This window comes from Erinaceus europaeus, chromosome 21, assembly GCF_950295315.1.
Source record: "Erinaceus europaeus chromosome 21, mEriEur2.1, whole genome shotgun sequence".
Taxonomy (NCBI): domain Eukaryota; kingdom Metazoa; phylum Chordata; class Mammalia; order Eulipotyphla; family Erinaceidae; genus Erinaceus; species Erinaceus europaeus.
Genome location: NC_080182.1, coordinates 31,070,670 through 31,214,848, shown reverse-complemented (window position 1 = coordinate 31,214,848; position 144,179 = coordinate 31,070,670).

Below are 144,179 nucleotides of genomic sequence, written 5' to 3'. Positions count from 1 at the left end.
CGCTGCTTGTGAAGTGCTCCCCCCCACACACACAGCAGGTGGAAAGAGAGGGCTCAGACTTGGATCCTTGTGCGGGTCCTTGCACTTAGTACTATGTGCCCTTAACTGGGTGCACCACTGTCCAGCTCTTCTCAATTCTTTAAAAACTATTTATCTGGGGGCTAGGAGGCGGTGCACCTGGTTAAGTCCATAGGTTACAGTGCACAAGGACCAGGGTTCAAGCTTCGGTCCCTGCTTGCAAAGGAAAAGCTTTGGGAGAGGTGAAGCGGGGCAGCAGGTGCCTCTTCTTTTTCTTCTTCTATCTCCCCTTCTCAGTTTCTCTCCATCAAGTAAAAGAAAAGGAAAAAATGGCCATGGGGGGCCAGGCAATGTCATACCTAGTTGAGTGCACACATTACAGTGAGCCATGTCCCAGGTTCAAGCCCCTGGTCCCCACCTGCAAGGGGGAAAGCCTCAGGACCTTCCTACCATGTCAATTTCTATCTCTGTCTCTATCTAGTAATTCATAAATAAAAATATTTTAATATATAATAAAAATACCTAACAATGGGATTTTCAAAGTTAACCCAATTACCAAAAATATGATTATATCAATAACTATCTATTGCCTTCTTAAACTCCAAGACAGCAGGAACCTCCCGCTTCTTCTATAGAGCCTATATTTCCCCCAGTCCTGGAACCCCTAGGGTGGGGCTCACATTCCTGCATGCTTCTCTCAATTCATACCAAATGACACTGCATCTGCTGATCCCAACCTAATCAATGCAATGAGTAACCACCTCAGCATGCCTCACTTCAGACTGTGTCCAGACACATCAGACATGGAATGTCAACCTTTCATCTGCATTGCTTGGGTGAGACCTTTCCTTTCATAGAATTCTCTAATTCCATTCCAGGTGGTTCACTTCCTAGCAAAGTCCCAAAACCTAGATATAGACCAGGTCCCATGGGATAGGGCATATGTTCCCATGTATCCATAAATTAGGGCAAAATATATACCTGAAAGCAAAAGTACATAATAGTCTGCAGAGAGTCAGTATATGCAGCAAGCAAGTAGAAAGACTTAAAAAGACACCATGAAGTGCCCAATGCAATAGTTTCTACTTTGACTTAGATACACTCCTCACCTACTTCCTATTACACTTCCCTCAGTCACTCCAAAGCTAAACTTATCAAAGTGACGATGGCAAAAGTTGAATAAGGGCAAGAGACTGGCATACTTTAATGATGACTCTTTAGTCACTATCAGGCCACCCCATCAGCTGGGTCCCTAGTCGGGGAGTCCTGAGATTCCCAAACAGACATGACAGGCCAAGACCTCAGATAGACCCTGTCTCCATTGTCACTGGTTATCTCTATCAGGAACAACACAATAGACGCCTTTGTGGACCCCCATAGGAGCTTTCCCTCAATGTGGATCAACAACGGTAGTGAATATTCCATCCTCCAAAGGGAGGCTGGACAACATACTCTATGTTCCATCTGAGAAAGATGAGTCCTGACATTGGGGCAGTTTGAAATGTTCCTACTCATGATCTCAGAATGTGAGCTCAGATCTACAGGGATGGAGTTTACATAGGCTCCTAAGCTGTATATGGGCCCCAGATCAAATTGATGGGGTTTACAGTCAATAATATTTATACACCTTTCCCGTATTTGGGAGCTATTCTCTTCCCTGATCCAGCTTTCTAGCCCCTTTCCCAGCCATGACATCATTTCCCCAGAAAATAACATGGTTCTATCTACATATCAGATGTCAGGCTCAGAAGAAAAAAAAAATAGACCCTTTGAAATATAACTAAAATAGGCCTAATAGCTATCTACAAACTGGAGACCCCCAAATCTTCATCAGCAATATTGCAGCCTTTAGGTTCATGATTAGTCAACAATGTGTTTGGATTTATATATTAACTCTTTTTTCAGCCACTAGGATCCAGATGCTAGCATGATGCCAACCAGATTTCCCTGGGCAAATGACCCCACCAATGTGTCCTGGAGCCCCGCTTCCCCAGAACCCCACCACACTAGGGAAAGAGAGAGACAGGCTGGGAGTATGGATCGACCTGTCAATGCCCATGTTCAGCGGGGAAGCAATTACAAAAGCCAGACCTTCCACCTTCTGCACCCCATAATGACCCTGGGTCCATACTCCCAGAGGGATAAAGGATAGAAAAGCTGTCAGGGGAGGGAATGGGATACGGAGATCTGTTGGCGGAAATTGTGTGGAGTTGCACCCTTCTTATCCTATGGTTTTTGTCAGTGTTTCCTTTTTATAAATAAAAATTATATATATATATATAGTGGCCACTGGGAGTGTTATATTTGTCCAGCAGGCATGGAAGTGCCAGCCTGTTTATTTCCCCTGGACTTCACAATAGATCTGACTCTGATTGCCAAGCAATGACCAACCATTCTGTGAACCACAAAGCTGAGACTTTGCGTATAAGGCTCTGTCCTCACATCCAGATCTTCTCTTGCCTCCCTCTGACTGCCCTCACTTTCAAAGGAACCATGGACAATTCTGGGCTTACAGTAAGGACACCAATGTAGTCTCATGCATGGATTCATCTTCATCTTCACATTGAAACTCCTGTCTCTCTCTCTCTCTAATGGGAGAATATTTTTTTAAATTAAACTATCTTTATTTATTTATTTATTGTATAAAAGCAGCCAGAATTTGGGGAGTCAGGCAGTAGCACAGCAGGTTAAGCACACGTAGTACATAGTGCAAGGACCAGTAAGGATCCTGGTTCCAGCCCAGGCTCCCCATCTGCAGGGGAGTCACTTCACAAGTGGTGAAGCAGGTCTGCAGGTGTCTTTCTCTCCCCCTCTCTGTCTTCCCCTCCTTTCTCAATTTCTCTCTGTCCTACCCAACAACAATGACATCAATAACAACAATAACTACAACAATAAAAAGCAATAAGGGCAACAAAAGGGAATAAATATTAAAAAAGAAAAAATTGTTTAAAAAAAGCAACCAGAAACCAAGAGGGTAGAGGGAGATAGAGAGGGAGAGAGACAGAGAGACACTTGCAGCCCTGTTTCACCACTCGCAAAGCTTTGCCCCTGCAGGTGGGGACCGGGGACGTGAACCTGGGTCCTTGCGCACTGTAACATTTGCGCTCAACCAGGTGTGTCACCACCCCGCCCCACTGAAACTCCTCTCTATCTCTCTTTTCCTCCCCTCTCTGCTTCTGCTTGACAGACTCATTTAATGTTTTTTTTTTTTCCTATTCCAACCAATACTTTGGGAATAAAAAGAAAGCACAGCTCAGCAGAGCAGTATTCTCTTTGAAGACACCAAAATAGTCATTAAAAATACATCCAAATTAATCCGTGGGGGTTTTTCCTGGAGTGTTAGTAAATGATGTTTTTTCCCTCCCAAACTGTATAATAAGTATACACTGTCAATAATTAATTGCCGGAGGAAAGTTCTCAAATGCCGCTTTGCAGTGATTTTAGAGAAACAATCGCTCCATCCAGTCATGTGGCACCAGCACTAGTGTAAAGAGGTAGTGGGACACTTATTCATGGGCTTCACCTCCACCGGGGAATAGATGCCGTTCACAGATGCTGCGTCTCTGTGAGGACGGCTTGCTGATAAGGTGGAGTCTGTGGGCCAAGCTGACAGCTGAGCAAACTGAGCCGCTAAAAGCATGACCAGCCCGCTAACAGTCCGCAGGAAGAACTCAGTGATAGCTTCTGTTTCTCTCCCCTCTCATCTGCCTCTGTATCTCCATCTGTTAGCTATCTGTTCACCTGCTACTTATCTATCATTAGTCTGTCTGTCTGTCATCTATGTATCTATCCACTTGTTATTTACCTATTACCTATCATCTATCTATCTATCTATCTATCTATCTATCTATCTATCTATCTATCTATCTATCATCTATCTATCCACCTGTTACTTATCTATCATCACTCTATCTGTCATCTCTCTCTCTCTCAGCACCTCCCTGGAGTTGTCTATAGGGCTCTCAGATGGCATCAGGATTCAAACTCAGGCCTTTCACATAACAAGAAATGTGCCCTAAGGGGTGAGTTTTCTCCCAGCTTCTCTGTTAGACTCTGGGAAGTTGCTTAGCATTGGTTTAAAGAATAGCCAGGTCCTTTTTCTTTTTTTTCTTTCTCTTTTGCCTCCAGGGTTATCACTGGGGCTCAGTGGTGCCAGCACTACAAATCCACTGCTCCTGGTGGACATTTTTTTTCCATTTTATTGGACAGGACAGAGAGAAATTTGAGAGAGAGATGGGGAGACAGAGAGGGAGAGTGAAAGAGAGATACCTACAGACCTGCTTTACTATTCTTGAAGCATCTCCCCTTCAGGTGGGGAGCCAGGGGCTTGAACCTGGATTCTTACTTGGGTCCTTGTGTTTAGTATTGTGTGAGCTTAACCAGCTGCAACACTACCCAGTACCAAGAATGGACACTTCCTACCAGTGGCCGTTGCAGGTACTGAGCACAGAGTTGCTACTAGGAAAAAAAGATTATAAAACTGTACCGACCCATGTCCCCAGGTTCTGTGAGAGAACGTATGAATTATCTGAAATTTCCCAAGTGATGTTGGGTGTCTGTTATTCATGGAGGGGTACTGAGACCATGTCTGACCTCCACGGGATGATGGCCTTCTAGATAATCTCAACATGCACACTGACTCCAGATACAGGAATAAGACTAGCCCTATGCCATTCCAGATGACCTTTTTGTCATTGTTCTTTTTCCATGCAGGGGAGAGAGGCATCTGAGCTCAATACCAACCACATGCCTAATGATTCTACCCCCATGTCAACGTGAAACAGCCCAACAAAAACTCAGCATACAGCTGTTCAGGAGAGCTCTCCAACTGCCTGGCTACTGTGACTACTGTCACACACCTAAGGTCCAAGAGGGTGGCCTGTCCCTGATCACGTGGCTTCACCCTGTCTACGTCTCTTGTCTTGGGCATGCTCCATCCAGATGGTTTGGGGGAGAACAAAGCATTAACAGTAAGTAAAGTGCTCTCTGGGGCTCTGTGAATCTGTCTGAGAACACTCAGACTCAAGGGGAGGAATAGGACCTCCTATTCCTGGTCTGAAGTGAAAGTCCTTGGTTTGTGCACATACATAAAATAAAATAATAAAAAAAAGGGAGGCAGGCAGTAGCACACCAGGTTAAGCACACATAGTAAGAAGGGCAAGGACCCACACAAGGATCCCGGTTTGAGCCCCCAGCTTTCCACCTGCGGGGGGCTTGCTTCATAAGCAGTGAAGCAGTGTTGTAGGTGTCTATCTCTCTCCCCTTCTCTGTCTCCCCCTCCTCTCTCAATTTATTTCTTCCTTTTTCTTTTTTCTTCATTTCTTCCTTTTTTTTAAATTTTGCCTCCAGGGTTATTGCTGAGACTTGGTCCCTGCACTACCAATCCACTGCTCCTGGAGGCTATTTTTCCCTTTTTGTTGCCCTTGTTGTTTATCCTTGTTGTTGTCATTATTGCTGTTGTTGTTGCTGCTGCCATTGTTGCATAGTAAAGAGAGAAACTGAGAGAGGAAGGGAAGACTGAAGGGGAGAGAAAGATAGACACCTGCAGACCTGCTTTACCAATGCTTGTGAAGTGACTCCCCTGCAGGTGGGGAGCCAGGGGCTCGAACCAGGATCCTTGTGCTGGTTCTTGTGCTTTGTGCCATGTGCTCTTAACCCACTGCGCTACCACCGGATCCACCTCTCTCAGTTTCTTTCTGTCCTGTCCAACGACAGCAGCAACAACAACACGGGGTGTGTGTGTGTGTGTGTGTGTGTGTGTGTGTGTGTGGCCTTTAGGAGCAGTGGATTCATGGTGCCTGCACCAAGCCCTGGTGATAACCCTGGAGGCAGAAATAAATAAATGAATAAATAAAGCCTGCAGTTCATCCCTGAAGTAGAGGACGCTTTGAGGGGGCTACACTCTTACACTGAGAAGTTGAAGCTGACCAGGAACAGCAGGTTTCCAGAAACCCTGCAGAGGTGAACAAGCAAAAGTCCTTGACTTGGCAGGACCTGGGCTTCAGGTGAGAGAGTTTTGCAGAAAACTAAGACATGGCACATGTGTACCAATCACTGTATTTACTGTAAACCATTAATATCCCCAATAAAAATTATAAATAAAAATACAAAATGAAAAAAAAAAAGAATGCATGTCTTCTAATGACCCATGCACACGTACAGAGAAGCCAGAGTACTGTTCAGCTAGGGCATGTGATGGTGCTGGGAATTGAACCTGGGACCTCTGGAACTCCAGGCATGGAAGTCTAGTGTGCTAAGTCTGTGTTGTCTCCCAGCTCTGAATATCTCATTTTAAACAACCAAATGCTTGGTGAAAGGCTTTACCAAAGAAAGAAACGTGTCACCAATGAAAGACAAATATGTAACTTTCTTTAAGAGAGAGAGGGGGGAGAGAAAGGGGGCCTCAGAGTACTGTTCAGCTCTGGCAGATGTGGTCCCATGAATGTAGCCTGGGACCTCATCCATTGGATGCCCTGTTATACCACAGAACCACCCAGCCCAGCCCAGATGTGTCATCTTAAATTGTCTGGTAACCTCATTAAATGAAAAAAAAAATTAAAGAACAGCTTATGACACAAAGGTATTTAAATTAACCTGATATGTCCCCAATTTGCTTATCTCCAAAGGACAAACAGAATTAGTGAAGTCCTTTTCATCCTAATTCTATAAAGCCCAGTGCACTCCATGGCAGAGGACCTAGTGGGGGTTGTATTATTATGTAGAAAACTGGGAAATGTTCAAACCATTGGATTAACTGTCAACTGTAAAACATTATACCCCAATGAAGAAATAAAAAACAACAACAATAGTGTACCCTGCTGCTGGGGATGCAGACTGGGGCCGCCCCTGTGGAGACTGTGAGCACAGTCCTTCAACAGACAGACATGGAGGCACCTCAGGACCCACAAGCCCACTCGGAGGCTTTATCCGGCGGACACTCAAGACACTAATTAGAAGGGACACACGCAGCCCCGTGCTCACAGCTGAGTTGTTCACAACAGCCAGAGAGTGGTCGCAGCCTAGATGCCCATCAGCAGACGACTGGATAAAGAAGTGATGGGATATAGACTCCATGGAATACGACTCTGCCATCAGAAAAGATGTGCTGGGAGTCGGGCTGTAGCGCAGCGGGCTAAGCGCACGTGACGCAAAGCGCAAGGACCGGCATAAGGATCCCGGTTCGAGCCCCCGGCTCCCCACCTGCAGGGGAGTCGCTTCACAGGCGGTGAAGCAGATCTGCAGGTATCTATCTTTCTCTCCCCCTCTCTGTCTTCCCCTCCTCTCTCCATTTCTCTCTGTCCTATCCAACAACGACATCAACAACAGTAATAGCTACAACAACAATAAAAAAAGGGCAACAAATAAATACATATTTAAAAAAGTCTTTAAAAAAGAAAAAATGTCCTTTGGGGACCAAATGGATGGAGCTGGAGGTGATGATGCTTAGCGAAGTAAGTAAAGGGAAGAAGGACAACTACCAGGTGTTTTCACTCATATGTGGAATCCAGAGGTCGGACTCACATGAGCTTGCAAAAACAAACAAAACCAGAAGCAAGGAAACTGGAAGACTTGTGAGCACTCTGGTGGTTGCCTTTGGGAAGCGGGAGGGTGGGGACACAGAACGTTGGTGGTTGGTGGGTGTGGTGTGGAAATAGACCCTGTCATCCTATAATCTTGTAACTGTTTAGCAAATAAAAATAATAATGATTAAAAGAATGTGTGCCTTTGCCACTGACAGTACATCTCACTACCTCAGGGGAATAGTCACAAGCCTCACCAGCCCCCTGGGCCCCAGGCTGCCTCCCTGGTCAGTAAGCTATGGTTCCAACTCAGAGCAGGAGTCTGCCCAACTCCAAGCCTTTGGCCAGTAATCCAGAAACAATTTGATTGATTCTTAAAGGCACACATACACATCTGATTGCTTTCCAAAGCTGCCGTTTCCTTGTCTCCGCCTGTAACCTGACGATGACTTTATTCTTATGTATAGGGTTATATCACAGGTCTATATGCAAGCTAACTACCTAGCTATACATAGTAGACTTAACAAAATGTCAGCATCTAGGGGCCAGGCAGTGGCACACATGGTAAAATACACACATTACAGTGCGCAAGGACCTGGATTCAAGCCCCTGGTCCCCACCTGCAGAGGCAAAGCTCCACCAGTGGTTAAGCAGGGCTGCAGCTGTCTCTCTGTCACTCTTCTCTCTACCTCCCCCCAATTTCTCTGTCTCTAGCCAATAATAAATAAATAAATGGATTATCTATAGTATTTATACAGATAACATCCTATCTAATCAGAACATCAGCCGCCAAGTCCAGGATTGTTATGGCAGCTTCTCATTGGTGCAAAGCTGGAAACCCCCCCCCCCCCCGCCCTTTCCATCACCACCCAACTTTGCTATAGACAGGGACCCTGGATTCAGGGAACACCCCTTCCATTTCTACTCTCCTGATTGCTAGCTTTCATCCAGGAAAGTCTGCAAATGGTCACTCAAATAACCCAAATTTGCAAGAAGGCAATTAACACCTTACATCCAAGTTTAGCACACGGGGAGCCTGGCTAGAGCTTTCAAGTGCTGGGAACGAATGCCCACAGCCCCGGCTTCCAGCCAGACTTGCTGGGGTGGCCGGCAGCTGACCCATCTGTTTCCAGTCCACCCAGCTGAGCCATCCTCAGAAGTCACAGCCTTGGAGCCAGGCAGTGGTGCACCTGGTTAAGTGTAAGGACCTGAGCAAGGATCCAGGTTAGAGCCCCCCGGCTCCCCACCGGCAGAGGGGATGTTTCACAAGCGGTGAAGGAAGTTTTCAGTTGTCTCTCTGTCTCTCTCCCTCTCTATCTCCCCTTTCTCTCTCAATAAAATGGAAAAAATGGCTGCCAGGAGCAGTGGATTCATAGTGCCGGTACAGATCCCCAGTGATAACCCTGGAGACAAAATAGATGAGACAACATGAGACAAGAGGAGGCGAGATAAAATAAAAATAAAATGTGCAAGGACCCAGGTTCAACTCCCCGGTCCCCACCTGCAAGGGGGAAACTTCGTGAGTGGTGGAGCAGGGCTGTGGGTGTCTCTCTGTCTCTCTCCCTCCCTATCTCTCCCCTTGCCTCTCAATTTCTCTCTGTCTCTGTTAATTAATTAATTAAATTAAAAAGAAGAAATCACTGCCTTGAACACCTCACACACACCCCCCCTCCGGACACCACCTGCTTTGTCTCCTGAATTGATTTTTCTTAACCAACTACAGTCTCACTCAGGTGAGAACAATGTTGGCAAGAAAAGGGAGAAAAACAAGCTGTTGTGATCATTAAAATAATGAATTATTTTTGCCTAGACAGAGTCACATTGAGAGGTGGGAGCTGAGAGCAGAAGGAATCATCGATTACTCCTGCAGAGGCAAAGCAGGTCACAGCCCAAGGTAATCAGGCATCAACTTGAAGATTCAAGACACATTTCCATAGACAGAAAAGGAGAACAGGGAGATGACAGCTGGGAGAAGAAAAGATCCCCCTGGCAGGGTCAGCGGTCCCACGCCCAGCAGGTCCACCACTTCTCTGCCTTTCCTAAGGTCCACGTGGCAATGTGTCCTGCACTATTAACCATGACTGTGAGACTTTCTTGTTTGTTTGATTGTTTTTAAGCAGAGCCCTGCTCAGCTCTGGCTGATGGTGGTGCAGGGGATTGAACATGAGACTTGGGAGCCTCAGACATGAGAGTCTCCTCGCATAGCCATTATGCTGTCTACCCTGCCTGAGACTTTCTGTATCTGTTGACTCTGCCGCCTAAGTACCAGAAAATAGGCGTTGCTGTGACTCGGGTTTTATAGCTGGGTGTTATGGGCTTCATAGCTAGAAAGCAAGAGAAAGAGATTGAGAGACTGAGAGAGAGAGAGGTTGAGAGAGAGATTGAGAGAGAGAGAGAGAGAGAGGTTGAGAGAGAGATTGAGAGAGAGAGAGAGAGGACTTGAATCCAGATTCTTCCCTCCTGGACTCCATTAGCTGATACCAGATTGGGAAGAACTTGATGCTTTTGTTGTTCTTTCTTTTTAACATTCATATATTTATTTATTTTTTTAATGAGAGAGATACAAAAAGATACACACAGAGAGAGACAGACACAGAGAGAGAGAGAGAGAGAGAGAGAGAGAGAGAAAGGGAGGCCAGAGCAGTGCTCAGCTCTGGCTTACAGTGCTGCTGGGGATTAAACCTGGGACCTTTGCTGCCTCAGGCATGAGACTCTCTCCTTTTACACTGTCTGAACTGGAAGACGCTTTGAAGAGGGTTAAACCGGGAACAGCTGCTGGCTGTGATAACATCACCCCAGAACTCATTCTTAACCTGGGTCCCATGGCAAAGAAGTGGCTCGCTTCATTCCTGTCCCACATCTTGGAATCTGAGTCTATGCCCAAAGTTTGGCGTCGTGCAAAGATTATAGCGGTTTTGAAACCAAAGAAAGACCCAACACTGGCCGCCAGCTATAGACCAATTTCTCTCCTCTCCGTGTGTTACAAACTCCTTGAGAGGCTGCTTCTGTCACGTATTTCTCCTCTTACAGAGAAATTCCTATCACCCGCCCAGGCTGGTTTCCGCCCAGGAAGATCTACCTGCGAACAAGCCCTGGCCCTCTCAACTTACATTGAAAATGGATTCCAGAAGAATTTAAAGACGGGTGCTGTCTTTGTTGATCTCACAGCAGCCTATGACACGGTCTGGCACCGTGGTCTCCTAGTCAAGATCTCAAGATGCCTGCCTCCATGGGTGGCCAACACTATATCGTTTCTTCTCCAAAACAGAAGATTCCGGGTACATCTGGGTGACAAGTCTAGCAGATGGAGACTTGTCTCAAGTGGCCTCCCCCAGGGCTCTGTTCTGGCTCCTACGCTATTTAATATTTACATCAATGACCTCCCAGAAACTTCTTCAAGGAAGTTCATCTACGCCAATGACATCTGCTGTGCCACTCAGGCATCCAAGTTCGACATCCTCGAGGAAACACTCACGAAAGACATGTCTCTGATATCTGATTACTGTAAAAAATGGCGACTAATCCCTAGCACTGCAAAAACAGTATCATCTGTTTTCCATCTACACCATGCCTCGGCCTCACGTGAGCTTAATGTGCAGCTTGGCGATACGAGAATCCGGCATGAAGCCCAGCCAGTCTATCTTGGCGTTACTCTCGATCGCACCCTGTCATTTCACGAACATCTCATAAAAACTGCAGCAAAGGTGGGCGCGAGGAATCACATCATTGCAAGACTGGCCAGCTCCTCATGGGGCGCGAGCGCTTCCACACTACGATCATCATCTCTGGCATTATGCTATTCCACTGCAGAATACTGTGCCCCAGGATGGTTCCGTAGCCCCCATGTCCACTTGGTCGATTCCAAATGATATTCCTCCATGAGGATAATTTCTGGAACCATCCGTTCCACCCCGGTTCCATGGCTGCCAGTTCTTAGCAACATCGCCCCGCCAGATATTCGTCGGGATGCGGCATCATCTAAGTTCATTTCCCACATCTACGCTCGACCGGACCTGCCAATATACGCGGATATCTTCGCCTACCCTGTCCAACGCTTGACGTCTCGTCACCCAATCTGGTCCCCTACGCCTACATTGAACTTCTCTGTTCCAGACTCTTGGAAACAGAGTTGGCAGTCAGCTGAGGTCAAGAACAAACACCTCATCACAGACCCCTGCGAGTGTCCACCCTGCTTTGACCTAGCACGTTGTGATCGGGCCCTCCTCAATCGCTATCGAACAGGCCATGGCCGGTGCGCCGCTATGTTCCATCGCTGGGGAGCCAGAGACGACCCGAACTGCCCCTGCGGCTCCAGACAGACTATGACCCACATAGTCGACGACTGCCACCTCTCCAGATTCAAAGGAGGTCTCGAAACTCTACATCAGGCTCCACCTGACGCTGTTGACTGGCTACGGAAGAAGGGCAAACGCTCGAAGAAGAAGAAGGAGGCATGAAAGTCTGTTGGCAGAACCATTATGCTGTCTCCCCATCTGTTGTTGTTCTTTCTGTTTGTTGCCCCCAGAGTTATGGCTGGCATTTGGTACCCACAAAACAAAAGAACTGCTCCAGGCAGCCATTTTTTTTTCAGTGTTTTCCTCTTCCGTTTATTTCGCAGGACAGAGAATTTGAGAGGGAGAGGGGGCAGGGAGGAAACGGAAGAGAGAGACACCTACAGACGTGTTTTACTGCTCTTGAAGCTACCTTCCCCCTGTAGGTAGAGTCTGGGGGCTTGAGCCCAGGTTCCTGTGCATAGTAATGTGTTTACTTTAAAGCCAGGCAGTGGCACCCCTGGCTAAGCACACACATCACATGCATAAGGACCTGGATTCAAACCCCTGACCCCCACCTTCTTTACACTGAGGGGGGAGGGGGAGGGGGGTAGGGAAGGGAGGGGAGGGAAGAGGGGGAGGGGAGAGGGAGAGGGAGAGAGGGAGAGGGAGAGAGGGAGAGGGAGAGGGAGAGAGGGCCGGAGGTGGCACACTTGGTTAAGCTCACATGTTACAGTGCACAAGGGCCTGGGTTCGAGCCCCCAGTCCCCACCTGCAGGGGGAAAGTTTTGCGAGTGTTGAAGCAGGACTATGGTGTCTCTGTCTCTCTCCCTCTCCATCACCCCCTTCCCTCTCAATTTCTCTCTGTTTCTATCCAATAAATTAATAAATAAGAGCGAGAAATTCAGTGATAAATGCTCTGCTGGGATAAACCCATGAATGGCACCAAGGGGGAACAGAAGTTGCCAACAGACAGCTGAAAGTCTAGTAAGTCAAGTCCATTACAAAAGGACCCATCACCCTGCCTTGCATTCTTTGTAATGAATTACAGATTTTCCCATCATGAGATGGATATGTTCACCTTCCCCAGAACAGTCGCTGGTGCTGATGCTGGTTATGGACAGAAGGGACATGGTTCTGGTTCTGAGTCCAAGCCAGGAGAATCTCTGAAACTTTTGCTGCCTTGCAGAACCGACAGGCGCCCCTGCCAAAAGAGGGGCAGCTCCCTGTTGACCTAACTGATAACTACAGACACAGAAGGGAAATGGGTAATGACTTAGTCATAACCCAGAATGCCAAGCTGCAGAGCCAGGACTAAGTAAACAGGTGTCTCTTAAAAACCAGATCCTCTGGGGCTTGGCAGTAGCGCAGTGGGTTAAGTGCACATGGCCTGAAGTGCAAGGACCGGCCTAAGGATCCAGGTTTGAGCCCCAGGCTCCCCACCTGCAGGGACGTCAGTTCCCAGGCAGTGAAGCAGGTCTGCAGGTGTCTGTCTCTCCCTCTCTCTGTCTTCCCCTCCTCTCTCCATTTCTCTGTCCTATCCAACACTGACATCAGTAACAACAACAATAACTACAACAATAAAACAACAAGGACAACAAAAGGGAAAATAAATATAAAAAAATTTAAAAAAACCTTGTGTATTACCATACACAAGGACCCAGGTTCAAGCTCCTGGTCCTCCCACCTGCAGGGAGAAAGCTTCATGAGTGGTGAAGCTGAGTTGCAGGTGTCTCTCTGTCTTTCTCTATCCCTCTCTACTCTCTACATCCCCACCCTCTTAGTTTCTCTCTGTTCCATCAAATAAAATAAATATAGTTCAGAAAAAAAATTTAATAAAAAAAAACCTTTGTGGAGAGCAGTATGGAGAACTCTCAGAAGGCTAGAAATGGACCTACCCTATGACCCTGTAGTTCCTCCCCTGAGGATATATGTCCTAAGGCACCAAACACACCCATCCAAAACGATCTATGTGTACCTATGTTCATAGCAGCACAATTTGTAATAGCAAAACCTGGAAGCAACCCAGGAGTCGCTGAGCAAGTTGTGGTCTAGATACACAGTGGAATACTACTCAGCTATGAAGAATGATGGATTCACCTTCTTCACCTCATATTGGATGGAGCTGGAAGGAATCCTGTAAAGAGAGATCAGCCAGAGAGAGAAGGATAAATAAAGGATGATCTCATTTATAGGCAGAAGTGGAGAAATAAGAACAGAAGGAAAAAACACAAAGCAGAACTTGGACTGGAGTTGGTGTATTGCACCAAAATAAAGGACCCACAGGGTGAGGGGGGCTTCCAGGTGCCTGATGGTGGAGGAGGACCTATGCTGGGGGTGAGAGTGTTTTTGCAGAAAACTAAGAAGTGTTACACATGTTCCAACAGCTGTGTTTATTGTTAACCGTCAACCTCCTAATGAAAACAAGAAACTAACTATGAAGTGGAGGGTGGTTTGTCACACAGCAAAAGCTAACTGATGTCTCAGGTCCTAAGGAACTGAAGGCACTTAACTCACACACAAGAAAACTCAATGTAGCCCAGCAACTGAGAGAAATATATAATGTTGTCAGTAATAGCAGCTGCCCATTGCTTTTGCTGCTGTTGCTGGGTGCCAAGTGTCTAAGCACCTAGAAGCAGCAGGTCCAGAGAGAGACCAGAGGACACACTGTGGCCTTAGGCCAGAGTGGTATCTCAATAAATCTCATCAGCTACTAGATTTGCTTGTGTTCAAGAGAGTTTCTGCAATGGTTAATTGTAAACAGCTCAGACGGGGGCAGGGGTAAATGCACACATTACCACATGCAAGGATCCAGGTTCAGACTCCAGCTCTCCACCTGCAAGGGGGAGCTTCAAAAGTGGTGAAACAGGTCTCCAGGTGTCTCTGTCTCTCTCTCTTTTTCTCCCTTCCCCTCTCTTAATTTCTCTCTATCCTGTTGAATAAAACAAAAAATAAAATTTAAAAAAATGGCACTGGGAGTGGTAGATTCATAGTGTCAGCATCAAGCCCCACCAATAACCTTGGTAGCAATAAAATAAACACATAAATAATCCAAGTTTACCCTGTGCTCCCTCTGCCCTTTTTGCCCAGTTGTCTAAAGTCAAGAAGTTCCTAACAAAAAGCAAGGAATAAGCATCAGGGCCTCCCCCAAACCTGGCCCTCCTCTGTGCTCCCATTAGCAGGAGCTGAGCTTGGCACCTGAGCCCCCTATTGGGTCTTCATGATTGGATTTCTTTCTTTCTTTCTTTCTTTCTTTCTTTCTTTCTTTCTTTCTTTCTTTTCTTTTTTTTGCTGTTTTTTTAAATTTCTTTATTGGGGAATTAATGTTTTACATTCGACAGTAAATACAATAGTTTGTACATGCATAACATTTCCCAGTTTTCCACATAACAATACAACCCCCACTAGGTCCTCTGCCATCCTTTTAGGACCTGTATCCCCCCCCACACACACACACACACAAGAGTCTTTTTCTTTGGTGCAATACGCCACTTCCAGTTCAAGTTCTACTTGTGTTTGCTCTTCTGATCTTGTTTTTCAACTTCTGCTTGAGAGTAAGATCATCCCATATTCATCCTTCTGTTTCTGACTTATTTCACTTAACATGAATTTTTCAAGGTCCATCCAAGATCGGCTGAAAATGGTGAAGTCACCATTTTTAATAGCTGAGTAGTAGTCCATTGTGTATCTAGACCACAACTTGCTCAGCCACTCATCTGTTGTTGGACACCTGGGTTGCTTCCAGGTTTTGGCTATTACCAACTGTGCTGCCAAGAACATATGTGTACACAGATCTTTTTGGATGGATATATTGGGTTCCTTAGGATAAATCCCCAGGAGAGGAATTTCAGGGTCATAGGGTAGGACCATGTCTAGCCTTCTGAGAGTTCTCCAGACTGTTCTCCACAGAGGTTGGACCAATTGACATTCCCATGAGCAGTGCAGTTCCTTTGACTCCACAACCTCCCCAGCATTTGCTGCTGTTACCTTTTCTAATGTATGACATTTTCACAGGAGTGAAGTGGTATCTCGTTGTTGTCTTTATTTGCATTTCTCTGACAATCAGAGACTTGGAGCATTTTTTCATGGGTTTCTCAGACTTTCGGATCTCTCCTGTGGTAAATATGTTTTGCTTTCTGACCCAAGACTGCTAGAATCTCTTGGGCATGGCTTCCCAAATGGAACCATATAAAGGAGGAAACTGCAAGGGCCCCAGCAGTGAATCAGTTTCTGAAGAGGAGGAAGTTCCCAGGAGGAATTCACAGAGACTCCTCTCCCAGGAGAACCTTGGGGGAAGCCATGCGTTTCCCAGGCCTGCCAATCATCCAGAGTTCTAAGGGGACATGGACCAGAGTGGCAGGGCAGGTTAATTAGCAATCAAGCACAGAATGTCACAGTTTAGTTGCAACCATTGTGGGGTTTGGATTTATAATTTTTTTGTTTTTCCTCCAGGGTTATCTCTGGGGCTCAGTGCCAGCACTGTGAATCTACTGCTCCTGAGGTCATTTTTTTTTCAATGTTATTGGATAGAACAGAGAGAAATTTAGAAAGATGGGGGGAGAAAGAGAGGCAGAGAGACACCTGCAGACCTTATTCACTCACTGCTTGTAAAGTGCCCCTCCCTACAGGTGGGGAGTTGGGAGCTCAACCCAGATCACTGCATGGGTCCTTTCACTGAGTACAATATGTGCTTCACTGGGTACACCACCACCCGGCTCCTATCTGTAAATTATTTGTAACAATTTGTTTATCGATGAACAAGATAGAGAGAGAATCAAAATTTCACACAGGCACAACCATCCATCCATCCATGCAACCATCTGTCCATCCATCCATCCATCCATCCATCTATCCACCCACCCATTGATCGGATCTGCCCTCTAGATCCCAAACTCATTTCAGCAGAGTCACACACTGTTAGCACTTTCTGGAAACCCCATTAGAGGATATGAAGACAGGGGACAGAGAATGGTCTCTATTGTTGGTCATTACATCAGGTCCCCTGCATTGCTTGATGCTGTGGTCTATTTACATAATCACTGTTTTGCCTGAGACCCGCCCTGCCTGCAGGGTATTGATTTAATCCCATTGGTTAGAACCTTCGCAACAGCTGCTATGGAAATTTTCGTGCTTTTATTGCTCCACCCCCTTTCCTAGCCATTTCCTTTTCCCACTTGCCACTTCCGTTTCAAAAGGTATAAAGGTGTTTTCTCTGATCAATAAAGGCATTGCATTGCGTTCCGCTCAGCCACTAGTTGCAGAGTCTCTCTCTCTGGGGACACTAGCCCAGCACTCTACTGAGATAACTCCCCCACCACTGCTCACTCTGGGTTTTCCTCACAGCACTTGAGAATCAGGGCTCAACATCCCCCTCCCTCACCCCAGGGAACTTGGATATAAGCTTGGCCTTGAAGTGACAAACTGAAAAAGTGGATGGGAATGGGCAAATGTAAAGTGATGGCATTCGCATACCTCTCTGGTCAGAATTCACTGCTCAAATCGAAGCACTGAGGGGACAAGTTGCTTTGATGGTGGAAATTGGATTCAAATCCTGGCTTGGAGAATCACTGTCAGTATGACATGAGACCTCAGCTGAAACTCATCAACCCTGCGATTCCCCAATGCTGAAGTACTGGCTCTCCTAAATGTTGTCTTATGCATTGAATAAAATACACTTACAAGCTTATTGTGCTAATCCCACTATAGAAGAGCAATCAACCCCTATTCAGATATGGAATCATTCATTTCTGTCTCACGCTACCACCATGCCTGTCGTAACAAGAACTTTTCTTTCCAAATTTAATTTCAACAAAATGGATGGCAGCCGTGATTATAATCGAATAAAGCTTCTAGCACAGTGCCCAGCACAGAGCAGCTATTCTGCAACATTAAAGCTTTTGTCACAGCAACACAGGACTTGGGTTATCTTTTTTTTAACTTGTTGAATATTCTTTTGTAAATATATATATATATATATATATATATATATATAATCTTTATTTATTTATTGGATAGAGACAGCCATAAATTAAGAAGAAGGGAGAGATAGAGAGGAAGAGAGACACATACACCACTGTTTCATCACTTGTGAAGCTTTCCCCCTGCAGGTGGGGACTGGGGGCCTGAACCCAGGTTGTTGCACATTGTAACATATACACTCAACCAGAGGAAGTTTCCAGAGCAGTGGAGCAGTCTCTCTGTCTCTGTCTCTGTTTCCCTCCCTTCATAAAAAAAGGAGGCTGCTGGAAGTTCTTGATATCTCTAACCATAAATAAATAAGTAAATAAAATTCACCTGAATTTTCTGGGAGTGAGCAATTGACATACAGGACTGTCAATATCTTATCCAAGACAACAGACAAAATAAATGACAGGATCTGGACTTGACCCTGGGTTCCCCGGCCTCAGTTCTGTGCTGATCTTAGCTTGAGCAGGAGAGGTCGCCACTCTCAGAGTAAGTGCCTTCTTTGAGGGATGATAGAGAGGGTGGGGGTTAAACTAGGGTAAAAAAAAAACCTCAGATGTTGTCCTTGTAAACTGATCAGAGCTTTGTTAATTTCAAAAGCATTGTGACTCTCCAGATGAAAATTTGTTTTCAAGGAATATTTCTCTGTTGTTCTTAACTGTATGTGTGGGGAAGTATTAACCTGATACATTCCTAGAGGAGATATTTATTAGACCTAAGTAAAAAATTACATCTTGGGGACCAGGAAGGGGCACACACATTTTTAAGTGCCTGTATTATCATTCACAAAGACCCAGGTTCAAGACCCCAGTCCCCATCTGCAGGGGAGAAGCATTATGCATAGTGAGGCAGGACTGTAGGTGTCTCTCTGACTCTTTCTCTCTCTCTCTTTTTCATCCTCCTTTCTTCTCAGTATCTCACTGTCCTATCAAATAAAAAAGAAATAAAATTAAAATATATTTTTTAATTTCATCTTCTAGAAACAGGTTGGGAGTATGGATCAATCTGCCAACACCCATGTTCAGTGGGGAAGCAATTACAGAAGCCAGACCTTCCACCTTCTGCACCCCATAATGATCCTGGGTCCATGCTCCCAGAAGGATAAAGACTGGGAAAGCTATCAGGCAGGGACTAGGAAAGCTCCCCTGTAGGTGGGGACCTGGGGCTCGAACCCCTGTCCTTGAGCTTGTGCACTTAACTTAACTGCACTTAACTGGGTGTGCACTTAACTGGGTGCAGCACTGCCTGGCCCTGAGAGCTGGCAATTTCTAACTGAACCCTGAGCTTCTGGATGAATAGCCCGAAGGGGCTCTTCCAAGTGTGCCCCAGTTTAGCTGTGCAAGGCAATGTATTCATCACCAAGTTCTATGCAGCGAGGCCAGAGGAAAGACTCATTGCCCACAGTTAGGGCAAAGCAGGCACACATTGGCTTCTTCATAAATTATGTCTTCTGGGGAGTCAGGTGTTAGTGCAGCGGGTTAAGTGTAGGTGCACCAAAGACCGGCATAAGAATCCCGGTTCAAACTCCCAGCTCTGCTCCCCACCTGCAGAGGGGTTGCTTCACAAGCGATGAAGCAGGTGTGGAGGTGTCTATCTTTCTCTTCCCCTCTCTGTCTTCCCCTCCTCTCTCCATTTCTCTCTACCCTACCTCACAATGATGAGATCAATAACAACAACAATAACTACAACAACATTAAAAATAACAAGTTCAACAAAAGATAAAATAAATAAATAAATAAATATAAAAAAATTTTTAAATTATGTCTTCTGGGGAGTCGGGCGGTAGCGCAGCGGGTTAAGCACAGGTAAGGCTCCCAGTTCAAGCCCTCGGCTCCCCACCTGCAGGAGAGTCGCTTCACCAGCTGTGAAGCAGGTCTGCAAGTGTCTTATCTTTCTCTCCCCCTCTCTGTCTTCCCCTCCTCTCCATTTTCCGAGGTGCATGCACCCACACAGATGAGTCCCAGGCATAAACTCTGAACGCAGAGCAGGACGCTAGGAGCACCGCCCCACGTATGTGATTTTAATTTGTGTGTTTGTGAGCCCGGCACCTTACACGGTCATACTAGCAGCACGGAATGACTGTCCTGGGTCAGTATTTTCATTCTGAGAGAGGGCAATTACGCCAGAGAGAGTATCAGAAGAGATGGGGATAACGGAGAGAGACGCCAAGCCCCAGTCCAGCAAGGTGCTCAGACTCTGGACTAGGGCCTCCTGCACGGCTAAGTGTGCACTGTCCACAGAGAGCTGCCTCCCACCCTTAGTGATAATTCCTTTGATTGTGCAAACCAATACTTTATATTGGAAAGGGACTTGCTTTCGGTACCAGTATAAATAATTCTTCCTTTTTTTCTTTCTCTTCATTGCCATGAGGGTTATCACTGGGGTTCGATGACCATACTACAAATCAACCATTCCCAGCAACCTTTTTTTTTCTTTTTTGTTCTATTTTATTTGATAAAACAGAGAGGAATTGGGGCTGCATGGTGGTGCAACTGGTTGAGTGCACGTTACAATGTGCAAGGACCCAGGTTCCAGCCCCTGGTCCTCACCTGCAATAGGAAAGCTTTTTGAGTGGGGAAGCAGTGGTGCACATGTCTCTCTGTCTCTCTGTCTCCTCCTTCCCTCTCTATTTCTGGCTGTCTCTATCCAGTAAATAAATAACAATAATATTGTTTTTTTAAAAAGAAAAAGATGAATTGAGAGGATGGGGGTATATAGAAAAAGAGAGAGGGAGGGCAGGGGGTAGAGCACCCAGCTGAGTGCACACATTGCAGTGTGCAAGGACCCGGGTTCCAGCACCTGGTCCTCACCTGCAGAGGGAGCTTCAGGAGTGGTGAAGCAGGGCTGCAGGTGTCTCTCTGGCTCTTTCCCTCTCTGTCTCCTCCCCACCCATTTCAATTTCTGTCTCTATCCAATAATAAATAACTAAATAAAATTTTAAAAAGAGAGATAAAAGAGAGAGAGAGAGTAGGGGAGACACCTGCAGACCTGGTTCACAGCTCCTGAAATGTCCCTTCTTGCAGGTGGTGAGTGAGGGCTCGAACCTGGGTCCTTGAGCATGGTGACATATGTGCTCAACCAGGTACAACACTGTCAGGTCCCCTAGACTATGATTTATGTAATATATATGGTCCAACCATTTATATCATACTCCATATAGTTAGTATCACCAGTACTGAATAGGTGAAATACAAAACTCACCAAAACTATATACAGTTAAGAAAAAAAATAATAATGGGATGAGTAAATTCTAGCTGTATTATAGGGAGTTGTTTCTTAAATAAAAATCACTTGTTAAAGAAAAAGTTCTAAAATAAGATGACATGATAATGTATAACAAATAAAATCAAGCCAAATGAGCATACTTGTTGATCATAAACAAAGTTAGGATGCATTATTTTAAAAAAATAAAATCTTCTTCTGTGTTGTTATAAATTGTTTTATTCCAGGGGCTGGGCAGGCTTTATTTGTCACTCTTCATTCAGGAAGAGTCATAAAATAGACCTTGAGGGGATGGATGGTGGTGCAACTGGTTAAGCACATACATTACAGTACACAAGGACCCAGGTTCAAGTCCTCACACCCCACCTGCAATGGGGACAATTCATAAGTGGTGAAGCAGGTCTGTGGGTGTCTCTTCTTTTCTATCCCTCTCTCCCCTTAATTTCTCTCTGTCCTAATGAAAAAGAAAGAAAACAAAAAGGAAAAAACATGGCCATCAGGAGCAGTAGACTTGTGGTGCTGGCACTGAGCCCCAGTGATAACCCTGGTGTCAATAAAATAAAAATTAAAATGTATCACTTATTTAGGAGGGGGTATTGGGGGATTATTCCCAGCTGATATTTTTTACTAATGTAACATATATCTCAAGCTATAGCTTCTGTGTAATGGCAGGTCTCTCTCTCTCTCTCTCTCTCTCTCTCTCTCTGCCAGGGCTCTGTAACATTCACTGAAATACCACGCATGAGAAGACCATTTCAAGCCAGCATTCCTTCTGCCAGGGAGAGTCATTTTTATAGCTTCGCACAGTAGGGCAGTAATCTCATCTAAGTTGTGGGCTGTGTTCACCCTCCTGAAGCAATTTCATATTTATGGGGATTCAGACTGGAGGTAATCGCATGGAGTCCATCATTGCTAGCTATAAAAACAGAAGATCGATAACAGTTTAGCTGCCTCCCCCATTGTCAAACCGGGCCTTTCCCTATCTTATGGCAGTGCACCAGGACATGCTGTATAATTAGAGTTCCTCAGAGGTCTACAAACTTCCCCTGACATCAACACAATCATGTCCGGGGAAGCTATAACTGTGAGCAGTGCTCTCACCTTCAAACTGTATGAATCAGCACCTTGTGTTCAAGATTCAGCGTGTCAGCAAAGCATCTTTGCAAAATGGATATTTCCTGGGGCCCTTGATACAAAGAAAGAAAAGCCATATGCTTCTCCAATATCACCCCAGTACTATATGGATTAAAAAATAAAATAAAATAAAATGCAATCCAGACTCTCTGCCTATTTAAAACCATCTCCTAAAATCTCAAACATCCCCAAGAAGAATAACTAAAGGAAAAAAAGAAATCAAAAATCACAGGTGTGCCTCATTTAAAGACAACCCACTGACTTCCGGAAACTGGGCTACAGAGCAGCAGCAGCTGTGTTTCTATCTTCTCCACTACTGGGTCAACTAAGAACACCAAATGAGACCATCTGGGACTGCAACAAGACAGGACTAGAACAACTTCAGGAACCCACCAAGAAATGCAAACACGTGTGGCTCATGGACAGAGAGGAGCCTAGGGAGAGATTAAAGGGCTGGTAACAGCCCAGCAGTTTACCAGTTGAAATACACCTCCAGTCTGTTTCACCAACAAAAAAGATGGCTGAAGGGAGGAGAGGACTCCCCTAAGACTCACCAAATGCAACTGTAAGTCTCCATTGCTACTGTCCTCAGAATCTGGAGCAGCAGCGGGGAGGCCCTGTGCTGACACCAGGGGACAGAGAACTAACCAGGAAACTCAGGAGAAGATCTATACTTTGGTGGCCTAGCAGTGGGTCTGTGAGAGTCTCTTTGCATAACACTGGATTATCTCTGCCCCACTATGCTTTATCTCTTGGTCAGGAGTCAGTGATTAAGCTAAGAAGCCTACTTATAGTTTAAAAGACCTCAGGCTTCCATAGCCTATATGGAAGAAAAAGAAGAAAAGGTGCTTTTAAGCCACTGTGCTCCAACTCAGGGATTAAAATAATAATACTGAAACAACTTTCAGTTTCCACAACTGTGAACCCTTTAATTATCTTACTTAGACACAAGTCAATCCAGGCCAAAAGTGATCCGTAATTTGAAAAGTACTGAGAGAGGGACTTTGTAACATACTATATAGAATGGTTAAACCAACAAGAAGAAATATTGGAGAAATGAACCAGGACAAGAGTCCACCTAAAAGCCACCCAAAAGTTGAAGCACAGAACAATGACGTCAACTTCCAATCACTAGTTAAGGAACTAGTCACAGGAGTGAGTAAAGAGTTTGAAAGAATTGTCATCAGAAATGCAGAAATAACAAATGAGACTCTAGATGAAAACACTAATTACTTCAAGGTTATTAGAGACCTGAAAGCTGAAATAGCTGAGCTAAGAACACAACTAGCTGAACAAACTAAAACAGTATCAGAACAGGGTAAAAAAATAGATGAACTCCAGAAAACAGTAGAGAATCAATGAGGCTGAAGACCAAATTAGCAAGATCAAGGACAAATTAGAGACAACTAAAAAAGTAAGAGATCTCAAAAAGATATTAAGAGATACTGAAAACAACAACAGAGACCTATGGGATGACATCAAAAGAAATAATATACGCATTATTGGCTTGCCAGAGGAAGAAAGAGAGGGAGAGTAAGAAAGCATTCTTGAGGACATAATAGCTGAGAACTTCTCTAATCTAGACAACATCAAAGACATAAAGGTTCAAGAAACCCAGAGGGTCCCAAACAGAATTAACTTAAAGACACCAAGGCACATCATATTTAGAATGGAAAGGAATAGGGATAAAGAAAGGAAACTGAAGGCTGCAAGAGAAAAACGAAGAGTCACCTACAGAGGAAAGCTTATAAGATTAGCAGCAGACTTCTCCACACAAACACTACAGGCCAGAAGAGAATGGCAAGATATCTATCAAGTGCTCAATGAGAAAGGCTTTAAACCTAGACTACTGTATCCTGCTAGACTGTCATTCAGACTAAATGGAGGCATCAAAACCTTCTAAGAAAAGCAACAGTTGAAAGAATCAACTATCACCAAGCCTGCCCTGAAAGTTCTGAAATGTCTCCTATAAACAGTCAGAACACCATTAATATGCCATATATCAGAACACTATAAATATCTACAAGAATGGCATTAAAATATCTTCAATATTTGATATCAATAAATGTCAATGGCCTGAATTTACTTATTAAAAGGCACAGAGTTGGAAGATGGATCAGAAAACAAAACACAACAATATGCTGTCTACAGGAAACCCACATAACTCAACAAGACAAGCACATACTCAAAATGAAAGGATGGAAAACTATCATACAAGCCAATGGCCCACAAAAAAGGACAGGAACAGCTATTCTCATATCTGACAAGATAGACTTTAAAATAAATAAAATTTTTAAAGATAGGGATGGACACTACTTAATGCTCAGAGGATCAGTCAAGCAAAATGACTTAACAATTATTAACATCTATGCACCCAATGAGAAGCCATCTAAATACATCAAATATCTACTGAAAGAGCTACAGCAATATAGTAACAGCAACAAAGTCATAGTAGGGGAATTCAACACCCCACTCTTGACAGATCATCCAGGCAGAAAATCAATAAAGACATGAGGGAGCTAAATGAGGAGGTAGATAAAATAGAACATTGGACATTTTCAGAATTATTCACCCCATGAAACTGGAATACACATTCCACTCAAGTCCACATGGGTCATTCTCAAGGATAGACCATATTTTATGCCACAAAGACAGCATCAGCCAATTCAAGAGCATTGAAATCATCCCAAGCATCTTCTTAGACCACAGTGGAATTAAACTAACACTTAACAATCAACAAAAGATGAGTAATAGTCCTAAAATGTGGAAGCTCAACAGTACATTACTTAGCAACTACTGGGTCAAAGATGAAATAAAGGAAGAAATCAAAATGTTTTGAGAATTCAATGAAAATGAAGACACAAACTATCAAAATATTTGGAACACAGCTAAAGCAGTACTGAGAGGGAAATTCATAGCCATACAAGCACACATTAGGGAACAAAAAGTAGCACAAATAGACAGCACATCTTAAAGACCTAGTAGAAGAAGAACAAAGGAACCCTAAAGCAACCAGAAGGACAGAAATCACTAAAGTTAGGGCAGAAATCAATAACATTGAAAATAAGAAAACCATACAAAAGATCAACTAAAGTAAATGTTGGTTCTTTAAAAGAGTGGAAAAAATCGACAAACCTTTAGCCAGACTCACAAAACAAAAAAGAGGAAAGACCCAAATAAATAGGATCATAAATGAAAAAGGAGATATCACAACAGACACCACAGTAATTCAACATATCATGCAAGACTTCTATGAACAACTATATGCCACCAAGCTAGAGAACCTGGAAGAAATGGACAATTTCCTAGATACCTACCAAATTCCAAAATTAAGTAAAGAGGAACTAGATAACATGAACATGCCCACCAATAATGAAATTGAAATAGTTATCAAAACCTTCCCAAAAGTAAAAGTCCTGGACTAGATGGTTTTACAAATGAATTCTACAAAACTTTCAAAGAAGAACTAATACCTCTACTTTTAAAAGTCTTCCAGAAGATTGAAGACACTGGAATACTCCCTTCCAGCTTCTATGAAGCCAACATAACTTTGGTAACAAAAGCAGACAGGGACACAACCAAAAAAGAATACTACAGATCAGTATCTCCAATGAACATAGATGCTAAAATATTGAACAAAATTCTAGCCAATCACATACAGCAGTATATTAAAAAGATTGTTCATCATGACCAAGTGGGGTTTATCTCAGGGATGCAAGGTTGGTTTAATATACGTAAATCAATCATTGTGATCCACCACATCAGTAAAAGCAAGACCAAAAACCACATGGTCATATCACTAGATGCAGAGAAAGCCTTTGACAAAATACAACATCCCTTTATGATCAAAACACTACATAAAATGGGAATAGATGGAAAATTCCTCAAGATAGTAGAGTCCATATATAGCAAACCTAGAGCCAACATCATACTCAATGGTGAAAACCTGGAAGCATTTTCCCTCAGATCAGGTACTAGACAGGGATGCCCACTATCACCATTACTATTCAACATAGTGTTGGAAGTTCTTGCTATAGCAATCAGGCAGGAGCAAGGAATTACAGGGATACAGATTGGAAGATAAAAAGTCAAACTCTCCCTTCTTGCAGATGACATGATACTATGCATAGAAAAGCCTATGGAATCCAGCAAGAAGCTTTTGGAAATCATCAGGCAATATAGTAAGGTGTCAGGCTACAAAATTAACATTCAAAAGTCAGTGGCATTCCTCTATGCAGACACTAAGCTAGAAGAAGAAGTTGAAATCCAAAAATCAATTTCTTTTACTATAGCAATAAAAGAAATAAAATATCTAGGAATAAACTTAACTAAAGAAGTGAAAGACTTGTATACTGAAAATTATTAGTCACTACTCAAGGAAACTGAAAAAGATAGAAGTAATTTGAAAGATATTCCATGTTCATGGGTTGGAAGAATTAACATCATCAAATTAAATATACTACCCACAGCCATATACAGATTTAATGCTATCCCCATCAAGATCCCAACCACATTTTTAGGAGAATAGAACAAATACTTCAGATGTTTATCTGGAACCAGAAAAGACCTAGAATTACCACAATAATCTTGAGAAGAAAGAACAGAACTGGAGGCATCACACTCCCAGATCTCAAGTTGTATTATAGGGCCATTGTCATCAAAGCTGCTTGGTACTGGAACATGAATAGACACACTGACCAGTGGAATAGAATTGAGACACTGAAAGTAAGCCCCCACACCTATGGACATCTAGTCTTTGATAAAAGTGTGCAGACTATTAAATGAGGAAAGCATAGTCTCTTCAACAAATGGTGTTGGAGAAAATGGGTTGAAACATGTAGAAGAATGAAACTAAACCACTATATTTCACCAAATACAAAAGTACATTCCAAGTGGATCAAGGACTTGAATGTTAGACCAGACACTATCAGATACTTAGAAGAAAAAAATTGGCAGAAATCTTTTCTGCATAAATTTTAAAGACATCTTCAATGAAACGAATCCAATTACAAAGAAGACTGAGGCAAGCATTAACCTATGGAACTACATCAAATTAAAAAGCTTCTGCACAGCAAAAGAAACCACTACCCAAACCAAGAGACCCCTCACAGAATGGGAAAAGGTCTTGACATGCCATACATCAGACAAGAGGCTAATAACCAAAATATATAAAGAGCTTGCCAAATTCAACAACAAGAAAACAAAGAACCCCATCCAAAAATGGGGAGAAGACATGGACAGAATATTGACCACAGAAGAGGTCAAAATGCTGAGAAACCCATGAAAAAATGCTCCAAGTGTTTGATTGTCAGAGAAATGTAAATAAAGACAACAATGAGACATCACTTCACTCCTGTGAGAATGTCATATATCAGAAAAGGTAACAGCAGTAAATGCTGGAGAGGTTTTGGGGTCAAAGAACCCTCCTGCACTGCTTGTGGGAATGTCAGTTGGTCCAACCTCTGTGGATAACAGTCTGGAGAACTCTCAGAAGGCTAGAAATGGACCTACCCTATGATCCTGCAATTCCTCTCCTGGGGATATATCGTAAGGAACCCAACACATCCATCCAAAAAGATCTGTGTACACATATGTTCTTGGCAGCACAATTTGTAATAGCCAAAACCTGGAGGCAACCCAAGTGTCCAACAACAGATGAGTGGCTGAGCAAGTTGTGGTCTATATACACAATGGAATACTACTCAGCTGTAAAAAAATGGTGACTTCACCGTTTTCAGCCCATCTTGGATGGACTTTGAAAAATTCATGTTAAGTGAAATAAGTCAGAAACAGAAGGATGGATATGGGATGATCTCACTCTCAGGCAGAAGTTGAAAAACAAGATCAGAAGAGCAAACACAAGTAGAACCTGAACTGGAATTGGTGTATTACACCAAAGTAAAAGACTCTGGGCTGGGTGTAGGGGAGAAGGAGAATACAGGTCCAAAAAGGATGACAGGGACCTAGTGGGTGTTGTTTTGTTATATAAAAAACTGGTAAATGTTATGCATGTACAAACTATTGTATTTACTGTCGAATGTAAAACATTAATTCTGCAATAAAGAAATTAAAAAAAGAAAAGTCTAAAGATAGAAAGATATTTAGGTTATGATGAAAGACACACACACACACAGACAACCCACACTCAGTATTAATAAAGATGATCCTTGTGGAAGATGCAGAAAATAAATACATCAAAATATAAGATACTCAATTACAGAGGCGATTATTTAGTCATTTTATTTATTCATTACTGGATAAAGGCAGACAGAAAATGAGAGAAAAGGGGGAGATAGAGAAGGGAAAAAGGCAGGGACAAAGAGACATCTGCAGTCCTGCTTCACCCTTTGTGAATCTTTCCACCTGCAGGTGGGACCAGGGGCTTGGACCTGGGTCCTTGTGCACTGTAGGGTGTGCACTTAACCAGGTGAGCCACCGCCTGGCCCCCTATTTAGTACTTGTAATGAAAACGACTCTTGTATTTTAATCAAGGGACTTTCTGAAAAGGTCTAGCCAGTTTTGAGTCTCCTGTTGTCCTCGAAATTCAGTCAGGTAGTAACCTTGTTCTAAACTGACAAACCTGTCAGACCTGAATAAATAGGTTTCAGTACCTCACATGAATGTGGAATCTAATCCAGTTTGCTGTAGACCAAGTCTCCCGCAGACACAGGTAGACCTCCTGGGTAAAGTAATTTGGAAAATAGTATACTTGAAAGACAATAATTAGGGGCTGGGTGGTGGAGCACCTGGTTGAGTGCACACATTACAAAACACAAGGTCCTGGGTTCAAACCCCCTTCCCCAGTCCCCACCTGGGGGTGGGGGGAGGTGGGGAAGGTCTGTGAGTGGTGAATTGGGGCTGCAGGTGTTGTAAATGACGTCCAATTAAAATGACTTGTCCAGGCAAAAGATAAGTATCTGAAGTAAGGTGTTTATTCTTGGGTGTGAAGCCAACAGTGGCAATCAGGCCACAGCCAAACCCCCTCACCCAGCTCCCACATTTTATACCTGACACAGAACTGGCTCCACCACCCTGGGCTGGGGTCTCAGAACTCACAATCTCCCCATTGTCTAAATAAGGAAAGGAAGAGATTCTGAGGGTCTCTATTCTAAGACTAACAAGCACTGAAAGCACTGAAAGGAAATATTATCTGATCTAAAGAATACAGAACTTGTGAGCACAGATGGCTATAGATAACAATTTATAATTTTTGAACTAAACAATTGTTCTATTCATGTTCCTTTGAAGAGAAAATCTAACCATCTCTTACACAAGCATCTCTCTCTCTCTTCTTCTCTCTCCCTTCCTCTCAATTTCTGACTCTTTATCCATAAGTAAATAAAGATTAAACATTTTTAAATAAAATTTAAAAAGAATATATTTAAATATATTGGCTCTATCCCACTAGGGAAAGATAGAAGCAGGCTGGGGGTATGGATCCACCTGCCAACAACCATGTCCAGTGGAGAAGCAATTACAGAAGCCAAAACTGCCCCGTTCTGCAACCCCCCCCCAAACAATTTTTTGATCCATACTCCCAGTGGAGGAGAAATGATAGGAAAATGATGACCAGAGGGCTCTGAATTTCAACTCCATCAGGACCTGGAGAGAGAAGAAGAAAAAGGGAGGGACATTCAGATATAGTAATAGGTGTCTGTGTGACTTGGTAAGGAAGTGAAGACGAGGCCTTAAAAACTGGGCAAATTTATACAAATATAGACAGATAGTTGTGGAAATAATAGTCAACCCATATCTGCAACCTTAGGGGAACTATTGTATCTTCCAGTGGGGGGGAACTGGGGAGTCAGAACTCTGGTGGCGGGAACAATGTGGAGATGTACACCTGTTATCTTGTAAAATTTGGTAAATCACGAATAAAAGAAAATAATGTTAATAAACATATTGGGGAGCAGCTAAGGCAGTGAGAATTCAGGAGACAAGATTAGCTGAGATGAAAAGTAGGGAGGGGATCATGGCATCAGAGACACACCTGTTCACCTCCTGGTGCTGCCGTGATCGCTAATTCAATTTAATAATTAATGAGGTAACAGTGGAGGCAGCAGATACCCAGAGGGGCTAACAGATTCCCTAGGCAACAACTGGAAAACATGATGTCATCTCAAAGGTGAGGGAACCAAAGTTGGACTCTGGGAGCAACCAATAACAAAGATACAAAGTAAACAAATTGAGCTGCCAGCTGAGATGAGAAAAGCCCCCTCAAGAGAGTCAGGGTTAGCCAGAACAGGGGAATAGAATGACTGCAGTACAAAGACTAAAACCAACTGGATTCCAGCTCGGCCCCAGTTATATGGTCATGGCCTACTAGCCCTTGCTCAAGAGACTGCAAAGTCAGATCTTCTCTCAGAGAAGAAGACATCATCAGAACACTGGATTATCTCTGCAAGGCTTCACATGCAATGTGTGGAATTGAATAACATTTTTCAGGGTGGCCTTGGTGGTGGCTCACCTGATTGGGTGCACACACTCCGATGTGCAAGGATCTGGGTTCAAGCCCCCAGCGCCCACCTGCAGGGGAGATGTTTCACAAGTGTAAAAGCAGATCTGTAGGTGTCTCTCTGTCTCTCTCCCTCTTATCTCCTTTCCCTCACAATTTCTCTCTGTCCCACCAAATTAATTATATAAAGTTAAGATAATCTTTCAAAAAGAATTAAGTCCATTATTTTGTTCTCAAAATTATATCATTCAATTCATCAGGAGTGAAGGCTAAAAGTAAAAAATGTAAAAAAAAAAAAAAAAAAAAAAAACACATAGAAGACATTACTATAAATGAAGTAAGAAACTCAAAAGTCACTTAAATATTGTAGATACCAGACAGAGGGAGTTAAGGGGCTACTAGTCCTAAAAATTATATGACATAAAAAAGACTTTTGGGAAATAGGAATAATTTATTTAAAAGGATTAAATGGAAACAATGAAATTGAAAAATAAAATATCTGGGAGTAGATAGAGTCACACTGCTGAAGAGAAAAGTTGTAAATTGGAAGAATGGTTAGACTATAGTACACTAAAGCATAGACATATTTTTAAATGATGAAAGAATTATAAGCGGCACATGAAAATCTGTAAAGAGGAATGATGCATATGTTTTTATATTTCTAGAGTCATGAAAAAAAGCTTCAGAAGCAATATTTGAAAAGATGTTATCAGAGCATTTCAGAAAATAGCAGAAAGACTTTAAGTCATACTCAAGAATTTCTGTCTAAGCTAGATAAAATACAGACATTTACACCATAAGACTTTCAAGTAAAAATGAGAAAACAAACAAAAGAAAAAGCAACGCATCTTAACAGTACCACTCCCAATACATATTCTTCAGAGGAACAACAAAGCAAGGTAACCGAAATCTCAGAAGAAACAATTGTTATCAAGAGACGATGGCAAAAGGTTCAAAATGGAAGGGAAGAAAGCAAAGTAGACTTCCCCATTCCATAGAAACATCCTCTGAAAATGGAGAAAATTCAAGATATTTTCAAATTCTTACAAGGAGAGGATTCTAGCAAACTCAACACTTGCAAACCCAGTACTAAGAGAAGTATTTAAAGCTCTTATATTGGGATGGCAAGAGGTTAGAAAACTGATCTATAAAAAGGATGTGTAACTTCAACAATTATGATAGTACATAGTTGGTATAAGTCCTGAAAATCAAATCAGTAAACCAGAACCTGGGCAAGAGTACATTCATATTCATACATTTAACATCTAACAAGAATAACGGTTTTGAAGGACTGGAGAGAGGACAAACCTTTGCATAATGTGGTTGAAATATTGGACACTCTGTGGGAATAGGAGAATGCTGACTCACAGTTCTACATTTCCATACACAAATACCAATTCAAGATGAATTGTGATATGGAATTTTTTTTTGCTGGAGTTGGCAAAGATTTCTTATACATGATCCATAAAGCAAAAAATAAGTTGATAAACTGCAATAAAATTAAGTACTTATGTTTATCAAAAACACCATGAAGGGAATAAAAATGTCAATTCAAATTGTAGAAGCTATATCAAGAATGTGTGTAGAATTTTATGAATAAGAAAAAGAAAGTCCAATAAAATGTTGGCAAGAGTCTTAGAGAGGCTTTAAGAAATCAGATGCACAGATGACACACACACACACACACACACACACACACATACATATGTTTAATTCTCAAATGTATCAGTCACCAGGAAAATAAAATGCAGACCATAAGATCGCCTTAAAATAAAGAAAGAAAATTGCCAATGTCAAGTATTATCTAGGATATGGAGTAATTCAAACTTTTTAATGAACTTGTAGAAATATAAACTTGAAGAACCCCATTAGATAAACCTTTAGCAGTATCTACTGAAGTGGAAAAAAGATGTATGCTATGGTATTCCTCCATACAGTGACCATGCAAGTGTGTATTTAAGTTCTCCCAAACATGAATACTTAGAGCACTGTTATATTGATTTAAAAAAAAAAAAACAACTGTGAGAAACTCAGTACTAGCATAACTAAATGCCCATGCATAGTAAGTAATAAACCATATTCCTTTTTTTTTTTCCAAATGCGCCACCACCCGGCGCCTCTCTCTCTTTCTCACTGCCCACTTTTACTCTAGCATGTATATGTTCTCTTCTTTTTCTTTCTTTCTTTCTTTCTTTCTTTCTTTCTTTCTTTCTTTTTTTAAAATTTATTTCTTTATTGGGGAATTAATGTTTTACATTCAACAGTAAATACAATAGTTTGTACATGCATAACATTCCCCAGATTCCCATTTAACAATACAACCCCCACTATGTCATTCATCATCTTTCATGGACCTGTATTCTCCCCACCCACCAACCCACCCCAGAGTCTTTTACTTTGGTGTAATACTCCAATTCCATTTCATGTTCGACTTGTGTTTTCTTTTCTAATCTTGTTTTTCAACTTCGGCCTGAGAGTGAGATCATCCCATATTCATCCTTCAGTTTCTGACTTATTTCACTCAACATGATTTTTTCAAGGTCCATCCAAGATCGGCTGAAAACGGTGAAGTCACCATTTTTTACAGCTGAGTAGTATTCCATTGTGTATATAGACCACAACCTGCTCAGCCACTCATCTGTTGTTGGACACCTGGGTTGCTTCCAAGTTTTGGCTATTACAAATTGTGCTGCCAAGAACTTAAGTGTACACAGATCTTTTTGGATGGATGTGTTGGGTTCCTTAGGATATATCCCCAGGAGGGGAATTGCAGGGTCATAGGGTAGGTCCATTTCAAGCCTTCTGAGAGTTCTCCAGACTGTTCTCCACAAAGGTTGGACCAATTGACATTCCCACCAGCAGTGCAGGAGGGTTCCTTTGACTCCACACCCTCTCCAGCATTTGCTGCTGTTACCTTTTCTGATGTATGACATTCTCACAGGAGTGAAGTGATATCTCATTGTTGTCTTGATTTGCATTTCTCTGACAGAGACTTGGAGCATTTTTTCATGTGTTTCTCGGCCTTTTGGATCTCTTCTGTGGTGAATATTCTGTCCAAGTCTTCCCCCCATTTTTGGATGGGGTTATTTGTTGTCTTGTTGTTGAGTCTGGCAAGCTCTTTATATATATTGGTTATTAAACTCTTATCTGATGTATGGCATGTAAAGATAAACCATATTCCTATAAAATGAAGTGCCCTAGCTTGAATAGGAGTTCATTTCCATGGGGCTGGGCGGTAGCACACAGATTAAGCTCACATAGCAGGAAGCATAAGGATCCTGATTTGAGTCCCCAGCTCCCCAACTGCGGGGGGGGGGGTCACCTCACAAGCAGTGAAGCAGGTCTGCAGGTGTCGTATCTCTCTCTCCCCCCCTTATCTTCCCCTCCTCTCTCATTCTCTCTGTTGTCCTATCCAACAACAGTAACAAGAATTACAAGAATGGAAAAAAGATGGCCTCCATGAGCAGTGGATTCATAGTTCAGGTACCAAGCCCCAGAGATAATTCTGGAGGCAAAAAAAAGGGGGAGTGGAGGAGAATTCACCTCACAACCAGAATCTTGAGTGTGAACACACAGGAACAAGCGAGTACATGAAAATTTACATTTACAAAAAAAGTAGAAAATCAAGAGAGAAGTTATTCTTGGGGAGCGGTGCATGCAGGGAAGCATACATACTACCATGCTGGAGGACCATGGTTCCAGCAGGCTGACGGGTGCCTCTCTCTCTACTCCTCCTTCTCTGTATCTCTCTGTCCGATCTCATAACATGGAAAAGAAGGAAAAAATGGCCTCCAGAAATCCATATTTGACTAAATGGACTGGTGATAATGTTCCAGGCTTAATCCTGATAGACATCACATGAAAATGCTTTCAGGGGAGTCAAGTGGTAGCACAGCAGGTTAAGCACAGGCGACGCAAAGCAGGACCGAGCCCCCGGCTCCCCACCTGCAGGGGTTTCGCTTCACAGGCAGTAAAGCAGGTCTGCAGATGTCTCTCTTTCTCTCCCCCATTCTGTCTTCCCCTCCTCTCTCCATTTCTCTCTGTCCTATCTAACAATGATGACATCAACAACAACAATAAAAATCAACAAGAGCAACAAAAGGGAAAAATGAATAAATAAGTATTAAAACAATAATTTAAAAAAGAACATGCTTTCAAGGCATATGCACACCTATAGTTATTAAATACCTCAATAACAGTAACTAGATTGGATAGATTGATTGGTGGATGGATGATGATGGATAGAAAGAAAAAAATATTGAAGAGTTGAAAGATATGTGATGGAGAGGTAGGCTGATGATTGATTCATAAATAACAAAGTTAGACAAAGTCATCAACGAAATACAGTCTGATGTGACCGCTATATAACTTTAGTCCAAGTTTTTCTTTTTTCTTTTTTGCTTCCAGGGTTATCTCTGGGGTTCAGTGCATGCATTATGAATCCACTGCTCCTGGAAGCCATTTTTTAAATTTTTTAGGGGAGGTAGGATAAAGAGAAATTGAGAGAGGATGGGGAAGATAGACAGGGAAAGAGAAAGACACCTGCAGGCCTGCTTCACCGCTTGTGAAGCTTCCCACCTGCAGGTGGGGAGCTGTTTTCGCTATCTTCCCTCCCCTGTTAATTTCTCTCTGTCTCTATCCAATCGTGTGTGTGTGTGTGTGTGTGTGTGTGTGTGTGTGTGTGTGTGTGAGAGAGAGAGAGAGAGAGAGAGAGCCTTATCTTTCAAATGATGACCATTTCAAAGACAGAGAAAAAGTAAATTATTTATACTATTTCAAAGTACACATGTAATCAACAGAATATCTAAAACCATCACTAGAAGACATGAAATACCAAGTCAGAAAGAATTAGCTGATGAGACTTCAAAATGAATAAAATCCTCAGAGCAGATAAGGCATGGAGATGTAGGGGAAAAATGCAAAGTGACTGAGAAAGCAGAATTAGAGAAATGAAAATCTTCTCTTAGGAGCCCCCAGAAGTGTCATCAGGAGACGCAACAGGGATCTTAAGAAATGATTTTGGGAGTCAGGTGGTCGCGTAGCAGGTTAAGCACAGAGGCGGAGCAAAGCTCAAGGATTGGCAGAAAGATCCCAGATCGAACCCCCGGCTCCCCACCTGCAAGTGGTGAATAAGTCTGCAGGTGTCTTCTCTCCCCCCTCTCCGTCTTCCCCTCCTCTCCATTTCTCTCTGTCCTATCCAACAACGACAACACCATTAGCAGCAACAATAATAACTACAACAATAAAACAACAAGGGCAACAAAAAGGAAATAAATAAATATTTAAAAAAAAAGAAATGATTTGACACTAACTCAAAAACAAGAAAAGACAAGCTAGACTTGTTTCTAGAACAAATTATCCAAACTGAATCAGGAACCTCAGTAGTCCTATTCTTGTTATAAAAAATAGACAAGCAGTTAAAGAATTTTCACCAAGTAATTTTTAAAAATTCCATAGCTGACTTTGATACAGCTCAGATGAGTTCTAGTGAACCCCAGTGAATTCCAATATAGATTATCTCAGTGAATCAAAAGAAAGAGAACACAGGAATATTTTTTGGTGAGCACGATCATTTTAAAATCACTTTACTGAGATACGGCAGGCATAAAATATTCCATATTTAATATGTGCCTTTGGATGAAGTTTTGACTTAAGCCCACACACTGGTCTTTATCCAAAGAGACATGCATGGAAATTTAAGTTGATCCTGTTTGAGGACATGTGAATGGTGTTGCAATGAACATTAAGAGTCTAGACAGTTAGTCAAGATCTAGATTTTAGTTTTCTCCTCCCCTTCCTCTTTCTCTGAAATTGCAACCCCACACTTCAGTTTGTTTGCTGTGTCTAAGAAAAATAAACTAACAGGTGTGACATGGTACTTCATTCTGGTTTTGACTTGAAATCAGAAATAGGAGAAATACAACTTTGAGAGCCAGCTGTGGCTCACAGGTTAAATGTGTGTATCACTAAGGGCAAGGACCCTGCACAAGAATCAGGATTCAAGCCTCCAGTCCCCACCTGCCGAGGGGACGCTTCCCAAGCAGTGAAGCAGTTCTGTAGGTGTCTATCTTTCTGTCTCCCTCTCTCTCAATTTCTCTGTGTTCTATCCAATAAAATGGGGGGGGGGGAATGGCCAGCAGGAGCTGTGGGCTCATAGTGCTGGCATCAAGCACCAGTGATAACCCTGGAGGCAAAAATAAATAAAATAAATAATAAACATTTTAAAAAAGAAAATAGGAGACTTTGTAAATGAAACCATGGAAATAAGAATCATCACAGAGATTGTAAGAAGTCAAGCAGCTGGTTCCACATGGAAAGTCTATCAAACATGTAATGCAAATAATAAAAAAAAATTACTACTAAATTTCTATTTTATAGTTTATTTTAATAAGAGATAGGGAAAGAGAGGCAGAGAGAGTCCCACTGACCAGAGCCCTACTCAGCTCTGGCTGCTGGTGCTGCTGATAATTAAACCTGGGCCCATCAGAGCCTCAAGCTGAAGAATCTTTATGTATAACCATTATGCTGTTTTCCCAGATGCACTGGCAAAACAGCTCAGCTGTTTTGTTATGATAAAGTTCAGCCCCCCACCACACTGAAGGAAGATTAGGTGATGTGGTCTTTTTCATTCCTTCTCTACTGCTATGTCTCTCTATAAATAAATAAATAAATAAATAAATAAATGACTCATTGTGTGAGCCTGGATTCACCCCCAAATGGAAGCCCAGCAAAGTCTCCCTGAGTGGTCCAGCAAGACAGCTCACCTCGATAGAGTACATGCTTGTCATATTCATGACCCAGGTTCCGGCTTAGCCCCTATTGCAGCAAAGAAAGCTTCATTGTTGACTGTCTGTCTGTCTGTCTGTCTATCTATCTATCTATCTATCTATCATCCATCATCTCTATCCATTATCTACCTATCATCTATCTCAAAAAGTCAGCTCAAAGTGGAAAAATCCCAACAATCGCAAAAATGAAAGTTTCTCTCTCTCTTTTTTAAACTTTTTTATTTGTATTTATTTACTGGGTATGGACAGAGAGAAACTGAGAGGGGAGGGAGAGATAGCGAGACAGAGAGACACCTGCAGCCCTTCGTCATCACTTGTGAAGCTTTCCCCCTGTAAGTGGGGACCAGGGGCTCAAACCTTCAACCTTGTACACTATAATGTGTGCGCTTAACCAGGTAGACAATGGCAGAGAAATCTCATTCAAAAACATGCTGTTTATTATTTATTATTTATTTATTGCCACCAGGTTATCACTGGGGCTCCCTGCCAGCACTATGAATCCACTGCTCTTGGCAGTCTATTTCCCATTTTATTGGATAGGACAGAGAGAAACAGAGAGAGGAGGGAGACAGAGAGAGAGAGAGAGACCTGCAGAACTGCTTCACAGCTCATGAAACACCCCTCCTGCAGGTGAGGAGCCCATGGTTCAAACCCAGGTCCTTGCCAGTTCCTTCACATAGTACTGCATGTGTTTAAATGGGTGTGCTACTGCTCACCCCCCTCTCTTTTAATTTGAAAAAATGGAGAAGATAAGCTTGTAAAGAGGTTATTTATCAAACAGTGGGGTTTATCAAAGACCTAGAGAGTGGGTTCCAAGTTACAGTATCAATGAATAAGCTTTACCCCGGTAATAAGTAGAAGAAATGCCTTGGCTGGACAAACACAGCAAGAAACCTCAGTTGTATTTATATATATATATATATATATATATATATATATATATATATATATATATGACCTCTTACTCTACTAAAAGGTAACAAGACCATAAGTAAATATTAATCTATTATATTCTATCAAATGTAAATGCCAACTTTAATAAATTATTGTTGTCTTACATTACTTAGGGCCTCCTGCATTTTACTGATCTAGGGATTCTTTGTTTGTTTGTTTTCTTTTGTAATTAATGGTGGGTTATGATATTGTAAAATATAGGGTCTAGTCTCACACCACACCCACCACCCTTCTACCTCCCAAAGATAACCACCAGTTCTCACAAGGCTCAGAAACAGTTTACTTCTTCTGCTATTTTTTGCAAGTTCATGTATATCAGATCTATAGATTCTGTTGGACTAGCTTCGCGAGAGGAGACAGATGACCCGGGACTCATGGTTGAGTTGTACGCAGTTTCTCTTTATTCACGCTGAACGCAGCACAATCTAAGCCGAGCTAAACTAAAACTAAAAACTAACTAAAACGAACAATGCTGTCCTTATATATACTTTCCAAGTAGGGTGTGAACCGGATGTGACGTAGAGAGGGTGGAGAGAAAAGTGACTGGTGAAAATCAGGGTGTGACAAGGAGAGGGGACGGAGCAAAACGACATCATGAACCAGTGGGGATTAAACCAATGCCCTGCATTGGTTATGTAAATAGAATACAGTGGTTATGTAAATAGAATGCAGTGTTAAGCAAGGGGGATTAAACCAAATGAAACAGAAGGGGTTTTTAGAAGCAGAATTAGAAGCATACCAACAAGATTCCTGTACGAGTTAAACTATCCACTAGCTGTCTTTCATCTTTTTTAATTGTCTTGATAAGCATCATCATCTCCAGTTCCATCCATTTTGTCTCAAAGGATACAACATTATATTTTTGATTGCAGAATAGTATTCCATGGAGTATATATGCCATAATTTCTTTAGCCAGTTATCTGTTGATGGGCATCCAGGCTGCTTCCACTCTTTGGCTATTGTGAATAATGCAGCTGTGAGCACAGGCCTGCACGTGTCTCTTCAAATCAGTGTTGCGTCTACTGAATAAAGCCTCTGAGTGGGCTTATGGGTCCTGAGGTGCCTCCACACCTGTCTGTTGAAGGACTGTCCGCACAGTCTCCACAGGGGCGGCCCCAGTCCGCATTCCCACCAGCAGGGGAGCACAGTCCCTTTTTCTCCACAATCCCAGCAACACCTGTCACTTTCCAGAGCTTCATTTTGTTTCCAGAGGGCGTGGGGGGACCCACTGTACCAGAGCTTCCCTCTGGAGTCACGGCCCCTCCCACAAGGTTCCTGGGTTCTGATATTCCAGGGTCACTGCAAGAAGGAACAAGCCAGGACTCTTTCTCCAGGAAGGCAGGCCCCGCCAGACTGCGAGGTTTCCGCTTCCAGAAGGAGAGGGAGCTGGCGGCTGCTGTTGCTGTGAGCTCAGAAGACTCATCACTTGTTCTGACACCACTGGAAACAAATGCAGCCCTTTAATGCACTTGCAGTAAGACAAGGAAATCCATAACGGATATAATGACTGGGAGAAAGAGGCTGCTCTTACTAGAAATGAACTGTGACTATACAGAAAACTAATAAAATCATGGAAAAGATGCTTTATTCACAGAGAGAGCCTGGCAGCATTGCTGAGTGTAACGTGAATGGGCCAAAATCAAGTGCACAATGGTGTCATGTTAGAAAGTGTAGCAGGGGGAGTCCCATGGCAGCGCAGCGGGTTAAGCGCACGTGGTGCAAAGCGCAAGGACCGGCGGAAGGATCCCGGTTCCAGCCCCCAGCTCCCCACCTACAGGGGAGTCACTTCACAGGCAGTGAAGCAACTTTGCAGGTGTCTGTCTTTCCTCCTCTCTGTCTTCCCCTCCTCTCTCCATTTCTCTCTGTCCTATCCAACAATGACAACATCAATAAAAACAACAATAATAACTACAACAATAAAAAGACAAAAAGGGCAACAAAAGGGAAAATAAATAAAATTTTTTAAAAAGAAAGTGTAGCAGGGATAGACAGCATTGATGGCTATGCAAAGAGATTCTTTTTTAAAAAATATTTATTTATTTATTTCCTTTTTGTTGCCCTTGTTTTTATTGTTATTGTAGCTATTCTTGTTGATGTCATCGTTGTTGGATAGGACAGAGAGAAGTGGAGAGAGGAGGGGACGTCAGAGAGGGGGAGAGACAGACACCTGCAGACCTGCGTCACTACTTGTGAAGCGAAACCCCTGCAGGTGGAGAGCCGGGGGCTTGAACCCAGATCCTTACACTGGTCCTTGTGCTTTGCACCACATGCGCTTAACAAGCTGCACTATCACCTGACTCTCCCTCAAAGAGATTCTTATGCTTGAGGCTCCAGAGCCCCAGGATCAACCCCCCCCACACACACACCATAAGCCAGAGTTAAGCAGTGCTCTGGTTAAGAAAGAAGATCAGAAAGGGAAACTAAAGGCAGGATCTGACTAAACTGAAAGAGGGCACCAAAGTAAAAACCCTGTGGTGAGCGGGAGGGTGGACATGCAGCTTCCTGGGCGGGCGGGGGTGGGATGAGACACAATCTTTTGGTGATGGGAATGGTGTTTATGTATACACCTATTAAATTGTAGTCATATAAATCACTATTTAATTAATATGAGAGCAGGAAAATTGACTGTATGTCTAATAAAGGGACTTTTCAAAGTTAACTCAATTACCATATACTGTGGTGATAACAGTAACTATCCATTGTCTTCTTGAACCCTAAGACAGCAGGAACCTCACATTTCCACTATAGAGCCTGAACTTCCCCCAGTCCTGGGACCCTAGCGTAGGGCCCACTTTCCCACATGCTTCTCCCAATTCTTATCAAATAATATTGCATCTGCCGATCGCAACCTAATCAACGCAACGAGTGCCACCCCAGCATGCTTCATTCAGACTGTGTCCAGAGACTTCAGGTGTGGAACGACAACCCTTCAGCTTCATCACTCGGGTGAGACCTTTCCTTCCATAGTATTCTCTAATTCCATCCCAGGTGATTCACTTCCTAACAAAGTCCCAAAATCTAGATATAGACCAGGTTCCAGGAGATAGAGCATATGTTCACAGGTATCCATAAACTAGGGCAAATATATAGCTGAAAGCAGAAGTACACTAGAGTTTGCAGTGAGTAACCTCCAACATTTCATCTCCACTATTCCAACCTTTGGGTCCATGATTCTTCAACAATTTTTTTGGCTTTGTATATTAACTCTCTTTTCAGCCACCAGGTTCCAGATGCCATCAGGATGCCGGCCAGGCTTCCCTGGACTGAAGACCCCACCAATGTGTCCTGGAGCTCCGCTTCCCCAGAGACCCACCCTACTAGGGAAAGAGAGAGGCAGGCTGGGAGTATGGATCGACCAGTCAACACCCATGTTCAGCGGGGAAGCAATTACAGAAGCCAGACCTCCCACCTTCTGCATCCCACAATGACCCTGGGTCCATGCTCCCAAAGGGACAGAGAATGAGAAAGCTTTTGGGGAGGGGATGGGATATGGAGATTGGGTGGCAGGAATTGTGTGGAGTTGTACCCCCCCATCCTATGATTTTGTTAATGTCTCCTTTCTTAAATAAATAAATAAATTTAAAAAAAAGAATGTGCAGGAAAAAAGAGAAAATTAACTAATTAAAAACAACACAAAAAACGAAAGTGTGTTTGTAATGTCATCTTAAGTTCTTCCATTTGCAGTAGAAGTGAGGCCACAGAAATAAACATGTAGTGCTTAAAAGATTCATTGAGAGGTAGACTATAAAGCCTTAAAAAACCAATAAACTGCCTGCTTAAGTAAGAAGACACGCTATGGGAAAGATCAAGGCTCTCCAAACATTTCACGTCTAGTCCGCTCAATTCTAAGGGGTTGGGAGAAAGTTCACTGGGTAGGACGCCTGCCCTATGATTGCAGTCCAGAACACACACACACACACACACACACACACACACACACACACCCCTTAGGAAATGAAACTAGGACTTAAAGATATTCATATATCTATCAATCTATCTGTATCTAGCAATTATCCACCTGTCATGTATCTATGAATTGTCTATCACCAATCTATCTTGTATGTCATCTATTTAGTGTGTGTGTGTGTATTACTGCCACCAGAGACATTGCTGGGGCTTGCCACTATGAATCCACCACTCCCAGTGGCCATAATTTTTCTTTTCCTTTTTCTTTTTTTCTTTCCTATTTATATTGGTTAGGACAGAAAGAAACTGAAAGAGGAAGGGGAGTGGTAGTGGTGCCCCTGGTTAAGCACACACAGAACTGTGTGCAAGGACTCAGTTCCAAGCCCTCGCTCCCCATGAGCGGCGAAGCAGGTCTGCAGGTGTCTTTCTTTCTGTCTCTATCTCCCTTCCCCTTTCAATTTCTCTCTGTCCTGTCAAATAAAGAATAGAAAGGATAAAAAATATAGAAAAATAAGGGCTGACACAAGCAGTGGAATTGTAGTGTAAGCACCAAGCCCCAGCAGTAACCCTGATGTGTGTGTGTGTGTGTGTGTGTGTGTGTGTGTGTGTGTGTGTGAGAGAGAGAGAGAGAGAGAGAGAGAGAGAGAGAGGGGCCTGTAGATCTCCTTAACCATTTGTGAAACAGACTACCCCCAGGTGGGGTGTGGGGGCTTTAACCTATATCCTTGAATACATCCTCAATGTATCTCTACAGAGAGAGAGAATATGAGAACAAGAGCGAGGGCAGAGAGAAGGAGAGAGAGAGAGAGAGAGAGAGAGAGAGAGAGAGAGAAAGAAATGAGGGAGTAGGAGAGACACAACCATGCTTCATCATCCAGGGAGTCCCACCTGTTTCTTTTTTATTATTATTATATTTTTGTAGTTATTATTGTTGTTATTGATGTCATCATTGTTAGATAGGACAGAGAGAAATGGATAGAAATGGGGAAGACAGAGGGGGAGAGAAAGATAGACACCTGCAGACCTGCTTCACTGCTTGTGAAGAGACTCCCCTACAGGTGGGGAGCTGGAGGTTCCAACCGGGATCCTTATCCTGGTCCTTGCACTTTGTGCCAATACCGCCCGACCCCCTATCCCATATGTTTCTATCCACGCTGTTCTCATGAGGTGCTGAGGATCAAGCCCTTAGCAGAATACACCTCTCCATAGAAGAACGGAAAGGAGATAAACCCAAAGACAACTCAAAATTGCAAGTAAAGTGGCCAATTGATTGATTTGAGAGACTCTAGCTCTAGTCTTCCCTGGAACTAAAAGCATCCTGACTCTTCAGCTGCTCCAGCCAATGCATTCCACACCCCCAGTGTCAAAATCAGTCCCTGCTCAGCTGTCAAGCCCCCAAGCCTAGGTTCTGAATACAACATGCTTCCAGTCAGTGCTAAGCCACTTCCTGCTTGGCCGTGCTCACAGAGAACCTAGGACAGAGACCATCCGGACTTCTCTGGAGAAGCACAGTGCTGGCATGCCAGGGAATTGCTTCAGAATAATTTATAGTCCATGTTTTATTAATCTGATTGTTTCAGGCATCTTTCCCAGAAACTTAAAGATCTCTTTGAGTGCTGACAATTGTGTTATAAATGTGCTCCAGGAATTCATTTCAAAGAAAATTATGAAGTCATTTATAAGCACGTTACTCAGAAGGAGCTGGCAGGAAGTCTTTCAGGGTTGACGCACTGTACCCTCTCACACGTGATGTTCAGAGAGTCCCACCTCCCATGCACTTCAGGGCTTCTTAGATGGGCTCTTGGGGGTAATACCCAAGCATTAATTCCTGTGCTTAATAGCTACTCCAAGGGTTGGAAGCTAGGACCAGATTCCACGTGTGTAGCCCAAGTTCAAGCCCCAGCACCATGTGGGGAATCCTCTGGCACCAGAGGAAGCTCTGAATCTGTGACATCTCTCCCCCTCTGTATATGAATGTAAAAGTAGCCTGTAGTGGTAAAGACAGGCACGCATGAAGTCCTGCAAGCCACCGGTACATTTACTTGAGTTTTGTCAATTTTTTTTTTTGAGAGTTCTGAGCTACAAACTATCCGATTTTCTCATTCTGGTCAGAACAGGTTTCTGAATGACAAGAGTTGATGAAGAGGACTTTACAAGCATGGATCGTCAAGAGTCCATGCTGGAATGCATATTCTGACAGGGAAGGTTGGAGATGGGACCAAGATTCTTCATGACTGGTCAACAACCTGAGAATGCTGACTCCAGGGTTCTAACAACTATACTCAGAACAGCAAGGTGCAAAGTCGATGAACAGGATCTGAAGAAATGAAGACAAAAGGACGAATTAAAGAGAGTTCACCTGATGTGATACATAGCTTGGTCATGTATAAGACCCATGGTCACGCCCTAGTACCACTTGGGAGTGTCACAGGTGTTGGTATGCTTCACATTGGTTTGGTCTCACTCCCCCGCCTCTGGGAGATCCTGGTTTAGTCTTTGCCTTTCGTGCTTCTCCCTTCTCCCCGCCCCCTATCCTGCAGCAGCTGCCTGAGGAGAAAGATGGAGGACGACATGGTGTGGTGATGGTGTGGTGATCAGATTAGACTAGTTTTTGAATCCTTGCTCCTGAATAAAGAAATACAGCTTCTCTGCTCAGCTGTGTGTCCGCGAGTCTCTGTCTACCGCCGCAAAGCTAGCCCTGCCTACTGGTGCCCAGAACTCTGACGACAACAGGGACACTGAGGGAAACTCTGTTACTGTCTCTCTCTATCTGAATTTTTTTAAAAAATGGTCTGGAAGTAGTAAAATTGTGCTTGCATCAGGCCCCCACCACCCTGCAGAAAAAGGAAAATATAGAATTACATAAACGCGAGCCGGGCGGTAGTGCAGTGGGTTAAGCGCACATGGCGCAAAGCACAAGGACCGGCATCAGAATCACATAAACACAAATCGTGATTGCACACATTACGATGTACAGGGACTCGGGTTTAGACCCCGCAGTCTTCAGCTCCTGGGCAGGGGCATCCGTCATTAGCAGTGACTCAGGTCTGGAGATGACTCTCTTTCTCTCCCCCTCTCTATCTCCCCCTCCCCTCTCAATTTCTCTCTATCTGTCCTATCCAATAAAAATGAGGGAAAAATGGCCAAGTGATGGGACAGTCAAAATAAGAAGATAATCCAGGGAGTTCAGACGGTAGCACAGTGGGTTAAGCACATGGAGCAAAGCGCAAGGACCTGGAAAAGGATCCTAGTTGGAGCCCCCGGCTCCCCACCTGCAGGGGAGTCGCTTCACAGGTGGTGAAGCAGGTCTGCAGGTGTCTGTCTTTCTCTTCCCCTCTCTGTCTTCCCCTCCTCTCTCCATTTCTCTCTGTCCTATCCAACAATGACAACATCAACAACAACAATAACTACAATGACAAAACAACAAGGGCAACAAAAGGGAAAATAAATAATAATAACAAATTTTTTTAAAACAAAAGAGATAATCCTTGGGGCCGGCCAGTGGCACACCCAGTTAAGTGCAAATATTGCCAAATGCAAGGACCTGAGTTCAAGCCTCCACTCCCCACCTGGCAAGGGTTCCACTCCACAAGCAGTGAAGCTGGTCTTCAGGTGTCTATCTTTCTCTCCCTCTCTATCACTTCATCCTCTCTTGATTTCTCTGTCCTAACAAAAATTAAAAAGGAAAAAAATGGCCACTGGGAACAGTGAATTCATAGTGCCAGCACTAAGCCCCAGAGATAGCCCTGGTAGCAATAAAATAAAATAAATTAAAATAGAGATAGATACATAGATAGTTATAGAAATAATAGCCGGGGGCTGGATGATTGACACACTGGGTTAAGTTCACATGGTACAAAGCATAAGGACCCACGCAAGGATCCTGGTTCTATCCCACACTCCCCACCTGCAGGGAGGGTCACTTCACAAGTGGTCTGCAAGTGTCTATCTTTCCCTCTCCCTTTCTATCTTCCCCTCCCCTCTCAATTTCTCTCTGTCCTATCCAAAAATAATAGTAGTAATAGTCAACCCACATATGTGATTGTGGGAGAACTACAGCAGTCTCCAATGGACAGAACTCTGGTGGTGGGAACAGTGTGGAATTATAGGCCCATTATCTTATAATTTTGTGAGTCAATACTAAATTGTTAGTAAAAAAGAAAGAAGGAAAGAAGGAAAGAAAGAAAGAAAGAAAGAAAGAAAGAAAGAAAGAAAGAAAGAAAGAGAAAGGACTGGGAGAAGACATTTCAAGTGTGGTGAGATGAGAAAGGGATCACTGCAGTGTTCTTACAGAGAAGAAGGATGACAGCATATGGCTCTGCAAAGAGATTCTCTTGCCTGAGGCTGAAGAGTCCCAGCTTCAGGACCCCCCCCCACCCCATACACCATAAGCCAGAGCTAAGTAGTGTTCCAGTAAAAAAGGGAGAAAGAAAGAAAGAAAGAAAGAAAGAAAGAAAGAAAGAAAGAAAGAAAAGAAAGAAAGAAGGGAGGGAGGGAAGGAAGGAAGGAAGGAAGGAAGGAAAGAGTTCTTCTAGTAAGTAGATCCACTTCTTTCCTTTGGGGGGGTACAGAGAAATCGAGAGGGAAGGGGAGAGACTAAATCTATTTCTTTTTTCACTGAGTACAGACAGAGACATTGAGAGGGAAGAGGCAAATAGAGAGGGAGAGAGAGAAACACACCTACAGCACCATTTCACAGCTCCACCCCAGAGACTAAGGGCTTGAACCTGGGCCCTTGTGCATCGTAACAGGCCCACTTAACTAAGGCCCTGCCAGATGCGTCCCTATACTTTGAACCACAAGCTTTACAAAAGGAAATTTTATTATCCTGTTGTAAGTAAAACACCAGCCAGGATGACCACAAGCAGCGAACACTGAGAACAGACAAAACAGAAACAAACCGATTTCATCTGTGTCTCCTTACCACTTTTCCCTACTAATGAGGTGGGGTTCAAGGTCATTCTCCTGGCTACAGAAAAAGGAGAATACGCAGCGTTCAAGAGGTTAACAACTACTCAACATTAGTCTTTTCCATTAAAAATGGGAAATACTGGGGGGTCAAGCAGTGTCATACCTGGTTAAGCACACATAGTACTAAGCATTCCGGTTCAAGCCCCTGGCTCCCCACATGCAGGGAAGGGTCACTTCACAAGTGATGAAGCAGGTCTGCTGATGTCTATCCTTCTCTCCCCCTCTTTGTCTTCCCTTCCTCTCTCAATTTCTCTATGTCCTATCTAGCAGCAATAACAACAATAATAACAATCACAACAACAATGGAAAAAAGATAGCCTCCAGGAGCAGTGGATTCATAGTATAGGGCCTTTTCTCCTCCTCCTCCTCCCCCCCCTCCCCCTCCCCCTCCCCCTCCCCCTCCCCCCTCCCCCTCCTCCTCCTAGCGTTTGCCCTTCTTCTGTAGCCAGTCAACAGCGTCAGGTTGAGCCTGATGTAAAGTTTCGAGACCTCCTTTGAATCTGGAGAGGTGGCAGTCGTTGACTATGTGGGTCATAGTCTGTCTGGAGCCGCAGGGGCAGTTCGGGTCGTCTCTGGCTCCCCAGCGATGGAACATAGCGGCTCACCGGCCATGGCCTGTTCCATAGCGATTGAGGAGGGCCCGATCATAATGTGCTAGGTCAAAGCCGGGTTGACGCTTGCAGGGCTCTGTGATGAGGTGTTTGTTCTTGACCTCAGCTGACTGCCAACTCTGTTTCCAAGAGACTGGAACAGAGAAGTTCAGTGTAGGGCCTGAGACCCAGAGATAAACTTGGAGGCAAATAAAAGGGGGGAAGGGAGGGGGGAAACACTGAGATTCAAAAAAAAAATCAATAGTATTACAGAGTGATTCAACATTATGTACTTCAGCCCTACACATACCTTTGGTAAACTATTTCTCAGTTCCCAGAGAGATAATAAGAATTAAGGCAACTTCAAAAAAATAAAAATCGTCTCCCTCACATGTCTGAGTACAGATCCAATTGTTTCCTTCCCTCACTGCCCAACACAAGGACATGGAATGGAAATGTCAGACAAATCCCGCTCTGTCTTCCAGATAAGCGAGGCATTTATTCCTCCTCTCTAAAATTAATCTTGCATCAGAATGAAAGCTGCTTGACTGCTTCATTTTCTTGGAATCTTAGCGTGTCTTAGGATGTACCCAAAGGCTTATTACTGTTGAATTAAAGGCACAATCTCATCGAAGAAAAACAAAGCGGAAAAAATATCTAGACATCAACACTTGTATGAGGCCAAGTCATATGTATTGAGGTAATTTGTATTCAACTTTCTATTCGAACTCTATGCATGTTCAGTGACACCGGTGGTCCAGAAGTGAGATTATTTTGAGTATTACACTCTCGCTGCACCTCACTGGAACCCTGGCTGCTTTACACATATCTGAAGTTCATTCCCTTGGCTTATCTGTCTACTGAGTAGAGACACAGAGAAATTTGAGAGGGGAAAATAGAAACAGAAAAGAAGGGAGAAAAGTGAGACACCTGCAACACTGCTTCACCGTTGGCAAAGCTCCCCTCCTGTAGGTGGGTACCAGGGGCTTGAACCTGGATCCGTGTGCATTGTAATCTCTGTGCTCAATTGGGTACATCACTGCCTGGCCCCCATTTCTTTAACTCTTTAAGGGTCTATTCAATGGGTTATCAATGTTGAATCAAAAGTACATTTCTACCAAAAGGGAAAAAAAACATTTAAAAATATTTAGATAAGAAAAAAAAAACAGTATAGTCATGGGCTCTTTGGAATATAACTAAACTAGGCCTATTAACTATCTACAAAATGGAGACCTCCCCCAACCTTTCATATGAACTTTTCCAGCCTTTAGGTTCATGATTAGTTAACAATTTTTTTGTTGTTGTTCTATATGTTAACTCTTTTTCAGCAACCAGGTTCCAGATGCTAACATGATGCCAACCGACTTCCTTGGGCAGAAAACCCCATCAATGTTTCCTGGAGCTCTGCTTCCCCAGAGCCCTGCCCCACTAGAGAAAGAAAGATACAGGCTGGGGATAAGGATCAACCTGCCAGTGCCCATCTACAGTAAAGAAGCTATTTTAGAAGCCAGACTTCCCACCTTCTGCATCCCATAATGACCCTGGGACCATACTCCCAGAGGTCAGGGAAATTGTGAGGATGTGGTTGAGCTTGGCAAGGCTTGATTTGAGGGGACATCCGTCCTCTCATCTTATCAGACTTATTATCTACATAATCACTGTTTTGGCTGAAACATCCCCACCCATTCCATTCCTTTGATCTATCTTCTTTCTACCCTCAAGACCCTCCCTGCCTCCAGGGTATTATTAATCCTACCAGTTAAAACCCTCGCAACAGTTGCTAAGGAAATTCCTACCTTCCCAGACCCCTTTGTCTTTCTCCACCCCTTTCCTAGCCATTTCCATTTCCAACTTGCCACTTCCGGGTCTGCCCTTTAAAAGCCTTGGCTCTCTGATCAATAAAGAATCGAACTGTCTTGCCACCACGAGTCTGTTCTTGAGTCACCACCCTTGCGTCACTGAGTGAGCAGCAGCCCAGGCTGGCTCTGGTCGCGTTCTCTCCAACCCAGAGAGTATGTGCTCGGGAAGAGGTGCACCCATGCTAGCCCAGCACCAGAGGGATAGAGAATAGGGAAACTTCCAATGGAGGGGATGGGATACAGAACTTTGGTTGTGGGAATTGTATGAAACTATATCCCTCTTCTCCCACAATCTTGTAGATCATTATTAAATCACTAATAAAATTAAAAATAAATAAATAAAAAACAACCACAGCAGCACAGTATCTGAAAGACTCCTGCACAGCACACTCATGACAGAGCCCTTGTTGAGCCCAGTGTGGAGGAAGAGCAATGACTGCTCCCCTCTCCTTGCCCCCTGGCCCTGGTTGTGGAGTCCAGCTGAAATCAAGCCCACCCTTGAACTGATTCTACAAGATTTCAGACGCAAAGTTTCAGTCCTGGGGTACTTGTTAGTCCCAGTAAGGCTTCCGTGTGGTTCTAAAAATGCAGACTTATTTTTTATTTCAAGCAAAAGAAGTACTAATTGGTGTTTCAAATGCTAATCAATAAGCAACTTTATTTTCCCCCCAGCAATTCCAGCCAAGTACAGTGTGAAAATTGCAGGCCAATTGCCTGTGTGTGACTGAGGAGCAATCAGTCTCCTGCATTTTCCAGAGCAAGCTGGTGTTTCTCGTCCTCTGGGACCCTGTGTGGCCCTCTTTACAGATATATATGTTTGCTTTTGCTTAACTCTCTCTTCTTCCTCCAAAGCTAGAGACCAGTGACTCACAGTTCACAAAATATCTATTTTTAAATAAATAATTTGTTATTAATAGTTTGTTGCAAGATTACAGGATTTCAATGTGATTCACATGTACACCACACCCACCACCCAAAGTTCTCTGTCCCCACGCTCCCACCTCTCAAAGATAACTACCAGAGCTCCCAGAAGTCTTACAGTTTGCTTCTGTTTCAGCTGAAGTTTTTGACATGTTCATGTAAATTGGATCTCTAAGTTCTGCCTGTGAGTGAAACCATTCAGTAGTTGTCACCTTCAGTTCCACACATTTTGCCCCAAAGGACAACACCACAATATAGATCTTTTTTTTTTTTTTTTTTTGGTTGCAGAGTAATATCCCATGGAATATATATCCCATATCTTAAACCCCTACAATTTACACTTATTTGGGAAAAAAAAAATCAATGCATTGTGCTCATAAGAAATTCCCGAGATGGGATTCTGGTGGCAGCACTGCAGGTTAAGTGTAGGTGGTGCAAAGCACAAGGACCCGCGTAAGAATCCCAGTTTGAGCCCCCGGCTTCCCACTGCAGGAGAATTGCTTCACAAATGATGAAGCAGGTCTGCAGGTGTCTATCTTTCTCTCCCCCTCTCTGTCTTCCCCTTCTCTCTCCATTTCTCTCTGTCCTATCCAACAACAAGGACATCAATAACAACAACAACAATAACAACAACAAGGGCAACAAAAGGGAATAAATAAATAAATATTAAAATAAGAAGAAAAAAAGAAATTCAGGAGCAAGTTGAAAATATGACAGTTACTTTTTGGACAGAGAAACCAGATCATCACTCTGTCATATACAGTGGCAGAACTCTTAACTCAGAGTCCCCCACATGAAAGGCCTGCACTCTGCTTGTTGAGCTTCTTCCCTGGATGCTATTCGTTTTTTTAATATTTATTTATTTATTCCCTTTTGTTGCCCTTGTTGTTTTTTTATTGTTGTAGATATTGTTGTTGTTGTTATTGATGTCCTTGTTGGATAGGACAGATAGAAATGGAGAGAGGAAGGGAAGACAGAGAGGGAGAGAGAAAGATAGACACCTGCAGACCTGCTTCACCGCCTATGAAGTGACTCCCCTACAGGCGGGAAGCCAGGGGCTTGAACCTGGATCCTTAAACTGGTCCTTGCGCTTTGTGCCATGTGCGCTTAACCCGCTGCACTACCGCCCAACTCCTGGATGCTATTCTTTAATGTTCTTGAATTCCATTTCCAGTCAGCAATATCTCACACATAGATATAGGCATCCTATAGGCAGTTGTCAAATAGATCAATATTACTTCTCACTATAGGCACTACCATATTTTAGCAATGAACATGACTGATTCTGGGGGTTTTTTTTGTTTGTTTGTTTTTGTTTTACCATTTAACTTCTAGTGAATGGTAGATTCATATTGTGAGCATCTAGCTGATTCCTAAATAGAGAATTGTAGGACCAAAGAAGACCTTTAACCATCACATGTAGTCATTAATGTTTTCATAGTTTTAACTTTGGTTTGTTCAGATGAGACTTTCTATCTTGCCAAGAAAGTTTAGTTTATTCTTCACTTTGAAAAGGGAGACCCTGGGTGGAGGAGATAGCATAATGGTTATGCAAAGAGCCTTTCATGCCTGAGGCTTCAAATCCCTGGTTCAATCCCCCCATATCACCATAAACTACATCTGAGTAGTGCTCTGGTAAAAAAGAAAGAAAGAAAACGGAGACCCTGAGATTAGTTTGTCTTAGTTTATGAATCGTTGTTCCTGAATAAAGAAATACAGCTTCCCTGCCCAGCCGAATAAAGAAATACAGCTTCCCTTCCCAGCCGTTGTCTCCGCGTCTCTGTTACCCGCCCGTGAAGCAAGCCAGCCCGGCCAGAGCTTCCGAAAATTTTAACAACAAATGGCGCCCACATGGACCTGACCTGTGCATCTCTCAGATAAGTAAAGACAATTTGGCTACCTATGCACTATGGCTTTCTCTTCTGCTTGTGAAGAGATCTCCAAAGGCCTCTGCTCTTTCTTCACAAGACTGTTTTGCTGTTTCTGGAACATTTATCTCTGGACCACTCTGTGGTTTCCACTCGCTCGGGCGAACTCAGAACAGCCAGCGGGAAGAGCCAGCAGGCGGGAGGCAAGGCACGGAGCTGCTGTTTCCACCTGGTTAAACAGCCAGCCAGCCGGCTGCGCCCAGACAACCCCACGCACCGTGCCCGCAGCCCCACAGCCCCACAGCCCGCAGGAGGCCTACGCCAGCATGCAAGAGCCCCATGCCCCCACGCTAGAGCCCGAGGCCAACACGCAAGAGCCTGAGGCCAGCCCACAGGAGCCGGCTCTCCACCGCGTGGAGCAGGGCACTGGACGCGTGATCCCTCCACACTGCTCGGCCACTGTGAGCAGGACAGTAGACATGGCAGGGTCATGGGGCAGGGCCGCGGCCTATCATGGCCGCCACCCCTGGGCACCTAGGCCCACGCCTTCTACAAAGATGGCCTGCCTGCCCTCTTTCTATGAATTCTGGAACCATCCCGGGCCTCCCGGACCCCCGGACTCCCTGCCGAAACTGGGCACACGAGATCTCCAGCCACCGGTCCGGTCTGAAGGCAGACAAGCTGGAGTATGCAGAGATTCGTGCAGAGATCGCAACCTGCAATTCCTAGAAGTGGAGCTGCTCGGGAATGGAGCTGCGCGGGAAGCCACCTCCGGATGGTGAACCCCCCCCCCAACAACTAAGACAGTACAGATTTAAATTCGTGTTTAAAATGACATGTCTTCGTAACAAAGGTTTCTCTCCTTGTGTATTAATGACCATGTTTAAGTGTATGTTTAAAGTTTGGTAAACAGTAGCTTTAAGGCTAAATTCTTACTAGTCAAAGTTAAATGAAAAAGGTTTTCAATGTAATTCTCATAAAGATAAAATTAACTTACATTTAAAGTCTAAGGTAAAAATTAGTTAACAATCAATATATTTTAACTAAGTTAGTCTAAACAAAAGGTTAAATAGACTTGTTGATATGTAAAACTCTCCATTACCTTCTCTATTAGATATGGTAGATCGCACAATGGCTATGCTAATTATTCTCATGCCTGAGGTTTCCTCTCCGGCCCACACCTAGGGTGTGTCTCCATCTTGAATGGGTGTAACAAAAGGTTAAAAGATGTTGTTGATATGTAAAAGTCTCAAATTCCTTCTCTATTAGAAACGTTGCAGTAGATATGCTAATAACAAGTTTTGTTTCATAGTAAGTAAGTAAGTTGCAGCCAGCTGCCTGTGGGACTCTAGGCCGTTCCCCGCCCCCATGCAATTGCCCATCGAGGCAAGTAGCCCCCCCAGAGGCAAGAAATGTTTTTTTTTCAGATATGGCCTCCTCAGGCCTTCCCTTGGCAACATGCTGGTTTTTGTTATATATGTTTCTGTTCACCCCACACCCTTGATACTATAGTCATTTAGTTAAAAAGAAAAGGGGGAATTGTCGTATGCTTTACATTGGTTTGTTCTAGCCCTCCCCCGCCAAGAGAATTGGATCAGTCCTGTTAATTTCGCGGGCCTGCTTGGCCCCACCCCAAGGAACCCCGAGAGAGGGTTCCTGAGTTCGAGAGTGCCAGAGTAGGAGGGTTCCTGAGTTCCTGAGTTCGAGAATTCGAGAGTAAGAGAGAGTGTTTGTGCCGCCGCAAAGAGACAGCAGAGTTCTGTTTGGTGATTAGTTTGTCTTAGTTTATGAATCGTTGTTCCTGAATAAAGAAATACAGCTTCCCTGCCCAGCCGAATAAAGAAATACAGCTTCCCTGCCCAGCCGTTGTCTCCGTGTCTCTGTTACCCGCCCATGAAGCAAGCCAGCCCAGCCAGAGCCTCTGAAAATTTTAACAACAATGAACATGACTGATTCTGGGGTTTTTTTTTGTTTGTTTGTTTGTTTTTGTTTTACCATTTAACTTCTAGTGAATGGTAGATTCATATTGTGAGCATCTAGCTGATTCCTAAATAGAGAATTGTAAGACCAAAGAAGACCTTTAACCATCACATGTAGTCATTAATGTTTTCATAGTTTTAACTTTGGTTTGTTCAGATGAGACTTTCTATCTTGCCAAGAAAGTTTAGTTTATTCTTCACTTTGAAAAGGGAGACCCTGGGTGGAGGAGATAGCATAATGGCTATGCAAAGAGCCTTTCATGCCTGAGGCTCCAAATCCCTGGTTCAATCCCCCCATATCACCATAAACTACATCTGAGTAGTGCTCTGGTAAAAAAGAAAGAAAACGGAGACCCTGAGATCAGAGTTTAGGGTACCAGACAGACAGTTCCAGCAATGTTACTAGTGAGATATAGGGAAAGTTAGGCCAGTCTCTCGACAGAAGCTGTGGTGATATGTGACAGATCTGGGCTGCTGTGTCCAGCTCTCTCGTCTAGGTGAGTGAAAGTGGTTATTCGACTTGGAGTGTGTTGTTTCAGCTTGGTATCACTGCTTGCAACATGTGGCAAAGTCATGCCCAGACATTTTGAAGGCCTCTCTGGAGGAGACTGGAATAGGTCCTGTGCCTGCTCACACATTTCTAAGGAACAGAGTCTGCCGGGAAAACAAGTGAGACACGTCTTTACTCTGATGCCAGTTTTGAGTTAAATCCCCACATTGGAGTCCAGCTGTCTGTCTAGCTCTTTAGGCCACAGCTCTGTGCAAAGCACACGTTTAGCGATACCAGTGCACAAGAACAGACAGATTTATTAGCCCACCACACTAGTGTCAGTCTTTGTTTTGCTTCCTTGTTAGTCTCATTTAAACATAAATTAATTCAACAGCAATTATTTCCGGGAAGATCAACTATAAAACAAATTGCTTTACGAATGTCACATTAATGCAGAACTTCTGCCTTCTACTCAAGCATATACTTGAAATATCAAACCACAGAGACTCCTTTTATACAGATATGCCCAAGGTGATGTGGAGGTAGTTGGGTGTGATTGCTTGAGAGTGGAATCCAGTTGCATTTGACAGTTTTCAGATCCATCTATTCATTTCTTGTCTTTCTTTCTTTTTCACCAGCGAGCTGCACAGCTCTGGTTTAGGGTGGGACAGGAGATTGAACCTGGGACCTGGAAGCCTCAGGCATGAGAGTCTGTTTGCATAACTATTATGCTATCTCCCCCGCCCTGACCTATTTATTTCGACCCAAGTGAGGGTCTAAGAAATGTCCTGAATACTGGAGTCCAAGAAGGTGACCTGTGGAGAGGCTCTAAGGTGGGAGGTGAGAGTTAGGAGAAGCAGGGCATCAAACCTGAGGCACAAGCATGGGGTGGCAGGTGCCCTCCCAGCTGAGCTATGTCTCAGGTGCCACCGTATTTCATTTTTAGTAATCATCACAGAGACTAGGTGGTGGCATACCTGGTAGAGGAAATACCTTACCATTTGTGAGGAACGAGGCTTGAACCTGCAGGTCAGGAGGGGTGGGGGGAGCTCCAGGGGCAGTGGAGCAGTGTTGCAGTGTCTGTATTTTTTTTTTCTGTCTCTCCTCTATCTCTATTTCACCCTCTATTAAAAAAAAAAAAAAAAAAAGGAAAGGAAAGGAGAGGCATGGTGGTGGATCACCGGGTTAAGTGCACATAGTACAAAGCACAAGGACCTGCCCAAGAATCCTAGTTCGAGCCCCTGGGTCCCCACCTGCAGTGGAGACATTTCACAAGTGGAGAAGCCGATTTGCAAGTCTCTCTCTCTCTCTCTCTTTCTCTAACTCACTCTGTCTATCTATCTTCCCCTCTTAATTTCTCTCTGTCCTATCCAATAAAATGGAAAAAATGGTGACCAGGAGCAGTGGATTCATAGTGCCAGCACTGAACCCAAGTGGCAACCCTGGAGGTGAAAAAAAAAAAAAAAAAAATATATATATATATATATATATATATATATATATATATATATATATATATATATATAGCACCAATATAACATGAGGCCCTGTTTCCCAAACCACAGCTCTGGGGAAACTTTAAATGATCACCATACTGGAATGATGGTTCTGCAAAAAGACTTTTGAGCCTGAGTCACCAAAGGTCCCAGGTTCAATCCCTAGCACCACCATAAATCAGAGCTGAATGGTGCTCTGATAAAAAATTAAAAATAAAACAAGAAATAATCACCATGCCTGCATGCCACCTCTACTTTGTAGTTATTTTTTTTCGATGAATCAGCTGACTTTTCAAATTTGTGTTTGAAAGGTAACTTTCTGTAACTGCTTCACAAAAGACAAGCCAGCATGACTTCTCACACAGAGGATATGACTGTGAAGAGAAATTCACTGGCAAGAAAGCGCCGTCATTAATTCTAGCAGGAGGCAGTGAGGCTTCCTGTCTGGCACAAAGACCAGGGAGTGTGCACAGAGCTAGCCTGATGCGCAGGGTAGTTGCCTCCCTGAGGCCTCAGAAAGGCTGAGGGAACAAAGAGGGTGGGGTGTGTGTGGGGGGTCTTTCAGCAGGAGCCAGAACCCTGGGGGCTCTTGGCACAGCAGAGAGGAGGGGAAACTGGATAGAGAACCCCAGTCTCCATAACTGGCATATAGTCTACCTCAGCTGGGACATCTGTCCTTCCCTCCCTCCCTGACTCTTCTTTCTTTCTCTCTTTCCTCCTCCTCCTCCTTCTCCGCATACTCTACCTTCTCCTTCCTCTTCCTCTCTTCCCCCTTCTCCTTCTCCCTCGTTTCCTCCTTCCTCCTCTGTCCTCCTCTTCCTCCTGCTGCTCCTCTCTACTCCTCCTCCTGTAATTTTCTCCTCTCACTCCCTCCACTCTCTACTTCCTTCTCTCTTCTTCGTTCCCTCTCTTCATCTCCTTCTCTCTTCCTCTTCTTCTCTCAGCCCCCTCCCTCTCTCCCTTTCTCTCACTCTCTGGGTGTAATCTGAAGTATGAAAAGATAGCACACCATGTAGAGTGAAGTACAGGAAGAAAACATGTTATTTTAGTTCTGCAAGATAAGCAGATCAAAATAAGTCCAAGTGTAACACGGTTCCAAGGACCCAGCTCCTGGATGGCCTGACTGTAAACATCAGTAATGACAGAAGGTATCATGCCACTGCAGATTTTAATCCCCTTGTCCCAGTCTTTGTGGGGACAATAGTGGGGTCACCATCTTCATATTTATTTATTTGTTTATTTATTTTTGCTACCAGAGTTAGCACTGTGGCTCAGTACAAGCACTACAAATCCACCACTCCCAGCTGTGATTGTTTTAATTTTAACGTTATTTTTATCTCATTTATTTGTTTATTACTGGATAGAGCCAGAGAGAAATTGAGAGGGGAGGATATGGTAGAGAGGGAAAGAGACAGAGAGACACCGTCAATCCTGTTTCACCACTTGTGAACTTTCCTCTCTGCAGGTGGGGACCAGGGGCTAGAACACGGGTCCTTGTGCATGGTGATATGTGCATTTAATCAGGTGCACTACTGCCTAGCCCCTCTATTTTATTTTACTTTAATTTTATTTTGTTTCACAGGACAGAAAGAACTTGAGAGAGGAAGGGAAGATAGAGAGGGAGAAAGAGAGAGAGAGACATCTGCAGACCTGCTTCACCACTCCTGAAGCCCCCCCCCAACAGATGGGGAGTGAGAGCTCGAACCCAGGTCCTTCTGCATGGTACTGTGTGCAATCAACTTGATTTGCCACCACCCATCCCCATCACCATCTCCAAAAGGAATAAGCGCATCTGCATTCATGGACAGGTTTGGTCCTGCTGGGAAGGCAGACCAGCTGCCAACACTGGGCCCAACCTCAGGGATAAGTCACTTCAGTTTATACCTTTCCCCATAGTAGTTCAGTTCAGACTTCCAATCCTTAAGGGAATGTGTTTGTTCAGTATGCCAGATTCCAACAGTACAAGATAATTAAAGAAAGAAAAAAAACTCATTTAGACCCTTGTCACAAGGGCCCAGGCTTTAATTAAAAAATAGTGCTTCTCATTTTGTAATAGCTAAAACCTGGAAGCAGCCCAAGTGTCTAACAACAGACGAGGGGCTGAGAAAGTTGTGGTTTATATACACAATGGAATACTACTCAGCTGTTAAGAATGATGAAGTCAGAGAAGCCAGAAAGAGAAGGATGAAGATGGGATGATCTCACTCATGGACAGAAATTGAGAAATAAGAACAGAAGGGGAAACACAAAGCAGAGCTTGAACTGGGTTTGGTGTCTTGCACCAAAGTGAAGGACTCTGGGGGGCCGGGCCGGGGCTTTCATGTCCTGGTGCAGGATGGTGAAGGAGGACTTAGGTGGGGTTGAGAGTGTTTTGCAGAAAACTGAGAAATTCCACACGAGTGCCAATGACTGCATTTACTGTAAACCATAAAAACACAAGAACCAATAACCATAATCACTGTAAACCATTAATCCCCCCCCCCCCCGTAAAGTAACATAAAATAAAATAGTGTGTTCAGTAAGCCTAGCAGATCATTTCTCCCTGGTCACACATGTCTGCACACACCATGATCCCACAGCCAGGCAGGAAGGCTCCTCAACTCAGGTCAGGCAGCCATCAGCGTGACCTTGCATTCTCACTCCAGTGAGACAGCCTCCCAGATGTGTCCGAGTAGAGCCACGTTGGGGGCAGGACACAAAGCAGGGTCCTGGGAGCTGAGAGATAACTTAACTAGGTAAGGCGCATGCCTCTCCACAGGTGTGGCCATATTTTAAAAACATTTGTATTTATTTATTGGATAGAGAGAGAAATGGAGAGGGAAGAGAGAGATAGGGGGAGAGAGAGACATCTGCAGACCTGCTTCACTGCAAGTGAAACTTCCCTTCCTGTAGGTGGGGAGTGGGGGCTTGAACCCAGGTTCCTGTGCGTGGTAATATATGCACTCTGTCAGGTATGCCACTGCCTGGTCCCCCATGTATGACCATATTTGTGACCAAATGGGAAGTACTACAACGCCAAGAGAATCTCCTGTGATGTGATCTCTCTTCCCTTCTCTGTATCAGTGAAAAAGGTGGGTTGGGCAAGTTGGAGTCCTGCAAGATTGGGGGTCCAGTCATAATGGAACAAAAACAAACCATGGTTCTCTTTATTCAGGTGAAGGAATGAATCTGCTGCTCTGTTTTCTTTTTCTTTCCTTTTTTATTGATTTATTGATTATGATCTACAAGTCCACTGGTTAAGAGGGGTACAACTACACACTCTCACTAAGCCTTCTGGGAACTCAAATGGGCAAAAGCTGCGGTCTGTCTTTTGAAGAAGATGAAGCAGTCACTTGGCCTTTGATATAAATTAAAAAATGAAGCATGTGGTGGACTGAGTTTGGTGTACTGCACCAAGGGCAAGGATTCTGAGGGGCCAGGGTGGGGAGCTTTCATGTCCTGGTGCAGGATGGTGAAGGAGGACCTAGGTGGGGCTGAGAGTGTTTTGCCGAAAACAGAAATTCTACACATGTACCAACAACTGTATTTACTGTGAACCATAAAAAACACATGCAACAACAACTGTGAGTACTGTAAACCATTAATCCCCTCAGTAAATTAAAAAAAAGAAAAGAGAAGAAAAGCAAAGAATGCAGGAAATAGGGAGTCTGCGGTAGCACAGCAGGTTAAGCACATGTGGCGCAAAGTGCAAGAACTGCTTAAGGATCCTGGTTCAAGCCCCGGTCTCCCCACCTGCAGGGGAGTCGCTTTGTAGGCGGTGAAGCAGGTCTGCTGGTGTCTGTCTTTCTCTCTCCCCTCTCTGTCTTCCCCTCCTCTCTCCATTTCTCTCTGTCCTATCCAACAATGATGACATTAATAATAACAATAATAATAACTACTACAACAATAAAAGGGGAAAACACCTGAGTTCCATAGAATATCTTTAAAAAAAAAATGCGGGAAATAGACACCAGCCCTCTTAACACAGGGCAGAGAAAACCCAAACAAAATGTTTATGAAGAGAGAGGGAGAGAGAAAGGGAGGGGGGAGGGGGGAGAGAGAGAGAGAGAGAAAGAGAGAGAGAGAGAGAGAGAACTGCTGCTTCATCACTTGCAAAGCTTGCCCTCTGCCAGTGATCTCTGGGGCTTGAACCCAGGTCCCTAAGCACTGTAATGTGTGCACTCAGTCAGGTGCATCACCACTGGATCTGAACCAATCACATCTATCCTCTCAGAATAAAGTTAATATGGTACCCACAAGGCCCGCTCACCTCCCACCTATAGTCTCTAAAACTTCTTTTATTGGCCAATGAGTTGCACATGTGACCCCTGCGCTGTCCAGTCACATTCATGTTCCATAGACTATTGATGACTGGTTCAAGGTCTGAGCTACAGAGCAAATGACTCGTCATCTAACATGTTCTTCTTGCTTCAAACCTGATGTCAACCAAGGAAAAAGGCACAGTTCTTCTGCCGAGAGAGAGGTATTTTAAAATTTACAAACTTTTATAAAGTCCAAACTTTATATTGATGGGTCAGGAAATGTTATAACCATTGGAAAAACCAAGTTTTAAAACAATATAATGTATTTTAGTAATATCTTCTGGGGATAAAAAAATCATTAGAGTATAAATAAGAAGTAATTTTTTAAAAAAATTAAGTGTATATATATGTGTGTGTGTGTGTGAAATTGTTGGAGCAGGGGAGATAGCATAATAGTTATGCAAAAAGACTGTCTAGCCTGAGGCTACAAAATCCCAGATTCAACCCCTGTGCTGCCGTAAACCAGAGCTGAGCAGTGCTTTGGTCTCATTCTCTCTGTATCTCTTTCAGTGACTAAAAGAAAAGAAAAAAATTTTTTTTTAAAAAAAGGAGTTTATGGGAGTCAGGCGGTAGTGCAGCAGGTTAAGCGCAGGTGGCGCAAAGCACAAGGACCGGCATAAGGATCCTGGTTCAAGCCCCCGGCTCCTGCCTGCAGGGAGTCACTTCCCAAGCGGTGAAGCAGGTCTGCAGGTGTCTGTCTTTCTCTCCCCCTCTCTGTCTTCCCCTCCTCTCTCCATTTCTCTCTGTCCTATCTAACAACAATGACAGCAATGACAACAACAATAAGAAGAACAATGATAAACAACAAGGGCAACATAAGGGAATAAATAAATAAAATAAATATTTTGGGGAGTCAGGCGGTGGCGCAGTGGGTTAAGTGCACCGGCTTAAGGATCCCGGTCCCAGCCCCAGCTCCTCACCTGCAGGGGAGTCGCTTCACAAGAGGTGAAGCAGGTCTGCAGGTGTCTGTCTTTCTCTCCCCTTCTCTGTCTTCCCCACATCTCTCCATTTCTCTCTGTCCTATCCAACAACAATGACATCAATAACCACAACAATGTTAAACAACAAGGGCAACAAAAGGGAAAATAAATAAAATGTTTTAAAATAAATAAGTAAATATTTTTTAAAAAAAGGAGTTTATGGTAGCCATACTCTCCACTGGGATAGAAACAGTCTACTAGTTTGGTTTTAATGGAGTAGTTCATCTCAAAATAATACATGGTCTCAGTGTAAATTTAGGACCCAGGTCCTTTTTAAAGCTCCTGGTCCCCACCTGCAGGGGAAAAGCTTCACGAGTGGTGAAGCAGGGCTTCCGGTGTCTCTCTGTCTCTCTCCCTCTCTACCTTCCCTGCCCTCTCAGTTTCTCTCTATCTAAAAAGTAAATAAATAAATAAAAATTTTAAAAGAATCTAAATAATAATCGTAGTAGTAATAATAATAATAATACATGGTCTGAGGCATCCCCAGGAAAGGCATCTGATCCAGGTTCAGGGAATTAGGTTTGGTCTCCCTGTTGATAACAAGAAGTGAACCCAATGGATAAATAACTCGGGCAAGGTTCATTAGACCATATCCCTGGGGCCTGGCATGTGGAGACAGGACAAGAAGCTGCCTTTCCTCTATGATTTCTAGTATCTTGAATGGAGTTTGAATCAGAAGGATGAATACAGGATGGTCTCACTCTTAGGTAGAACTTAAATAAGCACAGAAAGGGGAAGCACAAAGCAAAACTTGGACTGGCTTTGGTGTGTTGCACCAGAGCAAAGGACTCTGGGGAAGGGAGGGAAGGAGGTGGCTGGAGGGAGGAGCTCTGGGGTCCTGGTGTTTGGTAATGGAAAAGGACCCAAGTTGAGAGAGTGTTTTGCAGAGGTGAGAGATTTTACCCATGTGTCAGCAACCATAAGGTAAACTATTAACTGCCCCCCCCCCCCGTAAAATGATAAAAAAAAAACTAACGTAAATAAAAGACTTCTAGAGTCTGAGGTCAACTGATAATCTTACTGAGCTTCCTTGATTAGTAGATGTTTGTTTTTATCTAGCTTTTTCCAAGATTCTCTGTCTTTGATACTGTTATATTATTTCAATTATTGTGTACGTTAAGACTTGAAGAAAAAAATTAAGACACATTCAAAGTTTTGAATGGCAAAGATAGTCCCTTAAGAATACTCTGTACTGCTAGGTTTAAAGGAATGATAAAATGCTTCAAGTAAGCAACAATTAAAGAACTCCATTACCAATAAGCTGAGCCCATAAAAACACTAATGGGATGTATATACAATAAAAGCACTGAATGAATACTCTCTCACATAGGAAGTAAGTGAACAAACAACGTCCAATGAAGACAAACTTTTGAATTCTGAATGCAGAACTGAGGTTACACAAGGGGACTTGGAGCAGAGAGGAGGGGCTGGGTTGCAAGGGAGAAGGGGGTACAATGAACTTTGGCAGAGGAATATTGGTACCTAGGTGGTGTGTTTGATGTGGTCAAATTTTGAAGAAGTAGGAAACTGTAGTTCTGAAACACTTATAGTTTTATAAATCAAGATTTTTTTAAAATAGTATTGTTTTAAATTCTGTTGGAAAGTGGGATCTCCATGGGAAGAGACTTGCTAGAGTGATGTCAGACAGGGATGTGTGAGAATGAGGGAGATACAAATAGAGAAAAAGGAATATTAATCCATATCCTAGATATCTTGAATTCCAGTGTCACTTCCCACAATCTGCTGACTAAATTTCTTCCTTAAATCCTTTCGACTTTCTTAGTCTCTTGCCTACCCTGCCCCGCCTCACCCCTTCCTGTTTGCTTGTTTGCTGAGCCACTCTATTTTAGATAATTCTAATATAAAAGCCAGTCTGGAGAGTGTTTAATAGCAGCTATAATATCCACTCTATACTAGGACTCACGAGCTTACTCCAGAACTGACATACTGCCTTTCTGTTCAAGTCTATGATGCCTCGGATTTTCTCATGCTGCCCACATGAAAATGTTGGCTTCTTCCCAAACACTTTCTCTTTACTCACACCAGGCCTATATATAAACTGGTCCTGAAAGGAAATAGCATTTACAGAGGACTACGTTTTCCTCACTCCTACTTGACCCTGAGCTCTGCGCTTCACCTCAGCTATAACTTCCACCTGGACCCTGAAGTCATTCCTGTCTTCTGCATACTTTCATGCCATCATGCCTATCCCATAATTTCACAGCCGTCATCCTTGTTGACTGGTGGAAAAGTGCTTACAGTCATAACTATAGGCATTATGTACACCTGTGTATATATATTTAATAGTGGTTCCTGGTAAAGACTTCAAGTATTTGTTGTGTGACATGTCACACAATCATATCAACAATCACCACTATAAAATGACATTCGGATCTAGAACTCATGAGGACTGAGTCAGGATTATTTTCTCTAGGGTTGTGCTATATGTATAACTTTAATTATATCCATGAAATACTAATGTATTTAGAAATATATCCAAAGTATATTAAGAGCATAACATTTAACATGGTCAAATTTCCAAACTGAACCTGACACTGAAAATAGACACTGGCCTATGATGGCACGGTTTCCCATCTTGAGGGAACTACACTTCCCAGATGTCCTTGTCCACTTGAAAGCCTGCAGGGGACCTCAGGCCACCATGTTGGCCTCATCTCCAGGAGACAGGGAGACTATCCAGGAGCCCTGAGAGGAGGGGGCTGCTTGCCTACAGAGTGGAGATTCATCCCACGTGATGGGAACAATATAGGGTTCTCAGGACAGTTCAGCAGGAAGTCCCCCACATCACTGAAGATGAAGGACAGAAGTGGGCTTTCCTCCACAAGCTACTTATTCATTCAGTCCCAACAAGGGTCTGCTACCCAGGACCACAGAACATCTAGTTCTGTCAAACAGCTTTTGCAGGAAAGGGAATTACTTTCATGGCTCTTCAAACCCACTGTCAGAGCTCAGAGTATATTCACTCTCACCTCTTCCCGAGTGGCAGTGGGAGTGGGGACAGACTGGGAAGCCAGGGGCTTCATTTTGGAGAAACTGAGGCTGTGTCAAAAGACTCCAGGTCCTTCAACCTCCAGAACCAGGATTCCTCAAACTTCCACTCAGAACAAAGCCTACAGTAGGTCTTAACCATCCTTCAAGAGGGCCAGGCCAATAGGATTCGAGTGCTGGAAGTTGTCCTTCTGCCTCCAGATTTGACTTCAGCCTGCTGGCTGCCAGTGTCAAGCCACTGTATCCATCTGAGGTCTTCCCTCCCCAGGGCTCCATCCGATATCCCAGTGCTTTGGGGAGCCAGCGTCACTATTGGTTGAGTAGAACTAAACTGAGATTCCGCTCCCATTGAAAAACTCTGAGGACTCAGTTTATTTCTTCCTTTCTTTCTTTCCCCCTCTATCTTTCTTTCTTTTTAACTTAAATTTTTTTTAATATTTATTTATTCCCTTTTGTTGCCCTTGTTGTTTTATTGTTGTAGTTATTGATGTCATTGTTGTTGAATAGGACAGAGAGAAATGGAGAGAGGACAGGAAGACAGAGAAGGGGAGAGAAAGACAGACACCTGCAGACCTGCTTCACTGCTTGTGAAGCGACTCCCCTGCAGGTGGGGAGCCGGGAGCTCGAACCGGGATCCTTACGCAGGTCTTTGGTGCTTTGTGCCACCTGGCTTAACCCGCTGCGCTACCGCCTGACTCCCTAACTTTTTAATTTAATTATCTTTATTTATTGGATAGAGAGAGCCAGAAATTGAGAGGGGAGGGGGAGACAGAGAGGGAGAGAGACAGAGAGACACCTGCAACCCTGCTTCACCACTCAAGCAGCTTTCCCCCTGCAGGTGAGAACCCACATCCTTGTATTGTATCATGTCCTTTCAACCAGACATGCCGCCACCTGGCTCCAGCCTTTTTCTTTCTATTTAGCCAGAGAAAATAGAATCTGCTCTCTTCAAACACCTTGCTCTTCTAAATCACTAGTGATAAAATAGCCTTCATCTTCTTAACCAGACTCCACTAGTGAAGAAATAGAAGCTACCATGAAATAGCAGGCCTTCCCAAAATGGGAAAAAATGCACCAAGCCACTATAAGTCCAGCTAGACAAAGAAGAACTATTTGAATGAGGTGCCCAGGTGACCTTTCTATCAGAAATGCCACTGTCAGCAGGAAACAGATTTACAGGGCATTCATTCTTTGCTCTTTTCCTCATGAAAAGGCCTTCTCTATATTTTTTCTCCTCTCCCTAAATTATAGTAGAATATGCTTCCTGGTATATTTATTTCTTGAATCGATGCTTTTGAAATCAACGTCAGTGAGTCAAATAAGCAGATGGGAGTCTTAACCAGGAGGGGCAGAGTATTAAATTAGCTCTGAGTCAGTGGGAATAAAGTGTCAGCCTTCCCCACTCAAAGCTGGAAAGCGCCTGCTCCCTTCTCCCAGAATGCAGGCAAATGAATATTTATGTCCTCTTAGAGGCGTCTCCATCATTTCAAATCTGTCTAATTTGGGGCCTCCTGCTATTTATCTGGGGACCCCGACAGCAGCCTTTGTTTAAGAGTTAACTGCTTAAATAGCAGACTTTCCATAGGCTAACATACAAATTAAACATTTACCTACTTAATTCCCTTTTACGCTTCAATGACGCTCAGATACACCCTCTCTTACTTTGCACTGCACTTGCGCAGCAGCTTCCCTGCCCCCCCCCCCCCACATAAGCTTAATTGTTTGAATGTTCAAGGGCTGATCAGTTTCATCTGGTGCTTTTTTTTTTTTTCTTTCCTCTGAGATAGAACAGGAATGAAAGACTAATTTTACTAGAGAGTGAGCTAAATGCAAAGCTATCCGGCAGGAAGTGTTTTGACGGAGGAGAAATGATGACCGTTCGGGCTGCCTAGACCTTTTTGCATCCTGATGTGTAATTAATTTCATAGAGCTGGGGGCAGGTCTCTGTCTGCAGATGACAGTGTGTCCACAGGGCTGACAAAAGGCAACAGAAAACTTGAAGGAACCATATGAAGTGAGAGAAGCCAGAAAGAGAAGGTTGAAGACGGGGTGATCTTACTCATGGACACACGGACAGAAGTGGAGAAAGACAAACAAAAAGGGGAAAACACAAAGCAGAACTTCGAGTGGGGTGGGGGGACTTTCAGGTCCTGATGTCTGATGGCAGAGGAGGACCTAGGCTGAGTTGGGGGGGGGGTGTTTTGCAGAAAACTGAAAAATGTTACACATGGGCCAACAACTGGATTTACTCTAAACCATTAATCCTGCCACCACTACCATTTTTTTTTCCCAAGGAGACAGATGGGTTGTGTTTCTCACTGTTGGAGAAAGGAGTCACAACCCAGAAAGGGGTAGAAATGGAATGAACATTCCAGACCTATGTGGGGATTAGAGTCAGCAGTCACAGGGGCTTCAAGTTGTCCATAAACGTATATACCGCGTGCGCGCGCACGCGCGCGTGTGCACACACACACACACACACACACACACACACACACACACACACACACTTTAGTGTTCTGTCCATCATGAGACTCTCAAAACTGGAAGGACTTTTACTCTTAATAACTTTTTGGCATTATCTTTATTTATTTACTGTATAGAGACAGCCAGAAAATCGAGAGGAAAGGGGGGTGATAGAGAGGGAGAGAGACACTTGTAACACTGCTTCACCACTCACAAAACTTTCCCCCTGCAGGTAGAGACTGGGGACTTGAAGCTGGGTCATTGCACATTATAACAACTGCATTCAACCTGGTGTACCACCACCTGGCCCCTGGGGGAGGACTTTCTCCAAAGCAACAGTCTACACTCTTCAAGTGTCAAGAAAAGCCTGAGCAAGTTCTCAGGTGGAAAACGACTAGAAGGACCTGCCATCTGTTTATTTATGTTTTAATCTTTAGTTATTTACTATTAGATAGATACAGAGAAACATTTAGAAGGGAGGGGGAAATAGAAAGACAAAGAGACAGAGAGACGTCTGCAGTCCTGCTTCACTACTTTTGAAGCTTTCCCCCTGAAGAAGGGGACCGGGGGCTTGAACCCAGGTCCTTGCATACTGTAATGTGTGCACTGAACTAGGTACACTACAGCCTGGCCCTGAAGCACTTGCCATCTATATACACAGGTGGCCTGAATGGGAGTATTATTCAGCTATAAAAAAGATGGATGTCTGCATTTCACAACAATACAGATGTGCCCGTGCTGTCAAATGTCAAGTGAAATATGTCACACAACTAAAGACAAACAATGCAGGACTTTTGCTCATGTGTAATATGAACGAAAACAGCAAACAAGACAAGATAAAAACAAAATCTTAGTCTACAAGCGCCATATAGTAGCTAACCAGGATGGAAGGAAAACAGGAAAATGGAGCTGGTCAGCTTCCAGACTTTGGGAGCTAAACATAACAGACTTTGTAGGGATGTTGACATATAATGTTAGAAACCTGGAAACTGTATAGTATAATCAACTGAGGTTACTACTTTATTTTTTATTAGAAGAATAGGAAAGTTACAAGAGAATAAGAGGGAGGAACTAGACAGAGGGGAAAAGACAGAAGAAGACTTTATTTGGAGCAACCTCCATTCAGACAAAAATTTTCTTGGACTTTGACAAAGAGTAAACCCATGTCAAACCCACCCATTGCCCCAAGATATTGGATAAGTTATGATCAGTTTGAGGGCTACAAAGACAGCATAATGGTTCTGCAAAAAGAGTTTTATGTTGGAGGATGGGCCCACTGTCCCTGAAAGTCCAGGCCGTTGTTTCCACAAGGTCCAAGCAAGTTGACCCCTGGCTCTCCCTTCCAGTGGAGATAAGGGCAGGTTCTCCTGACCTCCTGAATTAATGATGGATGGCTTCTCTGGAATGGAGGCTACCTTTCTGCACATGCCCCTCCTCTTCCCTTAAAATAAAGACCATGAATTACTGTACATTGCGTTTGGCCAAACTTGAAAACTACTGCAAACTCCTGTTATTCAACCCCCCCTCCCCTTGCCCTGAGGTGCCTGTAATTTACCTCCAAGTAAATATGCATTGTGAAGCTTGTGATCAAACCTCGTATGGTAACTTTCTACTTGTTATCAAATAGTTTGCAAGTCAAAATGTGACTATGCATTGTGTTGCTTTGTGTTTGGGTTAATGATGACCTAGACCTTCTCCCTGGGTAATGGGTATATGTACTTGCTTTCTCTCTCAATAAACGAGTTGCCCCACTGAGGCTTTCCCAGAGCTGACTGCTTGTCTCTCTGAGCACTTTGCCCTCAGAACATGGAGCTACCCCAGGACTCCCAGGGGGCCCCTCTGACCCTCGTCTCTGCTGGCCAGGGGGGCAGGGGACCCAGAACAGCCAGCCCACAGTTTTATGCCTGAGGCTCTGAGGTCTCAGGTTCAATCCCCAGCACCACCATAAGCCAGAGCTGAGCAGTACTCTGGTCAGCCTCTCTCTCTCTCTCTCAATAAACACAATATTTTTTAATTCAAAAAGATAATACCAATATTTGAAAGTCACTGAGGGGTGGGTGGTGGTTGAGTGCACATGCTACAGTGTGCAAGGACTTGGGTTCAAGACCCCAGTCCCCTCCTGCAGGAGGGGAAATCACAAGTGGTGAATCAGGTCTGCAGTTGTCTCTCTGTCTCTCTTCCTCTCTGTCTCTCAATATCTGGCTGTCTCTACAAATAAAGATAATTTTAAAAATGTAAAAAGGGGGAGGCAAGTGGTGGTACACCTGGTTGAGTACACATGTGACAGTGCACAAGGGCCTGGGCTTGAGTCCCCGCTCCCCACTTGCTGGGGGGGGATGCTTCATGAGTTGTGAAGCAGTGCTGCAGGTGTCTCACTAACTCTCTCTGTCTCTCTACCTCCTCCTTCCTCTCAATTTCTGCATATCTCTATCCAATAAACAAATAAAGATAATAAACAATTATTTAAAAAAACATGAATGTCACATGGAAATGAATGTCACATTGGGAAGAAGAGATCTAACTCTGCCCAGAGTGGTGACCTGAAATGCATCATGCTTGGCAAACCCAAGAATTTTAGATTCATCGGTCTCCACAAGGACAGATAAGGTCCTTGGACACTCAATTTCATTAACTTCATTTGTGTCATTTCTTGAGGCAGCTCATTTACAAGTCTTACTTATGTTTACTTTTGGGTTTTTTGTCACCATTTGTACAACGAGATGCCAAAGAAGAGAATCTAAGATACATATGTTTATTATGTCTTTTGAACAATAATTATTTTCTTCCTGAAAGTCACAATGGAACTTTGCTTATTAGCTGTGTGTGTACGTCAACATTCTGAATCAAACTGCTTTCTTTCACAGCTCGATGAATTCTAGGCTCTGGGGAACAATTAGTCACAAAGTAATGTACATGTAACATTGATGCAGTTTAAAATTATCTCTCATTGGCCAAATGCACAAATAGTGATGCTTTCAAAAGGAGATTATATGAGTGAACTAAATTTAAATGTAATACAAAGAAGAGATTTTTAAGAAATAAGATTTTTAATACATCAAGACTATACCATCTGGAAGCTTACTTAAAAATGAACAACTTCAAGAGAGCTGAGTAGTGGCATATCTAATAGAGCACACACATTATAGTGTGCAAGGAACAGGGTTCAAACCCCTGGGCCCCACATGCAGGAGTGAAGCTTCACAAGCAGAGAAGCAGTACTGCCGGTATGTGTGTCTCTCACCCCTTCTCTTTCTTCACCTTCCCTCTCAACTTATATCTGTGCCATGAAATTAAAGGGGGGGCAAATTCAGGCAAATTTCTCAAGGTGAGCAGCTAGAATATTTTTAATTTTTTTTCTTTTTATTGATTTAATAATGATTAACAGGACTGTGGGATAAAGGTGGTACAAATCCACACAATTCCCACCACCAGAGTTCCATATTCCATCCCCTCCACTGGAAGCTTCCCAATTCTTTATCCCTCTGGATTTTTTTTTAATAGCTAGTACTGCTAAACTCTGGCTTATGGTGGTACTGGGGATCGAACCTGGAACCTTGGAATTTTAAGCATGAAAATATTTTGAGGAACCACTGTGCTATCACACCCCACCTTCTCACCTGCCTCCCTAGACCAATTCATTTTTGACAAGCAAAGGCAACAAGTTGCATCCAGTTGCTTTGGCTTAATTGCATTAAGCATATTTAACCTTATAACTAAAAAAAAAAAAAACGTGGTGAATGTGATACTGATTCCAAAGACTTGGCATAGGCATTGAGAGCCATCCTTAAAGTCACTGGGTTTCATAGTCTCGGAAATTCACTTCTACTTCAAGGAGTGTGATGCATTCTAACTCAACCACCCCTGTCTGAATAAGACTTCAAAATGGTTGAGTGGATCTTTTAAATTAATGCAAATGTTTTAGCACCATTGAAGACAAATTCTTTCATGAAGCAAGTCAGTTATAAAGTTTACTGTAGGGGGCTGGGTGGTAGCTCAGCACATGGCACAAAGTGCAAGGGTGGGCGTAAGAATCCCAGTTCGAGCCCACATCTCTCATCCTGCAGGGGGGTCACTTCTCAAGTGGTGAAGCAGGTCTGCAGGTGTCTATACTCCCAGAAGGTAAATGTTAAGGGAAAATGACCAGAGGACTCTGAAATCCAAATCCAGGACCAGAAAAGTTTGCACCAGGAATTTTTGTTTTCATACTGTCACTGAAAGGGAAGTGAATCTGGAAAAACACCAGAGGAAGACAGGCACTGTTTTTGCAGAGAGAAGAGGAAAAAGGAAGGACACTTGGAAGTAGTAATAGGTGTAGGGGTGACTTAGGAAAAGGCAGGACCATAGAAGTGAATAGAAATGCACAGCTATATACAAATAATGTCAAAGGACATAAATTATGGTGATGTTGTGTATGATACAGCAAATCCTAACAAAGGGATTTTTCAAAGTTAACCCAATTGCCAAATAATGTGATTATAGCAATAACTATCTATTACATTCTTTAACCCTAAGAGAGCAGAAACCTCCCACTTCCTCTATACAGACTATATTTCCCTAGTCCTGAAACCTCTAGAGTGTGGTTAACTTTCCTGCATGCTTCCCTCAATTCATACCAAATGATACCACATCTGCTGATCCCAACCTAATCAACACAGTGAGTACCACCTCAGTTTGCTTCACTTCAGACTGTGTCCAGAGACGTTAGGCATGGAATGTCAACCCTTCAGCCTCATTACTCTGGTGAGACCTTTCTTTTCGTAGGATTCTCTAATTCCATTCCAGGTGGTTCACTTCCTAACAAAGTCCCAAAACCTAGATATAGACCAGCTCCCATGAGATAGGGCATATTTTCACATGCATCCACAAATTAGGGCAAAATATATACCTGAAAGCAAAAGTATACAATATTCTACAGTGAGTCAGTATGAAGTTCATAAAGAAATAGTGTCTACTTAGAGTTAGATACCCTCCTCACATTATATCCTATTATACTTCCCTCGCTCACTCCAAAGCTAACCTAAGCAAAGCAAGGACTGTAAGCTGAATAAGGGCAAGAGACTGGCATACTTTAATGATGACTCTTTAGTCACTATCAGGCCACCCATCAGCTGGGGCCCTAGTTGGGGAGTCCAGAGATTCCCAAACCGACATGGCAGGCTAAGACCTCAAATAAATTCCTCTTTCCATTGTTATCAGTCATCTCTATCAGGAACAACAAAACTTACCCCATAGAACCTTGCCTTCAACTTGGAATAACAACAGTAGAGAATGTTCCATCCTCTGAAGGGGAGGCTGGATAATATACTCTATGCTACACCTGAGGAAGATGGGTCCTAATATTGGGGGAGCTTGGATCGTTCCTACTCATGACCACAGAATGTGAGCTTGGATCTACAGGGATGCAGAGGTCACATAGGCTCCTAAGCTGAATATGGGCCCCAGATCACATCAAATCGATGGGGTTTACAGTCAACAATATGGATAAACCTTTCCCATATTTGGGAGCTACTCTCTTCCCTGATCCAGCTTCCTGGTCCTTTTTCTAGCCATGACATCATCTCCCCAGACAATAACTTGGATCCACCTGCATATCAGATTTCAGGCTCAGGATAAAAAAAATAATAAAAGAAAAAAACCTAGTATAGCCACAGGCCGTTTTGGAATATAACTAAAATATATCTGCTAGCTATCTGCAAAACGGAGACCCCCCCCCAACTTTTCATCTGCACTACTCCAGTCTTTAGGTTCATGATAAGTCAACAACGTGTTTGGCTTTATATGTTAACTCTTTTTTCAGCCACCAGGATCTAGATGCTAGCATGATGCCAACCAGATTTCCCTGGACCTCACCACACTAGGGAAAGAGAGAGGCAGGCTGGGAGTATGGATCGACCTGTCAACACCCATATTCAGTGGGGAAGCAATTATAGAAGCCAGACCTTCTACCTTCTGCATCCCACAATGACCTTGGGTCCATACTCCCAGAGGGATAAAGAATAGGAAAGCTATCAGGGGAGGGGATGGGATACAGAGTTCTGGTGCTGGGAATTGTGTGGGTTGTACCCCCCCCTTATCCTATGTTTTTTTCAGTGTTTCCTTTTTATAAATAAAATAAATCTAGGAGCCTAAGTATCAGTAATATATCCTCAGGAAATAAACAAGACTCAGGGGCACCAAATTGAAGAAAAAAAAAAGAAGTGAATAAAAATGGGATATATATATGGAGAGAGAGAGAGAGAGAGAGGATAGGTGATAGATACATAAATATAGATAGATAAATATAGATAGATAAATAGATAGATAGAAATTCAATCCATATCTGTGATCAGGGGAAAACTATTACAGTTTCTGCTGGAGGGGGTGGGGGACACAGAACTCTGGTGGTAGGAATGGTATGAAATAATTCCCCTACAAACTTATAATTGTGTAGCTCAACATTGAATCACTAATAAGAAATAATGAAATGAAAGAGAAAGCAAGAAAGGAAAATCACTGTCCTGGTTAGGTGAAATAGCTCTGTTTACCATGTGCTAAACCCAGGTTCAAGCCCAGCCCCCACCACAGAAGAAGGTTTTGGCCTCTTTCACTTTCTTTCTCTGTCTCTAAAATGAAAAAAGAATCTCTACCTTCAATGTCGAAAAATGAACATTTGGCAAGAAAAAAAAAATACAGCAAAATGTATTAAGTAAAATGTACAGCATCTTTCTTCTAGTGTTTTCCAAAATTATTTTAAAATGCCAGTGTTTATCTGTCATCTCTGTAATTATAGAAGATGTCTATTCGCAGACTTTTCACATGTTATTGAAAACTCAAGCCTCTGCCTCATTTGAGCCTTGCATCTCAATGTGACTAAGCACTTGGAGTCACAAAGGCCTACATCAAATTAAAAAACTTCTGCACGGCAAAAGAAATCATCACCCAAACAAAGAAACCTCCCGCAGAATGGGAGATCTTTTCATGCCACACATCAGACAAGAGGCTAATCACCAAAATATATAAAGAGCTCACCAAACTCAGCAACAAGAAAACAAACGAGCCCATCCAAAAATGGGGAGAGGACAGGAACAGAATATTCACCACAGAAGAGATCCAAAAGGTTGAGAAACATGAAAAAATGCTCCAAGTCATTGACTGTTAGAGAAATGCAAATAAAGACAACAGTGAGATACCACTTCACTCCTGTGAGAATGTCATACATTAAAAAGTAGCAGCAACAAATGTTCCAGAGGTTGTGGGGACAAAGGAACCCTCTTGCACTGCTAGTGGGAATGTAAATTGGTCCAACCCCCTGTGGACAGTAGTCTGGAGAACTCTCAGAAGGCTAGAAGAGGACCTGTCCTATGACGCTGCAACTTCTCTCCTAGGGATATATCCTAAGGACCCAAACACATCCATCCAAAATGATCTATGTACACCTGTATTCATAGAAGCATGATTTGTAATAGCCAAAACCTGGAAGCAACCCAAGTGTTCAATAACAGATGAGTGGCTGAGAAAGTTGTGATCTAGATACATAATGGAATACTACTCCACTGTTAAGAATGATGAATTCACCTTCTTCACTTCATCGTGGCTAGAGCTTGAAGGAATCATGTGAATTAAGATAAGTCAGAAACAAAAGGATGAATATAGGATGACCTCACTCATAGACAGAAGTTGAAAAACAAGATCAGAAGAGAAAACACAAGTAGAACCGGAACTGGAGTTAGTGTATTGCACCAAAGTCAAAGACTCTGGGGTGAGGATGGGGGTTCAGGTCCTGGAATATGTTGGCAGAGGAGGACCTAGGGAGGGTTGGATTGTTATGTGGAAAAAAAGTTGTTGAAAGGGAGCCGGGCAGTAGCGCAGCAGGTTAAGCACAGGTGGAGCAAAGCACAAGGACCGGCGTAAGGATCCCGGTTCAAACCTCCGGCTTCCCACCTGCAGGGGAGTCGCTTCACAGGTGGTGAAGCAGGTGCAGGTGTCTCTCTTTATTTCCCCTCTCTGTCTTCCCCTCCTCTCTCCATTTCTCTCTGTCCTATCCAACAATGACAACAACAATAACAACAACTACAACAATAAAAACAACAAGGGCAACAAACAGGAAATAAATAAATAAATATATTTTTTTTAGAAACCTTCCCTTTAAAGAAAAAAGCTATTGAAATTAAAAATTTAGGAAATTTTAACTAATGAAATACTATATGTTAATGAAATCTAAATTTTTTTAAAAATAAGACATGTTTAAAAAGTAAAAAAAAAGAAGATCTCAAGATTCTGAAATCCCCAGGCGGGGGGTGGGGGGGAGGGTGTTCCTGCTTCTTCCTGAGCACTGGGTCTTATTCCCACCCCCTCAGGCCACGGGCTGCTCCAAAGCAAGCCCATGGAGTTGAGATGTTAGCCATGTTTCTCAAGGGCATAGAAATCAATTCAACGTTATCAAGGACAGTTAAGTTGGCCTTTGTAGCATTCAAAAATCTTCCTAAACTGATAGAGAAGGGGAGACAGAGAGTGATAGAGACCTCTGTAGCACTACCTCATTGTCCATGAAGCTTCCCCTCTGCAGGTGGGGACGGGAGCCTTGAACTTGGATCTTTATGCATCGTAACAGGTGAGGCCCTGGGGCTGGTCACTCAAGCCTCCCCACAACATTTATTTTTACTGCATTTTAAAATGTTAGAGTCAGGGTGGTGCCCCTGGCTGAGAGTCATGTTACCATGTGCAAAGACCTGGGTTAAACCCCAAGTCCCCACCTGCAGGGGGAAAGCTTTGCGAGTGGTGAAGCAGGGCTGCAGGTGTCTCTCTGTCTCTCTCCTTCTCTATCACCCCCTTCCCTCTTGATTTCTCATTGTCTCTATCCAATAAATAAGTGAATGTAATAAAAAAAGAACTTTTATTGAAATAAATGAGTGAAGAAAAAGTCATCAAGAGAAGGGTAGATAGTAAAAAGGGACAGCTGCCTCAAAAGTGAAAGGAGACATGCTGGTAAAGGGAGAGAGAGAGAGAGGGAGAGGGGGAGGGAGGGAGAGAGAGAGAAAGAGAGAGAACCGCCTGTTTTTTTTCTTTCTTCTTTTCTTTCTTTTTAAAAATATTTATTTATTTATTCTCTTTTGTTGCCCTTGTTGTTTTATTATTGTAGTTATTATTATTGTTATTGTTGTCATTGTTGTTGGATAGGACAGAGAGAAATGGAGAGAAGAGAGAAGGATAGAGAGGGGTAGAGATAGACACCTGCAGACCTGCCTCACCACCTGTGAAGCGACTCCTCTGCAGGTGGGGAGTCCGGGGCGGGGGGGGGGGGGGTGGAGGGTGGGGGCTCAAACCAGGATCCTTTCGCTGGTCCCTGCGCTTTGTGCCACCTGTGCTTAACCCGCTGCGCTACCACCCTACTCCCTTTTTCTTTCTTTTTTAATCTAAAGACATAGCTTGTAATGAAATAGACTTCAGGAAACAATAATCCATCTGCTTTGTCACTACAGACAACTGGAGAAGCATCTCTCTATCTAGGAACCTTCATTCACTTATTTATTTTTGTCAGCAGGGTCATCACTAGTGCTCAGTACCCACACCACAATAAATCCACCACTCTCTATGGCTGTTTTTTTCCCTTTTTTTTTTTTTTTCTTATTTGATAGATACTGAGATACATAGAAGGGGGATGAGAGGGCGACAGAGAGTGATCCCTATAGTACAGTACTGTTTTAGTCCTCATAAACATCCCCCCTGTAAGTGGATAGCTGGGGCTTGAACCCTGGTCCTCACATGTGGGACGTGTGCACTCCACTAGGTCTGCCACTGGCTGGCCCTGCTCGATGTAAAATGCACAGCCTCCTCTCATGAGGACTCCTGAGCCCACAGAGCTCCCCAGCCAGGATGGGCTGTCTCCCCACAGTCAGAAGGTTCTCTGGACTCCACCTACTCTGCTCAGACACCCCCAAATGCTGCATACAGTTGAGAAATCCCAGCATGCCATTCCAGAAGGTTGCCATGCCCACCATTCTTCTGCAGGGATGTCCAGAAGAGGAAGGGTGAGTCCCTGTTTCCGCCCCTTCTAGTTCCCTGGATTCAGCCCCACTTCCCTGGTGGCCATCAGCTCTGTCCTTGGATAGCATCGTCCCCAGGAAGATAAGGGGTTGATAGGATGGGCCATTTCAAGAACCTTTCTCCTAACTGGATTCTGGTGCACAAAAATGCCAGACTACAGGGTAGGATTCTCTGTTTCCCTGTTGGATTTTCTCCTTTCCTTTGGGATATCTCCAAGGCAATGGTTAAGTTTGTTGCCTAATTAGGCTCTGTAGCCTAAGCACATATTGGGCAGAAATACATGATATCTCAGTGTCCTATGGACCAAGTTTGATTCTTAAAATGAAACAGAAATAAGTGTTCTACCCATAGTCTTCACAGCTTCTCTGGTCGCTGATAAGTGGACAGGAACTCTTTGACGGCTTTATACAAATGTGCACGAGCTGTTCTCACAAATGGATGTGGCATTCTGTGGTCACCTCTTCATTTTACAGATGGGGAAACTGAGCCACGGGGAGATTCAACCCACCCACCCAGGACCATATAGCTGTTGTGTCACTCAAGAGGTGAAGGGCTATTCAGGCAATCCTAATATCTCAAAGGCCAACAAACTCAACGTTCATCTCTTTCTCCAGTAAAGTCCAGTTCAAGCCTTCCAGATCAGGGGCTGGGAAGAGAGTGTGCTAGGCATGCACAGACTAGCATGAGAGATGTCCTGGGTTCAATCCCAGCACCATCAATAGAGCTGAGTGGAGCTTGGGTCAAAAACCAAAAATCTACATTCAAAGTTAGGTGATTCTTTGTCTGATTCCATTTGGCTGATTTCAGTTAAGCAGGGGTCCAGGAAGACAAAGATGCAGACATGGAAAACATGGTCTGTATGGGGGCCAGGTGGTGGCACATCCAGTTGAACACACATATTACTCAAGGACCTGGGTTCCAGCCCCTGGCTCCTCACCCGCAGCGGGAAAACTTCACAAGCAGTGAAGCAAGTCTGCAGCTATCTCTCTGTTTCGACCTCTCAATCTCCCCCTCCTTTCTCCATTTCTCCCTGTGGTATCTAATGAACATTAGAAAAAAATAAAAAATGCTGCTAGGAGTGGCGGATCTGTAGTACTGGCACCAAGCCCCAGAAATAATCCTGTTGACAGGAAGGAGAAAAAGGAGGAGGAGGAGGAGGAAAAAAAGAAGAAGGAGGAGGAGTAGAAGAAGAAGAAGAAGGAGAAGGAGAAGAAGAAGAAGAAGAAGAAATAGACAAAGAAGAAGGAGGAGGAAGGGGAGAAGGATAAGGAGAAAAAGAAAGGGGGAGAAAGAAAAGAAAAGAAAAAAGGAAAGGAAAAGAAAGGAAGGAAGGAAGGAAGGAAGGAAGGAAGGAAGGAAGGAAGGAAGGAAGGAAGAAAAAAAGGACAGACATGGCTTGTGGGAGCTCTCCAGGGCCACAGCCCATGTGCAGAAAGCCAAACAGTCTCTAAGAAACTTCTTACATCAGGCTGCCATGTGCCTCACTGATCCTCTCTTGGGTTTCCAAGCATAAGCCACCTGTCTCCTCAGATTCCAAGGGGCATGAGTGTCCTGACAGACAGCCATTCCCGGCAAGGATGCCCCACTCCCAAAGGTCTCCCAGGTCCACACCCTCCCCACCCTGGTCAGCACAGAGACAAGCCCAGTTGGAAACGTCGCTCTAAAAACACTCTGCTAGAACAGGTCTTGGCAGCACACGTTGGGGAACTCACTTTGGTTTTTTTTAAGACAGAGAAAGGGAGAGAGAAGGGGGGCAGGGTTTGGGGGAGGCCAGGTTATAGCACACCCAGGTAAGCATACATAGCACTAAGTGCAAGGGCCCACACAAGGATCCAGGTTGGAGGCCCCAGTTCCCCACCTGCAGGGGGAAAGCTTCACAAGCAGCAAAGCAGGTCTGCAGGTGTCTCTCTATCTCCCCCTCCTCTCTTAGTTTCTCTCCGTCTTATCCAAAAAGTGGAAGAAAATGGCCTCAGGAGCAATGGTTTCATAGTCCTGGTACTGAGGCCCAGTGTGATAACCCTGGTGGTGGTGGGGGGGGGCAGATGGGAGAATGAGAGTGAGAGGGAGGGAGGGAGAGAGAGAGAGAAGGAGAGAGGGAGGGGGAGAGGGAGGGAGAGGGAGAGAGAGAGAGAGAGAGAGAGAGAGAGAGAGAGAGACTGTGTATCATCTGGCCAAGTGAAAATGTAAATAAATGAAGACAACCAGGACAGAGTTGAGAGCAACTGCTATTCAGGGTTACAACTAAGAGGAGAGGTCTCAGACTCTATGATGGGCAAACTCAGATCCAGTTTGGTTGACCTGTTACTTGGGATCTTTTTTGAGAAAGTGCAGTGGCAGAAAAGATTTTATAAGCAAGCCCAAGATTAGTTCTGGCAGGCATACTGTTTTCAGAGGGATTAGCATTTGAAAGACAGTTGAATTCACAGAAAGAAAAAAAAAAGCCTAAGGGTTTGCTGGTGGTGCCCTGCAGTGTGGTCAGGAGAAGAGTAGAGGGTGTTGGCAGGAGGGGGGACCCTCCTCAGAGCCCCCACAAGGGTTGAACCACAATCTTTCCCTGGAAACAACTTTTTAAAATACCCATGTTCATAGTTATACACAGGTTTTTGTGTGCGTGATTGAATATTGATTTACAAAGCTATAAGATAAGGGGTACAACTCTGGACCATTCTCACCACCAGAGTTCTGAATCCCCAATCCTTCTGTTGGAAGCTACAGTTCACCCAAGGTTGCAGGTATGGGTGAAATTTATTTCTACAACTCTCTCTACATATTTCTATGTTTTTTCCTATGATCCCATCTTCTCTTCCTTTCACATATACAGCTATTACTACATCCAAATGGCCCTCCCTGTGTCCTTTTTTCTCTTCAGGTCCTGATGGAGTTGGAGTTCAGAGCCCTCTTGTCATTTTCCCCTTGTCATTTCTCCCCCATTGGGAGTATGGATCAAAATCACATTTGGGGTGTAGAAGGTGAGAGTTCTGGCTTCCCTTGATTGCCTCTCTGCTGGACATGAACATTGACAGGTTGATCCATAACCCCAGCCTACACAGATCTTTTTGGATGGGAGTGTTTGGTTCCTTAGGATCTATCCCCAGGAGAGGAATTGCAGGGTCATAGGGTAGGTCCATTTCTAGCCTTCTGAGAGTTCTCCAGACTGTTCTCCACAGAGGTTGGACCAATTGACATTCCCACTAGCAGTGCAGGGGGGTTCCTTTATCTCCACAGCCTTTCCAGCATTTGTTGTTACTTTTCTTTGGTGAAATGGCACCTCATTGTCTTTATTTGCATTTCCTCTAACCATCAATGACTTGGATCTGGAGAAACACAAAGCAGAACTTGGACTGGGTTGGTGTATTGCACCAAAGTAAAAGCCTTTGGTGTGTGGGGGGGTAGGGGGTGGGGGTGAGGGCTTCAGGTCCTGGTGCATGACCTAGGATAAGGTGAGAGTGTTTTGCAGAAAACTGAGAAATTTTATACATGTAACAACAATTGTATTTACCGTAAACCATTAATCCCCCAGTAAAAAAGTAATGTTATTTATTTTTTTGTGAGATAGGTTTTTCACTTGAGTAAGAGAGAACGAAAAGAATGAGGAGGAAGAGAAGGAGGATAAATGGAAGGACAGAGGGAGAGAGGGAGGGGGAAAAAGAAGGGAGGGAGGGAGAGGGACAGGGAGGAAAAAGAGGAGGTCCTAGAACAAGGGGAAGGGAAAGGGGAAGAGGGAGAGGGAGAGGAAGGGGAAAGGCAAGGAGATGCTTACTACACTCCTGGGCATCAAGCAAGCTAACAAATACCAACATAGTTCCCCCTTCACAGTAGTCTTTAGATTCATTTATCAACAGATGCTCAACTTGAACTCCCTCAGACTCTCATCTTAAAATCCCCCTTCACACCATTAGTCCTGCTACTTAGTCAAGTTGAGTAATGACCCCAGGGTCCAATTCATGAAGATGATCTCCCAGCAGCCTCCTCAACACAAGTTAATTTTACTCTAAATACATCCCTGGGGCGGGGGCGGGGGGCAGAGAAAGAGAGACTGGGAGAGAGAGAAAGAGAGAGAGGAAAGACATTAAAGCATCACTCAACCACCATGGACTTTGTTTTGCTGCCGTCACTGGTGCCATCTGGTGGTGCTGAGAATCCAGCCCAGAGACTCAGCATCGTAAGGTGTGCGCTCTACCTGTGCATTCATCTCCTGATGCCCAAGTTTTGCATTTTCTAGCTCTTCCCACCTTCTTTTTGGTCTCTTTCCTCTTCTCTCTTCATTGCAGTTTCTCTTCTTCATGACCTGGTCTCAAATGTCCTCCTGAGGCTAATGCCTCAGAGTCTGCCCTGACACTGCCCTCTCCTGTACACTATAGGACACGCTTTCCAGAACACCTTCCCCAAGCCCAATCTTTCTCCCTGCCCTTCACCCATCTGCCCTCACCTCTAGGCTTCCTCCTCTGGGCCATATGCACTCCAACTTCCCCAAAGCCTTATAATGCCTATGAACACAATAAAATTTTGCAGCTTGATCAGAATCCTGTCTTGCTGTCATTTCTCGTGTTTCCTGTTCCATTCATTCCAGGTTCATGGGTTCCTAGCCCCTGTTCACACCCCGCTGGCTGGGGCACTGCACTTGGTGAAGTACACATATTACAGTGTGCATGGCCCCAGGTTCAAGCCCCCAGCTCCCCATTTGCAAAGGGAAAGCTTCACAAGTGGTGAAGCAGGACTGCAGGTGTCTCTCTGTCTCTCTCCTTCCCAACCTCTCTTCCCTCTAAACCTCTCTCCATCTGATCAGATACAGTAAAGTTAATAAAATCACATAAGTTTAAAAAATGTATTTTATTGCAACCAGGATTATTGTTACATGAGAAACCCACTACCCCTGGTGGCCTTTTTTTTTTTTCTTTTACTTGATAGGACAGAGAGAAGTTGAGAGGAGAGAAGGAGATAGAGAAAGAAAAAAGAAAGACACCTACAGGCCTGCTTTACTACATATGATGTTTCCCCCTGCAGGTGGGGACCAGGGGCTTGAACCCAAGTCCTTGTGCACTATAACACGTGCATTAAACTATGTGCGCTACTGCCTGGCCCCGTTTCATGGATGGGTTCACGCTTCTGTTTGGCCTAAGCTTCCTGCAAGCTGGGAAGCTCCAGGAAGTTATATTGAATGGCAAAAACCTCAGGAGCTGGAGATAGTAGATGGCTCCAGAGAGGTCTGGAGATGTATTTCTGCTGGAACCAGAGTTCATATTCCAGGCCAGGGGAGCTACAGCTCACAGCTCACAGCTCATAGCCCACAGCCCTCCTGGGGTAAAATTATTTATATTTCAGAAACAAGTTTTCTCACTCTTTGGAGGAGAGAGTGAACCAATATGTCATCCACCCTGTGTAAGTTCCACATTCCATTAGTTCCAGCCTCTCTCTGTCACTCTCATCACAATGCCCAAAAGGGGGTAGGGGTAAGGGATCTGGAGCTAAACTCTCCTGTGAGTGATAAGTGACTTGTTCTCTGCTCCAAAGATCCTGTTTTTTCTGTAAGACAATCATCAGCACACAAGTAGCAAATACTTAAGGGAAATGCAATAAAAATGAAAAGCCTGGGAAAAGAGACCCCAAAGCAAAAACACTCAGATTCTCTTATTACATTCTGTTATTATCCGATATTATTATACCATATACACCAAATGGCTCACAACCTAGAGTCCCATCCTCACTTCCAGTTTATTTTTAAAAAAATGATCTAGAGAGAGAGAAGGAGAGAAAAGGGGGGTACAGAGAGAAGGAGAGAGAGAGAGAGAGAGAGGTGAGAGAGAGGAGGGAGTTATAGAGAGGAGAGAGAGGTGAGAGAGAGAGAAGAGCACTGCTTAGCCCAGGCATCTGCACATGCTGGGATTAAAGCTGAGCCTTCACTCTTGCAAGTCCCCTGCTTTATCCCTGACCCTCACTTTCACTGCATCATGCCTCAGTGCCAACATCACCTGGGCACTTTCACTGACCAGCAGGTGGCACTCATTTCTCTCTTCCAGCTACTTCTGGTTCCACCTCAGCACATACCTCTATATCCCCATTTCATGGACACATGTTAGAACTTGGACATGTGCCCAGCAAGGACTTAAGGCTCCAATGAGTGTTAACTGCTGTTACCCGGCCCCACCCTTTCCTTCACGCCTTCTTCCTAACCAACTCTCAAGTCTCATTAAATCCATTATCTAATTTATTTGTGGTGCCTGCCCCTCCCTCTCCACTCCCATGGTCACGACTTCAGTTCCATCCAGGCAGACCCTCATTACCATACAATGATCACATTAAAATCAAAAGTCTTCCCAGTAGAAGCAGAGGCAGCTCCAGAATACATTCTGGGTGATCACTCACTCCATGGCCAAACACAAAGAGCCCATGAAGAGAACCACTAGGGAAAGAAAAAGCTAGAATGTCAGGTGCAGGGCACAAGATGGCACACACACCAGTCCAGACGGGACCACACCCACCAAGGCCAACTCATCACTGTGCAGATTCCTGGGAGATACACAGGGAAGAGGGAGCACAGGTGCACCGCAGGACTACTTCGTGCACCCTCAGAATTCTGTGGGAGCAGCATAGTTGGATGAGGTAGAGAAAAAGATGAAGTCCTGACTTCCCTGTGCAGACAACCTCACCGATGTGTTCTGGAACCCCACCTGTCCAGAGCCCTACCTCAGTAGGGAAAGATAGAACAGGCTGGGGGTATGAATTCACCTGCCAACACCCATGTCCAGTGGGGAAGCAATTACAGAAGCCAGACCTTCCACCTTCTGCACCCCATATAAAGAATGTTGGCCCATACTTTCAGAGGGGGATAAATAATAGAGGAAGATGAGCAGAGAGTTCTGAACCCCAATTCCATCAGGACCCATAGAAAGAAGAGGAAAAAAGGAAGGACATCTGGAGGTAGTGATAGGTATAGGTTTGACTTAGAAAGGAAGAGAAGACCAGACCATGAAAAAAAAATAGAGATAGATAGACAGATAGATAGATATAGAAATAATAGTTAACCCATATTTGCAACCTTGGGAGAACTACTGTAGCTTCCAATGGAGGGAATGGGGACACAGAACTCTAGTGGTGGGAATGGTGTGGCATTATACTCCTGTTGTGGGGGTAGATAGCATAATTGTTATGCAAAGAGCCTCTCATGCCTGAGGCTACAAAGTCCCAGGTTCAATCCTCTGCACCACATTGAGCCATAACTGAACAGTGCTATGGTGAAAAAAAAAAAATACACCCGTTATCTTATAATTTTGTAAATCAATATTAAGTCAATAACAAAATTAAAAAGAGAGAAAAGGGGGATGAGGAAACACCCAGAATGGACACTACGCAGCTGTCTCCTCCTTTGTAAGCTCAGAGATCCCCCAGTGTGAAGAACCACAGGGTTTGAGTCAACATAACTCCTTCTCACTGGCCCCCAACTGTCAACAATTTGAATAGGGTCTTGCATTGGAAGCTACCAAGGGCTGGAACTGCTGGAATTTCCAGGCCCTGCTGCTTGGAATTCAGGTTTGAAGTCTCCTTTCAGATCTGCAGGTGGGGGGTAAAAACTGAAGCCATGAAATAACCGGCTTAGGTGTTTGAATTAAGTCCACCAGGGACTAAGCAGATTGTTTTTAAGGGATATCAGAAAGTCACTTGAATGAAGCTATCTAGCACAGCTGGGAAGGCAGCTCAGGAGAGAGTTCAGATTGCAAGAGAGGTACACACAGATAAATGACAGTGTGCAGAGAGCCAAGTCAAAACTAGAGAGAAATTGCAACCAAGAGCAGAACCCACCAGAGACTTTGTTTGTTTTTTTTTTTTTTTTTGATATCTCATTGTTGTCTTTATTTGCATTTCTTTTATTTATTTATTTATTTATTTATTATTTAAGAAAGGATTAATTAACAAAACCATAGGGTAGGAGGGGTACAACTCCACACAATTCCCACCGCCCAATCTCCATATCCCACCCCCTCCCCCGATAGCTTTCCCATTCTCTAGCCCTCTGGGAGCATGGACCCAGGGTCGTTGAGGGTTGCAGAAGGTGGAAGGTCTGGCTTCTGTAATTGCTTCCCCGCTGAACATGGGCGTTGACTGGTCGGTCCATACTCCCAGTCTGCCTCTCTCTTTCCCTAGTAGGGTGGGTCTCCCACCAGAGACTTTGTATTTCAACATGGAGGGAACATTTAGAGGAGAGGAAGGGAACCCAGGAGAACTAGCAAATAATAAGAGTGACATAGCAGGCACATGATCAAGTAGGAAGGATTGTAAGAAATGTGTGTGATGTCACCCGTAAAAGAAAAATAAAACCAGGAAGAGGGACAGGAAGGCACTGATGCTTGGTACTGGGCAGACTTGATGAGCATTTGAAGAGTCTCTAGGTGAGTAGGGCAAGTCAAGTAGAGCATGATGAGACTGAGAGCTGAAGACAGAGTGTGGTCAGTTTCTGGACTGTGGTGATAAAGGTTTTTTTTATTTGAATTGTTTATTAGTTATTTAATAATGATTAATAAGATTGTAAGATAACAGAGCTACAATTTCATATGGTTCCCACCACCAGAGTTCTGTGCCCTAACCCCTCCACTGGAAGCTTCCCTACTTTTTATCCCTCTGGGGCTATGGACCAAGATTCTTTTTTTTTTTTTTTGCCTCCAGGGTTATTGCTGGGGCTCAGTTCCTGCACGACAAATCTGTTGTTCCTGGAGGCCATTTTATCCCTTTTGTTGTCCTTGTTGTTGTTTTTGATGTTGTTGTTCTTGGATAGGACAGAGAGAAATGGAGAAAGGAGGGGAAGACAGAGGGGGAGAGAAAGACAAACCCCTGCAGACCTGCTTCAACACTTGTGAAGCGACCCGCCTGCAAGTGGAAAGCCTGGAGCTCAAACCAGGATCCTTATGCCTGTCATTGCACTTTGTGTCATGTGTGTGCCTAACTCACTGCGTTACTGCCCGGCCCTCCTGGACCAGCATTCTTTATGGGGCACAGAAGGTGGGAGTTCTGGCTTCTATAATTGCTTCTCTGCTGGACATGGGTGTTGGCAGGTGGACCCACACCCCCCCCCTCACACACACACACACACACACACACACACACACACACACACACACAGCCTGTTTCTATCTTTCCCTAGTGGGGCTGGGCTCTGGAGAGAGGAGGTTCAAGGGCACACTGGTGAGATCATCTGCCCAGGGAAGTCAAAATGGAATCTTAATAGCATCTACAACTTGGTGGCTGAAAGGCAGTAAGATATAAAGCAGGACAAATTGTTTAATAACCAGAAACACAGAAGTAGCAATAGAGATGATGAAGTTAGGTATCTTCATATGGGAAGAAGCTAGGAAACCCGAGGAATGTTCCAAGGGGCCCATGACTTTAGTAATTTTTGCCTGAGCCTGATAGCTAACATGCAGGTGGGCTGAAAGTATTGTCTGGGAAGATGGTATTTCTACTTTAAACAGGTACAAATTTCTTGGTTTGCTAATTTCTTTGTATTCCCTCCAAAGGTTTACAGGCATTCTTTTTCATCCATCCCCTCCAGCCAATGCTGCCATTTCTTGCCTTCTTGGCATTCCTTGGCCTTTGTCATTCTAACCTGTGTGCAGTGGGAGCTCCTCCTGGTTCTGATTTGCATTTGCATAAAAGAGGTGTTGAGAAGATCTCCAGGTGCCTGCAGACATCTGTGTGTCTCCCTGGGAGCAGCACTGGATCCTTTGTCTATTCATTCCGTTGTTTTCCTGCCCACCACGAGTTGTACAAGTTGCTTATAGTAAGTTCCTTTTCCAGTTTAGTAGGTCTTCCTATCACTTGGCCCTGCTGTCTTTAGTTAAGCAGTTTGTTGGGCTGATATCATCCCGTGAACCTATTTCCCCTTTATTTTCCCTTGTCATTGGAGTCAAATCCACATAGACAACTGTTAAGAGGGAAGTCCAGGGGCTGGGTGGTGGTGCATCTGGTTGAGCTCACATGTTACAATGCACAAGGTCCCAGGTTTGAGCCCCTGGTCCCCACCTGCAGGGGGAAAGCTTTGCAAGTGGTGAAGCAGAGTTGCAGGCCCTATCTATCTATCTATCTATCTATCTATCTATCTATCTATCTATCTCTACCTCCCCCTTCCCTCTTGATTTCTGGTTGTCTCTATCCAATAAATAAAGATTAAAAAAACTTGCCACTTCAGTTTTCCTCTATGTCTTTTTTTTTTAAAACAAGACTTTCTTTTTATTTATTTATTTATTTATTTATTTATTTATTTATTTTCCTTTTTGTTGCCCTTGTTGTTTAACATTGTTGTGGTTATTAATGTCATTGTTGTTGGATAGGACAGAAAGAAATGGAGAGAGGAGGGGAAGACAGAGAGGAGGAGAGAAAGACAGACACCTGCAGACCTGCTTCACCGCCTGTGAAGCGACTCCGCTGCAGGTGGGTGTTAGCGAGCATAAATCAAACCACCATCCACTGTAAGGAAGCAAAGATGTTTATTGACGAATTGCAATCCGGACCGAGATGGTGACTGGTGTTAGTCTACCAAGCTCGGCCCCGAACAGGGCTCAAACCATACAATTTATAGGAATTCAGACTACACTCAGGGAGGGGGAGCACATCACCTTATCAACCTACATCCAATAACAGGCTATAGCAAACACAAGATCCAATCATTTCAATCTTAGCAAAAGCATGATCCATTCAAAGCAAAGCGCGGGCTAGTTTCAAATATAGTAAGATCACACAACCAATAGAATTCAACCAGGCACATCCTCCTGCCATCGGCTATGACCACCCATCCGGTAGACAGCGCACCACAAAGTCTGTTCAAAGGTCCTGATAAGGCTTGTCCCCATGTAGGGTCCTTCAAACAATGGGTGGCCTTCACTGATGAGGTCCTGATAAGGCTTGTCCTCAGGCAGGGTCCTTTGAACAATGGGTGGCCTTAACTGATTAGGTCCTGCTTATTCAAGGGGGAAGGGGCAAGGAATTTTCCACCTCATACTACAAGCAACTCATACTAAAAGCACTTAACAAACAACTGCATAAAAAGGGAATTTCAAGGCTACTGCCTTTTACAGTGGGGAGCCGGGGGCTCGAACTGGGATCCTTACGCAGGTCTTGGCGATTTGCGCCACGTGCGCTTAACCCGCTGCGCCACCGCCCGACTCCCTCCTCTATGTCTTATACTTTCAGTTCTTCCCTGCAAAGTTCCAATCCATTTCTTTGCTCACTTTGCATATGATATTAGAGAGTAGTCCAGTTATGTGCAGTTTAGGTAAGCTCCTAGGGGCCGATGACTTACGTCGTTTTTGCTTGAGTTTGACAGCTAACCTGGAGCTGGACCAAAATACTGAGCAAGACACTTTTTCCAGTAATATCCAGCCTACGAACTCCATGAGTGTTAGTCCCTATGACAATCATCATTCTATGATTCTGATCTTAAAACTGTCCAGCTTCTAGCTAATTGACAACAAATCTGTTTAATAAAGAGTTGTGACTGCTCTTAAGTTGACATTAGCTAGAGGATTTTTTTTTTTTTCACCTGAGACCAATACCCTCCTCACAGCCTCATGCTGCCTTTCAAATTAGGATGTATCTGTCTAGGAATCTCCAGGAAGCTCTCTCTTCCCTCTGCACAGCCCAGGCACCATAGCCCTGGGGGTATTTCATCAAGTCTCTTGTCTGTGGTTCTTGACAAGAGGGCGGGTAGAGGGGAGGAGGGAAACATTTGAGGCAGTAATTGAAATGAGAAATGTCACCTTGAGTTTCCAGCTAGTGAGATTATCCTCAGCATAGGCTGGGACAAAGCCAGCAGAAGTAAGATGGCATTTACAGAAAGGACCAGCCCTACAGACAACGGAATCCATCTTTCAGTATTTTTTCTTTTTTGTTCTCATATTGATTGCTATGATGGGGCCATCACTGAACTGAGTCCTCCAATTTATAATGGAGGCAATTTCCCTTCCAGAATGACTCCTTGAAAGGGTTGGATGCTACAGTGACCTCGTCTAACTGTCCACATGCCAAGAGCACTTAGTAGACTGTCCGAATAATTGATTCAGCAGGCTGGGCAGTTGTTGTAGTGGGAATGTAGCCAGCTTACTATCCACCATGCTTCTTCTTCTTTTTTTTTTTTTTGTAATTCAAAAAGCATTGGAATTTTATTAAAATCACTTATTCTCTCTAGGTCTCAAGTTTTTGTTCCTTTTCTTTAAATTTATTTATTGGAGAATTATTGTTTTACATTTGACGGTAAATATAATAGTTTGTACATGCATAACATTTTCCAGTTTTCCATATAACAGTACAACCCCCACTAGGTCCTCTGTCATCCTTTTTAGACGTGTATTCATTCTCCCCCCTACCCACCCCAGAGTCTTTTACTTTGGTGCAATACACTAATTCCAGTTCAGGTTCTACTTGTGTTTTCTCTTCTGATCTTGTTTTTGTCAGAGAAATGCAAATAAAGACAACAATGAAATACCACTTCACTCCTGTGAGAATGTCATACATTAGAAAAGGTAGCAGCAGCAAATGCTAGAGAGGTTGTGGAGTTAAAGGAACCCTCCTGCACTGCTGGTGGGAATGTAAATTCCAACCTCTGTGGAGAGCAGTCTGGAGAACTCTCAGAAGGCTAGAAATGGACCTACCCTATGATCCTGCAATTCCTCTCCTGGGGATAGATCCTACAGAACCCAACACATCCATCCAAAAAGATCTATGTACACATACGTTCTCAGCAGCACAATTTGTAATAGCCAAATCCTGGAAGCAGCCCAGGTGTCCAACAACAGATGAGTGGCTGAGCAAGTTGTGGTCTATATACACAATGGAATACTACTCAGCTATTAAAAATGGTGACTTTACCATTTTCAGCCCATCTTGGATGGACCTTGAAAAAATTATGTTAAGTGAAATAAGTCAGAAACAGAAGAATGAATATGGGATGATCTTGCTCTCAGCCACCATGCTTGACACCAACCATCCAGAAATGTGATGATTGGACCCAGTGCCAGGAAATGTGCTCTGAGCTGATACCTTCATGCCTGAATGTGTCCAGAAGAACAAGAGCTCAGAATCGCAGAGGATTAGCATTGGAAGAAATCACTATCCACTGATAATTTTAGGCTTTTTCTTATCATCATTTCCTGATCAGAGTACCACTTAACTCTAGCTGTTTGTGGTGCTGGGGATTGAACACATTCAAGCCCCATTCACGACTGCTGTGTTATCTCTGTGATGTCGGTGGAGAATTTTATAAATGGCTCACAAATCATCTCTTTGACTTTGCAGAATTGATTGTATTGGGGGCTTGGCAGTGGCACATCTGGTTGAGCGCACATGTTATAATGCACAAGTGTAGCCCGGCACACAAGGACCCAAGTTCAAGCCCCTAGTCCCCATAAGCAGGGGGAAAGCTTCACAAGTGGTAAAGCAGGGCTATAGATGTCTCTCTCCCTCTCTATCTCTCCCCTCGCTTTTGAGTTCTGGCTGTCTCTAGCCAATAAACAAATAAAGAGAATACAAGCAGAATTGATTGTATCCACATTTGTAAAAGACAGTCAGGGACATTTTATTAGGGAGGGTCAGGTGGTGCCATTATAGTGTGCAAGGACCTGGGTTTGAGCTCCCACCTCCGCCTGCAGGAGTTGCTGCTTCATGAGTGGGGAAGCAGGTCTCCAGGAGTCTTTTTCTCCCTCGCTTTATCTCCCCATCCTCTGTCAATTCCTCTAATAAAAATTAGAAAGAAATGAAACAAAAGCCACCAGGAGCAGTGGGTTCATAGTGCTGACACCAAGCCCCAGCAATAACCTTGGTAGGGAGAGGGAGAGCGAGAGCGAGAGGGATTGAGACTTTATTAGGAATATAAAAATAGTACATGTGTAAACTATGCTTCATTGTATAAGAAGGAACCAACAGAAGGACCAGGGTGAGAAAAAAGAAAGTAAAAGAAAGAAAACAAAAGAGAGAAAGGAAGGAAGGAAGGAAGGAAGGAAGGAAGGAAGGGAAAGAAAGAAAAAAAGTTGAAAACAGTTCTGCTAACTTGGACCAGAGTTGGTGCGTTGCACAAAGTAAAGGACTCAGGTGGTGAGGGGGGTTCAGGTCCTGGAGCATAATGGCGGAGAAGGACCTAGGGACTCTCGTGCCTGAGGCTCTGAAGTTCCTGGTTCAATCCTCCACACCACCATAAACCAGAGCTAAGCAGTGCTCTGGTAAAAAATAATTCTTCTTCTTCTAGCGTTTGCCCTTCTTCCGTAGCCAGTCAACAGCGTCAGGTTGAGCCTGATGTAAAGTTCCGAGACCTCCTTTGAATCTGGAGAGGTAGCAGTCATTGACTATGTGGGTCATAGTCTGTCTGTAGCCGCAGGGGCAGAATCATAATAAAATAAAGGAAACAAATAAAAACGAGAATCATAAATTAGAAGAAAAAAAAAGAATTTAAAACAACCTGGAAAGCAAACAAATGAATCAGCTTCTAACTTGATCAGCAGCAGACTAGTTCTGGAAATCCAGAGTATGAAATGGGCGTCTAGTTTCCATGGGCCGCCATGTTGTGAGGAGACCCAGGCCACTGGGGAAGCCACTTGGAAGTCCCGTCGCTAAAAGTTCAGCAGAGCTCCACTGTCACATCACCACAGCTCAGGGAGACTCCCTCTGCCTGACTCACTGTATCCTCCAAACACCAAGTGCTTCAAGCTGCAGGGGGGTGGGGTGGGGGGGGAACACCCCAAAGAAGGAACCAGATATTCAGAACCACAAAATCACAGGTAAAAGGAAACTGAAGCCTTTGAAATAATCATTTTTGATGGCCAGTGCCCCAGTCATTGCTTCAAACATAAGAGAGAAAAAAAAAGAAAGAAACAGTGACCACCTGCCAGATCTAGGACTGCTTTGCCATAGGCCAAGCAGCCAGGAAGTAAATTCGATTTTGTGATTTTGTTTATTTCTATTTGTATATGCCAAGGCTCAGCAAGATGAATCAAGGCTCTATTGCTCCTTGTGAAGCAAAAGCACAGTAGAGTCAAGCTTCAAATCAAAGTTGGGTGGAAAAGGCCACATTCACCAGCATGGCTACCCTTCATTGCCATGAGGGGGGCTTTTGTTTCAATGCTCAGGAAATCACTTACTCCAAGTCCATCTCAGGGCAGGTGAGCACTGCCCCACCAGCAGATTTCACCTGGGACACTGACATCACCTCCCCTACCCCTCAGCCCCACCGCCCCTGAAGGTGCCAGCACACTTGATTCACCTTTTGTAGGAAGATCAATGACATCAAAGAAAATAGATATTACTTTTCCTGAAGTACACACACACACACACACTGCCCAAAGTGGAGGCATTTGAACAATAATCTAAAATTATAAAAGCAAGGCATGGGGGTGGTGGTGGGGGTACTCCTGGTTGAGTGGACACATTCCAGTGCAAAAGGACTTGAGTTCAAGCCCCCAGTCCCCACATGCAAGGGAAAAGCTTTACAAGCAGTGAAGCAGTGCTGCAGGTCTTCATTTCTACCTCTCTCCCTGCCCTTCAATTTCTGTCTGTCCTATAAAATTAAATAAAGAAATACATAAATAGATATAAGATGTCGAATGTAGTGGATAAAACATGCTAAACAGAAATGGAAAAAAAATCATAGGTGTTGTTCTGGGAAATTCATAGATTCAAAATTTACAGTTATTTACACGCTGGTATAGAAACTGAGACAGAAAAGAGACAATATAATAGCAGCCAGGGGGACCTTGGTAGAAGACCAAGAACTCTTTGGTCCCCATGTCACCAGGAGACACCAAGCTCCTGAAGTTCCAATGAGTCAAGCAGGTGACCCTCATGAAGCTATAGAAGTGGACACACACCAGTTGTGCAGAGACAAGCTTCCCACGCAGCCGTCAGAGGGACCGTGGAGGGAGCTGACTGGTGACTGTAGGCACTGCCTGTGAAGCCTCCACCCAGACTAAACAGATGACCGAGCTCTTTATATAAGGGCCCCGGTTTGTGCCCAATGTGGGCGCCTTGGGAGAGGACCCCGTATCTTTGTGGAAGCTTCTTTTCTCCATCCCCCATCTGTTTTCCCTCTGGAAGGGCAGTTCTGTCCCTAATAAACTTGCCCTGTGAAACCTCAATGCCTCTTTCTCTCTTTCCCTTCCTCAGCCTTGGTGAACGACACCCATTCTCGGGTGCATAGACCACAAGAACCTGAGAAGTAGGCAACAAAATGACTAAACAAGAAATGCTGACCTTTGTTGGATCACCATCACAATGAGACTACCAGAAATTATCTCTTTTTTTTTCCTTTCTTACTTGACAGGACAGAGGAGAATTGAGAGGGGGGAAGGGGAATAGATAATGAGAGAGAGAGACAGAGACAGAGACAGAGAGAGAGAGAGAGAGAGAGAGAGACCTGCAGACCTGCTTCACTCATGGAGCTTCCCCCCCTGGGAAGATGAGTACCAGGGGCCTGAACCAAGGTCCTTGCTCACAGTAATGTCTATGCTCAACCAGATGTACCACCACCTGTCCCAGCCCCAGACATCTAAACCGATCTGGATACTGAGTCCCAGAGAAATGTCTGGTTGGTCAAAGACAAAACAGGAAGTGTCTTTCTCTTGGGGGCCTGGTGATGGCTCACCAGGTTGAACACACATGCTACAATGCTGAAGGGTCCAGGTTCAAGCCCCTGGCCCCCATCTGCAAGGAGAAAACTTAGCAAGTGACGAAGCAGGAAAGCAGGTATCTTTCTCTCTCCCTTTGTCTCACCTTCTTTCCTCTCGGTTTCTGTTTCTACCCAGTACATAAATAAAATATTAAAAAGAAAAAAAGGCCTTCTCTCATCCCGTGCCTGAACTCTTCCCAAGGCCCTACAGTGGGTCAGGTGAAACTCATTCAGAAGTGGAACTAATGATTCTCACTTACACTACAGTTTCTTACAGAAACATAAAATGACTTTCCTAGAATTCTAAGTAGTTTTAGAATCCTAGCTTCAAAAGAAGACAAAAGATTTGCTGCTCTCGCCAAATACCTTTAAAAAGCCCCATCCACCTAACAGAGCACCTTCAAGACAGTTTTTAGGAGCTTTACACAGATTCCAGATGGTACGTACAATTCAAAGGAGATCCCTACCTTTAAAATAGGACAATGCCCATCTTCTCAGAGAGATCAGAAGAGACTCAAAACCAAGTGCCCACACAGGTAGACTTTTCTCACCCCCTTAAAGAGAGAGCTCAACTTCTGAACTCCTCATTTTAATGGCATCCAACTTGTCTGAAACCTTTGAAGCTGTAAGAGGAGTGGCTTGGCTCTGAGGACTGAACAGTCTGAGCGAGTGACTGAAGTGGCAGAGCCAGGGAAAGCCCAAGACTGGCACTTGTGGGAAACATGCCTCCTTCACTACAATCCAAGACACTATGTCTGAGTTATCTGTCCTTTTCTGTGCAACCCATGAGACAGGCCCGTGTCCCCATCAGGTTAATTGGCAGGTGTCTGTGTCCTCTACTCATGTCTGAAGCCACCACACATGGGAGCTGGACCAAGTGACTTTCCTGGTCAAGTGTCAAGTTCAAAATCACCAAAACTGAGGAAGGAGATTGGATCAGGCTGGCAAGCTGGTCACAGTCTAAATGGCGTCAACCACCAAGTATATATGCTCTCTTCCAGAAATACACTTTAAATAGAAACGCAATTTATGCTTTCCAAATAAATCGAAATTTACATGGGAAGGAAGTGGTTAGGAGAACATACGATAGGAGAGCACACATGAAAGTGAAACTGATTTAACTATGTGAGAAGCAGATATATGGTGACTGGGTTTCAAGTCTACATCCAGATTAAATAATAATAATAATAATAATAATAATAAAGCAAACTATGTGTGTGGATCTTGTAAGCACAAGGTCCCAGGTTCAATCCCCAGCACAATCTGGCATCCCAATTAGTTACAGCTGAGCAGTGATTTGGTAAAAATTAAATAAATAAACATCAAGGTATTTCATAATGATGAGAAGTATCATTTTTATTAAAAAACATAAAAAGTCTAAATACACATATAGCCAAGCCCAAGATTACAAGATTGGGGGGGGCAGGTGGTGGCACATCTGGTTAAGACCCATAAACTCTCCCTGGGATTCTGCTGTCATAAAATTGTTCATTTATTTACTTATTTTGTCTCCAGGGTTATCACTGGTGCTCAGTGCCTACACTATGAGTCTACTGCTCTTATGACCATTTTTCTGATTTCTTTCTTTCTTTTCTTTTGATAGGACAGAGAGAAATTGAGAGAGGAGGGAAGACAGAGATGGAGAGAGAAAAATAGACACTTGCAGACCTGTTTCACCACTTGTAAAAAGACCCCCCCCCATAGGTGGGGAGCCTGGGGCTCCAACCTGGATCCTTGTGCAAGTCCTAGTGCTTCACACTATGTGTGTTTAACCCCCCTTCATAATACTATTTATACAAGACAACACCAGTCCAGTGAATACCCCCAGGCTGCAGGCATTTGCAAGGCAAAGACTCAGGCCTCAGCTTCTAGCCAGTTCTGCATATGGAAAGACAAGGGCTCCACACCAGGGAACTGACTGGAAGCCACCGAACAGACACCTGACCCTGACGCCAGGGGGCTCCGGGCACCCCCTGCACCCATTTTCCTACTGCCATGTTCATAACCCAGGCACTCCCGCCCCCCAGGGAGCGGTGGGCTCTGTCCTGGCTGGCGGGCCTCCCTCTGCCTCACCTGGGAGGCAGGTGGCTCCTTTTCACCGCCCACCGGCCCTTCTCCTGGTGACGTTCTGAGCTGCTTCGTTCCAATGAACTTTATAAAACCTTTTCTGCAGCCTCGTTCTCGCTCCCTGACCCCCTGTGCGTCGCCCACCATGAGAAAGCAAAATGTGTTCATTTCCCAAGGTAGCTGTGATCCTCATCTCTACAGCCAGTCAAGATCACATCCAAGAGCATTAGTAACAGAGCAGGAAGGGCAAGCCCTCGGGACCAGGTGGTGGTGCATCTGGTTGAGCATACATGTTCCAATGTGCAAGGACCTGGGTTCAAGCCCGGGGTCCCCACCTGTAGAGAGGAAGCTTCAGGAGTGGCAAAGTTGGTCTGCAGGTGTCTCTCTTTCTCCTTCTCTATCCCCTCTTCCCTCTCAATTTCCCTCTGTTATGTCCAAAAAAATGGCTGCCAGGAGCAGTGGATTGATAGTCCAGCTCCAAGTCCCAGGGATAACCCCTGAGAAAAAAAAAGGCAAGTGCTGGTCCCTCTCTATTTCCCCTTCCCTCTATATTTTGGCTGTCTCTATCCAATAAATAGATAGTAAAAATTAAAAATAAAAAATAACTTATTAAAAAGAAAAGGGGAGGCAAGCCCCAGGCCATCTTCACAAACACCCATCCTGAGTCTTGTTCATGTCCATCTCTAGTGAATTAGGGAACCACTCTGAACCCCTTCAGACATGCAGCACAAAGAAGACCCAGCCATCCAGGGCTTGAGTAAGAAAAAAGAAAAAAAAAATTAAACTGATCAGTTTAAAGTTCATCTTGAGAATTTATAATCAGTGAAAATGGCTACTAAGTTCAACCTACGACCCTCCCTCCACCCTTCTGCCCTCCTTAAAGCACAACAACTCTAAATTGCCAGAGGAAATAAAGCAAAAGACACCAGGAATATCCAAATACTAGGAGGAACTCCACTGGGTTTGGGGACAGTTGCAAATATTCAGACTCAAGTAGGAAAGACATGGAGGAGTTTGGAAAGCCTGGAAAGAGCTCTCTTCCCAGCTAGGCTACTGCCAAGTGGGACACTCTAATTTGAAGGTGCTAGTCAGCCCTTGGACCTTCCACTGTCTTCACACAGTGCTGCCAGGCACCCAGGAGACTGTGGGCTACACAGTCCCTTCAGCAGAGGTGGGGACCTGGAGGCTTGAACCGGGATCCTTGCATGGGTCTTTGCACTTCATACTATGTGCACTTAACCCAGTGCATCACTGCCCAACCCCCTCCTCTCTCTCTCTCTGTCTCTCTCTGTCTCTGTCTCTCTGTCTCTGTCTCTCTCTCTTTCCCTCTCCCTTCCCTTCCCTTCCCTTCTCCCCCTCTCTCCCTCCTTCGCTCTCTTCTCTCTTTCTCCTTTCCAGGAGTCTGTAATCAAGCCCCAACTCCTCTTGACCATGAACCAGAAGCTTGACCTTTTGAGCCTTGGTTTAGGAGCATTGTGAGGATTAAGTGAGAAAAAAACAAAACCCTTTAAAAACCTGGAGGGAGGGAGTGGGCAGAGTCAGGAACAGGTCAAACACTGCCTGGGGTCCCCAGCTGTCTCTGCAGCCAACACACCCACTGCCTACTGAACCAGCCCCTCCTTGACCTTCCCCAGACCCAGAACTCCAAGTCAGGGTCTGTCTGTCTGTCTGTCCTGACCAAGCCACCAGCAGAAAGCACTGAGATGTGTGTTTTGTGGGTGACCTTAGCACAGCATGGCCATTTGCACCAGGACAGCAGCTCTTGCAAGTCTTCTGGAACCTCTAGATAGAAATGGTGAGCCCCCTCCCCCACACTTGTAGAGTTAGTTATATCCCCAGTGTTCTCACCCTTGGAAGAACAGAAATGTGCAGGAGTGGAGGGTCTGTAATAACCCTGGCAGTCAAATAAAATAAAATAAAATAAAATAAAATTACTGAGAGGGTCTGGGCAGTGGCACACCCGGTTAAGCACACATTCACAATGCACAAGGAGCCAGGTTGGAGCCCTCACTCCCCACCTGCAGGGGGGACCCTTCACAAGCAGTGAAGCAGGTCTGTAGGTGTCTCTCTGTCTCTTCCCCCTCCTCTCAATTTCTGTAAGATAAAATAGAAAGAATGAGGGCCAGGTGGTAAATCTGGTTAAGCATACATAGTACTAAACACAAGGACCAGTGTAAGGATCTGGGTTCAAGCCCCAACTCCCCACCTGCAGGGGGATGCTTCACAAGAAGTGAACAGGTCTTCAGATCTCTCTCTTTCTCTCCTCCCCTCTGAATTCCTCTTTGTTCTACCCAATAAAATGGGGGGGGGGGGATGACCACCATAGCAGTGGATTCCTAGTGCTGGCACTAAGCCCAGCGATAACCCTGGAGGAAACGTAAAGAAAGGGAAAAAGAGGAAACAGGAAAAAGTGGCTGTGTACTGTTGGCACTGAACCCCAGCAATAATGCTGGTGACAATTTTAAAAAGGTAATAATACTGACTTCAACCCTACCCTACATCAGAGAAGCAAGTTTCTTTGAAAACTGCTGTCTGAGAAGGTCCCCTGACCCACCTAACCCCCTTTCTCTGCGTGAAAACGTAAACACACAGGAAGCCTCAACATGTCCACAGCTCTGCTTCCTTGAAGTGAAGGCCAGCATGCTCAGTCAGCCTGTGGCCTGTGGGACACAGCCCAGGAGCAGAGGACCAGCTGTCCTGGGATGCCCATAGTCGTAGAGCCATCTGTCATTTGAAGCTTAATAATGATGGGACAGAAAAGATGATTTCGCCACTTGGGGCTCAGTTTCCCTGTTTGTAAAAGGACTACAATGTCCACTTCCCTGCTTTGTAGACAGGATCAAGGTAATAGATGTAAGCTGCTGTGTCACCAAAAGTTTATTCTTGTTTAAGTTCTGCCTATGAGTGAGATCATCCCATCTTCAACCCTGTCTCCTAGCTCCATCCAAGTTTCCAAGTTCCATCCAAGATGAAGTAAAGAAGGTGAATTTGTCATTCATAACAGCTGAGTAGTATCTAGACCACAACTTTCTCAGCCACTCATCTGTTGTTGGACACCTGGGCTGCTTCCAGGTTTTGGCTCTTACAAAATGTGCTGCTATGAACACAGGTGCACACACATATTTTTGGATGGGTGTGTTTGGTTCCTTAGGATGTATCCACAGGAGAGGAATTGCAGGGTCCTAGTGTAGGTCCACTTCTAGCTTTCTGAGAGTTCTCCAGACTGCTCTCCACAGGGGTTGGACCCATTGACATTCCCACCAGCAGTGCAGGAGGGTTCCTTTGTCCCCACAACCTCTCCAGCATTTGTTGTTGCTATTGTTTCTGATATATGACATTCTCACAGGAGTGAAGTGGTATCTCACTGTTGTTTTTATTTGCATATTTCTTTTTTTTAATATTTATTTTATTTATTCCTTTTTGTTGTCCTTGTTTTATTGTTGTAGTTATTATTGTTGTTGTCGTTGTTGGACAGGACAGAGAGAAATGGAGAGAGGAGGGGAAGACAGAGAGGAGGAGAGAAAGATAGACACCTGCAGACCTGCTTCACCGCCTGTGAAGCGACTCCCCTGCATGTGGGGAGCCGGGGTTCGAACCGGGATCCTTATGCCAGTCCTTGTGCTTTGCGCCACCTGCGCTTAACCCGCTGCGCTACAGCCCGACTCCCTATTTGCATATTTCTGATAATTAGTGGCTTGGAGTATTTTGTATATGTCTGTTGAAACTTTGGATCTCTTCTTTGGTGAATAGTCTGTCCATATCCTCTTGAAAAATGTTAATTTTAGAGATAATGAGGGAGTCACGAAGCTAGTAACTTATTTATTTATTTGTTTGTTTTAACATTGATTTACAATGTTATAAGTTTTAGGTCTAACTTCACACTAGTGTGTGTGTGTGTGTGTGTGTGTGTGTGTGTGTGTGTGTGTGTGTGTGTGTGTTACTGCATAGACCACCCTGGTCTCAGTGCCATCAGATTGCCAAGGCCCCTCCATCTACCCCTTACCCCCTCTGGTTCTCTCCTATAACCACCATAGTTTTCACTGATTTTAAGACTCAGCTTTATTGTTATTGTTATAACTGTTTTTTGCATGCTCATTTATTTTTTAATATTATTTTTATTTATTTATAAGAGTCAGAAATTGAGAGGGAAGAGGATGATAGGGAGAGAGACAGAAAGACACCCGCAGCACTGCTTCACCACTCGCAAAGCTTTCCTCCTACAGGTGGGGACTGGGGACTCAAACCCAGGTCCTTGCACATTGTAGCAAGTGTGCTCAACCAGATGTGTCACCACCTAGCTTCCATTTATTTTAGTTTTCTATGTTACATGTGAGTGACCCATTTGGTATTTGTCTTTCACTTCTTTACTTATTCACTTAGCATAATCATCTTTATTTCCATCCATGAAAAGTGCTATGCCATATGCTAGAATTGCAGAATAGTGTTTTCTTGATATCACTTCCATCATGCCTCTATCCAGCCATCTGCTGACGGGCATTTAGGCTGATTCCAGGCCTCTGTGTTCGTGGATAGCATAGCTGTGAACATAGGGGTGCAGAGAGCATTCTGAGTCAGTGTTTTCACACCCTGGGATAAATGCCTAAGATCCGTATTGCAGGATTGTAGGGCCTTTACATAGTTGTGTTTTTTAAGTACTCTCCACTCTGTTTTCTTTGTTATTTATTTATTTTTTTGTTTATTTTTATTTTGCCTCCAGAGTTATCACTGGGGCTTGGTGCCAGCACTATGAATCCACTGCTCCTGTGGCCATTTCCCCCATTTTATTGGCTAGGATAGAGAGAAATTAAAAGAGGAGGGGGAAAGAGAGAGGGAGAGAGAAAGCTTGAAGACTCGCTTCATCACTTGCAACGTTTCACCCCCTGACAGTGAGGAGCCCAGGGCTCAAACCCAGATGCTTGTGAAGGTCCTTGTGCATATTACTACTACTCTGTGCACTTCACCGGCTGCACCACTTCCTGGCTTCCTCTGTGGGGTGGCACCAGTGTGCATGCCCACCAACAGCACACCAGAGGTCCCTTCCCCTCCATGCCCTTGCCAACACTTGTTCTCTGCCTTCTTGATGTTGGCCATCCTCACCTGTGCAAGGTGGCTTCTCACTGTGGCTTTGATATGCATTTTTCAAACAGTGAGCGATTCTGAGAACTTTCTCGGGCGTCTGTGTGCCACATGAATGACTCTGGAGATTAAACTCTCCCTGGTCTGTTCATCTGCCTCTTGCTTCCAATGGGGAAAAAAAATGCCCCCATATCATGTTGGTATCAGGGGCAATATGCCTGGAAAGACAAAAGGCAGACAGGACATTTTTTATTGAGGGGGTATTGGTCATTATGCCAGGTCCCCTGCATTGCTTGATACTTTGGTCTAGGGTTTAGTGGTTTATAATAAATACAGTTGCTGTGACATATGTCACATTTCTCAGTTTTATGTGTCTATTTGTTTATTTATTTACATTAAGGGTATAGGTTTTCACTGCTACTATCACCAGGACATTCATCTTACATTTGTTAGGATGATGATGATGATGATGATGATGATGATGATGATGATAATGATGATGATGTCAGAGTCCTGCTCAGCTCTGGCTTATGGTGGTGCGGGGAAATTGTACCTGGCACTTTGGAGCCTCAGGCATGAGAGTCTATTCGCATAATCATTATGCAATCTATCCCTGCCCCAGGATATTCATTTTAAAAGGATTCCTGTGGGAAGCCATTTTCTTTTCATTTTTTTTAAATCTTTATTTATTTATTGGATAAAGACAGCCAGAAATTGAGAGGGAAGGGGGTGATAGGAAGGGAGACAGAGACACCTGCAGCCCTGTTTCACCACTCGCAAAGCTTTCCCCTTGCAGGTGGGGGCCAGGGGCTCAAACCCAGGTCTTTGCACATTGTAAGATGTGCGCTCAACCAACTGCGCCACCACTGAGTCCAGGAGCCTTTTTTTTTTTTTCCTTTATCCTTATTCCAGACTCTGAACTCAGATCTGGCTTATTAAAATGCTGGACAAAGTGTCCTGAACCAGCTCTAGATAGAGGAGTTCTGAGTTCCGAGCACCCACAGCAGCCAGGTAAGGGCAGTGTTTATGTTCTCTCCCTCATATGTGCTGGAGAAAACATCAACCTTGAGCTAGAGATGCGACAGCCTGTCTCCTAGCTCAAGCCTGCATTAACTGAGCACATACTATATCCCGGGGAACAATGCTCTGTGTGCATGCTGGCATCATTTCATCTCACTCAGTACAGTCCTATGAGTTGCAGTACTTAAACTCTCTCTGTAGGGGAACAAGATGGAAGCACAGGTAGGGTCTTGTCCCTCTCACTCAGCCAGTAAAAGGGACAGAGATGGTTCTTCCTCCAAGCAGCCTTCTCTAGGCAAGGTGCATCAGCCACTGAGTTTATGAAAAGCAGTTGCCTGTGGTTTCTGCCCTGAGAAGCTCAGGGTCTCGTAGGAGATTGCAAATGCTAACAGCAACAACAACAACAACAATAACAACAACAACAAGCATGCCTGGAGACTGCCATTGCAAGTCGCTACTGCTCTTTACCTGGCCAAACAGACACTGTTAATTGATCCTAAGTAGAGATCACTGATCAGTCCTGATCATCTATCCACAAAGCCCGGGCTGGGTCACACAGCCTGCAGGGAACCACTACCAAAGATTTGGAGCTGCAGGTTAGAAATCACACTCATTTCCCATTTTTGTCCCCTCTTGTCCTAAAGTGGTTCAGCCTTCTTACATCTCTATTTGACCTAGCATAGAGCCAAAGGAGGGTACTGAAGCTGAGGCCAATTAACAAGATCAGGAATGAAAGATTGTTCTCACACTACACACATCTAAGAAATAAAATGATTAAAATAGTGAGGGCTGGTCAGTGGCACACCCAGTTAAGTGCATATGTTACCATGAGCAAAGACCTAGGTTTGAGCCCCTGCTTCCCACCTTCAGGAGGACTTCAAGAGCAGTTGAAGCAGGTCTGCAGGTATCTCTTTCTCTCTCCCTCTCAATATTCCCCCTCCCCTATCAACTTCTCTTTGTTCTATCAAATAAAATAAAAAGGAAAAAATGGCCACTGGGAGTGGTGGCTTTGTAGTTCTAACACCAAGCCCCAACAATAACTCTGATGGCAATAATATACATATAAATATATATATTACACTGATGTAATAAGTGATGAAGAGTATTGCTTTCTTTCCGATGGTAATCTATTTATTTTCTGAGAGAGAGGAGGAGGAGGAGGAGGAGAGAGAGAGAAAGAGAGAGAGAGAGACCCAAGTATCAGTACTTTCTGGCATATCACAGTGCCAGGGGTCAAGCCTGTGGCTTCTGGGGCCTCAGGTATGCATATCCGGTGCCTTGATGCTGAGCGAACTCCTGGCCCAGAATATCCCCTTTATCTGCTCAGAGTTTCAGGGCTATGAGTCTTTACCCAACCTGGACACACTAACACTGAAATTGCCCCTTTCACATAGGATGAAAAAGAACGGGGTATAACAGAACAAATATGAGACTAGAATGAGGTTGCATGAGGGTCTGATAAAACTGCTAGATGTCAGGGACAGGGGTAGGGGGGTGAACCAAGCAGCTGGAAACCCACCTTGAAGAACCTGTTCGGACCCACCCCCCACCCCTTCCTTGAATGTTAGTTAAAGCACAGGTGAGTTGCGCTAAAATCAGCACTCGGAGAATCTTCTCTTTACCTCCCTGCTGATATCATTTGTGTGCCTTTGTAATCAGGCCACTGACAGGTGAGACAAGAGGCCTGCTGCTGTGAGGCTGTCTTTAATCTCTGTCATCTATTAATCATCCCCTTGTAATAGAATAAAGTTGCCTCTGCTGGGATGCCGTGAATGGAAATAGTTCCAATTACTGGTAATCTCCATTGTTTTCTTCAGAAAATCCAGAATGGTGGGATCCAGGGATTTGGAAAGGAAACAAGATAATCAAATGAGGAAACTGAATCTTCAGTCTCAACCTAAACTTTATTCTGGAGTCTTCCCAGATTCTGAGCTCCATTTATTCATTCATTCACTTATTTATTTATTTATTTTCCTTAGATGATTCCTATAAGCTGAAGCAGACCCTTGAGAGGAAAGCCATGCCCTGGCTTCTAAACTCGCAGGGTGATTTGAATAGACTCAGACTGAGTTGGCAACTCAGCTTGCTAATTTCTCACAGGCATTTCCCAAGGTTGCTTTTTCGTTTTGTTTTGTTTTGCTTTCATTATGAAGTGAGACCTTTGAATAAAAAGTGTTTGTATGAGCCCAATATTGCTTTGCTCGAGTGGAACATGAGAGAAAAATAAACATATCTGCAGTGGGCTTGGAAGACAGCTTGACTCATTAGATCCACAACTTCTATTCTTGAGGGTCTGGAGACCCCAGAGGTTCCAGGTTCAATCTCTGGAACCACTTTATGCCACAGTGGAGCAGAGCAATGCTCTAGTTTCTGTCTCCTCTCTTTCCCCCTTGCATTGCCACACTCATAAATTTAAATAAATGATTCAAAAATGTCAGTATAATATTTTTAGTTCACTTGAATGTTAGCAATCAAGCTCAAGCAAAAATTACTAAAGTCAGGGACATACCGAAAAATAAGACTTCCTAGCTTCTCTCCATCTTAAGATCCCTATTCTAATCTGCTCTATTCCTACTTTTTGGCTCCTGTTTATTAAACATTTTTTTCCTATTTTATATCTTACTGCCTTTCAGCTACCAAGTTGCAGATGGTATTTATTATGATTTCATCCTGACCTCCCTGGGCAGATGACCTCACCAATGTGCCCTGGAACCCCACCTCTACAAAGCCCTGCACCACTAGGGAAGGATAGAAACAGGCTAGAGGTCTGGATCCAGCTGTCGATACGTATTTCCAGTGGAGAAGCAATTACAGGAGCCAGAACTCACACCTTCTGCACCCCAAAAAGAACTTTGGTCCATACTACCCGAGGAAGAGCAATGTTAGGTAAAGATGACCAGAGGCTCTGAACCTCAATTTTATAAAAAGCCAGAGAGAGAGAGAAAAAAAAAAGAAGGACATTTAAAAGTACTAATGGGTGTAGGTGTAATGACTGGAATAGAAGGCAAGACCATAGAAAAAAGTGGACACATATATACACACATATATAATTATAGATCTGTGACCTTGGGAGGACCACCGCAGCTTTTAATGGAGGGAATGGGGACACAGAACTCTGGTGGTGGGAATGGTATGGAATTCTACCCTTGTTATCTCTTAATTTTGTAAATCAATATTAAATAACTAATATACATATAGTCGTGAGTAAGAGTGAGTGCAATTAACTGTGAGCCAAGCCAGATACTCAGCATCATGAAATACTATTTCCAGTGGTGTCCCCAAATTTCTGAACCCCTGAAACCTTCTAATGTGTCCAGAATATATTCTTGGGAAGACATTCTCCAAGGGAAGGTGAGTCCTAGGTTGCCAGAGAAAGGTGCTGGTAAGGATGACACAAATCTGTCCCCACTCAGGACTCCATCACCAGTGGCAGACATTACTAATCAATTTCACAGTGTGCCCAGGGACAGACGTCAGGACTGGGTTCCAGCACTGCTTCACACAAGCTCACTTTTAACCTTCTCCCCCACTTCACCCTCTGGATAGATGTCAACAAAGAATTCAAATTCAAGAAGGAAGGGAAAGGCATTTGCCATGTCTTTTCCTCAGACTGAAATTGCTAGCTAGAGGCTGGGGTAGCTCTTCTGTTCACTGAAAGATACAATGGGATCTCCTCTGTTGAAATGGCATCAAAGGCATCCAAAGATGCTACAAGAGTTATTCTTATTTTTTTCTGCAATCAGGGTTGTCAGTGGGGCTTGGTGTCAGCACAATAAATCTACTGCTTCCAGAGGCCATTACCCTCCCCCCCTTTTTTTTCAAACTTTCTATTTTATTTGATATGACAGAGAGAAAATGAGGGAGGGAGAGATAAAGAGGAAGCGGGAAAGAGAAACACTTGCAGCAGTGCTTCACCACTTGTTAAGTGTCACCCCTGTAGATGGGACACGGGGGCTTGAACCCTGGTCCTTGTGCCTGGTCCATGTGCTTAGCTGGATGTGCCACTTCCTGGCTCCCTCCATGGAAGTTCATAACCATCCTCCTCATGTCCCTACCTCCTCTCCTCCCTTGTCTTCTTTCCAAGAACTAAAAATGAATAATAAGTGCAGAAATTCAAGACAGTTTTTCCACCAAGTCCAGGGTGGTGAGAATGGCATGAAGACTTAAGGTTTTTACATTCGTTTCCTTATTTGTGATTCACAGAATAACTGTCTCACATCAGAACAGTGACAGTGGAGCTAAATTTGCCCATAATTTGGAACAGTTAAAGTTAATTCCAGTGTCTTAGAGCAAATATTCTTCTTAGTACATTTTGGGATTAAAGCTGTAGATCTTTATTTATCGATTTTCTTTTTAAGTTGTTAGCTTTTAAGTAGTGTAATCAGGGTAGGCTAGCAAAGGACTTGAACTCTACCCTACTGCACAAGGGGGCAGAGGGAGACAGAGAAGAGGCATGTAGGAAACTGAAGTAATGGGGCCAGGCAGTGGCCCCCCTGGTTGAGCCCACACATCACAGCACATAAGGACTCAAGGTCAAATCCCTGGTCCCCACCTACAGATGGAAAGCTTCACAAGTGGTGAAGCAGGGCTGCAGGTGCCACGGTTTCTCTCTCTCCTTCTGTCTCTATCAAAAAGGAAGAAAAAACAAACAAACAAACAAACTGACTGGCAGGAGCAGTGGATTCCTCGCTTAGGCGCTGAGCTCCAGTGATAATAACCCTGGTGAGAAAAGCAAGCAAGCAAACACAGATGCAAACCACAGACACCAGTGACCCATGTCAGCATGTGTGCTTGAGTTTCCCTCAAACCAAAGAGGAGCCTTCAGCTTAGCCGTAGAGCTCCAGGGCCCTAAGCATCATCTGCTATTGTGTCTGCCCGGCTGCAAACCCCGAATGTTCAAGTGTGTCTACAGAGAACACGTGGTGGGGAGCTGCCTGTGTGCTTGGCCTCTTCCAACCAGGTCAGCAAGTCCTCTGAGTTGTGCTTGGAGAGAGGGGCTGCTGCAGCTCTGCCCACTCTGGGGACCCCAGTGTGGGACCCCCTCTCCCTGCCAAAGAGTGACAGCCCTTCAGTGCACTTCTGAGATTCACTGCTGGTGTGTACCACAGAACTTAGGGGCTCTCAGGGGATCTCCAAGCCCTAGCTCCTCTCACTCCTACTCACCACACCCATCAGAACTGGTTTCCCAAGGGAGCAGATTTTTTTTTTTTTAGCTGTCACACGCCACTGTGATTATTTAAAGCATAGACTTCTCTGGGAACGTTTATTTATTTATTTATTTATTTACTTACTTACTTATATATCTATTTATTTATCATTGGATAGAGGCAGAGAGAAATTGAGAGGAGAGGGGGAGATAGATAGGTAGAAAGATAGATATGTAGATAGACCGAGACCTATGGCCCTGCTTCATTGCTTGTGAAGCTCTCCCCCTGCTGGTGGGGACCAGGGGCTTGAACCCAGGTCCTTGCGCACTGTCATGTGTGCGCTTAACCAGGTGCACCATTGTCATCCTTTTTTTTTTTTTTTGCCTTGCTGGGGCATGTTGAATGCACTACAAATTCACTGCTCTTAGAGACCATTTTTTCTCGTTTTTATTTTTATTTACTTGTGTGTGTGTGTGTGTTTAGATAGGACAGAGAGAGATTGAGAGAGGAAGGGAAGACAGAGAAGGAGGTAGAGAGAATGATGGATACCTGCAGACCTGCTTCACGGACTGTGGAGCCAGGGGCTTGGAATATGATCCTTGCAAGGGTCCTTGAGCCTTGCACTATGCGCTTAACCAGGTGTGCCACCACTGGGCCCCCAACCACCGCCATCTTCACACAGAGAGGATCTATAGGAAGTTTTGAGATGGCCACACCACTGGGATTGTTTGCACATACTGACCCTTCAGGGCTTAGGGAAAAATCACTCCAGCACTAATTCCTGATAAAGTGGGAGTCCTGCAGCCCCAGGGGAGGAGGCAGGGCTGGCCTTGGACTTTCTCTTGCTTTGATTGTAGGAGTCTTACTGAATGGGGTGGGGGAGCAGTTCTTCTCTGAGCTGCCTTGATAAAACTCCCTTCTCTTCAGGAGTCTGGCCTTAGCTCAGCAGGTGAAGCGCAAGGACCAGCCTAAGGATCTGGGTTTGAGCCCCTGGCTCCCCACCTGCAGGGGAGTCACTTCACAAGCACTGAAGCAGGTCTGCAGGTGTCTATCTTTCTCTCCCCCTCTCTGTCTTCCCCTTCTCTCTCCACTTCTTTCTGTACTATCTAACAGCAACAACATCAATAACCACAACAATAAAGAACAAGGGCAACAAAAGGGAAAATAAATAAATATTAAAAAGAAATTTAAAAAAGAAAACTCCCTTTTCTTCTGCTGAATGTCCCTAGTGAACCAAGCGCTGGGGTCACCTTTGGCAACTGGCCACACGCCTCTGACTCTTTCATTTCTCTGGACAGCAGACAGGGCCTTCTGCCAGTTCTGGACAGTCTATGGTCTTCTCTGGTGTGTGCACACCAAGGTATGGTCACTCCAGAGACAGGGGGCATTGGGGTGAAGCTTGCAGAGATGCAAACCCCCCCCATCTTACGGGGGGGGGGAGTGCGAGAGGGATTAACAGAGTGATTCCATTCATTTCATCTCAGTACTGTAAAAAATGGCGACTAATCCCTAGCATTGCAAAAACGGTATCATCTGTTTTCCATCTACACCATGCCTTGGCCTCGCGTGAGCTTAATGTGCAGCTTGGCGATACGAGAATCCGGCATGAAGCCCAGCCAGTCTATCTTGGCGTTACTCTCGATCGCACTCTGTCATTTCCCGAACATCTCATACAAACTGCAGCAAAGGTGGGCGCGAGGAATAACATCATTGCAAGACTGGCCAGCTCCTCATGGGGCGCGAGCGCTTCCACACTATGATCATCATCTCTGGCATTATGCTATTCCACTGCAGAATACTGTGCCCCAGTATGGTTCCGTAGCCCCCATGTCCACTTGGTCGATTCCAAATTATATTCCTCCATGAGGATCATTTCTGGAACCATCCGTTCCACCCCGGTTCCATGGCTGCCAGTTCTTAGCAACATCGCCCCGCCAGATATTCGTCGGGATGCGGCATCATCTAAGTTCATTTCCCACGTCTACGCTCGACCAGACCTGCCAATATACGCGGATATCTTCACCCACCCTGTCCAACGCTTGACGTCTCGTCACCCAATCTGGTCCCCTACGCCTACACTGAACTTCTCTGTTCCAGTCTCTTGGAAACAGAGTTGGCAGTCAGCTGAGGTCAAGAACAAACACCTCATCACAGACCCCTGCAAGCGTCAACCCGGCTTTGACCTAGCACGTTATGATTGGGCCCTCCTCAATCGCTATGGAACAGGCCATGGCCGGTGCGCCGCTATGTTCCATCGCTGGGGAGCCAGAGACGACCCGAACTGCCCCTGCGGCTCCAGACAGACTATGACCCACATAGTCAACGACTGCCACCTCTCCAGATTCAAAGGAGGTCTCTAAACTTTACATCAGGCTCAACCTGATGCTGTTGACTGGCTACGGAAGAAGGGCAAACGCTAGAAGAAAAAGAATCTCAGTTTAAGTGACTGTGTGGGCTCAGTTGCTCTGACAATTACCTTCCCATCCTCTCAGCAGAGAGACTTGCAAAGCTATGAAATGACAGTCTGTGTTTTGGGGGAGCAGGAATGATCCCTGCAGAGTGCTCCCATCCATGATCTGTCCCTCCTTATCTAATGCTTCTAGGGCCATGACAGGAATTTGCTAGTGTGTCTGACTGCACAAATCCCCAGTCTCACAGCAGGGCCATTCTCCCTCCTCACGACTGCCTGACAGACAACTAGGTTATCACTTCATTCATTCCCCATTTAAGCCCATCTGTGCCCTCCCCCCCCAAAGGGACTGGGGAATGTTGAGGCAGGGAGACAGCATTCACCTTGTCTCCTCTGCCCCTGAAACTCCGGTTCTGCAAGCTGGACATTTAGAGAGACCCACACGGCGGGGGCGGAGCCAGAGTCGTTCGGGGGCGTGGTCGGGGCGGGGCCAGAGCCAGGCATGGGCATGGCGTGGGTCTGGCTTTATTTTTTTTCCTCTTCTACATCACTTTTGCCGGCTCCCCCAAGAGCTCTTCAAGCCAGAGATTTCCACATTCAGCACACACCCTGCTCTAAGCTGCACTCACAGGCAGGGGGGTAACAGTTTTAACATAAATGCAGTCCTCCCTCTCCCCAGCCCAGCACCAAGCCGAGAGTTCCAGAAACAGCATTTAACCTCAGCATCTGCACAGCTCTTTCTGGTGGAGACCGTGGGTTCACTATTCTATGGACATTAATAACTAAGATTTTTTTTGTATTGCCACCACGATTCTCGCTGGGGTTCTGTGCCTACAGGATGAATCCATTGCTCCATTTTTTCTTTCTTTCTTTCCTTCCTTCCTTCCTTCCTTCCTTCCCACCTTTCTTTTTTCTTCTATTAAACAGGATACGAGAGATATTGTTGTCTTTTTTTTTTTCTTCAGGTCTTTCTACTTGCTTGCTGCATTTTTATTGATTCACTGGAAACTATTAAAACTATCTGGTATCGTCTCTCTAGACAGTACCTTTGGTCCACCTGCATGTCAGCTGTCAGGCTCAGGCAGACATTAGGAAAGTCATGGGCCCCTTTGAATATAGCTAGAATGGACCTACTAGCTTTTTCCAAGGTGGAGACCCCAAATCTCATCTACCTTTGGGTCCCTGATTGTTTAACAATTTGTTCTTCTTTATATTTTAATTTTTTTCAGTCACTAGATTCCAGATGCTACCATGACGCCATCCTGACTTCCCAGACAGACAACCTCTCCAATGTGTCCTGGAACCTCACCTCCCCAGATCCCTATCTCACTAGGGAAAGAGAGAGACAGGCTGGGGCTATGGATCAACCTGCCAGTGCCCATGTTTAGTGGAGAAGCATTGGATCGACCTTCTCGTGATGCATCCCGTGAGTACCCATTCATTGGGGAAACTGACGATCCTTCCTAGCCGACTGAATCCACATGGATGCCAGTCACTTTCAAAGCCAGCAACAAGCAGACATCAGGCTCAACCTGACGCCGTTGACTGGCTACGGAAGAAGGGCAAATGCAAGAAGAAGAAGAAGGAGAAGGAGAAGGAGAAGGAGAAGGAGAAGGAGAAGGAGAAGGAGAAGGAGAAGAAGAAGAAGAAGAAGAAGAAGAAGAAGAAGAAGAAGAAGAAGAAGAAGAAGAAGAAGAAGTAGTAGTAGAGGAGGAGGAAGAAGAAGAAGAGGAGAAGCAATTACAGAAGCCAGACCTTCCACCTTCGGCACTCCATAATGATCCTGGGTCCATACTCCCAGAGGGATAAAGAATAGGGAAGCTTTCTGGTGGTGGGAATTATGTGGAATTGCATCCCTCTTATCCTATGGTCTTGTTAATATTTCCATTTTATAAATTAAACATGTTTGAAAAGAGAGAGAAATTGGAAAGGGAGGGAGAGATATAGAAGAAGAGAGAAAAAGAAGCACCCGCAGTTCAACTTCACTGCTCATGAAGCTTCCACCCCTATAGATGGGGAGTGGGGGCTCGAATCCATGTTCTCCTGCATGGTGATGTGTGTGCTCAATCCAGTGTGCCACCACCTGGTCCCCAGCAAATGAGATTTTAAGTTGCCAAGGAGAGTGTGTCTGCTGATTGAGGGAGACTGAATCTTAGATCCCGAGTAGAGGCTCGAAGGGACCACCAGATGCTACCTTCAAGAGAAGTCAGCTTTGAAACATGCCCATCCCCAGCCATTTCCAAGAGTAGATGGCTTTTGAGTAGCAGAGGAGAGAGTTTTGGTGGTCAGCCCAGTCATTTTCCTGCTCGCCTTCCCCTCAAACTCATCATTCTGTTCAGGATTCAGGGCACTCCTGTGACAGCCGCTTCATTTGCACCATGGATGCCCATGTCCCTGAGTTGTGAAAGGCAGCAACAACCATCCCTGGGCCCTCCCGGGGACTGTCACATTTCCAGCTCCAGCTCATCAGCTCTGGGGTGTCGCATGGTGTCCTCAAGGGTCTGGAGTGGATTCATTACACAAGCTGGTCTAACAAGATGGAAGGGAAGAAAGGACATTCCTGCTGTCAGAGGGGAGGTGGTCTCTCTCCATACATGCACAACAAGGCTACTCTCTCCAAGTTCATTATGGTCGCCCATGTCAGCACCATCAAGAGAGCCAGGCAAGGGACAAAGGTGATCCATAGAAGGACAAAAATAAGTTGCCTGCCCCTGGAGCCATGAGCCCTGAGCCCCTGAGCCCTGGGCCCCTGAGCCCTGAGTCCCTGAGCCTCTAAGCCCTGAGCCCCTGAGCCCTGAGCCCTGAGCCCCTGAGGCCCTGAGGCCCTGAGCCCCTGAGCCCCTGAGGCCCTGAGCCCCTGAGCCCCTGAGCCCTGAGCCCCTGAGCCCCTGAGCCCCTGAGCCCTGAGCCCTGAGCCCTTGAGCCCCTGAGCCCCTGAGCCCTGAGCCCTGAGCCCCTGAGCCCTGAGCCCCTGAGCCCCTGAGCTCCTGAGCCCTGAGCCCTGAGCCCTGAGCCCCAGAGCCCTGAGCCCCTGAGCCCCTGAGCCCTGAGCCCTTGAGCCCCTGAGCCCCTGAGCCCTGAGCCCCTGAGCCCCTGAGCCCCTGAGCTCCTGAGCCCTGAGCCCTGAGCCCTGAGCCCCTGAGCCCCTGAGCCCCTGAGCCCTGAGCCCTTGAGCCCCTGAGCCCCTGAGCCCCTGAGCCCCTGAGCCCTGAGCCCCTGAGCCCCTGAGCCCTGAGCCCTGAGCCCTTGAGCCCCTGAGCCCCTGAGCCCCTGAGCCCTGAGCCCTGAGCCCTTGAGCCCCTGAGCCTCTGAGCCCTGAGCCCCTGAGCCCTGAGCCCTGAGCCCTGAGCCCCTGAGCCCTGAGCCCCTGAGCCCCTGAGCCCCTGAGCCCCTGAGCCCCTGAGCCCCTAAGCCCTGAGCCCTTGAGCCCCTGAGCTCCTGAGCCCTGAGCCCTGAGCCCTGAGCCCCTGAGCCCCTGAGCCCCTGAGGCCCTGAGCCCCTGATTCCTGAGGCCCTGAGCCCCTGAGCCCCTGAGCCCCTGAGGCCCTGATTCCTGAGGCCCTGAGGCCCTGAGCCCAGTCTGTCACTTATCTCTCTCTGGAAGATCAGTTTTTTAAAAAAACTTTTATTTAATTTTATTATTGAATATAGACAGAAAGAAATTGAAGGGAAGGAAATAGGGAGAGAAACAGACACCTGCAGCTCTGCTTCACCAGTCATGAAGCTTGCCCCCTGCAGGTGGGGACCAGGGGCAGGTCAGTTTATTTTCTATTCCATTCGGTTTGAATAGAGGTTTCTTTCTTTCTTTCTTTCTTTCTTTCTTTCTTTCTTTCTTTCTTTCTCTTTCTTTCTCTCCTTCCTTCCTTCCCTTCCTCCCCCCTAACTTCTTTCTTTACTCTCTCTCTCTCTCTCTCTATCTCTCTCACTTATCACTGGGGCTCAGTGCCAGCACTACAAATCCACTGCTCCTGGTGGCCATATTTTTCCATTTTATTGGATAGGACAGAGAGAAATTGAGAAAAGAGGGGGAGATAGATAAGGAGAGAGAAAGAGAGACACCTGCAGACCTGCTTCGCAGCTTATGGAGTGACTCTGACCCTCCTACAAGTGGGCAGCCAGGACTTGAACCCAGATCCTTGCATAGGTCCTTTAGCTTTGCACTCTGTGTGCTTAACCGGGTATGCCACTGCCCAGCCCCCCTTTTTTTCTTCTTTCTTTCCTTCCTTTTTCTTCTTTCTTTCTTTCTTTCTTTCTTCCTTCCTTTCTTTCTTTTTTCCACTGGAGCCTCACAGCTGCATGACTCTACCACTCACAGCATACTATTTTTTTTTCTCATTTTTCTGAGACAGAGTGAGAGATACAGAGAGAGACAGAAGGGATGCCACAGCCTTGCTCCGCTGCACAGGAAGCTTCCCCTCATGCACGTGCTCTAGGTGATTCCAGGGGTTCACACCCTGCTCCCCACATGATAAGGTGTGAGCTCCACCCAGTGTGCTGGCTCCTCCCCACCCCACTCTGAGTCAGAGTCTGTCGACCGTTACATACATCCTAAATGACTCAAATGTGTATTCTCTCCGACCAGATACTTCCAAAAGAACACCCCACCCTGAAGGACAGACACTTGGGGTGAAAGCAGGTGTGGTGAGTACCCCACAGTCTGCCTCCACCACTCACTATGCAGCCCGGAGACTCTGGCAGTAAGCTGCCTGGCTGCGATGAGTTCTTCCCTGACATTTCCTTCCCAGTCCTGTCTCAAAGAAGCATGGAGAATGTTTTAACAATCTGTTAGGTACTTGGGCAAGCAGTTAAAAACAAGAGAGAGGAAGAGAGAGAAAGAGAAAGGATGAAAGAGAGAGGAAGAGAGAAAGAAGAAGAGAGAGGAAGAAAGAGACAGAGTAAGAGAAAAGGAGAGAGAGAAGAAGGAGGAGGAGACGGGAAAAAATTAAATTTTCAGGTCTGTAAAACAAGACACTGATTACTTTCTTTGCCTGAAAGTTTATTTCATCTGGTAACAGAAGCCCTCCCCCCCCCTTCCCTGCATTATTGGCTTGGAATATCTTTTTTTAATTTTTTTATTGTTGTTATTGATGTCGTCGTCGTTAGATAGGACAGAGAGAAATGGAGAGAGGAGGGGAAGACAGAGAGGGGGAGAGAAAGATAGACACCTGCAGACCTGCTTCACCGCCTGTGAAGCGACTCCCCTGCAGGTGGGGAGCCGGGGACTCGAACCGGGATCCTTACGCCGGTCCCCGCGCTTTGCGCCACCTGCGCTTAACCCGCTGCGCCACCGCCCGGCTCCCAACATGGAATATGTTGTCCCAGCCTCTCACCTCAAGCTTCTGTCTGTCTTTTCTTTGGATGTGTGTTTTCTGGAGCCATAGAGTAGATGGATCTTGTTCTTTAATCTATTACTTACATCCCTTCTGCCCTTTTGCTTGGTGGTTATTTTAAATTGTTGGCTCTTTCCCGTGCGCTCTGATCTGTTCTGTGTGGGTGGGCCTCCATGATGACATCGTCCTCACTGATTTCAAGTGTACTTTCTGTGGGCCTCCATTCCATACTTCATAGTGTGGTCGCCATCAGTGTAGAACTAATTGACTTTACCTAAAAACATCCTCAAGTTGCTTTTCATTAACTGGCATTTGATAGCGCCGCTGTGTCTGTCATCTCCCTTCCTCGTTCCAGTGACCTCTCAGACATGCTCACATATTCGCTGTCAGAGCCAGAGCAGCAGGTGACACACAGTAGGTGCCCAGGAGACAGCTGACTGGCTCCATGGCAACTCTCTTTTAAAATCATCTTTATTTATTTATTGCATGGACATAGCCAGAAATCAAGAGGGAAGGGAGAAGGAGAAAGAGAGAGAGAGGAGAGAGAGAGCTGCAACACTGCTTCACCACTCACAAAGCTTTCCCCCTGCAGGTGGGGATCAGGGGCTCGAACCTGTGTCCTTGTGCACTGTAACATGTTCGCGCAACCAGATTTGCCACCGCCTGGCCCCCCACAGGAACTCTCCAAGGGCTGTGAACTTGGGATGTGAAGAGAGTTGTGTAGGGGACTCAGGACTCAGGCCATTTTCCCAGTGACCTTAGATGGGAGAGAGGGAACAGGAGAAGCCTCCAACTCAAACAAAAGGGACACGTTAGTTTTCATTTCTGCTTTGTTTTGCTTTGTCCAGAGCACTGGTCAGCTCTGGTTTATGATGGTGCCAGGGATTGAACCTGGCACTTCAGGGCCACACGCAAGACAATCTTTTTGCATAACCATTATGCGATCAACCCCCAGCCAGTTCTTTTCTTCTTTTTCTTTTGTGGAGGTAGGATATGGCTTTCCCACCTGGAAGTGCTTTTTCAGTCATAGAGATAGAATAAGAGAGGCAGAAAGAGCCAGAGAGAGGATGAGAGGGGCACAGCTCCAGTACTCTCTCCAGTGCTATGTCACCCCCCCCCCGTGTGGTGCCAGGGTCAAACCTGGGGTTTGAGGCTTATTGTTCTTGCGCTCAACTACTAAGCTTTCTCTCTGGCCGAGCTCAAATTCCTCTCTCCAATATGTGCGTGGATCTCGGTCTTTTTAAAGTTCAAGAAATACAAAGTGAGGGCCAGACATGAAGAAAAAAAAAAAAAAAAAAAAGCAAAATTTATCTCCCCTACTGTCAGGAAAATGATGCAAAGAAATGCAAAGCACTCCCTCCATAAAAACCTTTTGTGAGCAAATGCACAGGGCGACTGACATTGTTTACAGAACCTGGGATTTTAGGAGAAGTGGAAGAGCTTTTAAATCAAGCCTGGTGCCCTTGCCAACAATTCATCCCCTAACTGAGCAAAGTGATCTATGACTAGTTGAAACGCAAAGCAGGGCCGAGGAGGGTAGGAGATCATCAGGCACCAGCCTGGCGGTGAATAAGGAAGGAGAACAAAAGAACACATACACCCGAGCCTGAATGGGGGGCAGTGAACCCGGTAGAGCGCACACACCATCATGTGCAAGGACCCAGGTTCTAGTACTGCGTCCTGGGGCCAGGTGGTGGCGCACCTGGTTGAGCGCACATATTACAATGCACAGGGACCAGGGTTCAAGACCACAGTCCCCACCTGCAGGGGGAAAGCTGCACGAATGGTGAAGAGGGCTGCAGGTCTCTCTCTCTCTCTCTTTCTCTGTCTCTATCTATCTATCTATCTATCTCTCCCTTCCTCTCAATTTCTGGCTGTCTCCAATAAATGAATAAATATTAACAAAAGTATAGGGGCCCCACCTACAGGGAATAAGCTTTACAAGCTATGAAGGATGGCAGGTCAGTATCGATCATTTATCCATCCATCCATCAACTATCATTTCTCTCTTTCTCTCCTCCTTCCCTCTCAATTTCTGTCTCTATCCAAAATCAAACAAAAATAAATTTAAAAAGTATTTATAAAAAAAACAGGTAGAGGTAAAGAAAGGAGGATTTCTTCTCACTGGGATGGGGAATTTTGTTACCTGAGCCAGCCACCAAACATCACACCTGCCTTTGCCTTCTCTTGTCCATTTTCTTTTTCCTCATTTTCTGTTATGCGTGGGTAGGAAAGAAAGTCAGGGTTAAGAGGTAGGAAGATTCTGGAAGGGGACTGTGGGGAAATCAGACTCGGTTTTGAAAATAACAGTGAGCCATTAAAAGTGCATTAAGAGATTTCTTTTCAATGTGTAGAAGCTTTCCCATTTGATATTGTCCCATTTATTTAACCTTGTTCTAGTTTCACTTGCCTATGGGGTTGAGTCTCTGAATTCATCTTTGTTGTTGAGGTCCCAAAGTGCTTCAGCAATGTTTTCTTCTACTCATTTCAGAGTTTCAGGTCTAATATCCAGGGGGTAAACAGGCAACTCAACAAATGGGAGAAGTTGTAAGAACTGATATGACTGTTAGTCCAGGAGGTGGCGTAGTGATAAGGCTTTGTACTCTCAAGCATGAGGTCATGAGTTCGAACCCCGGCAGCACATGTGCCAGAGTGATGTCTGGTTCTTTCTTTCTCTTCCTATCTTTCTCATAAATAAATAAAATCTTTAAAAAAAAAACTGATACAACTCAACAGCAAAAAAAAAGACAAATATCCCAACAGCAACAAAAAAGGTGGGCAAAGATCTGAATAGATAATTTGCTTTTTAAATACGTTATATATTTATTTGGTAGAGACAGGGAGAGATCAAGAGGAGAGAGAGAGAGAGGGAGAGAGAGGGAGAGGAAGGCAGACAGACACATCCACAGCACTGCTTCACGGAGAGATCAAGAGGAGAGAGAGAGAGAGAGAGAGAGAGGAAGGCAGACAGACACATCCACAGCACTGCTTCACGGAGAGATCAAGAGGAGAGAGAGAGAGAAAGAGAGAGAGAGAGAGAGGCAGACAGACACATCCACAGCACTGCTTCACAGAGAGATCAAGAGGAGAGAGAGAGAGAGAGAGAGAGAGAGGGAGAGAGAGAGGCAGACAGACACATCCACAGCGCGGCTTCACCACTAGTGAAGTTTCCCCCTGCAGGTGGGAATGCAGGTAGGGGGAGGGGGCTTGAACCCAGGGCTCTGTGTACGATACTATGTGTACTCAGATTAGTGTATGGCCCACAGATATGAAAAGACGTCCCAACTCACTTCTTATTAAATAAATTCAAAATAAAATGACTACAATACCACTTCACACCTGTGAGAATGGCCCACACCAACAAAAGAGGAAATGGCAAGTGTGGAGAGGCTGAAAAGAAAAAGGGGCTCTGCCCCACTGCTGGTGGCGATGCAGACTGGGGACTCTGCCCCACTGCTGGTGGGGATGCAGACTGGGGAAGCCCCTTGGGAAAAACCTTATGGAGAATCCCTAAACAAATAGAAACAGAAATCCCTTCTGACCTAGGCATAGATCCAGAGGACACTAATGCAAAGGGACACACACATCCCCGTGTTCATAGCTGCATTATTCACAACAGCCAAAGAGTAGAAGCAGCTTAAATAGCCATCAACAGACAACTGCACAAAGAAGTTATAGGACATGTTCAATGGAATACTACATATAATAAATAAAGACGGTATTGTGTCCTTTGGGACAAAATGAATGGAACTACAGGTGACTATGCTTAGCCAAGGGTAACAACCACTGGATGGCTTTGCCAATATGTGTCAATACAGAGCATTGATATACATAAATTTTTTAAAAAGTGTAATGAAATTATCTCTAAGACTGAGAACTATGTTTATTATGCTAGGGGTGGAACACAGAAATTTGGTGGTGGGCTTGCTGTGGAATGATATTGTTATCTTATATTTTTGTGAATCACTGGTCACTAATATAAAATGTTTTACATAAAAATGAAATAAATGGGGGGTCAGGCAGTAGTGCAATGGGTTAAGAGCACCTGGTACAAAGCACAAGGACCAGCATAAGGATTCCGGTTCTAACCCCGGCTCTTCACCTGCAGGGGGGTCACTTCCCAAACAGTGAAGCAGGTCTGCAGGTGTCTGTCTTTCTCTTGCCCTCTCTGTCTTCCCCTCCTCTCTCAATTTCTCTCTTTCCTATCCAACAATAACAACATCAATAACAACAACAATAGTAACCACAACAACCATAAAAAACAACTAAGGCAACAAAAGGGAAAAAAATAGCCTCCAGGAGCAGTGGGTCCATGATGTAGGCACCAAGCCCCAGCAATAACCCTGGAGGCAAAAAAATAAAATTAAATTAAATTAATGAAAATGTGTTAATAGAAAGGGTAGAAAAAAAATAAAACTGTGCCTTGGGAATATTTCTTGAGTGCACACATGTGCACACACACACACACACACACACACACAAAGGAAAGAGGGATTAAGAGAGATGGATTTGACAGACATGAAGAAAGAGAGATCGGCAGGGCTTGGTGACTGATTGATTGGGCCGGGGAAAGCAGAGCTATGGGCTTGTGCACTTGACTCAGTGACAGCAATGATGGAGGTATCGATTTTATTTATAAAAATCATCTCTCAGTATCTCAGGGTTTATTGCAGGTCACGTTTGTTATTTAAGAAGTTATGGGCACAGCAAGAAGCCAACCAAAACTGTGGAGAAATGGACATATTTGCTCTGAGCGGTTAAGGGGAAGAGTAGGAAATAGGAAGGTAATTTGTCTTTTAACTTAAGAGAAAAAGGGGATTTTTTTTTTTATTACAGTGTCAAATAATTGGGAGTTTTCCTTTTTACTGTGGTGTTTATGAAAACATATTTAGTTCAGTAAAGCACTAACATACATTCATTTAAAAACCACTGAATAACTTTTCCTTCCTTCCTTTCTTTTTTCTTCCTTTCACTTTCCTTCCTTTCTCCCTCTCTTCTATCTCCTTTGTTTCCCTTTTCCTCCTTGCTTTTGTTTCCTTCTTTCCTTTCTTGTTTCCTTCTTTTTTTTCTTGTGACTTCTTTTCCTTTTTGCTTTGACCTCTTCTCATGCTGAATGGATACACCTCTGCCTTTGGGGACATTATCTAGAAGACTATGTTCCATTTCTATAAATTAAAATTTGTGAGTAACCTTTATAGTTATGTAAAGTACTTAAGACCTTGAAGAGCATCGCTTTGATGGTAGGACATGAATGCAGATTCACTCATCTCATACGACTCCAATCTGCTCTCATCATTCTGACACTCTCATGTCAGTTTCTAGAATACTACAAAATGCAGTGAATGTTGTTTTATGGACGTTCGCCACAACAGCCATGTTTCCTGCTCATTCCTTTGCCTCCACCAAATGCATGAGTCCAGCTATAAGAGCCCCATATGGCTCCCTCCTGGTCACAGCTGATTGGACTGGCAGCAGTCAGGAGACCTACTAGAGCCAATCAGGCCTTTTCTCATGAGACTGGACACTTGGATCTATACCTACACATTGAACATCTGACTATGGCAGGACAGTTGTGTAAAGATGTGGATTCAGTGGTTAGAGTGCCCCTTTGGGGATCTTTGTGGTAGTTCATTTTGTACTTGAGCAGAAGAAGCTCTTCTTCTGAGATAAATCAAGGAAGGAGAAAGATGGCCCCAGAGGAAGATGAAAAATGAAACAGCTCTGCCTCCTGGTTGTGGTTCTGTATTGCAGATTGGCATCTGGCTTATGCTTGGGTTCTTGGAAAAACACCTGAGGCACAGCCAAGAGCTGAGTGTCAGGGGCAGGGGTGTGGTGGAGCTTTCCAGGTAAGTAAACCTTAGCTGACACTTACCCTATGTGGGCTGCAAGTGCAGGCTGGACCACATCGTTAGCTCAAAGTCTGGATGATAACCCTGGCTTTTGGATGTAGTCTTGGCTCAAGACATGTGTGTTCCTGGCTCAAAGCCCATGTGGCACTCAGTACTTTCTGCACTTGGTACCTTTTGCACCAGCACTAATGCATGATGTAATGTTGATTCTGCATGTTTCCTGTAATGACTGGGATGATCTCTGTGTGTGTGTCTTAAGTTGATTCTATTTGCTGACATGATAAACGCTCTGCTAGAAACAATAAACAGGCACTTTTGCACTTGCTTACTCCACTGATGCCAACTCTGTATGCTTTCTTCCAGGTAGGGATTTCACCTTCCTAAATCCCCCTTCAGCCAGCAAAGACTGACCAGTGACACTCTGCATTCTGGGGACTGAGTTAGGGATATTCAAATGCTCTGGGACCAACTCTTTCAGAACTAAAGAAAGAGGGAGAGACGCCAAGGCACCACAACTTTCTCCAGTGTTGTGATACTCCCATATAACATGCCAGGGGCTCTAATCTGGGTCACATGCATAACAAAGCCAGTGTCCCACCAAGTGGGCTAATGTACCTGCCCAATTTTTTTAATTAACTAATTAATCAATCAGTCAATTTTATTTTATATTCATAGAGAGGAGAAAAGAAGAAAGTGCAAGAGAGGAGAGACACCAAAGCACCACCCCATCATCCATGGAAGTCCCCCTGGTGCTCATGGATGGCAATGTGGTGCAGGGCATTGAACTCAGGACCTCATGCTTAGTAAGCATGTTGTGCTGTACCTGACAAGCTACCCCAATCCCAGAGACATTCTAATTTTGGTTGGCAGCCTTCTTTGACTTTTGCAGCAATCTTCCTGCAGGCTTTCTGGTATCCTGTGACTCTGGGCTTCTGGTCAAAGTTAAGTACCATCATCTCAGCCATATGTTTCATAGGGTGAGTTTACTCTAATGTTCCAAGTGGTGACAAAGACCAGCTGTGCATGCATGAACCTAACTCTCTAGCAACAGAATGAGCTAATGAACAAGGAATGCACCAGGGAGATAGTTCAGCATGGTAGACCACAAGCTGCACGTCTGAAGCACCAAAAGAAGCATGTTCAACCCCAGGCACCACCATACTCCAGATCTGAGCAGTATTCTGGTGGTCTTGCCTCTCTCTCTCTCTCTCTCTCTCTCAAATCAAATAAATGCCTTTTAAAAAGACATGCAAGACATAACATGGAGAAAAAGTTTTCCTAGGATACCCAACTAATTCTGATATGAAATCACTCCTTACCTTGTCATATCAGATCACTGGAGAGGTAGGAATATGACTTGTACTCCTGTCTTCCATCCATGGCTAATATATCATTCTTGGGCATCATTAAACTAGCCCCCCAAAATGTCCTGCCCTCTGCTTTCACCCACCTAGGTGTTTGCTGCCCCTCTCTCCAAGCTATTCTGTAGTAAGTTATTAGACTTTCTTGAGTCATAAAGTTTGTTAGTGATTTGGAGGGGCAGGTCTTTTGCCGAAAGATATTTCATATTTCCAGTTCCCTCAACCAATCTGTCAGAATCGATCCTTAAGTTGCTCTGAGGTTATAAGTGCCTGTTTGTGTCTGAGACTGAATGATTTTTATTCTAGTTTAAAATCCCCCAACCATTATCATGGTCCTCCTTAACATCTGAACCCAAGTCAGCATCCTCGAAGGAGATGCCACCACTATTTCTGGTCTCCTGGTTTTGATAGCCTGCATGTTCTGTAATGCTTCCAGCATCCTGGGAAGCATGAAGCTCATGGGTTGGCAGAGGCTCACCAGGACAGATGGCTTATGTAGTAAGAACAAAGCAGCTGAGACTCATCTTACTCCAAACTGGCGGATAAGGCTAGGGGGAGGGGGTGCTCACGTCAGTATTACTGAACTCTGTTAGTATCTACATGAACTGAAAAGTTGGGGGATCTGATAAAAAAGGACCTAGGTCTGGGAGAAATGTACATCTAAAAGAGGGGTCATCCACTAACCAGAGGTCACCACAGTTTAGTCTGTGTTCAAGGCCTGTGGTAGGAAGGGCACAGCCCTGTTGAGTTACCAACCTGCCACATTTTCTGTGTCTTCACCTGAATGGCTGAGCATGGGCTTTTAGAAGACCTAGTTGTCCCCATGGAGAGCAGTCTGGAGAACTCTCAGAAATCTAGAAATGGATCTACCCTATGACCCTGAAATTCCTCTCCTGGAGATATATTCTAAGGAATCAAACACACCCATCCAAAAATATCTTTATACACTTATGGTCTTTATAGCAGCACAATTTTTAATAACCAAATACTGGAAGCAACTTAGCTCTTCAACAACAGAAGAGTAGCTAAGAAAGTTGTGGTCTAGATACACAATGGAATACTATTCAACTATGAAAAAAATGATTAACTCACCTTCTTCACCTCATCTTGAATGGAGATTAAAGGTATCACGTGAAGTGATATCAGCCAGAAAGAGAAGGATGAGCATGAGATGATCTCACTCATGGACAGAAGCTGAGAGATAAGAACAGAAGGGGAAATACACAGCAGAACTTGGGCTGGAGTAGGTGTATTGCACCAAAGTAAAGGACTGGGGGATGAGGATGGGGTGCTTTCAGGTCCTGGTGCATGATGGTGGAGAAGGACCTAGGCTGGGGATGAGAGTGTTTGCAGAAAACTGAGAAATTTTACACAAGTACCAACAACTATATTTACCAATAAAGATATTAAAAAATAAATAAATAAAATATATTTCAAAGTATGTACACATTTCATATGAAAATAGAGAGAAAAAGATTAAAACAAGCCCTTAGACTCATTCTCAGAATGAAGATCACCAGATGGGGAGGAGGATTAGAACAAAGGATAGAGATGTGCAATGGGAGGTTATTAGAACATGGGTGGTAGGCAAGGATAGTAACCAACATATTAGGAAATGTGAAGTGTACCCCTAAAACATGCACTATTGTACACCACCACTACTTTAATACTTTCTTCAAATTTGGAAGCTACTCTCTGCCCTTATCCAGTTTTCTAGCCCTATTCTCAACTCGGACCGCATCATCCCAGATGATGTTTTTAGTCCACTTATATGTTAGCTATCAAGCTCAAGCAAAAATTACTACAGTCATGGGTCCCTAGGAACATACCAAAAATAAACTTTCTAGATTCTCTCCACCATAAGGTCCCTATTCTCATCGGCTCCATTCCTACTTTTGGGTTCCTGTTTATTGTTCAACTTTATTGTTTTGTCTTGCTTTGTATCTTGCCACTATTCAGTCACCACCTTGCAGATGCTAGTATGATTCCATTCTGACTTCCCTGGGCAGATGACCTCACCAATGTGCCCTAGAACCTCACCTATGCAGAGTCCTGCCCACTAGGGTAAGATAGAAACAGTCAAGGGGCAGGGATCCACCTGCTGACTCACCAATGCCTATGTCCAGCAAAGAGGCAATTACAAAAGCCAGAACTTCCACCTTCCACCACCCCCAAAATGTCCATAGTCCCAATGAGGGAGAAATGTGAGGGCAAGATGTCCAGAAGGCTCTGATTTCCAGTTCCATCAAGACCCTGAGACCCAGAGAGTGAAGAGGAAAAAAGAAATTACATTTCAGGAGCCGGGCTGTAGCGCAGCGGGTTAAGCGCAGGTGGCGCAAAGCACAAGGACCGGCATAAGGATCCCGGTTCGAACCCCGGCTCCCCACCTGCAGGGGAGTCGCTTCACAGGCGGTGAAGCAGGTCTGCAGGTGTCTATCTTTCTCTCCTCCTCTCTGTCTTCCCCTCCCTCTCTCCATTTCTCTCTGCCCTATCCAACAAGGACAACAACAATAATAACTACAACAATAAAACAACAAGGGCAACAAAAGGGAATACATAAATAAAATAAATATTAAAAAAAGAAGAAAAAAAATTTTTTAAAAAAAGAAATTACATTTCAAAAATAGTAACAGGGGTAGATGTGATTTACAAAGAAAAGGAAGTTAGGGCCATAGAAAAAAAGGGCAAATATATATAAATATAGATAGTTATAGGAATAATAGTCAACCCATATCTGTGACCTTGGGGGAACTACTGCAGTTGCCAATAGTGGGAATGAGGACACAGAACTCTAGTGGTGGGAAAGGTTTGGAATTATACCCCTGTTGTCTCATAATTTTCTATATCAATATTAAATCACTAATAAAAAGAGAGAGAAATAGAGAGAAAAAATAATGGAGAAAAGTAGTGTTGTGTTTTAAATAATGAAGGAAGGAGTAAATGGTCAAGGAGAAGACAAAAGAACAAACACAGAGAGAAAATAAACAAGGGAGAGGCAGAGAATACAACTGGATAAAGCATGAGTTCTAGAGTTTTCCATGCCCTTGAAGGATGATGGAAGATTAGAGAGAGTGGAAAGATTTCTCTTAATGCCTTGATGTGCATTTTGACCAAAGGCAGACAACCGTCAGGCCCGAATGGTTATGAGGGACAAGTAGCCATGACCAAAGGCAGGGCAACAGAAGATGTGTCATCAGCCCTTACGTTAGTGAACAGAGAATAGACAAGGAGCAGACCATTTAATCTCCATCTTCTTCTCCCATGGCCTCATCCTCCTGGCCTTCACCTTCCTGATGCTTAAAGGTAGAGGACGCTTTGTACACTTGATGTTGCTGTGCTAGGAGCTAGTCACAGATGGCTGGGGAGAAACCAGGGAGAGTGAAAATCATACCCCAGTTGAGTTCTTTTGGGCTCTGTCCTACAGACAGACAGAGCATCGTTTCTCCAAGTGTGACTGGGAACAGACAACTTGTGATTGTGTTGTGGTAATTTATCAAATCACTGAAGTCAGCCAACCAGCCTTGGGATAGACCCCTTTCTCTCTCTCACTGAACCACCACGGCTCATTTTTCCTTCCCTACATGAACCCCAGACTATGGACTGAGGCTAAGATGGTTTTGGAGAAGTGAGTCTGTCATCTTCTTATACCTTAGCCCCTGAAATCAGATTCACTTTTCTTGCACCAACCCTCATCTCCTGGTGAACTCTCCTTTCAAGCAGTGAGCACCAAGCACTGCCATTGGTAGCACCTGAGCTTGCACCCATGCTCCCCAAGGGTCAGTCCACCTTCCAGGCTCTCCTTTCTTTTTTTTTTTTAGATTTCCTTTTTATTTTTTTACTATCCATTTGTTTTATAATATATATATATATATATATATTCTCTTTTGTTTTGCTTGTTGTTTTATTGTTGTAGTTATTACTATTGTTGTTGATGTCATCGTTGCTGGATAGGACAGAGAGAAATGGAAAGAGTAAGGGAAGACAGAGAGGGAGAGAGACAGAGAGACACCTGAAGCCCTGCTTCACCACTCGTAAAGCTTTCTCCCTGCAGGTGGGGACCGGGGGCTCGAACCCGGGTCCCTGCACATTGTAATACATGTGCTTAATCAGGTGTGCCATGAACTGGCCCCTAACTTTCCTATTCTTTATCCCTTTGGAAGTATGGACCCAAAGTCATTGTGGGTTGCAGAAGGTGAAAGGTCTGGCTACTGTAATTGCTTCCCCGCTGAACATGGGTGTTGACTGGTCAATCCATACTCCCAGCCTGCCTCTCTCTTTCCCTAGTAGGGTGGGATCTCCTTTCTAATGACTGTGGGTGACATCAAATATCAGCATTAGTGCCCTCTCTCTACCAACTCCAACCAGGATTTTAAATGCTCTGCCTCCAGTCTAGCCAATATGTGTGGAGTGGGGAAGGAGTCAATTTGGAGCTGGAAGAGGACCTCCCTACAGAGGGGAAGGGGCACAGACACCCATACAGCAGCACCTCCTGATCAAGGATCAGTCTGTTACACACGGACTCCCTGATTTTGTCCTCCAGTGCCAGAGCCCACTCTTTATTGCACAGTTTCTCTCAATGTTGTGACAGTTATATTTATTTATTTGGTTATTTAATTTATATTTGAGAGGACAGAGAATCTGAGAGGAAACGGGGAGGGAGAAAAAGTGGGCCTGACAGTGGTGCACCTGGTTAAGCACATGTAGTACTAAACTCAAGGACTCAGCAAGGACCTGGATTCAAGCCCCACCTGCAGCAGGAACACTTCACAGCCATGTCTGCAGGCGTCTATCTTTTTATCCCTCTCTACCTCTCCCTCACATCTCAGTTTCTCTCTATCCTATTCAGTAAAATGGGGGGATGGTCACCAGGAGCAGTGGATTCATAGTACTGGCACTGAGCCCCAGTGACAGTCCTGGAGGAAAAGAAAAGAAGAGAGAGAGAGGAAGAGAGATAGAAGACATGCAGCAGTATTTCACTGCTCGTTAAATTTTCTTATTGCAAGTGTGGACCAGGACCTTGAACCAGGGTCCTTGTACTTGGTGATATGTGTGCTCACCAAGGTCACCGCCGTGATAATGATTTCATGCTCAACTTATTTGATGTTTGAGTCTGAAAAAGAAGTGTGAGATGACTCATGAATTAACTTTTTTTTTTTTAGTATTTTATTAGTTGATTGGGTAGAGACAGAGAGAAATTGAGAGGAAAGGGGAAGATAGCAAAAGAAACACCTTTCACTGCTTGTGAAACTTTGTTCTGCATGTGGGGGTTGAGGGCTTGAACCTGGGTCCTTGCACAATGTAGCATATGCCCTCAACCAGGAGCATCACCACTAGGTCTTTGAATGAACTTTTAACTTACTGAAGGATGGAAAGGTGAGTATGGATTTAAGGAACCAAAAAATGTTCTTGTGTGAAAGCCATACTCATTATGATGCGGTCATTGGCATATGCTGTTTCCACAGGACTTAGCTCAAAAGCCAGTTTAGCATTTTGTTCTTCGTGTGTGTGTGTGTGTGTGTGTGTGTGTGTGTGTGTGTGTGTCCCCTGCTCTAACTCTCTTTACTGGGATAATACAACATCCACGCTTGTGTGTGTGTATGTTAGGTCTGATCTGCTCCCTCCTCAAAACAAGAAGTCAAGTCAAAGGACCATCCACTCATCCCCGACTGCCTGCTGTCTCTCCCAATGGACTGTCATGGTTACTAAGCACTGGGTTCTTTATGTCTAGGAGAGCATACTCAGGCAGGCCTCACATTCTAGAGCCCTGGAAAATATGGCAGAGACTGACTTTCTCATTAAAATTGTATTTTTCTCATGCTTTCCCTATGCATTTGCTTTCTCTCAAGCACACCCTGAACAAAGGACTTGAATGAGATTCCCCATCTGGGGCTTGGCTTTTGGGGGATCTGAACCAACACAGCAAACATGTCCTTACCATCTTCCCATCTAGAGGCAGGTGATTCTACAGACACTCCACACTATAGGTGCCTTCCTGCCAAATCATCCACATTTCTGCAGTGATATTTGAGGAGTCTTGGCTGCCTTGAAATGATTTGAACCCACATCCTCCAGCAAGGGGCTCCCTGCAGAGCTGGGAAAGCATCACATGCCTAGAACATGATCTGCACATTGTGAAAGCAAAGAGTTCCCAAACACGCTGCTGCCACAGAGTTTCCTTTGATTCCATTTATTATTGTTACTCTTGATTGATTCTTTTTTTTTCTTATTTGCTCCATTTAGAAAACATACCAGTTGGGTCACAATAACATGAATGCATCACCTCTGGGTTGAGTTAGGAGTTAGGAAGGCCAAGTACTCTGAAATGACTTAATACAGACTTTGTGCTGATAACTGAACACTGGCTTCAGCATTTTCCTGTTTACCCACTACATTCACTTTCTGCTTCCCTAACAAGCTGTCAAGCACTCTGAGAATTTCACAAATTCACTTTTCCCTCCCAATGACACTCTTTCATAAATTAATTACTGAAAGTGCATAATATTTATTTCTGCCCAAGGCAGTCTGCACTGGGGTGCCTTATTAGCATTCATGGATGGGTATAAAAATAAAGAACATGGTTGGCTTGAAAACAATCCTTTATGCCTCACTTCCCCAATGAGGAGGCTTCACATAATTCCCCAGTTGACTTTCTTTGTGGCGTTCACGTGGGAGGCAGTCACTTCACATCTTTCTGTTGGTTGTGCAAGACAAATGGAATGGAGGAGCAGTTCAAACTGTCACCCACTAAATACTCACAAAGAGGAAAATGCTGTTCAGATTCTACCAGTGGGAAACCAGAGTTCAGCCATTCTTTTTGTTTGATTTATTTTTTATTGGGGGAGGAATTAATGGCTTTATAGTAAGGATAATTGTTGATACCTGTTCAAAATTTCTCAGTTTTCTACAAAACACTCTCACCCCCAGCCTAGGTCCTCCTCTACCATCTTGCACCAGGACCTGAAAATCTCCCAGCCCCACCCCCATCTTTTGCTTTGCTGCAGTACACCAGCTCCAGCCCAAGTTCTGCTTTGTGTTTCCTTTCTGTTATTATTTCTCAACTTCTGTTCATGAGCGAGATCACCTCATATCCATCCTTCTCTTTCTGGCTGATCTCACTTCACATGGTTCCTTCAAGCTCCATCCAAGATGAGGTAAAGAAGGAGAATTCTTCATTTTTCATAGCTGAGTAGTATTCTGTTGTGTATACAGACCACAACTTTCTTAGTCACTCATCTCTGGTGGACACTGAGGTTACTTCTAAGTTACCATTTCTAAGAGCCAAATCCAAACACTCAAGATTTAACATCACAGAGGGCAAGAGACTACTTTCTCCCCCCTTCCCTGATTAATCTCTGTCCCTTGGAGAACTTTTCACAGTGAACTACAAATAACAAAACCCTACTAAAGACTCACTGAATGAATGAACTTGCAGCCCAGTGCTATTAAGACTCACGTGTGTGTGTGTGTGTGTGTGTGTGTGTGTGTGTGTGTGTGTGTAGGTGGTACCTGGAAAGAGATTGAATGCTCTCTCTCTCTCTCTCGTATGCTCAGATATGATTATGACTGCCTTCTGAGACTTTGCTTCTCACCTCAGAAGCCTCCCTTGCAAATCCAACATCCATAACCAAACATGTGACCTGCCTGATAAAATCACTGGGGATGCACAACAGTATGATTCAGCATCTCATGGGACTGTGGTTCTATTTTAAACTCTTTTTTTTTTTTCCTGAGTAAAAGTAAAAGTATTTATTCAGCACCCATGTGCCAAGCACTGTACTAGGCACTGTGGTGGATATTAATGTTAAGACATGGTCCCTGCCATTTAAGGAGCTTACATTCTCATAAGAGAGACAAGACTAATATACATATGTCAGGTGGGAACAGTACAAGACAGTAAAGAATTTGGTGTAAGGATATGTCATAGAGAATCAAAGCTTTATAGATATTCAAAGGAGCAAACAGATGGAACTTAAAATCAAGATTTCTAGGGGAACCAGAACAGGGCCAGGTATTGAAGGACTAAAAGACTTACTGGGTTGTCTGAAAAGTCCTGTTTTGTTTTCTAGGCAAAAGGTGTCATGATTTTTCTGACAACCCATCAAATTGAGGTCCCTGGTTAAACTGAGGTTCAGAGGAAGACAAGCAGTATGATCTTTATGAAGTTGGGAGATGTCAGTCACTGTGGATTTCTGAGCAGGAAAGCAACTTGACCAGAATAAAATGCCTTAAATGTAAATTCACAAAGAATGCACAGAATTTATGGGTCATTGTACAGAACAATGCAAACAGTGACAGTATCGTGACTAATAACACAGATGATACTCACTTGCCAAAGGAAAACACAGACATGACATAAAATGCTATCAAGGAAAGAGGAGAATTCTAGGAAGTTCAACTCTTATGTGATCCATGTTCCCACAAATACTAACCTGGACAAGCCAAATTGATTGAGATTCTCTCGGGGGCCATGATGGAGCTCACCCAGGAAAGTGGCTGGAATGTTTGAAGAACTAACCAACAAAGTTGTCATTGGGGAAGATAGCGGGCGAGATGAAGCAGTTATTAGCCACAGCAGGATAGACTGCTCAGTCATGGTGAGCTACTCCAGAGCTCTGGATAGGCAGGGAAGTGAGGATTCTGATTTTTTTTTTCTTCCAGAAATGCAGCCTTGAAGAATGAATCCAAGACCTCGTGTGTGCATGGTGCCATAGAGATGCCCTCCTGGCCCAATTTTTACTTTATTTTTTTTTTATTTTTGAGATGAACCCAGCTCATCTCAAACATGGGAGAAGGCCAAAAGCTAGATAGGGGGGACCCTGTGTTCACTCCATGAGGATGTTACAGATAACCAACCTCAACTGGGTGGAATAACATGAAAGAAACAGATTATCTTCTAGTTATGAAAATCACAAGAACAATGTCAAGGTACCTCTCTATGGAGCTGTTGGGAAAAACCCTTCCTTGGTTCCTCCTGGCATCTGATGGTGACCCTCAGATCTTTGCACTCTTGGGTGCCCACCTGCACCACTTGACTCTGTGCCATTGTTTCACATGGCACTGCCATCTCTGGGTTTCTCTCTTCTGAGGCTACAAATCATGCTGGAACAAAGATCCAGCCTCAAGACAGAATAACCCATCTCAACTAACTACATTTTCAAGATGCTATTTCCAAATAAGGTCACAGTCTGAGGTTCCAGGGGGTAGGATTCTGACATATCTCTCTGGGAACACAAAACAATTCACAACAGACATCCAAGGATCTCCTCCAGGAGGTGGTGTTGGCCTCTGGACTCAGGTCTCTGCTGCACCTGTTGTCCACTTCCTATCTTTGTGTTGCAGTGTCACTCGCTATTACAAAGGCTCCATTGTCCTTTAGTGGCTCTCTCTGAAAGGTGTCAAGGAAAGAAGTTGTCTCCACACCAATGTTTAATGACAGAGGAGCCCCAAGACCAAAAGGACCCTCTGGGTACAGTAATATACAACTGGCCACAGGGGAGGGCAGAGAGCAGGAGCCAGGCAGTTGGCTGAAATAGCCTCTGGGGTGACTTGGTGGAACACGGAAGTTTTCTTTGTGGGTGAATAACTGATTCTGCTTTATAGTACTTTTGCCATCACCAGGATTTCACTGTTCTGAGATTTCTCCAAATGAAAGAGAGAGAGAGACAGATAGCGAGACAGATGGAGAGAGTAAAAGCCACCAAAGAACTGAATCATCCTCCAATAAGGTAGGGACTAGGCTTGTGCCCAGATACTGCATCTGGCGGAAGTGGACAATCCAGGGGAGCTGATTTGTCATCCCAGAATCAAATCCACTAAAGACAGTTTTCTACAATGGAGCATAATGGATACTCGGATTTTCATTTGAGCATTTAAATAAAGAGGGATTCAAGTAAAAACATGATTTTCTGAGAGGTGAAGGATTTTAGAGATTCTTAGGATGTGTTGATACTTGTCTTTATCAAACTGACCAAGTAAGTAAATAGAAAAATTGTGCTTGGACAAGTAGGAGCTCACAATCAATCTTTCCTCCCTTTCTCCTCTGATGGACATTCTGTCTCCATACAACATATTAAGTAATGGGAGTGAATGCCTGGAGAATTCAGGGTGTAGAAAGATAGCTCCAAATGACTAGCTCATATAATGATGGCCTTCTTGGTCAATACAAGGCCACCTCATCATCATCGGGGGCTCTAGTAAGGGAATCCCTAGATTCCTACACAAATACAATGGGCCTTGGACCGCTAATAGACCTCTCTGTACACTATCATTGGTCACTTCCATCAGGAACATCATCATAATCCCTCATATGGGCCTTCCCAGGACCTTGCCATCATTATAAAGCAGCACTGGTAGGGACTGCCCCAGTCTCTGAGGAAAACTGGTCCTGAAATGAGTACGGACTCAGATGTTCCCAGCTGTGGCCAGGGGCAGCAGGTTCAGACTGATGGGGACTTGGAGGTTACATAGACACCTGTACTAAATGTGAATATAAGAGGGCCCTGGGTCAGGTGGATGAAGCAAACAGTTCATTTCATTTCATTCATAGATATTTTTTTTCAAGACTAGGAGCTACTCTTTCGCCTAATCCAATCCAACTTTCTAGCCATTTTCTCTACCCTGACACCATCTTCTCAGACAATATATTTGTCCAACTCCATGTTAGCTATCAAACTCAAACAAGAACTACAATAGCCACAGGCTTCTAGAAACATGCCTAAAACTAGGACTTCCTAGTTTCTTTCAGCCCAAGGATCTCTATTCTCATCTATTCTGTTTCTACTTTTTGGTTCCTGGTCATGCATCAATTTGTCCCACTTTGTATCTTGCCACCTTTCAGCCACCAAGTTGCAGATGCTATCATGATTTCATCCTGACTTCTTTGGGCAGACAACCACACCAATGTGTCTTGGAAACTCACCCCCCCAGGCCCTACCCCATGAGGGAAAGATAGAAACAGGCTTGGTGGGGGTATGGATCAACCTGCCAATGCCCAGATCCAACGGAGAAGCAATTACAGTAGTCAGACCTTGCATCTTCTGCACCCCATAATGATTCCTTCCCCACCCCCAGAAGGATAAAGAATAGGGAAGCTTCCAATAGAAGGAATGGGATACAGAACTCTGGTGGTGGGAACTGTGTGGAATTGTACCCCATTATTAAATCAATAAGAGAAAGAGAGAAAGAGAGAGAGAAAGAAAGAAAGGAAGGAAGAAAGAAAGAAAGAAAGAAAGAAAGAAAGAAAGAAAAGAAAGAGAGAGAAAAAAAATAAAAGGGAAGAAAAGTACTACCATGACACCAACCTAACTTCCCTGGGCAGATGATCTCACTAATGGGCCCTGGAACCTCACCTCTCCAGAGCCCTGCCTCACTAGGGAAAGAAAGAAACAGTGTGGGGGTGTGGATCCACCTGCCAATGCCCATGTCCAGCAGAGAAGCAATTACAGAAGCCAGACCTCCCACCTTCTACACTCCATAAAGAATTTTGGTCCATACTCCTAGTCAGGGAGAAATAATAGGGGGAAGATGACTAGAGGGCTCTGAACTCCAACTCCATGAGGACCTGGAGAGAGAAGAGGGAAAAGGGAGGGACATTTGGATGTAGTAACAGGTGTAGGTGTGACTTGGAAAGGAGGAAAAGATGGGACTATAGGGAAAAAAATGGGCAAATATGTACAAATACAGACAAATATTTGTAGAAATAATAGTTAACTCTTATCTGCAACCTTAGGAGAACTGCTGTAGCTTCCCATGGAGGGAGTGGGGATCAGGTGGTAGGAATGGTGCAGAGTTCACCCCTGTTATTTTGTAATTTTGTAAATCACTAATATAAAAATTAAAAAAGAAAGGACAAAAGGAAGGGAAAGGAAGAGGAAGAGGAAGAGACAGAGACAGAGAAAGAGGAAGAGAAAGAGAGCCCAGTGCATGGGGAAGAGGCCAACTCCATTACCATTCCCTGGGAGGGTAATGTGAGCCAAGGGTTAAGTGTTTTTGGCCTCAATCTTTAGCACAATCCAGAAGGGAGACATGATGCAGTGGCAGCTAGTGACACTTTTCAGAGTGCCCTAATTACTTGGGTTTGGGTTATTAGTTAATGAGCTGGAAACCAGAGCTAAGACAATATTAACTCAGGAGCGATCCGAGTCATTCCATCAACATGACTAGACAAGATGTTGCCTGGAACCCCGTTGTGATAAATAAAATAAGATCTTGCTGGTGAAAATCCCAAGAAAAGATAAATAGCCTTCTGTTCCTCCAAATGGCATGGAAGTAACTCAAAATGTGTTTTTTTTTCCTTTTAATGAGGTGCCAAGGCCTCCTGTTTGCCCAGTATTACTACTGAGTGGCCTCTGAGGGCCAGTAGGTTGTATTCTCTCTACTTAGAGGAGTGAAAGTAGAAGAGACAGTGAGAAGAGAAGAGAAGAGAAGAGAAGAGAAGAGAAGAGAAGAGAAGAGAAGAGAAGAGAAGAGAAGAGAAGAGAGAGAGCACAGCACTGTCTCACCATCCATGTAACTCCTTCTGGTGATCTCTAGGGTGTTTTCCATACAGTGCCAGGGCTTGAACCCAGGACATCATGAACCAGGTAGGTTACATGTTCTGCTAAGTGAGCCACATACCTACCCAAAATGTCTCCCTAGTAACCCGGGTCTTACTTCTCCTTACTACATGCTTTGCGTCACTTTATTTATTTACTATTGGGGTGGATGGATTAATGGTTTATAGTAAACATAGTTATTGATACACAGGTAAAATTTCTCAGTTTTCTGTAACACACTCTTCCCCCAGCCTAGGTCCTCCTCTAATATCCTGCACCAGGACATGAAAGCCCCCTCCCTTCCCCAGAGTCCTTTACTTTTGGTGCAATACACCAAACCCAGTCCAAGTTCTACTTGGTGTTTCCTTTTCCCATTCTTTTTTCTTTTCTTTTTTTTTAGATTTTTTTTCAAACTATTTTAAATTTATTATGGGATAGAGACATAGAGACACTTGCAGGCTTGCGGCACCACTCCTGAAGCTTTCCTCCTGCAGTTGGGGACCAGGACTTGAACCTGGGTCCTTGTGCACTGTAATGTGAGCACTTAACTAGGTGTGCCACTGCCTCCCCCTCCCCCTTTCTTATCTTTATTTCTCAACTTCTGTCTGTGAGTGAGATCATCCCCTAATCACCCTTCTCTTTCTGGCTTCTCTCCTTCACATGACTCCTTCAACCTCCATCCAAGATGAGGCGAAGAAGGTAACTTCATCATTCTTAATAACTGAGTAGTATTCCATAGTATAACCAGCATGAGAGAGCTCAAAGAGAAACCAATGAGGTGACATTTGTGTCTTATCAGTCAGTTGCTTCCCCACTTACATGAATAGATAAGGAGCCCACAATAATCATTTTACTGATCCCCTCCCCATGACGATTAAGACAAATTCAACAATGGTAGTAACCAGGCTGTAGCTTAAGCATCCATTAGGAGATGAAGGAAGTCCAACCCCTGCCCTGCTGGGAAATTGTGCAGATACAGTCACATCTGCCATGTTGTCCCCTCAGGCTACTGCTAGTTCCCACGAGAGTTGGGACATTCTCGGAGTGCCTGTTCCGCCATGTTGTGCCCTCAGGGCATTGGTTGCTCCTCCCCCTTCCCATTCTCACAAGAGTTATTATCCTATCCTGGAGTGCTATGGTTACTCCTCCCCCTTCCCATTCTCCCGAAAGCTGCTCCTATAAAAACCCTTCTTCTTCTGCACCTCTCTCTTGCCGGTGCTTCACTTCGGTGTTTAGATGCAGGAAAGGCTACTGCGTAAGGCGGCCATTTTTGCTACCTCCACGTGACCCGACCTGTTTCTCCCGCACCCAACTCTGAGGTGCCAGCGCAAATAAAGATTTGTGTTCCCTCTTCGCTCTGGACCTCCTCTCTCTCTTCTCCGTGGCGCAGCCTGACACTGCCCTTAGGAAGCTCACAGTCTACTAGGTTGCAAATAGGATTTACTTTCATTTTTTAAAACAAGTCTTTTATTTTTTAACCTTTAAAATACTTTTATTTATTTACTATTGGATAGAGAGAAACTGAGAGGAGAAGGGGAGAGAGAGAAGAAGAGAAACAGAGAGAGACCTGTAGCCCTGCTTCACCCCTCATGATACGTTCCCCCCTGCAAGTGGGTACCAGAGGCTTGAGCCCAGGTCCTTGTGCATTGTAATATGTGCACTTAACCAGGTATGCCACCTCCTGTCCCCCAATAATTTCTAATTTATTTATTGGTTGATTGATGAGAAATATAGGCGAGGAGAGAAAGAATTCTGGTACATATGCTGCCAGGGACTGAACTCAGGACATTATGCTTGAGAGTCCAATGCTTTCTCCACTGCACCACCTCCTGGACCATACTCTAAATGATTTCTTTATAAAACAATATACAATGTGAAAAAGTAAAAGAAAAGAAGAGAGGTCTGGAAGTTGACACAGTGATACAAAATGGGATTTGCATGCAGGAGTTTCTGAGTTTAATTCTTGGCATCTTAAATGCCAGAGTGATAGAAATAGAAAGTCAGGAGATACAGAGACAGGAGAGACAGAGAATAAGAGGGGCAAAGGCAGGGAGAGAGGGGGAGAAAGGGAGAGAGAGAGACAGAGAGAGAGAGATTGAACCTGAGACTAAAGCACCCCAACTTCCCCAGTGTGCTGGGGCCAGCTTGAACCTGAGCTGCAGTGCGCTCTCCATACACATTATCCTGCTGCTCCCAGAACAGTCTTTAACAGGCATAAAGCAGTGCAGAGATGGCTCCTAGGAGACCCGGCCAAGGCAGACTGGCTGAGCAAAAACTGCAGAGATGGCTGAGTTCCAAGCAGTTCTGGGAATTTAACAGGGATGGCTATATTCCCAAATTACAAACTTGGTTTTGGCAAATTCTAGGCAAAACTATATTGCTCATATTTTCATAAAATGCTGGGCAGAATTGCAACGCGGGGCTCCCTAGAAAGCTATTTAAAGAAGGATCTCTCTGGCACATGATGCTTCTACTCCACTCCTTTTCTTTCATTCTGTTTCCTGGAGTATGAATGTGATGACCAGAATCACAATGGCCATTTCATAACCATGAGGAAACCTTGAAGGTTGGAGTAAATCATGATGAAGGAGAAAATAGAACGGACTGAGCCATTAATTAATGTGAAGCTACCATTTCAGCACTGGATGTTAACCAATTCTCTCTCTCTCTCCCTTCCTTCCTTCTTTCCTTCCTTCCTTATTTTTTACCTTTATTTCTTTTCTTTTTTACTTTCTCTCTTTGAAATGGAAAAACAAAATCATTCCTCACTAACTGCTCCTTCCTGACATTTTCTCATATGTATTTGAATGTAATCCCAATGCAACCTTCTGCAACATTTTCCATTACTCTATTTCTCAGACTCGGATTTAAAGTAATATGAAGACTCTGGTTGTATTTTCAAATGTATAACTGAATCAGGTGCCCATAAGAATAACTGGGAAATAGTCACATCACAGCAGAATCCACCACCACTTCTTCCCCCCCCCCAAAAAAGTTAAAAAAATAATAAAGGAGAAGAGACAAGAGGCAAAAACAAGTGCATATTATTCTGCTTTGGTGTATTCAAAGAATTCATCATTGTACTCCCAAGGTGAATACTCTCAAACACAGCAACTTCTAGAATAAATTCTCATATTTATCTCCTCAGAGTTCAGCCTACTAGTTGGCATAGCCATTCTGAATTCTATCAGATCACATGAAAAAGAAGGGGACCACTGACTGACATATTCTTGTGAGAACAGGATTGAGGAGAGTTCTAGAACACCAAAGCAAGAGGATAATGACTCCTTGGTAGGGTTTACATGACCTCTTCATAGGGCAGGCCACAATATGTTAGGTCCTTCCTCCCTGTTTACCTCATGGAGTTCTGGAACTAATTTCCTAATAATTTATCTCTTTTATAAACCAGTAGATGAATACACAGAGAGAGAGAGAGATTTTGAATTTGTTGTTTGTTCAGTGGGAAAATGGTTTTGAGGAAATAGTAACAGAGTGTTTAATTTGAAGCTCATCTAATGTTTGCAGTTGTGGAGACAGAACATTCTGTATTTCAGTATCCAATAATCTAGTCCTTTTTGAAAGAGAACAAAGGGGAATCATGAGGTCAGAAGTAGGAGTCTCTCTTCAGTAAGAGGACTGACTCTACTTAAAGGAAGTTGTGATGTGAGTCTATACATTGTACAGAGTGCTTTGTTATTTTCTGGCATTAACTTCCCTGTCAGTGCTAACAGAAAAAAAAAAGTCTCAGCATCCATAATTTGCAACCTGGTGAACACCAAGTGTCTTGGCTGACTGACAGACCAACAAAAGACAGAGAGCTCACAGTTTTCACTCAGGGACAAGAGCTGCTCAGTGGTGTTCTTCAACCCTCCAGTACAAAGAAGTAAAGGATTACTTTCCAACCTGTAGGACCTGTTGGGATGCATCTGAAAGTTACACCTCCATGCTGCTTAGAAAGCAAAGTCCATAAAACACATCTCAGGAAAGTATGACAAATTGTAGAAACTGGCTAGTTTAGGAGAGAGTGACTATAAGATGTGGTTCCATTTCTTGAGCTCATCATCTTAGGGAAGTAATCAAAAATGTGGAAAAAAAACTAATTAGGTTATAACAAGACAAAAATATAAGTGGAAAGTGTACAGAAAACTAAAGGAATCTGAGAAGTCATTTTAGAGGATTGCAATGAAGCTGCATCTTTGCGCTTTTGTTAATTTGCTCATTTGCTTTTAAACACTGGTCCTTATTTTTATGTTAATTTGACAAGACAGAGAGAGATTGAGAATAAAAAGGAGATAGAGAGAGAGAGAGAGATGCCTGGTAAAGCACTGCTTTACCAGTTTGTAAGCTTTCTCCCTGCAAGTGTGGAGCAGGGATTTGAGCCTGGTCCTTGTGTATGGTAACATGAGCACTCAACAGGCTATGTCACCACCAGCTGTCCTGAAGTTACATTTTTAGACTAGATAATCACTTAAGGTATCGACCAACTCAAAATCTGACCTCTTTTCTCTGACAATTGTCTACTTCTCATGCCCACTAAGACAACCTGGTACTTTTTCCCCTTTCCTTTCCTTTTCTTTTTTCTTTCTTTCTCTCTTTTTTTTTTTTAACAAACAAAGATAGCTTAGTAGAGGGGACATCCAGTTTATCTCTGGAAAGAACTTGAGTAGCAATATATGGAGCCCAGGTGTGAGGTATGTTACTTCACTGATGGTCTAGGAAGAACTAGTCCTGCTTTGTGATATTAAAATCCCATATGTTTCTCAGATGTCTGTCCTTCTTATTGGATAACCTGTGCAATAAATTCCATTATTTGCCTTAAAAATCTAAGTGATCACTCTTCACTTATATCTAGTCAACTTTCAATTAACAAATACTGAAAAATAATGAGAAGACCCTGCCCTGGCCCCCGGCAGTGCAAAGTTAGGACCAGAGTTTGAAGACCTTAGAATGCAACCTTAAAGTTGAGACTTTGGAGGTAATAGCAAGTCAAGGACAATTTGTTTTTGTTTTTCCAGTGTAGAATCACAACTCTTAAATGAGAAATTCACAAGGGGCGAATGCCCATAAGCAACAAGATAAAGAAACAACTATAGAAGCAGTGGAAGATGAATGAAAAAATGCCCACATGCTCCCCTCGTCCCTTTATCTGGAGTGAAGCTACCTGCAGCACACCCCCTGCCATTCACAGGACTGTGCATTGACATTACTTCTATGTGGCTGTGTTGTGATTTTTCAACAGGCTCTTCCAGATTCTCTCTACCACCCTATGCTGTGTATCCAAGATGCTAGCTTGTTCTTCAGATTCTCCTGGCCCACTCTAGTGGATTTGGCCATTGGAGTATGTGAATGGGAGACCAGAGGAAGAGAAAGGAGTGCTTTTGATGCAATTATTCCTGGATGCCTCACTCCAGAGACTCCATGAATGTGGATAAAGGGTGCAACGCCTCTCAGACAAGCTCTTCAACACTGCTCTCTCTCCTCTCACTTCCCCTTAACATCTTGCTTCTCTCCAGGCCCTGAGCAGAGACCAGCATGCCTTGCTCCTCCTACACACTGACCAGGCCTATATGGAGAGTCCCTTTCTAAATCCCCCACCTCCAACCATACAATGTGTGTGCCATCTCTCTCCTGCAACAATGCTGATCAAAGTAGAGTCCCTCCCAGACCCAGGCATGAGAAGTTAGCTTCCTCTACAGCTTTCTACCTCAGGAAACAACCAAGGTATAATATAGGCCTTTTAAAGGTATAAGCCTTTTAAATGATTATCTGGGGAAGTTCTGGGATTATTACAGTCATAAATAAACATGTTAACAGCCTCAGGGAATCAAGAGTGTTTCCCAAGAAAACTTTCCTATGACAACTTGAGCTGAAGAATACTTCACAACAAAATGAAAATGGAGAAGCAGCAGTTGAGTGATAATAAACAAAGCAAAAAGCCACAGGCTAAGTCCAATAAGCAAGGAAGCAGGCAGGCATGCCTATCTTGGTATGGGAAGTCAGGGACAATTGGTTGATAATTTGAACTCCCTTTAAGAACCAGTTGTGACTACTTAGGTAGCCTGTAGGGCAGAGAACAGAAAACAGGAGGGAGGCAAGTTAATTCAAACAAACTTTTTAGAACATGGTTTGAGACAGGCTTAACACAAAGTCCCTTCCAAACTTCACTCTACAAGTTACTACATTGCATTTACATGGGTTGTTTAGACCTTGATGTACATACTATGATAGCCAGTCCATATACTAAAGCCTGCTTGATCACTAAATGTCTACAGATACTCGTTATAATTCTCCATCCATCCACCCACCCATCCAATAAACAATTCTATGGGATCTACAAAGTATAAAGTATGGAATTATTCATGAAAGAGAAGAAGCAAGAGACAGACCCAAAATACAATCAAGTTGGGTAGACAGATACATAAATGAACAAATAAGTTCATCATTCTGGAACATTGTAAGGAATACTAAGGATACTAAGCACAAGGATCTGGGTTTGAGACCCTGCTCGCCACCTGCAGAGGGGAAGATTCATCAGTGGCAAAGCAGGTGTCTCTCTCTCTGTCTCCCTCTTTATCTCCCCCTCCTCTATCAATTTCTCTCTATCCTATCCAATAAAATGGAAAAAAATGGCCACCAGGAGCAGTGGATTTGTAGTGCTGCCATTGGGCCACAGTGATAACTGTGAGGAAAAAAAAATAATAAAAAATGACTACTAAGGAAAGAGAGAATTCATAGGGTAATGAGGAGTTGAGAGGAAACATACAAAACCTATACTGTGAGAATTTTGGCAAAGTCCAAGGATATGGTATGCTTTATGGAAGTCATGCTAAATTTCAATTTTGAAGTTTAAAAACTTGAAAAGCTGTCCAAGAATATGGTATGCTTCACAGGCATTTTAAAATAGAAATATCCAAAAGGGCAAAGTTGGGGTTTTTTTTTTTCAACATCCTTCAAGGAAACTCAAGGCCTGAAGTGGTATCCAGGGGCTAAGGCATCTTCCTCTTTCCAACCTTGAGTTTGGTTGCTTGGCAACCACTACTGAGCTCACTCCTGTCTCATTCTCATTAATTTGGGAAAAAAAAAATATATATATATATTAATTTATACCCTTGGAATTTCATTTTATAAAGAAAAGGGAATGGCTCCAGGCTATTCTATCTGGTTTAACTGTAAAATGCCCTAACTTAAAACTCGGCCTCAATCTAGATTCTAAAAAGACAGCTCAGATATGAGGAAGTACTGGAATACCATTATTCTGGACACTAAACATTTCAAACACCTTTGGGAAAGGGATGATTAAAATGGATGTTAAGAGTCTTCTACAAACAAGAAGATCTCACATAAAGAAAGGCATTTTGTAATTACACATTCAATTTCAGTGCCTCGAGCTAAAAACAAATCCATGCTAGGGATGTATTGAGGAGGCTTCATCTTTGAGAACTTTTAAGAACAGTACACTTGTGTCCTAGCCCGACACTTTAAAGGATGATTTCTTTCAGTCCTGGTTCCCAATGGAACAAATTCATTAGTATAAGAATTTTCAAACATCCCAGTCAAAAATAAGGCAGAGCACAATAAAATCATATACCTACCACTGGCAAAGTTTGAAAAGCCAGGCTAAACAAGTGTCTAAGTGACAACTCAATCAAAATTAATAGTATTGGGATTTTTTATTTAATTAATATTAATATAATATCTTTATACCAACCTATGAATGTATTATACTTGGATTAAGATATTTCCAAGAAGCAATAAGTAATGGAGTAATTATGGCAATATGAGATTATTACTTGGGCTAGAGGTGGGTTAGTTGGGAGCCAGGTGGTTGTGCATTGGGTTAAGTGCACACATTACAGTGCACAAGGACCCAGGTTCAAGCCCCTGTATCCCACCTACAGGGAGGTGCTTCATGAGCAATGAAGTAGGTCTGCAGGTGTCTCTTTGTCTCCCCCTTACCTCACCATTTCTCTCTGTCCTATTCAATGAAAAAAATAGAATTAAAAAATAAATAAAGATGAGTTTATCTGTTTGTGAATATGTAGCTTGTGACAAAAGGAGAAAGAGTTTTTATAGTGAGACCACTGGTGGAGTTGAGGGTGAGGAGTAAGACTTCACATTAAATACTGAATTCATTAGAGGTGTGCATTGAAAATACTGAGTACTTGTGGTACAGGAGATGATGCAGTGGATACAGCATTGGGTTCTCAAGCATGAGGTCCTGAGTTTGATCCCTGGCAGCACATGTACCAGAGTGATGTCTGGTTCTTTCTCTTCTCCTATCTTTCTCATAAACAAATAAATAAATTCTTTAAAAATACTGAGTATTAAGTGCATACATGCTCATGCAAAGAACGTGCCAGAGTGAGACCTCTTTCTCTTTTTTTCTTTTTAAATTTGATATTTACTTATTTTATTTCTTTATTGGGGGTTTATGTTTTACATTTGACAGTAAATACAATAGTTTGCACATGCATAACATTTCTCAGTTTTCCATATAACGATACAACCCCCACTAGGTCCTCTGTCATCTTTTTGGACCTGTACTCTCCCCGCCACCCACCCCAGAGTCTTTTACTTTGGTGCAATATGCCAATTCCAGTTCAGGTTCTACTTGTGTTTTCTCTTCTAGCCATACACAGAAGTTCCACGAAGAGAAATGACATTTTGAGCAATGGGATAGTACTGTGGTGTCTCTCCTCTATCTCTACCTCCCTCCCTTTCTTTCAGCCTATATCTGGAAAAATTATTTTTCAAAGTTCACAGAGAGTAGGGAAGTCAGGTAAGAAGCCTCTGTGAATCACTGGTAGTAAAACAGAAAAGAACACAAGATACTTGGTGTGATGTGCAAACTCACCTATAATTTGGGCAGCCTTAATTATGGGGTGGCATTGAGGCCAAAGGACTTTATCATTGATAAGTCATGTATCAACTGCCTCCATCCAGCTCAAGTGCAACTTCAGGCAGAGGGAACAATGTATTTTGAGAAGAATATTCACCCACCATAAATCCAAATGCTTGCCCATCCCTCCTCTATCCATTCATTCACCCACCACAACAGCTGTCTATGCATTCGTGTATCCGTGCATCCATCCATCCATCTATTCATCCACCTAACACACTCACCCATTCACCCACCCATCCACTTATCCATCCATCCATCCATCCATCCACACATCTATCCATCCACCCAACCACCCATCCATCCACCCACCCACTCATCCATTCATCCATCCATCCACCCATCCATCCACCCACCCACTCATCCATTCATCCATCCATCCACCTCTAATCCACCCATACATACATACACCTACCCAATCAGATAGCCATTCTTATGAACTCCAACGACACAGTTGAGTCCTTTGTCCCAAGCACTGAGATGCAATTGTGAACACAACTGTCAAGGCCCTTGGATTCATGAAGTCTATACTGAGAGAAGGGTGGATGGTAACTAACCAGGTATTACAGTGTAAGACACTAATAAGCACTCTGCAGAGAATCTTCAACAGGAGACAGTGGGACTTAATAAAGAGTGTGGGCTATAGAAATATACCTGTGAGCTGCA